Source organism: Trachemys scripta, chromosome 2, assembly GCF_013100865.1.
Source record: "Trachemys scripta elegans isolate TJP31775 chromosome 2, CAS_Tse_1.0, whole genome shotgun sequence".
NCBI classification, from domain to species: domain Eukaryota; kingdom Metazoa; phylum Chordata; order Testudines; family Emydidae; genus Trachemys; species Trachemys scripta.
In genome coordinates, this window is record NC_048299.1 from 9,947,137 (window position 1) to 10,059,529 (window position 112,393).

A 112,393-nucleotide genomic window follows, 5' to 3' on the forward strand; every position below is an offset into this window, starting at 1 on the left:
GCCTTACAGAGCCCCTCAGCCTGCAAATAGGACCAGGAGACCCCCCTGACAATTGAAAGTGATAGCTTACAATTTTAACACCATTTTCAGTACACCACATGGCCTGGAACCAGTAAAAAAAACAACAGAGAGTTAGTTTTTTAACCAGGGAAATCTTCTGTCCCTATTTTTTTTGATTGGCCAAACAACAAGAAAAATCGTTTCTAATAAAAGAATTGAGATTACACTTCCCTGCTGCACAATATACCAGAAAATCACAGGGGATTTAATATTGCAGGGCCCAGAAAGTCTACTTTTTCAATCCTGATTTAATCAACTGCTTGTAATCACCTTGCAATTGCCAGATACAGCCCTTTGATAGAACTAAGTGTGTGATCATGCCACATATCTGCTGGCTGTACTCAGTCTGGGTCCTGTGGCAGAGCGGGAGAAAGAGAAACTCCATTCCTGCTTGAGGTTCAGGAAGGGGGGTCCCAGCCCCCTAAAGATGGTGAAGTCCCTGTTTTTTCCTTCCTCAGAAGTCTTTGACTCCCCCGCCTCCTGCCCTTGGGACCAATGGGCCTTGGGTTCGTAATGACTGGTGCCTCCATCCATTGGCCAGATGAAGTAATAGCTATGACCTCTAGGATAAATTAACTAATATATTAAACCAAAACCACATAAGATAGCAACCATTTACTTCCTGGAACAGGACACATGGATAACGATGGAAGGGGAGGGGAACAGGGGACAGACTTAGGGACGGTGACTAAATGGATCCCCATCCTGCACTACAACACCACAGGAAAACCCCACAACAGCAATATAACAAGAAAACACCCCGCCCCGCAGCCCTTCCCAAAGTCCCCACAGATGGGCAGCATGGCTGGGGTTTGATGGATAGGCTGGTGTCGCTATCTGTGCTGTGGGCTAGTCAATGGGCTGGTATCCCAGGCAAATCAAGCCATGGCCGATCTCAGGCTTTCAGTGCAGTGGAGGGCTCTCAGGCTTTCTGGAGCAGAGTGGGGGCTCCAGGTCAGCTTCAGGTTCTCTGACCTGGAGAGTCAGAAAATGGTTTCCTCTCCATGTGGCTGAGAACAAGCACTCCTTCCCCTACGTCTCTCTCTTCTCTCTCTGTCTGATCACACGGTGCCTCTCCTGAGCCTCACTTGGGGCCTCTCTGGCAGGTCAGTCAAGCTGCTGGGTGTGCCCTCCAGCGTAAACCAGCAAGCAGGCAGTGTCAATCTGCCGCTCCAGACTTCTGGGGTTACCCAGTTTGGGGGGCTGATATTAGGATGTGCTCTGCAAAACTAGCAAGGAAAGAGAATGATGAGCCTAGAGGCCATTTGTGAGAAGCTGAGGCCTAGTGCCCAAACCTTGTGGAAGACACAGACATTGTGACTCGTTTGGTGAAAAATCGACAATGGTTAGACCTCTGGTGTACCAAGACCATTGCCTACCATGCTGACCAATACTGTCTCATTGTTTCCTTGTACTCTCCCATCTGTCTGTGTGTATCCATCTTGTCTTATACTTAGGGTATGTCTATACTACCTGCCGTATCGGTGGGCAGTGACCGATCCAGCGGGGGTCGATTTATCACGTCTAGTCTAGACGTGATAAATCGACCCCCGTGTGCTATTCCGTCAACTCCTGTACTTTTATACAGTAAAAGTACTCCACCGCCGCGAGAGGCTAGGGTGACCAGATGAGAGGAAGAAAATATCGGGATACATGGAGGGGGGGGTGTCGACGGCAGAGCAAAAAAAAAAAAAAAAGGAGTACTGCGAAATATTGGGACAAACGCCTAAATATCAGGACAGTCCCGATTTTATCGGGACGTCTGGTCACCCTATGAGGAGCGCAGACAGAGTCGATGGGGGGGGGAGTGGCAGCAGTCTACTCACCGCAGTGAAGACACTGCGTGAGTAGATCTAAGTACGTTGACTTCAGCTATTCAGTTATTCACATAGCTGAAGTTGCATAATTTAGATCGATTCCCCCCCCCCTCCAGTGTAGACCAGGCCTTAGATTGTAGCCTCTTTGGGGCAAGGACTGTCATTTTGTTCTATGTTTGTACAGCACCTAGCGCTATGAGTAAATAATAATAAACAATGAAGGGAGATACAAGCGTAACATAGGGCCACCCTATGAAATTAATGGGGCTATTTACAGAGTAAGACACTAATCAGCATAAATTATGATGACAGAATTAATAAGAAACAGATCTTTGTGTGCTCATCCCAGAATAGTCTTTAGATACCAGTTTCATGTTCAATTTGTTCCTTCTCTCTTGTTCTGCTATAAACCCCTGTTCATTCTGTATGGTCCACAATGGGATTCACATTGCACAAGGATTTTGTAATGAGTGTTACTCTAGGGAAAATTCTACTCCTGGAAACTCTGCCTTGTAATATTTTAAGAAAGGAGGAGAGACATGGTTTTTGGCCATGATAATGCCACCTTTCACGTTCCTGTGTTTGCTTATTGGTCCAGGCACAGGATTGGAAGCCAGGATCTCCCAACTTCTTAACACAACTCTGACATTGACTCTAACTGTGGCACTGAGCAAATTCATATACTGTCTCTGTGCCTCAACCTCCTCATACACAATGGGAATAATAAAGGTTTTCCTATCATTTTGGAGATGAAAAGTCTATTAGACATATGTCACAGGCTGGCTGGCCCTTTAAGACAAGATGGGCTCAGCCTTACCTGTGACCAGACAGCTACCCCCCAACTGACTATGATGGAGATTGACCCCAGCTGTGGGGAATCAGAGAGATGATTATTTAAACAGCGCTGAACACAGAGTGGGGAGGAGATCCAGGATAGAGGTGCAAAAGTGGGGAACTCAGGCTGGAAACATCACAGGGAGCAGAGTTGGTTCTGTGGGGGAGCCCTGATACAGAGTCTGCAAAGAGCAGGGAAATCCCTGAGGGAAGCTGCCTGAGTACCCAGGGAGGGGCAGCAATGGGAGAAACCCTGCTGGGAGGAAGCAACATAAGAGCTCCGAGAAGGGGCCAAGCAGCAGAGAACTTCAGTGGAGCCTGTGAGGGGCAGAAGAATTAGTAGTTTGGGTTTGTTTGGACTTACAGTCAGATCTTTTGTTACCCTGGAAGGGGGCTGAACTTATGAGGTGACCTGGTCAGAGGGTGAGGACACGGAAGACTTAGACAGACACAGCCCATCGCAGAGCCGTGGCAGTGGCCAGAAGGGGGTGGAATAGGCAAAGTTCCCTGCAATGCTATGACTTGATGCCAGGGGGGCACTACGGTAGGAAAAGCAACCTATTACAAGATAGTAAATATTATTTTCCAGATAATGATACCTCTGTCTGCTTATTCACATCAAGCTATTCTTTCCCATCCTTATTTCTTCCTCTGATTATCTTACATGGATCAACGTTTCTTCTTTATGTGTGTTATTAATATATGATTAAATACAGTAAATTAACAGGTAATAGGAGAACTTTCTCATGAGCTTAAGATAGATTTTTTTTTAATTCTCTCAGCTTAGGGGGTTGGTCTATTGTTGGTACCAAAGCACTGGAGTAAAGATGGTAACTATCGAATGCTTAATTGTAGTATTCAGCTCAGTACTGAAAATTGGTCAGTGGCATTTGGCTAAAGCTGAATACAAAATAGCCCAATAAATAACAAAGTCACATATAATATGTATAATCACTTATTTCAGCAGGATGTTCCTAATAAAAACCAGTTGTTAGTCATCTTCATATCCTCACCACATAGGCCATTAGTTAGATATTATTTCCTCTACAATATTTTAATAAATTGTTACTGTCCTCATCGCACTGTATGTGGAAAGCACTACAGAAAGAACATTTGCTTTTAATTAAGCAGGCGGATAGGAATTTCATTACCAAACCCCTAATAACCACTAAAGGTTGTTATTTCTATTTTCTAGGAAGACATTTTAGCAACTGAACCTAGTCTGAAAAGAATGACCTGCTCTTTTACAAAATGTTTGTTATTTCTTTCTGAATGCTAAGCGGCCTATTTTTCTCTGGAAAGACCAGAGACCTCGCTCAGGATTAGAATGAGGCAACATTTTTCGGATGAATAGTTTATTTGCTGAAAAAAATTCAGTTTTGAAGCTGGCTGAAAGCGTTCACAAATTCATGGCGAATTCAGCAAATATTGGGAGGAGGAGCCGAAATTTTGGGAGGAGGAGCCGAAATGTTTCATTTTCTAAATTAAACATCCTGACCTTTCCTTTGGAAATGATGTTTCATCTGGAAATTTAGCTAGATGTAAATAAAAAACAAACAAGTGTACAAGCAAAATCCAAAACCAAAGAGAAACGAAAAAAATATTAATTTCAAGTCAAACAAAACTTTTTGTAAAACCCCAAACATTTTTTTCCAATTTTTTATTTTAATGAGAAAAAAACAAAAAAATTCCATTCTGGGTCAACTCAAAACTAACTTTTTAAATTTTATTTTTCAGTTTGGTCACTGAACTCAAGAATCATTTATCTACTCAATTCTCCTCAGAATGCTTATATCATTGTCCTTGGGTTATGATAATATGCAAGGCCCAGATCCACAAAGGTATTTAGGCTCCTAACTTCCATTGGTACTTTGGTAAATCTAAGCCTGATCACCTACTGTTATTGCAGAGAGTACCACTAAGTTATGGTCTGGAGTAAACAGTCATGGAATGTACTGCTGACCATAACAGCTGGTCAAAAAATTTCCATGGAAACACTTATTCATGAGAAAATGGCCTTTTTATTAAACAGAAATTTTGGAAGACAATCTCTGCTTATATCAAAAAAGTTGGAGTTTTGTAAAAGAAAACAAAACAAAACACTTTTTCTCTCTTTTTGACAACTGAAAATTGAATCTTTAATTAATATTTTTAGTTCAAAACCAACAATATTCAGTTTTACAGTGAAAATGTTCACTTTTCATATTGCTGAAGACTGAAAAAATGTCAGATCAGTTTCTTGGGGTTTTTTTTCTTTCAAAAAATTTGACAAAATAGGGGAAAACTGTTCTCATTGAAAATGTTCATAGGAAAAGGTCTTTTCCCCACTCTCTCTACTGACTACACTAAGGGCTAGTCTACACTTGAAACTTACATTGGTATAGCTACATCCCTCAGGGATGTGAAAAATCCACACCCCTGAGATGTAGCTACACCAACCTAACCCCAGTGTACACAGGACTAGGTCAATGGAAGAATTCTTCTGTAGACCTAGTTATCGCCTCCCGGAGAGGTGGATTAACTGTAGCAATGGGAGGACCCCTCCCATCACTGTAGTCAGTGTCTACACAGAATCACTACAGCTGTGCTGGTGTAGAGCTTTAAGTATAGACATAGGCCAGGTCTACACTAACAAGTTAGGTTGACCCGACTAAGTTGCTCAGGGGTGTGAGTAATCCATACCCTTGACTGACAGTTAAACCGACCGAACCCCTAGTGTAGACAGTGCTAGGTTGACAGAAGAATTCTCTCATTGACCTAGCTACCGCCTCTTGGGGAGGTGGATGAACTACAGTGATGGGCGAACCCTTCCCATTGGCATAGGTAGTATCTACACTGAAGCACCACAGCAGCACAGTTGCAACTGTGCCATTGTAGGGGTTTAAGTGTAGACATAACCTGGGCCGATAAGGCCCATTCTGCAGAGTTACAATTGTACTAACTATGACTCGCAAGTGGAATCCCTGGGAAAGCACTGGGAAAAGTGATCATAAACCTGTACAAGACTGCGCCCTAAGTCTAGACCATGGGGTCAGATTCTGAGCTTCCCCTTTAGGAAATACAGCCCTGGGTAGTGGGGTGGGCATGTTAGCTGTAAGCTACCTGTGTGCTCGCTGAGTTGCTCCAAGCATCAAACAGGCCCCAGTGTAATCTAGATGTTCCAGAGGCTGCTCTGAGTTATGGTAGCCTGTCACTGGTGATGATGTTGGCTTGTAGAAGCTTGTGGTACAGTCCTGTTCCCCTCCTGCCCACTCTTGTCGGAGCACACCCCTATGTCAAAGCCATTGTAGCCAGTGCCAGGGCCAGCGCCAGGGTAAGAAGTTATTATCTCTCAGTCCCTGCTGGCAGTTTGCAACCTATACATGCCACCATAGTGTAATGCAGACAAAAAATGGCAGGTAGGAGAATGTCCTTGGCAAGAAATGCTTGCACATCTAAAGTAGTATTTGTGAAAGCTTTTCTTTGAAGCAGTCATACAATTCACATATCAGCCTTTGGGCCTGGGTGCTTTCCCATTTCACAGGTCTTTCCTATTCTAAGTATGTGGCCACATGTCCTGATTCAGACACCCACTGAGTGGTAACTGTTGACAAATGCTATAATGGTGACCACTGCATATCATTTAACCCCGTTATTCAGTGTTACTAGCAGCATCACCAAATTGTGTGGGATGCAATCGAGAAGAGGTAATGAGTTACGTTTGCCATCCACTACCCAATGTTAGCTCCCTACTACATGATTCCAGTGCTGAAGAAGCAGGTTGAAGGAACACTGAACTTCTAATGGTGCTAACTGCTGAACCTGGGTAGCTCATCAGCAGCTCCTGGTTTATTAGATGGTCCCCCAGAGACCCAGGGCATACCCCAATAATTATCCAGTTAAGTTACCAATCATTCTGGCTACCATCTCCTCAGGCCTCACACTAGCCAAAATAATAAGAAACATAAACTAGGTCATTAAACCCATTTCTTGGCATTGTGGCAGGCCTGACCTCATTATTCTTTAACGGATGGCTGTCTAGCCTTGAATATCTGCTCTGATGCTGATTCACATCCTCCCTTGGCGGCTAGCTCCATTGCCTATTTTTTCTTATGAAGTTTTTCCTTAATATTTAACGTAATTTCTCCCTGCTGTCTTGGAAACCCACTTCTTATTCTGTCCCTAACAACGAGAGGGAATAATTGATTCCTGTCTCCTTTATAACATCTTTAACCATTCCCAGATAATTGCCATCTCAGTTTTTCTCCAGATGCACACACAGAGTTCTTTTAGGATTCACCTCATAGAACTCCTTTTCCAAGGCTTTTATGCTAGTCACTCTCTGCTGAACTCTCTCCATTCTGTCTGTCTTATTTGAAGGCAGAATGCAATGTTTGTTGTTTTTTAAAAGAACACCCCACAGATAATAGTCTGTAAGGTCCCCAAAGAAGAAGAAAGTATAAAGCTATTTTAAAAGGCATTAGTTTGGAGGTGTGCGTTAAAATCTGACTAAGACCTTAAAGAATCTGAGCAGAAAAAAAAAAAAAAGCACCCAGTTTTACAAAGACGTTTTCAGGGCAGCTTTATAGGGTCCCTTGAAATATGGTGCCCAAAATTAAATGCTGTTCTCTTCCAGAGACCTAAGCCAGTATCAGGATGCACTGTGTACTTCCACCGCTAATATACCTGATAGATTTAGATGCAGAGTAAATAAGATCGTATACCTCACAATAGAGGGTCCTGTGGCACCTTTAAGACTAACAGAAGTACTTGCATCTGAAGAAGTGAGGTTCTTACCCACAAAAGCTTATGCTCCCAATACTTCTGTTAGTCTTAAAGGTGCCACAGGACCCTCTGTTGCTTTTTACAGATTCAGACTAACACGGCTACCCCTCTGATACTATACCTCACAATGCAACTCTTAAATGCAGCTCTGCCTAAGAGAGGCAGGAGCTGTACGAGGAGTGTGTCTGTACTGAACTACAGCGGCTTTGAGTAGCATGGAAAAATACACTAGATACGTCTCATTTGAGCTTGTACTTCCTAGGTGTAGCTGAGGTGTATCGAAACCTACAGATGAGATGCATCTGGGCTGGGTGCTTCAGAAAGAGCAAGGAAAAGTGGGATAATGGCCTTCCTTACTTTTATGCTTTGTCGTCCTCTGATCGGGATAAAGATTCTAACTTGGACTCTGTGACACTGACAGTCTGCCCTGGGGTTGGTACTCACATTCTTGAGTCACTTGAGACAGCTTGACAGACTCAAAGTGAAAGGCCACTCCTCCATGCAAAGCCTGGGTACGCAGACCGCCTATGGGGGAGCAATGCAGGGGCTGGAGGGAGGAACGGAGCACTTTGGGACTTCCAGAGCAATGGGGTGGCTGGGAGGATGAAACCCTCGGTCTTGAAGGAGGAGAAGTGAGACTTTTGACTCCTGGCACTGACAAATACAATGTTTCTCTCACTGACCCAGACTCAGCAGAGAATGAGGTTGCGGGCGTTATCTTGGCTTTGTGGTTCCCCCTTTAGGGCTTGCCGTGCTCTTCATTACAAAGACTAGGGGAGAGGCATGAGCTGTGCTGATGAGGACTTCACTGAGAAATGCAGCACAGGAAAAGGAAACAGGTGACAAACCGACAGGAGAAGCAGAGAAGCAGCAAAACTGCTCATTCATTCTCTTATCAGAAATGGGGAAAGGCGGTGGAGAGGGGCAAAGCCCTTGTCCCACTCACCACTTAGCACATTCGCATGCAAGTGTATTACAGAACAGCAATTCCAATCCAGGGTGGAGACAAAAACTAGTAGGGGGGGAAATAAAGTACAAACAAAGCAGCCTTCGAACCTCATCAGTCAAGCCCTGTCAGAGCCGGGAAAGATTTTAGAAATCCTGCCCGTTGCTGGGAAGTTGGTGTTATAAGGCATAGATATGGCAGCACTTGTGTGTCTCTTGGCCAGTCCGGGTTCTCTCCTTGCACATTCTTAGTGTATGAGTCAATAGGCCGGAAAACTCCACCGCTCATCTACATACTGCATAACACATTTTCAGATGGCATGTTTAGAAACTTCAGCTGTTCGTATTCAGCCTTGTGTAGCGGCAATAAACAGCAATTGGGATGGCTGAAAGTCGCAGCAGAGATGCATCGTTTTGTATTGAACTATGCAGAGAAACAGATTTCTCGTTTACTTGATTCCATAGGTGTTACTAGAGGACCAGGCTCTGCCTTCCAAGTTGATTCACCCATTTCTGGCAATGACCTTGTCTCAATTCCCCCTGGAATAATGAAACTGTTCTACACTTCCTGCCCCCAAAACTACTGTGTAGTGTTGCTCTCCATGCCCAGAGGTGACTGTAATATGATGAGTGGAACTGGAGAAAGAGAATCAAGTTTCAGGAGGGACCTAGTTCAGCGTGACACAGCTCATGGGGTGTTGTGGGAACAGCCTGAGCGTGCATAAGTTTGGCCAGCCCTAAGACACAAGGGGCTTGGATAGGCAGGCTGGAGCAAGACTGCTTACAAAACTCTAGAGGTTCAGCATGTCACACAGGCCTCTCAGCATATGTAGTAAAGATCTGTTTCCTACAGCTCTGCCTGCTTGTCCCTTGTTGCTAATGGAACAGTCAACAAGTAGGAGTAGTGGAGGGAGTGATGCATGTATAGCTTGCAAATCACATTGTAAATGCTTTGAGATCCTTCTCGGGGAAAGATTTGCTCGAAGTGGAAGACATTTTCCTTTTTTACGATGATTTATTTACTTTGCAGGGAAATCACACGTTTTCACTCAAGCGTTTCTAAAAGGACATGATGACATTGCTCATACTCTCTGTGAGCATTGCCCCAACGGAAACAATTAATAATCCCTGACTGTGGGCCACCTACCATAGGATATACAGTCTTGCATTGCTACATGCTGCTGGGCCAGTGGTGAGTCATATGACCTCTCAGCTACTGCCCTGGCTGAGTTGGAGTTATATAATACTCTAAAACTTCCTGAAATGTGGGGCCAGATTTCTGTATTCTCTAGCAGCATAAAGGAGCCAGAATGCTGGCACCCCTGGGAGATACCCCTCCCCTGATGTAAGGGGATACCTATCTAGCACAGAACTGTTGGAATGGCTCCAGGGCTCCACCCTTCAGATGTAGGGAGTGTGCCAAGGGTGGGTAAGGAAGAGAGGGTGGTGGCTGGGGTACTCTGCGCTCTGGCTGTTCTCAGCTCTAAGACTGGTCTAATTTTTCCATAGGCCCTGGCAGGGCTAGGAATATGGAATGCAAAGGTACGACAAAGGCCCTCCCCCTTTGTTCTTGTGCTAGATGTGGCACAAGATGAACTGAGCATCTGGTCCACTGCTATTTCTTTACGAGCCAGGCGCCCATTCTGCTTGGACACAGACAGCAAGAGGAAGGAGGGGAAAGAAAGAGTTGTCATAGACGAGAAGTGACTCCACAGTAATAAGAGAGTGAAAGGGAAGAGCTGTGAAGAAAGGGGGCAACTGTTTGTCCCCTGGGGTTTACTACTGAGATCCATTCAGATCACATTGGTGCCAAGTCAGTCTTAAATGGAGTCCCTCAGGTTAAAAATCATATTTAAAAGAAACAACGTCCTCATCGACGTTACTAATAAATCCTGAGATTTACTAAGAGTAAATGCACTTAATGTAGGGGGGAGGTTTTTCTAAAAGCACCAAGGATAGTGAGGCCACCTACCCCTACTAACTTGCAGTGGAAATCGCACACATAAATTATCCTTGTGCCTTTGAAAAATCTCATTTACATCCCACTGTTTTGTATGTTTATTTCCCCTTTGCCTTCCTCTCAGTTTGGACACTGAAAACAGCCTAGTCAGTTTCACTTTTCTTTCTCTTCAGTTTTAACCCAGTTTCCCTTGTTCTCCTACACCAGTATAGCTCACTGGTGAATGTACTAACCAGTGCATCTCACTAGCATGGTGCTGTGCTATTTGGGTTACAAACACAAGGGAAGATTTGTCTATTGGGGGAGAAAAGAGCTAAAATTGTTTCCACTGGGACTGTTTAAAAACAAAAGCAGTTGAAAAATAGTTTATTAGTCTTAACTTCAGAAAAACCTTTTAAACACAAACAAATAAAAAAGAAACCTGAAGCTGGGGCAAATGTGACCCAAGAGTGTCCCTTTAATAGGATAAGCATAGTGTCTTATGATGTTGTAAACTTCCACAAGATGTTGACCTGAATATCAACCCATAATGATAAAAACACCCCGTTAAAAAAACAAGGAAAGGAAATTTGTAGATTAAAAATAAATTTAAGTAAACAGATAAAACTAGACTACATCAGGGAACTAATTTAAATCCATAAAAGCAATGAGATCCCGAATTAAGATTGAAACTGCATCCTTAACCCTTCCTGTGCACCGACAGTCACTGAAATAATAAGAATAAAACACACATACGTCCTTTACCAACATTAACTAATTAATTAATGCTCATACCACTCCTGTGATATAGGAGAGCAATACTATTGCCATTTTAATACTTCAACATTTGCGCAGAGGTTGCTTTGAAAGTTCTAATTGCTGTACCACAGTGAGGTAGATATTAGCTCTTTTTCACACATGGGGAAGCTGAGACAATAAGGGTGAGATTTTTAAAAGTGCCTAAGTGGGTTAGGAGCACAAACCCTAATACCTTGTGCTCCTACCTCCTGTAAGTGCTTTTGAAAATCCCCCCCCTACCACCAACAGTTTCAAACTCGGCTACCCAATGGTATTTAGATTCCATATTCATGATCTGGAGTGGTCTGAGCAGTGAATACTCAGCACCTCTGAAAAATTGGTCATTTGTATTTAGCTACTCATATATTGCCTAGCTTTAAATAGCTGGGATGGACAATGTCGGCCTATGTGACTCGCCCAGGGTCACAGAAACATGAAATTAGTGCCCAAGCCAGAAATGGAATTCAAGAGTCCTTATTCCAGTCCCATTTTCTAGCCATTAGCTCAGACTGGTTCCTTGAAAGCTAGGTTACCCGAAGTATGAAACAGGCTGCGATGTCATCGCTACCACAGCCTGTGCTAAGCACAATATTTTGGCTTTCGCTTGGCATGACTCAGCTTTTGCTGTGTTTAAGTTAAACTCTTATCATAAACTGAATGCGGCGCTTGCTGTATGTCTTGCCACAGTAAGATAACATTTGCCTTGACATCACATGGGCGCTTTGCCTCTCTGCTCTCTACCCTGGCAGGAAATGTCTTTATATACAACTTAAAACACAAAGATAAGGTATAAACCCAGGAGATGGAGAAGTGGCTGCAGGGTAAACAAAAGGGGCGCAACTAATCTGAGATGCACAAAATTCCCTAACCCTACCACCCTCTGAAACAATACATATACTTCTAAAATCCAGCTTCTTCCTCCTCCCAGCCACCCGGGCCAGAGAAACGTCCTTCCTCCTCAGTCTCTGCTGTTTACTAAATGGAAGCATCTTTGCTTTCCCTGTTTGGAATTGGGGAACGGGGTTGGGGAAAGGATCAACTGTTTGGACACTGCATTCATTTTCATATTCTGGAAAGTTGCTTGGGCCTCTCTCTCTCTCTCTCACCTCGTTCGGTCTTCTTCACTTGTTTGTGAGGCATTTTTAAAAGGCAAATGCGGCCCGCTTCACTGATTAGTAACGAGCAGAGGTTCTGAGCTCCAAAGGGAAGTCAAGGGAAACTTTTGAAAAGACCCAGGTTGGCTGCTGCTCTGGCTCAGGTGGGGGAAGGGCCAAACAGATGGCTCCATTTGGATGGTGCTCAGGACATCCTGTGGCTGAGTTGAGGGTGCTCGGCGCCTCCCAGGATCCGTCTCTAAAAGAGGAAGGAGGGGAGAGAACTGAAGCGGAATCTTTTGTTCTAAGAATTTCTGCGTCACACTAGGAGATTTAAAACTGCACTTTTCCCTCAGTGAAAGTCAGGGGCCCAATTTCTCTGCAGGAGAAACTCCACTGACTTCAATGGAGTTATGCCAGGAGAGGATTCGGCCCAGGGCTGGGCGATTTTCCTTCGGCTTGGCATGACGTACCGTTCGCTTTCCAAGCCTTAGTAACAGAGACAAACAGAACTGTGTGTTTGACTGTCTTAAAAGGGCATTTCTTCTGTATCAGTGCACAGTGTGCTTGGCTCGTCTCCTCTCTCCCACACGGTAAATGGGACACACTGCAAGCAGGTTCTCAGGGACTCAGATGTAGTGAAGGAGCAGGAAAGTCTCCTGTTGCCCCAATGCACTGTAACTGCAAATTGCAATTGCAGTTACAATGAACCTCTCCTCAGAGCAAAGCCACTCTGTGAAACAAATGATTAAACTATGTGGGCTGGTTATTCCCAATACCTCCCGACTGCTTTCATTTTTCACACCCCTCCCCCTTGTCGTACTGGAGGCATATTTCAATGGTTGTCATTTCCATTGCTCCTGTTTGCTCCGGCCCCAATTCAGCAAAGCCCTTAAGCACGTGTTTAACTTACTTGACGTTAATGAAACTCAATTGGGGCCTGATTTGCAATGCCTGGAAATGATCATATCCAAGAGAGACAGGTATATGGATTTCACTGCTGGAACAAAGGTTTGTTTTAGAATTTCTGCTCTGTTTTTTTCCTCTGAGTTGATAGGAGTAGGTAGCATCCGGGTGAAATGATGCTACGAGCCAGAAACAGCGCATTCAGCAAATGTCATCCTTTTCCTCTCGTCACTTTACTTTACTTTAATTAATTTCTTTTATTTATTTATTTATTTTTATCACAAATTGTCCACCAGCGGTATGATTTCATGCAAATTAGGCCTCAGTCCGGCTACATAGTTCCCCCTGAAGGATAAGGGCTTTGTTCTCTCTTTGCACTTGAACAGCAAGTATATTCTGCTGTCACATACCAGCTTATGGATTATTCACAAACTGTTCATTGCTACTATTCCATTGAGTATCCAGTATTCACTGTTTGCTAGTTGAGCTTTGCCATTGGACCGCTGAGCACATGTCCTGCTCCCATCTGTGTTTACAGATCTGATTGTCAAAGGTGCTGAGCGACCACAAGTCCCACCGAGGTCAGTGGTTGCTGCTGATGACTAGCACCTCTGAAAAACGGGACGCGTGTCTACTTTTTAATTTACTGCGAGGAACTCGGTTGCCATGGCAAAAGTTGCCATAGGAATGCGTCAAATAAGTAATGATAAAGAAAAGAATGGGCTAGAAAGCAGTCAAAACCTCTTTTTCATGTCAAGCCAACCAAAAGAAATGAATATACCAAAATAAAAGAAAAATATGGGATCAGCTTCTGATCTCAGTTACATTCAATTCCAATTGCTCTACTGTGAACCTGGAGTAACCCGTCTGGGATTTACACCAGAGTAAGTGAGAGCAGAACCAGACCCATAACAAATAAATGAATATCTCAGTTATAAATAGGATGGATTACATGTCTTTAAACTGCTCACAGACAGCAGGCATGTATGGTGTCCTTGTGCAATATACTAAGTAGTAGTGGGCGCTGTAAGGTATTTGTAAACATCATTTATCTTTACCTCCTAAGGGAAGAAAGAATACAATCCCAGGATTCGCAACTCAAATGGAGGCATTCATAAAAGATGTTGGTTTTTCGAAGAAAGAATGAGATGCAGACCAAGGCTGATGATTGAGAAGCTACTGGTCCCTTTTCCTCAGCAAAGATTTTATTAAATGGCCACAGGAAAGATAATCGGAGGACTGATAGTTAAATAAGAACAGATTTTTCCAATGCTACATTACTATTTTCAAGGGAAACTACTGAAAAAAACAGCAGTAATTCTCTGGGAGTGAAATTCGTCCCTGTGAGTTGGCCCAGCTCAAGACCTATGCATCACCTAAACCTTCAAAATAGGGCTTTAATGATGCACGGGCATGGGGTGATTTTCACCTTGATGAGAGCTCCACAGCGTTCCACTTGGCAATACCAAGGATTTGAGATCTCGGCAAAGAAAATTTGAAGATCAATGCTGTGCCTCTGTCACTTGTAGGATAATTACTACTGCTTGTCAAATGCATTTAAAGGAAGGCATATGCCATTATTTATATCAGACAGTTAATCAGTATAACAAGACACTGACTGGATCCAAGACATTATTCCCACTGCCTCCTACTCCCAGCTGCTGTTCTTTCACCCCCCCCCCCCCCCCCCCCCCCACTGTAGCTTCCCCCTTTCCCAACTGCTGCTGCTGTCCTCTGCGGAGCTCAACCTTTAATTCCCCACTGACTCCCCATCCCCCGCTGCTGCTTCCCTCCACATCCATACTCACGACTGGACTCTTACATGCTCCTCAATCCCACGCTGAGGTCTGCACTCGGCAACTTTCTTAGGCCAACACTTAAAAGCAAAGCATATGCTCCAGCGCTTCCCCGACTAGGCCTGGACTCGAGTTCATGGCAGAACTAGGATGTGAGAGGAGGTAGGTGTGAGAGGAGCGGAGGGAGACGTGAGGAGGGTATAAAGATAAACAAGGCTTGTGGTGTACACTGGAGTAAATACATGAAGTATTTTTAAAAAAAAAAAAACAAAGAAGATGGTTTTAAATTGCAACCTGAAATGACTCGGGAGCCAGATGAGGTGTCTGAAGATGGCCACCCTGTTCTGCACGTATGGAACAGAGGGGGGTGGTACTCGGCACTGGCTCTGAGGAGACAATAGCGAAAAGAGCTGTAATAACGATTATTAGAGGGAACCAAGGCATGGACAAGCGGGCGAAACCCTGGCCCCATTCAAGTCAACTGGCATTTTGCCATTGACTTCATCAGAGCCAAGGTTTCACCCAAAGATTTTAGCTGATGTGGGATCAGGATAGAGACATATACAGGCAGAGCAGTAGAGGTGGATATAATCAAGTCTGAAGACAAAGGAAATGCGGGAGGAGAAGGTGACTTAAAATCAGTGGTGACACCCAGGTTCAGAGAGCAGAGGGAAATGAGGGTGGAAGGTAGGAACAGGAGTTGGAGTTGTGGTCAAGGACACTTCCAAGCACTTCTGCCTTTGGATCATTCAGCTGAAGGCAACTAACAGGGGAAAAAGCAGAATAACTTTTCCAAAGCATATGAAGGAATCAGAGACGTCTAGCTCATTTTTCAGTCCTTGATTCCAACACGCCACAGCCGCCTTATTTCCCACAGTGCAGAGCTGACCTTAAAACCTTAGCTAGCATTTTCTAAATGCGTCTCAGCTGCCTGTGCAGCTCCAGCTGCCTAAATCTATTTTAAAACCCCAGGTTGCTTGGTATTTTCCTTTACCGGCTTTCATCCAGGGAGAGCTGCAGAAGCACATTCACTGTAGTCTAAGAATCTATATTGCAGCCAGCGAAGAGGTGGGACCGAGTGTAAATAGAGAGGATTGAAGAACCCACTGTAATGAAGTTCTGAACCTGGAAACCTTCAAGCAGCTTTTAGGTTGGGACAGGCTTAAAAAGAAAACATGTATATTGAAAAGCTAGGCGTTTTCTATATTCCTATCAGAGCTGGTTGCCCATTTGCCACTGATACTTTTTTCAATGAAAAATGGATTTTTGACAAAAAGGAAATTTTTGCCAATAAAAAATTAAGGTTTTTTTTTATCAACATTTTTTCATGGGGGGGAGGGGCATAATTTCCCTACTAGCTCCAGTTACTATTAATATTTTGGCAGCTATTGGAGTGTGTGAGTAGGAGAGATTTCTCTCTCCCAAGCCAGGCTTCCTTGTTCCTTGCTTCCACATGTGTCTGACGAAGCGGGTATTCACCACGTAAGCTTATGCTCCAATACGTCTGTTGGACTATAATGTGCCACAGGACTCTTTGTCACTTTTTACAGATCCAGACTAACACAGCTACCCCTCTGATACTTGCCTGATTTTGCATTTCTGGGCATTTGACATTCATTGTGGTCTTGAATTTTATTTTATTTTGGCAAAGGGATTATTTTTTCTTTGTTTTTCTGTTTGGTTTTTGCAAGGGAAAAACTGTCACTTTGGCCTGTGTATTTAACAATCAAAGTTTGACTGAGCAGTTAGGTCCAGCCCTAAGTATAAGGGGACAATGTTCAGCATTATCAGTTCTCGTGACTGTATTGTGAGTCTCATCATTTTTGTGATTTTCTTTAATATCCAAGCTCCTGGAGTCATGTGATTATATGTGACTCTCAACCCTTAATTTTTTTTAGGAAGCTCTAGCCCTCATGGTTGCGGAGTAAAGCTTGAAAAGGTAACACTCCCAACCCCTATCTCAAAAGACTCCAAAATGAGAAGGAAAATAATAAAAAGAACCCCCACATTATTAAATATTGTAGGTATCCAGAGAGGTTCCACACCATATCTGGACCCAAGATCGGTGTAAGCCTTACTTGACTGAGCAGGAGGATTGGAGAGAGTTTACTCCCCTCTATACTGAGTAAGACAAGGGCACAATCTAGTCCTGAGGCTACAATTGCTAATTTCATATAGCTGTGACCCAAATCAAGTCCTCAGATGTGCGTGCACACACACACACACCCCCTCGCACACTCTTCATTGAGTTCAGAGCAAGTTGCACAGGTATCTAACCATGCAATTTGGACCTCTATGCACAACACTTTGAAAATGACGGTGTGTTTGCACCTTCTTTATCATGCCATAGCCACTGGCTATTCACAGAAATTGCTCATTCGGTTAAATGTAGAAGTTGCAACATGTTAGGTTCAGATCCTGCGTTCATTGTGCCTGCAACACTCCCACTGAAGGCAATGGGAGTTTTACTTGTTGCAGGGATTGGGCCCTTTGTGGCAAAAATCATTTCACGTGGCTTATATTTGGAATAAATGTGTGCTGTTGAATGTCCACAGCATTGAAATGTAACAATGATTTCAATGTTTGAACTGAGACAGGAAACAACTATTATTATCATGAAACCAAAGTCAAGGCTCCTTAACAAGATAAGACATAAATGATTAACAGGACAAACAATTCTTTTAGGAAAGAAAAGGTTACTGTTAATATAAAGAAAATCCCACCACAATAATTAATCAGGATAAAGATTTTGACTGAGATCTTTGAATTCCATTTCTATTAGGCCAAGTATAGAATTTAGGAATTGTGCCGTTGGTGACTTTTATTCCTTATTGAGAAGTCCTCCCAGTTTTGTAATATTCAAAATTTACCTGGAACGCCTTGGTTTGTTTCAATTAATGAGTTAAAATAATACTCCTATAATACCCTGCATATGATGCCTTAAAGGGGATATTATTACAGAATAAATAAATTAGACATTCACGCAATTAGAAATATGCAGGACTCAACAAATAAGGCATTGAAGGATTTGCAAGCTGAACGTATTAGTTAAGACTTCCTTAGGATGTTCTATCTCTGATGGGGGACGGCAGCAAAAAGGCTTGGACTGATATGACAACCACTTGTTTTTACTTATATATGTATAAGCTTTTCTGTGGTGTTCATTCCTGTAGCGTTTCAGCACCTCACAATCATTAATTAATGTATTGTCGCAACATCCTTGGGAAGCAACATTATTCCTGATCTCACTGCCTGGGAAATTAAGACAAGGGGTACATCAAGTGACTTGCCCAGTGCCACCAGGGGTGGCTCTAGCTTTTTTGCTGCCCCAAGCACGGCAGGCAGGCTGCCTTCGGTGGCATGCCTGCGGGAGGTCCCAGGTCCCACGGATTCGGCGGCATGCCTGAGGGAGGTCCGCTGGTTCCGCGGATTCGGCGCACCCGCCACCGAATTGCAGCCGAATCTGTGGGACCGGCTGACCTCCCACAGGCAAGCTGCCGAAGGCTGCCTGACTGCCATCCTCGCAGGGACCGGCAGGGTGGCCCTCGCGGCTTCCCACCCCAGGCACGTGCTTGGCGTGCTGGTGCCTGGAGCCGCTGCTGAGTGCCACACTGGAATCCTGTGGCAAAGTTAAGTGTAGAATCCAGATGTTCTGAATACCAGTCCAGTGCCTTATCCTTAAGAATATCTTTAATTGATGCAAGTTCCTATTGGGATCTGTGTTACGTTGATTTATTTTAAACCAGCAACAACTGAGTCTTTGAGACTTTACAGGGCAGGGCACTTTGACTCGCCTTTGGCTAATGACACTGTTCCCCTATGACACGTTTAAATGATGACAGTTTATCATAAGACTAGACAATCACAAGACTAGACAAGTTCTCAAATACAGTGGTTGCCTTTAGAAGCATGACATCGTTCTTACGAATCACACATATGACGGCATCTATCCAAGGTTCCTAAAGCGTTTGCCACTTTTAAAAATACAAAGGCATCTACAAAAAGAAGTCAATCCATCTGCCTCTCCAAAGCCATGAAAGAAAACAAAAACCACCCCAGTCCCAAAATACCAGCCCTTGACACACAAATTCCAGCCCTCAACATACCCCTTCAAAAGCCTAGGTGAAGAGAGAAACTTTGCAGCATGCCTTCAAAGAATACAGAACTGGCTGCTTTGCAGGAGAGGATTCCAACATCCGAGGGGCCTGTCATATCCTGGGGTGCAACGCAGACCAGTGCGCAGTTGTGTTGCTGCCTGCCCTGTAACACTGAATGCTTCAAATGCTATGCTGTTGTGGCTCACAGCATGGACCCCAACAGCCAGCAGATAAGCATCCAGTGATTATTCGAGTCGTGAGCAGCTCTGGTTGAGCATGCTGATCCAGCAGCCTGCTTGTTATACCCCAAAAGCATAGTGGTATCCACCAGTTTTGGTTACTACTCGCCAGGTGACCCCAACATGCTCCCAGCCCTGAATTTTTCCAAAACTGCCTGCTCTGCAAAGTCCCGCCCTTTCCTGGACCATGTGGCCTCCTTTAAAGAGACAAAAAGCACAGCTTACTACTTTAACTGAGGTTAACAATAATTTTAATTCCAACACAGCCCTGGGTTGGTTTAGAATAAAAATAAAACAAGTTTCTTAACAAAAGGAGATAGGATTTTAAGAGATTTTCAAGTATAAAGCACTAGAAATGGTTACAAGGAAATAAAAGTGAAAAAAACTTTCTAGAGACTAAGACGTAACAAAACAACAGTCTTGGTTCAACGTAAGGTTCTTACCACATTTCCTTCCAGCAAGATGGCTGACTCCTGCCTTGGTGAGGATCTCTCCCCAAAGACAAAGTGCTTGGTTCCTTTGTCTTTTTAGGTGTGTAAGCAGAGTCAGAATGAGCTCTACCCTGACATCTGGTGGTGATTATGGCGAGGGTGGAAAAGAACTTCAGGGGCTGATCTTGTTTGCATAGGCACACCCACCCGCCTAGCCTGGGACAACACCAACTGAAAGTGGTTACTTTGGCTGGTGTGGGATCCCCAGTTTCTCTGTTATTGGGGCAGGAAGAATAAAGTGTTGTTACCCTGATTCAGTGAATCAAGGCCAGTGGAACTGTTGTATGACAGAGGGACTCACCATTAACTAAGTAGCACTCGCTAGACAAGGGGCATGAGTTACAAAACCCAGTGACTGGAGCGGGGCTGGGGACAGGTATTTGTACCTGATAGTATGGGCTCCTTTTGTGAGCTTGAAACACCAATTGCGTCTTCTCCTCTCTCCACTGTTGAATGTCAGAGCTAACTTTGATTCTATTAGGAATCTAGTTACAGGCTGCTGAGCTGAATTCACTTTGGGCCGATGGTGCACCAGCAGTAGGGCTCCCCTACTACAAGCTGAAATCACTAAAGTTACTAAGAGCTGAGATTGCTGTGTTAACTAGTGGGGGAGCCTGAAACTATATTGCTAAGCAGCTGGTGGAGCAGAGTGGAGCAGCTTGTGGGATGGCTGGAGCGGCCCATAGAATGGCGAGCACAGCGGAGCGGAGCAGTTTGCGGGACGGCTGGAGCGACCCAAGAAACAGCGAGCAGAGCGGAACAGTTGCGGAACGGCTGGTGGAGTGGCTGGCAAAGCGAAGCCGTTTGTGGGACGGTTGGAGCGGCCCACGGAGCGGCTCGTGGTGAAGGCTGCAGCGGAACCCCACGGAGAGGCAGGCAGTTGGCCTCAGACCACGTAAAAGTGCCCCTTAACACCCTGCACGCCCCCATCTCTCTCCCCCCCCATTTCCACCCAGGCTGGGGGGTGGTAAAACCCTGCAGATAAACTTTTAAACTCTGGGGCTGCACTGACCAGGGGCAGAGACGTTTGGGTTGTTGGACTTTGGGTGATTCTTGGGTTGATGGATTCAAGAACCAAAGGGAGAGGACACGGCCCAATTTGCTGGGGTGGGTCTTGGCTCCTGGCATGGTCCATGAACTCTAGTTGTGGTGTTTTCCCAATTTAATGCTGATGTCATTTACCTCATGTTATTAAATATTTTCTGCTACACCAAGACTCTGTGCTTGCGAGAGGGGAAGTATTGCCTCTTCGAGGCACCCAGGAGTGTGTGTACGATTTTCCCATGTCACTGGGTGAGGGCTCAAGCTGGTTTTGCGTTAAGTTGTTGGGAGGGGACCCCTATGTACTGAACCCGGCCCTTGCTGCTATCAACTCGGCCTGGCAGAAGGGTTACAGGTGAAAGCTTACTTGGGATACTTTGCCCCTCTCTTTTATAATCTAGTGAATCTTTGACATGGATTCTTCTGCAGGCAAGCCCCTAGAGTAAAGTTCATTCCAGCAGTGAGGAAGGAGACACGGAGACTGGAGGGGAAAGAAGTTCCATGCTGATTTGTCCCCCCGCACACACATACACACACTGGTGTTTGCTGAAATGTAAATTGACCCACACCTGCCCTTTTCCATTCAAATGAATGGCCACTTGTCATGTGATTGCCAATCAACTCTGATGCCACCTGGCTGGCGGCATTGGTTTGTCCTTTGTGTGGTATAACTGTGTTCACCCAATCTCCAGACGTGTCTCGTGAACACATTTTAGTTCCATGTTTCCTTTGTATGTGTATGGTCCCTTGGGTATTTATCGTGCAGACACCATGGGAGAATATTAATTATCAGCAGTGATGCAACTAGGGAGGTACGGTCCAGTATGCCATAACAGTAAGATATTTATAGCCGGTACACCGTACCAGAAAGACATAGGAGGAGCAGAACATTGGGCCACTGGACGACCCCACACCAACAGTTCCTCCAGCCCCACAGGAGGACAGGGCTGGGGGTGGTACAGTCTCACCGAAGGAGTCACGTGCCCCCCCCCTTAGCTGGTGCAGTGTACCGGAAAGAAATGAATTCTATTTGCACCACTGATTATCAGTGTGTTACTAGTTTTCCAGTGATGTTTTACACGACACATGTCAGATACAGTGTATGACATTAATGAATTGGGGTACACTGGACTGGTCAGGCCAGCTGAAACTCACTATAAAATGTCAGTGAGCCCCTTCTCCTCTTGCACTGGGATGCTGCTAGGGTCACAGGCTCCCTGGCAGAACATGCTGCCAGCAGTCCTACTCAAGCATCTCCACTGAGAGCAGTTGGGGGTGGCATACCATGGGGACAGAGGCAGTCTCTCCAATAGGCATGTCCCAGGCCATTTAGGGTCTTATAGACCAAAATCAATGCTTCAGATTCCACCTGGAGATCAACAGACAGACAGCACCCTACACAGAGCACTATTATGCTATCATAGCAGATATTAGAGCACTGGGATCTGTTTCTCATTGCCTGTAAGGGTCCTTTCTCACCATTCCAGCAGTGCAAAGAGGCTTTCAAGGGGGTGTGAAAGGCCCCTTTCGATTGCCAGAGAAGTGTTAAGGGGTGTTAGTATCAGGGCCAGCTCCAGCTTTTTTGCCGCCCCAAGCGGTGAAGAAAAAAAAAAAGAAAAGAAAAAGCCGTTTCATTCTTCGGCGCAATTCAGCGGCCGATCCTTTCCTCCAAGACGGACTGAGGGACCCGCCGCCGAATTGCCGCCGAAGACCCGGACGTGCCACCCTTTTCCATTGGCCGCCCCAAGCACCTGCTTCCTGCGCTGGTGCCTGGAGCCGGCCCTGGTTAGTATAAGCATGAATCAGGCCTCAAGCGATAAAATATTGGCATATTGCAAGCAACCTCTCTTGCATGCAGTGATGATGTGAGGCTTCCCCAACTTTGAATCAGGTACAAACAGCTTTATGTTCCTGCCATACAAATGTCCCCTGCCTTCCACAGTGTTCAGAGATGGTGAAATTCATTCCATTCCCGCCAGTCATTGAAATTTCACACACAATGTTAACAGGAGGCTGAAAGGTTCCGCTTGGGTAATAAAGACTGGAAGATGGAGTTGGTGGCCTGCCTGAATTGATCTCGGGCTGCTGTCTGATTAAACTCATAAAATGAAATGGCGCAACATTAAAAAGTCAGAGCTGCCCCAGGGTGAGCGCATGTGTGCTGCAGCCTGTTTATAGCAACATCCACTCAGTGGTCAGACTGCTACTTGCTAGGGCTCCAGAGACTCTTTCAGGAAAAAAAAGCATTAACACTTCCAGCAATTGGACTTAATGTGAGCCTCTTTGCCAACTGCTGCTGCCCGCCCCCTTGATTATGAAGAAAAAACATTTTGGTGTGTGTTTTCAATGGCAAAAACACATGAATCAGTTCTCCAATCCCTCCGCCCTTCACACACACCTTGGTACGGGGAGTTTATCACAGACAAGGGGGCGCAATTTTGTGGGGCACTCTTCTTTAAATGTTAGCAACATATCTTGGGACAGTAGCCAGAAAGGAGGGAGTATGGAAGAACATAAGAACATAAGAATGGCCGTACTGGGTCAGACCAAAGGTCCATCTAGCCCAGTATCCTGTCTACTGACAGTGACCAATCCCAGGTGCCCCAGAGGGAGTGAACCTAACAGGTAATGATCAAGTGATCTCTCTCCTGACATCCATCCAAAAGAAAGGAACTGAAGAAGAGGCCTGAGAAAGATGTGATATCAAAGAGGATAGATGGAATCACTGTGCTGATCAGTTTTCATGTGCCTTGTGACTCCTGCTTTCAGACAAGAATAGAAACAGAACAATGGCAAGGGTGCAATAAAAGTAATTCATGGCATGTTTTTGAATCTGACCAACCAGGAAGTTGAGGAAATCTTACTATAAAGTTGGTTTATTGGTTGTTGTTTCTTCCTCTTTCCCCTGATTTCCAGCATGATTTGGCAACCAAAGATCTCTCTGGATCATAGAGATATAGCAATTGAGCTCCTGGAGCCTATCTGTGTAGCTTAACTAAGAAGTTTAAGGGGTGACAGGATCACAGTCCATATGTACTACATGGGGAACAAGTATTTGATGATGGGCTCTTCAGTGTAGCAGACAAAGGTATAAGAAGATCCAATGGCTGGAAGTAGAAGCTAGACAAATTCAGACTGGAAATAAGGCATACATTTTTGGTAATGAGGGTAACTAACCATTGGATCACTTTTCCAAGGGTCATGGCAGATTCTCCATCATTGGCAAGTTTTAAATGAAGATGGGATGGTTTTCTAAAAGATCTGCTCTTGGAATTATTTTGGGGAAGTTCTCTGGCCTGTGTTACACAGGAGGTCGTAAGAACATAAGAACGGCCATGCTGGGTCAGACCAATGGTCCATCTAGCCCAGTGTACTGTCTTCTGACAGTGGCCAATGCCAGGTGCCCCAGAGGGAATGAACAGAACAGGTAATCATCAAGTGATCCATCCCGTCGCCCATTCCCAGGTTCTGGCAACCAAAGGCTAGGGACACCATCCCTGCCCATCCTAATAGACTAGAATAGGTCAGACTAGATGATCACAGTGGTCCTTTCTGGCCTTAGAATCTAGGAATTATAGTTCTTGAATCGCAGAATACAAGTTCTAATTCAAAGAGTCAAAACAGTCAGCCCTTCTGAGGCCTGATTCTTTCCTGATTTTCATTGGTGTGACTCAGGAGCGGCTCCCTCAAAATCAATGGAGTTAAACCCAATGAAAGTGAGAAGCGAATCAGGCCCTCAGTAGCATTGATATATTATCCAGTTGCTCTATTTATGTGGGCTTGTGGTCAGCACTGTGTAACGGTTTCATCTTAGTTACAGGACCAGATTCTTGGCTGCTGTTAATAGGTGTGGCTCTGAGTTACATCCCTTTACACCAGTTGAGTATTGGCCCCAGTATATTTAAGGGAGGATTGGGTAGATAGAATCCATGAAAGTCCTTCTGCCTAAAAGGGGTATCCAACTCTAAAGAAAAATATATCCACTGAACTATGTCTAGTAATTTTTGAGAAAAGACACCTCTTTTACGCAGCTAAGGCAGATCATTATAAGGCATGGACTGTATCCTTCTGGGCTTCACATTTGTAAAGTAACCCCGGGACACAAGTTCAACCCTTCTATTTATCAGCATCACAGAAAGTTTGTGGTTTATTTTCACCAACAATGTGCATGGAAGTTGTGGTTTTCACTGACTGCAAATGGTCTGCTTTAATTTTATAGGAGAATGAATGTTTGATCTTCTGTTTGCCCATGGCTCAGGTGAGGGAAATGGCAGGGAATTAGTTTTTAATGCTGCTTATACCTGAAAGCTTTTGAAATCAACTATACGGGCTTTTTATGAACTCTGAATCTGAGCTATTCACAAAATGTTCCTGTACCATCATTTTCATTGTATCCTCTGAGGATAGGACAAGAAGCAATGGGCTTAAGTTGCAGCAAGGCACATTTAAGTTGGACATTAGGAAAAACATTCTGTCAGGGTGGTTAAGCACTGGAACAAATTGCCTAGGAAGGTTGTGGAATCTGCATCATTTGAGGTTTTTAAGAACAGGTTTCCAACACCCATCAGGAATGGCCTAGTTATTACTTAGTCCTGCCTTGAGTGCAGAGGACTGGACTAGATGACCTATTGAGGTCCCTTCTAGTCCTACATTTCTTTGATTCTATGAGATTTTGTACACATGAATGGGTGGAGAAGGACTGTTCTTCATACAAATGCCCAAGTTCTTGTGCAAACAAGAGTGTTTCCTAGTCTTTATTTGTTGTTCATAATAAACTATTCGCTGTCTGTTGCTTCATTTTCCTTATTCTCTTGTTTAAAAATTGTCAGGCCACCAGTCAAGAAGGATCAGCAACACTATGTGATTTAAGTGTCAATTCATACACCATGAACAGTGAATAGCAAATAGGCAATATGATCAGACAGCAAACATCCCATAGGTTGAAATTTCTTCAACTAACCTACTTTGACTAATATCTTTGCAGAAATCAGAGTTTGTTTGTGAATCATTCAAAATGAAACAAAAAAACCCTAAATTCAGTGGGACAACTTATCTAAAATAAGCAAGAGCGCTGCTGCATTTAATTTTTATAGAAACACACATACTTGTATCTCAGTCAACCATCTTTATTCAAATTACTGTGCACCACCTTCTGCTCCCTAATATATATGAGAGAATAGAAGTCATGGGCTTTGCGGAGCAGAAGAGGAGTTTGCATGCGTAAAACAACTTCACTTGCTTCAGAAGAGTTGATACGTTCTGTATGAAACTTGGGTTGAATTAAAATTGGCGCTAATTCAAACTTTAGAGAAATTTGCCTGCCTACATCCATTTTGTGTGTGTGTGTCTGTTGTGAGGATAGCAATGCACATTGCCGTGGAATATTCTGTTGAGCACTATATTTGCACATGGTTGTGTGGGAGGATGATAAGGTATTTCTATGAAATAATACAACAGTCTATTGAACCAGAAAGAAGAAAAGTGATACTGAAATACAAGTGAGACTAGATCATAATATTAAAACATTGGCTATCTCATTCCTTTGCCATGCCTGGGAGCAAGAAAGGGGATTTTATTTACCAGTATCTTACACTCACTGATGTGTATTTGCTCTATGTACAATGATCCTTGACCTTTTTTTAAAAGGGGAACAGGGCATCTCAGTAAGGGCATGATCAAAATTTAATTGAAGTCAAAGAGTATCCATTGGCCTTTCTGATTAGGAGCAGGCCCCAAAATCCCGAGAGAGTTGAGAATTTGTGCTTTAACTTTTTCTATACTGGCTGTTACAAAAAGTCTATGGTTTGGAGTGAAGACAAAGTGCTGTGAGACTACAAATAGTCACATTACTGGTTTTATGTCTCATTCCAAAAAATGTCACCTACAGCACATGCCATCATGCTGTGGTGCTGATCCAGAAGGAAAAGTGGTACAAACTGAATCACTAATGCCCTGTCCTGCAGCCTGTTTAATTTCATTGGCTGTTTCCATCCAATACGATGACATGGTTTTTATTGTTTGTATTATTGTACGACCTTGAGGCCCCAATTGTTATCAGTGCTCCATTGTGCTAGTTGCTGTATATATACATAGAAACAGACAGTCCTACCCTGAAGAACTTCCATTTTACAGATAAGAAACTGAGGCACAGAGAGTGAAATCTTGTCCTCAGTGAAGTAAATAAACTCACAGAGGCTTCAGTTAGGCCAAGATTGCTCGCAGAGAGAGTAAGTGACTTGCCCAGGATCCTCCAGGAAGTCTATGACAGAGGCAAGAATTGAACCCACGCCTTCTGAGTTCTAGTCTACTGCCTTCACTACAGGACCATCTTCCTTAGCTTTGGGAAGCCTACAGCCTCAGGTGGTATAATCCAATGGTTCTCAAAGCCGGTCTGCCGCTTGTTCAGGGAAAGCCCCTGGTGGGCCGGACCACTTTGTTTACCTGCCATGTCCGCAGGTTCGGCCAATCGCGGCTCCCTTCAGGCCAATGGGCGTGGCGGGAAGCAGTGGCCAGCACATCCCTTGGCCCGCGCCGCTTCCCGCCACCCCCATTGGCCTGGAGCGGTGAACTGCGGCCAGTGGGTGCCGTGATCGGCCGAACCTGCGGACGCGCGGCAGGTAAACAAAACGGCCCGGCCCGCCAGGGGCTTTCCCTGAACAAGCGGCGGACCAGCTTTGAGAATCACTGGTGTAATCCACATCGAGCTAATTTTCACATATCAATCAATCTGTTAATATATAGGTTGCATTTTACAATTTGCCATTAGAAATTGTGTAAAAGACCTCATTCATCCCTATCAGGGAGGATTCATATCTGGGGTAAATTCTTTCCATAACATGAATCAATGTATTAATAAATAGGGCCTGGCCAACAAGGTCAGATGAAATCAAACCCAACTCAAATCTTCACAAAACACTTGAACCAAACCCAAACTTTGTTTGGGTTTTTATTGTTATTTTCCCATGTGTCTCTGTGCACTTCCCAGTTTCAGCTGGGACAGGACGTAAAAATGCTAGGCTACTTTGGGAGCTGATTACTAGCTTTGTTGTGTTTTTTTTTTTTTATTTTATTTTAAGAAAATACTTAATCCACGAATTGTAGTTGGTGGACAGCTGGTGCAGCTTGTGTATATGTGAACACAATGGCAACTTCCTGCCCTGTTGGCTCTCTTCATATTGTGTTTCAAACGCCTTTCTTTCCTTCTTGTATATGTTTTAAGTATATGGGAACCCAAGTGAATAAGAATCTAAATTTAACTTGCCGCAGGATGTAATAATGAGATGCAGATATGGCGATGGTAAGGTGCCGTCTCAGAGCCTGAGCCGAGAACTGTAAACCTCAGTTCTAATCCCAGCTGCAATAGAACGTGCTTTTTAAGAGACCCGGTAATAGACCCCACCAGGTTGGGTCTGTGCATGGTTCATGCAGAACGATCTCTGAGCAATCTACAGTGAAGATCTGTTTATTAGAACCAGCTGGGTTGGTGGCCATGTCTACTCAGGAAAGTTACAACAGCTCAATTGAAGTCAGTTTTCAATCTGGTTTAGTTAAAGGTTGCAAACCCCTTGTGTGGATGCTCCATTTTAAGTTTATTTTGAATTAGTTTAAACCTTTTTCCCCCATTGACTTAAGCTAACCTGAAAATGTTACTTTTAAACAGAAATAGGAACGCCCACAGGGTGGACTGCACTGGTTTAACTCGATTGGTTTAAATTCACATCTTAGGTCAAACTAGTGCAACTTTCTCGTGCAGACAAGGCCCATATTAGTTGTCTCTGTGTGCCATACCAACCTGGGGATTTCACACTGGCTCTGCCACTGATTTTCCCTCTAGCCTTAGTCAAGACAGTTAATGACAGCGTGCCTCTGGGTTACCATTTTATAAAATGTGGATAATAATGTTTACCTCCATGATAAGGGTGTTGTGTGGGTTAACTAGCTAAGGCCTCTAAAGCACTTTGAAGATAAAGAGCTATAAAAGTACTAAATTAGGAGGCTAATACAGGAATACCTAGACTGTACAGAGAAGAATGAATGGCAGCTGTATTTCTCTGAAAGGTGAGTAATAGAAAGGCATTATTTTCTGGGAGAGAGTGAACATCTAAATATCATACAGGTTCTTGATTCTGATACAGTATAACAATGAGTATAGGAGGATTCTCCAAGGCTATGTTGATGGTCTGGTTCAGTGTTTCTTAATCAGTGAGTCACAACCTCCAGGGGTCATGAAAGGCCATCGGAGGGTTGTGAGGTGTTAAAGTGTTATTACAATGTAAAGCAAAGAAAATCTCACTGCCCTACTCCCCACACACCCGTAACCTTCCAGGTCAAATTTTCTCTATCAACATTTCAAAATCCACAGACACATACATCAGTTATATCAACATTTTAAACTCTTAGGGCTGGCCTACACCAGGAACTTACATCGTCACAGCTATGTTGCTCAGAGCTGAGAAAAATCCCCCCCGTGCAGAGTAGTTAAACTGACCTAATCCCCGGTGTAGACAGCAGTAGGTTGATGGAAGAATTCTAGCTACCACTTCTCTGGGAGGTGGATTAACTATAACAATGGGAGAACCCCTCCCATCAGTTTAGGTAGGGTCTACACTGAAGCACAAGCACTGTAGCTTTTGAGGTGCAGACAAGCCCTCACTTTTAGAATAAACATAAGGGGTTTTGAAAAATGTTTGACTTGGAATAAGGGGTCACCAACCTGAAAAGGTTGAGAAACACTGGTTTAGTTGACTACCCAGTTGGGGAGGAGGGGGGACTGGTAGATATCCTTTGGAGTCAGATATCCGCTGCAGTCCCAATCGTTACGGGAGGTTTCTAAACTTGTCCAATTCATTTCCATTTGAGAGCTATTACAATGCAGAGCAGAAAGATGGTTTATCAACAGCTTCTCTTTTAGGACTTGAACCACCACCAACCATGGGAGTTTGGCTATTGATTTCAATGGGCGTTGGTACCCTCATGACTGTGTGTTTGTGTACCTGACATTTGTCCGTGTACCCAGTACCTACTACTGCATGTCAGATTTGAATCTGTTTACTGTGCAGCCTCCTAATGTTTTACTTTAATTGGAATACTGAGTACTAAAATTGAGTACTATAAGGGTCTTGGCCAGCACAGTCCCAACTACTTGTACTAGGAACAGCACGGGAAATTATTAGTAATTATAGCCTTGACTTGCATTGTTTAGAAACTGTCGTTCCCAGTTCGGGATCCAAGTATTTTGAATTCATCATTAAGCTTTTCCGTTTCCGCCACATGGAACTCTGGGGCTTTATTTAGCTATTTAGATCCACAAATAAATATAGGCATGGCAGGGCTCAGCATTACCACGCCTGACTTTTAGGCGCCTAGAAAATCACCCAAGTCTGAGTTCCGCACCTATGCTTCCTATGCAATGAATGGGGAGAGACGGGCGCCGCAGAATGGGATTCACAAAAGCCAGCACATTAGGCAGCTCCTTGCCTAAGCTAGCCAATGGAAGATGCCAAGGAGAGGAGTGTGTCCTAAGCCCTTCCCTTCTCACAGAGATAGGTGCCAAGTTCCCAGCTGAAGGAAGGCGCCTCCCTCTGTTTGGCATTCCCAGCTGCAAACCCTCTCCTGTTAGGTGCCTGTGCCATTTTTTTGCAAGAAGTGGGAGGAGGCGGAGCCGCTGCCTCATAGCTTTTAGCCCAGTGGTTAGGATCCTCAGCTGAGATGTGGGAGACCCCTGGTTCAAGTCCACCTCCCACCCAGGTGGAGGGACTTGAAGGGATTCGAATAGGGCTCTTCCACTTTGCAGGTACATGCCTCACCACTGGGCTTTGGCAGACTCAGCTGTGGGGGCTCTCACATTCCCTCCTGTTGAAGCTGTTGCACTGGGGGTGAATCGTTGGACCCGAGAGAAAGAATGACCTTGTAGCCTGGTGGTTAGAGCACTCACCTGGTCCCCCCGCTCCAATGACTTTTTTTTTAATTATTTCTCCACAGAGGAAGAGCTTCAATGGGAAGGGAGCCTTCCTACCTCCATCAGAATATCCCATAGCCCAGTGGCAAGGCACCCATCAGAGATGTGGCAGATCTCACCTCAAATCCCTTTTCCCCTCCAGATGGAGGGGGAAGCAGGGGTGTCCTACATCCCAGCAGAGCACCCTAACCACTGGCTTTAAAGTTGTGAGGGAGGGCGCCTCCTGCTGTCCTTTTGTGTCAGCTTGCCTATGGGGCCCCAGTCTGCTAAGTGACATCTGATCACGCTCACGGGATCAAGCCCCATAGGCGAATTAGGCTGAGGAACGCCTATGTTCCACTCATTGGTGCATCACTCTGGAGCTTAGTAGTGTTGCTTCCTCTGAGAAGCAGAAAAAGCAGCTATTGTACCACCACCAGCAGCAGCAGCCTGACCCTCTTCTTCCTCTCTCAGGTGTCCCCCAGCAGCCTGGCCCTCCTCTTCCCCCTCAAGTTCCCCACTCCCCAGCAGCCTGAGCAACCCTCCAACGCAGACAGCAGTGCACATGGGGACCTGGGGGTGGCTCAAGACCTCTTTGCCTTTTATCTTCTCCACTTGTCATTGCATTCCGGGCCCCTGTCAAACGCACCAGCAGCTGGCAACGTGGGTGGCCCCATAACAACAAACCCACCCACGTGCTGCCAACACAATGACTAGAGAGCCTGCCTGACCCCAGAGCATGCCGGGAAGGAAGGGAAGGCAGACAGGTTCTCCAAAGTAGGCCGGGGTCTTGAGTATTTCTCTCCCTACTTCACCCTCAGAGAGGCAGAGGACAAAAAATCTATTTAACCAACAAGGCAGTACAAAAACCAGCCACCTAACAACCCATGTCCTGCAGAGCCAGACTCATAGGTGCCTATGGTACTTTTACTGCAGAAATTTAGGCACCAAGAAAGTTTAGGTGCCTACAGAACTCGGGGGCAGCTAAGCAGCAGTTTTGCGAATCTCGGAGGGGCCTGATTTGGGGATTTAGGTGCCTAAAGTGGCAGTTAATCACCAAAGTCCTTCAGTGAATGTAGCCCACAATTCCCACGGGGCTGTGCTGGGGATTTGCAATAAGTGCAAATTCTCTTGACATTCATAACAATAATAATAATAAAAAAACCACGCTGTAATTCATTTACGTTGATGTGCCAGCAATGAACCCGTTGCAAGGAAACCCATCATGGTAGTGTGCCAAGATTTGCCTTGGGGAAGTAGTTATTTTCATATTTTTACTACTAAAAAAATATTTTATTAATCTGATTGTATTTAGAATCATTACCGACGTACAGCGGCCGACGTGTGCTAGGCTCACTGCACAACAAATAGAAGGATAATGTCCTTGTCTCAAAGAGGAGAGGCCCAGGGGGAGTTAGGCACCTAAATATCTGTGAGGATCTGGGCTTCATAGCCTAGTTTTACATGTTCAGGGCCCAGGCACCGCTCTACATTCTGTGCTAGGCCGGGGCGAACCACAAAATAAATTGTAACTCCTGGAGTCAGAATTCTTCTCTACTACCCCTTGCTTTGAGTAATGAGTAAGTTACATCAGTCCTGTTGGAGAAGCTTATCCCACCTCTGTGTACCTACCCCACTACTCTGGCCAGTGTGTCCTGGTGGATAAAGCCAAAACTGCTCTTCCTTCCTGCTTCTCTCTACCCCATTCCTGACAGACGCCTCTAGCAATTAATGCCTTTCTCCCTCTGACACTACATGTGCCACTTTATAATATTTTACTTGGATATATGCTTATAATAATAATAATAATAATTAATAAATTATTAATTGCATTATTAATTATATTACTATTATTTATTATTCAGTAGCACATAAGGCCCCAATCAAACTTGCGCCTCACCCCCTGTCCTAGGTGCAGTACAAATTCAGAATAAGAGACCATCCCTTCCCCCCAAAATCTCACAATTTAAATTGGGCCTCCAAGGGTAGGAGAGCAGAACTATCATCCTCACTTTATGGGGTTGGGGGGAGGAGAACTGAATGATGCCATACAAAATGACATTGCACTGTATTGGATGGCAGGTTAAAATCAAGAATCATGATCAGTTAGTGTGTTAGTACAACGGCTTTTGTTTATTTCTAAACTGATCCAAAATCCAGCCATGCCATATTTACATAGATAATACATGGGATAATATACCAAATGTGAATGCAAGAAAGAAAAATGTATTCCACGTTTGCTTTTTTTTTTTAATTTTATGTGCTGTACATGTACTGAACTGCCTGCAACTTTCATATCCATTGGAATCTTGTTTTGGCTCTATGATCAATACTGCTTCATTAACATGAGAATGGATCAATAGCGATATCAATTGATTGGTTGGGTGAATTGAAAGTGTGCAGTTTTTCATATAGATACACCCCAGGCCTCATTTCTTATTTAAAGGTGATAGTCTAAGTATACACAGGTATATTAGTATGTATCTGCTTCAAATATATTCTGCGGTTAGTATACACAATCATCTACAATTGTGTATTACTTAGGCAATACAAAGTAGCACAAAAATAAAAACAGAAAATAGTCTTACATATTTTTGTGTTAGTTTTCTCTCCATTTCCAGTGCCATTTATTTTGCCTAACATTTACCGCAATCCTTTTCCTTTGTTTTCTTCTCCTATTTTCTTACAAAACCGTTTATTAGTCTCTTAATATAAAACATATATATATAAATCCAGGAAATGACCCCAAAAATATGATTAGGTTCAAAAAACTTATTTGTTTGTGCCCATTTAGAATATACTCATATACTGAGTATATATATATTCTGTGTTACATTGTCCCTGAATTTCCCAGTATTAGCTACTCAAAGAAGTGGGGTGGGTTTTATTTTTTGCCATTTTGTTTTAAGATGCACAGTTGTATATGCAAGATTAACAAAAGCAGACGAGTCACAGGACTAGGCAAATCCTGTTTACACGCTAATGAGGTGTTGTTCTCGTTGCCATTGTTATAGCTGCGTTCCATTTGACTTCTAGTTATTAGTTCCCTGGAGTCCGAAAATTCTGGTTGCATCGAGGTTGTGCAGGGAGAACAAAAGATTGGAAGATGCAAACGTTTCTGGCGCTTGCAAATTTGATGTTTGCTGAGAGCATTGGTGGTGCAGTGTTTTGGGGCTCGCATGCAGTCTAGCAAGCTCAGACATGTTCCATATCACAATTTAGGTGCATTTATTTCTAAAGGATTCTTTTGTGCCAACAACTGGAGAGAATTTTTTTCATGTGCTTATTATGCCTCATATTTTATGTTAAAGCTTTCTGTCTAGTAAAATCTCGATTATGGGTACAGACAGATCATGTGTCCTAGCATTCCACTGTCACAGCACTTACACTGGTGATTTGAATGTCATGATCATATATGGAGACATCGGGGGAACGATTCCTTCCTATACAGTGCCATAAACCTGGGGTTTCAGAATTTTAACTTCACTCGCTAGCTCACATGCAAGTGTCTGTGATTTTGGCCTCAAGCCCATTGTACTTATCAGCCAGATAGTAAAGGCTAGGGTGAAAGGGGGCGAGGAAATGGAAAACCTGAATTAAAAACCTTCTGGAAATACTGCTTGTGTGTTTACAAAGAGTCTATAATAGTGATAACATCTTCAGAAATTGATGTGTTTCTTTTCCTGAATTCTTCTTTATTTTGGCTTCATCTCCACCCTTGTGTTAATGTCATCCCCATCCAGATCGTATTCTTCCACGTGGCCACTGGTCCACACCTTTATACGGTCAGTCAGGTCGCTGCTTCTGGGAGCCAGGATGAAGTCGTAGATTAGGGCGGCACTTGCACCTCCCAGCATTGGGCCCACCCAGAAGATCTGAAATACAAAATTGGGGGGAGGGATAGCTCAGTGGTTTGAGCATTGACCTGCTAAACCCAGGGTTGTAAGTTCAATCCTTGAGGGGGCCACTTGGGGATCTGGGGCAAAATCAGTACTTGGTCCTGCTAGTGAAGGCAGGGGGCTGGACTCAATGACCTTTCAAGGTCCCTTCCAGTTCTAGGAGATGGGATATCTCCATTATTTAAAAAAAAAAAAAATCAAACTCAGATATTTCTTTCAGTGCTTTCCAAAATATTCATTCACTATAGAGCCATTCCTGGAAACATCCTATGTTAGTCATGCACTTTCACATTGGATTAGACCTAGAGGTGGTCACCTAATGGATTATGCATTGGGGTGGAAGCCAAGAATTCCAGTGTTCTGATGCTGAGTTGCTATGCATCTTTGAGCAGGTCACTTAGGCCAAAGTTGTTGGGTGTCTAAAGTTAGGCACTTACAGGGAAAACATTTTGCATGTTCCTAAGTATATGTGGTCTGATTTTCACTGAAAATATGGGAACTGCATATGCTCTTTGCCTCTGAAAATCAGGCCACATTCGTTTTGGGGTAAAATTTTCAAAAGTGCCTGAGTGACTTAAGCTTCCAAATCCCCTGGATTTTCAATGGGATTTAGGCTCTTAAATTGCTTAGGTGACTTTGAAAATTGTACTTTAAGTGCCTCTTATGGATTTAGGTGCCTACTTTTAGCTACACAAGTTTGAAAATGTTAAGCTAAACTAATTTTCCTTTATAACCAAAGTTAAATTTTTGTAAGTGGGAGATGGATGGCATGGTAAGCAGATTTATACAAGTTTTCTCAACTCTGTCTTTTATCCTTCAGTTTGGAATTTATTGCATGCCCCAAATGCTAAGATTAGCCCTACTCGCTAATGTGCGGCATAGTGATCAGTAAAGAGATGGGCGAATACTGCATAAATAAGAGTCTCTGTTTGTCAGAAGGTAGTGATGGACGGCAGGAGAGTGATCATTTGATCATTACCTGTTAGGTTCACACCCTCTGGGGCACCTGGCATTGGTCACTGTCGGTAGATACTGGGTTGGATGGACCTTTGGTCTGACTCAGTACAACCATTCTTATGTTCTTATGTTCTTAAATTCACATTGCATGAGGATTTGTGCAATCAAATTGTACAGACATAAATATTCATTGAAAGTGATTTTGAAAGTCATGTGCAATTGTACTGGTGGAAACCAAATTTAAAATTCTCATGCATGAGGATTCAATTTGATAATATGTGTAGATTTATCTAATCAGGAAACAGGCACTTTATCGTGTGATTTTAAATGGACAACACTTCAAGACTTTATTCAAGTTCTAGACACAGTAGCAGTTCTAGTGGCATTCCCCGTTTTAAGCATAGGGAACAGCTCTGAAATCTGTAATATTTCCACTGCCCTGATCCAGGACAGCATGTAAGCAGATGCCTAACTTTAACCACAGGAATAGGCCCATTGACTTCAAAGCAACTACTCACATGCGTAAAATTATTCATAAACTAAAGTGCTTTCCTGAATTGGGGTCAAAGGCCCCATATATTCAAAGGTATTTAGGCAACTAATTCTCATTTATTTCAATGGGACTTAGGCACATAAATACTTTGAAGGATCTAAGCCTAAGTGCACTCACTGTAATTGACCAATCACAGCTCACAAACACAGCTTGAATATTGAGTACTTGGCTAGAACTCTGCAATAAGTCTGTTTATAGTTAAAAGAATGTGCAAAATAAGATAAATGGGATAATACGGAATAAGAAATAAAGTTGAGGAGTTTGTGATCTGCATGCAGTTATTTTGTGAGCTGAAAAAATGCTGTGTTTTTTGAATGAAACATTAAATTATTCGCTCAGCTCTGATGATAATATATCTTTTAATGTTTGTATTTTTGAACTGCAATCATACTTTTATAATGCTTCCTATCCAAGGATCTTAAAGTAGTAGGTATACATGGCAATGCTTAATAATTATCATGAACTTCATCTTAGGTTTTTGTCACAAAAATAAATTCCTGTAGAATGAATGATTTGAACTTACCCAGTGATTAGTAAAGTTTCTGCCAACCAAAGCTGAACCCAAAGACCTGGCTGGGTTGATTCCACAACCGGTGTAATCAATCTATGTGAAAGAAAGAGAACTGATGTTAGGGAAGTGATTCAGAATGTAATATGTTGCACAACAGCAAAATATATATGTCTGATACACAATAAAATCCATACTTAATGATCATTTAGCAGGTTTGTGACCGACCAAATGTGATTCTGAATGGAATCATCTATGGAGTTTTCTAGGGAATGGAATGGAAAAGAATAAGAATGGAGACTTCTATGGAAGGTGGAGCAGAATTGTTCCCAAGGGGCCAAGGGTGGAAATCCAGGCCCCATTGAAGTTAATGGGAGCTTTGCCATTGACTTTAATGGGACCAAGATCTCACCTCAGGTTCAGAGCAGCTGTGAATCAATGTAGCTTCTATTTTAATGGAATTATGCCCGTATATATCCTGCGAGGACCTTGCCTGGTACATCTGGGTATTCTTCGGAATCATTTCTTAAGACCTGAGGTTGTCTAGTTTGGGTAGTCTTTCTTACTGTCGTTATTGAATATTTGCATATGCCATAGGAGTCCATGCCACCTTACAAAGGTCACAAATACATGGTTCATATCCCAAAGAGCTTAACACTGAGGTTATATGAGAAACACAAGAGATGGCATCAGGCCAGGTTGGGGAATGGGAGACATTCACAAAACAAGGTTATGATGTTACTTGTCTTCAAAAAAGCTAATTCCTTGTTTTATATTATTTTGTTATAATTTTATTTTAAAATGTAGAATATTGAGTGTTGATGACTCAAGGCAAGTCACTGTGGGGGAAGGAGTGGGGTTTGGAGGATGGGCTTAAAGAAGAAAAGGGGGAGGGATAGCTCAGTGGTTTGAGCATTGGCCTGTTAAACCCAGGGTTGTGAGTTCAATCCTTGAGGGGGCCACTTAGGGCATGTTGTAAAGGACCCGGGAAGATATTGCAGCAGCAGGGGAGGCGTGCAGAGGTGGTCAGGGGAAAAAGGAGAGAAATGAGTCTGGTGAATAGTAGAACTAGTTTAGTGCAGTTCTTGGTGGGCATGCTGTGTCTTTCACCTCCGAGGTTTCTGAAGTCTAAGTGATGGCTGTTGCATTTGGAAATGAAAGTATTGTTTGACCTATGACTTTATAATTGTATAACAATGTCTCAAAGTACTGTATTAAGGCATAATGCCATATAAGCTTTATATTAATGAAGAATCTTTATAAGGGTGGGTCACAAAGATGATATATTCAGTCTTCAACTGGCAGGGCTAGTGAGCATTTCAGGGTGATGTGCCAGCAGGATAACGGATATTTAAGGGGAAGATAGGGACTGTGTAAGGTATTTTGGCAGGCAGGTTGGAATTTATGGCCTTCTGGCCATGAACAGAATAATCTTAGCCACTCCTGGAAAAATCCTCCTAAGGACCATTACATGGGAAATTGCAGAGTATCTAGAATGAGAGTTAAAACTTACAGCAAGAAGATGTCCTAAGGCAACAGAGAGCCCAATGGCCAGAGGTGCTGATCCTGAGACATCATTTCTTCTCCTGTCTGTGGTGGCAAGGACACACAGCACCAGTTGGAAGGTGGCAATTATTTCAATGCCCAGCCCTTGGCCTGAATTGATTCCATCTGCAAGCTGTATGGAGACAAGGAGAATAATTTCATCTGACATTCTGAGCCACCTGCAGGTGAGACTTGAGGTTGAATGCTCATACCGTATTAGTTCTTCAGTGAGAAATTCTAGGCCAGTCAGGCAATTTCATCCCTCGTGTTGGTTTTCATTGACCAAAAAGAGAAAATCTAGAGTTGAAATACCAGCCACTGTACTCATCAAATGCCCCTGGAACTGTTATTAGATGATACTGTAAAACTATAAACTCTTCCAGCCACAAGTTAAAACTGAGCTCCTAGACACAGTGGCTTTTGGTAACATAGCCAATTGCAAGTTTCTGCAATAATAACATAATGTATACGAGAGACAGAGAGAACCCAAAATCTGCCATCTATAAATATAAGGTTACACCCATCCTATCCAGTGAATTAAGTGTTCAGTGTACGTATTAATTTCTTCCCAAAACCTAGACATTGTAGAAACAGATTGCACATTGCTCTGTTGTCGTACCGCAGCAAATGCCAAATAAATGCAAGGGGAAGAAATAAGGCAAGGAGAAAGAGAGGTGGTGTGGTCCATTGGGTGGAGCTGGTCTGGAGGCTAAGAGACCTGACTCTGTTCTTTACTCTGCCACTGGTTTACTGTGGGTCCTTGGGCAAGTCACATCATTTCTCTGTGTCTTACTTTCCCCACCCTTTATCTCTCATCTGCTTGAATTGTATTTTCCTCAGGAAAAGGACTATCTATTACTACCAGTTTGTACAATGCCTGGCTTTCTGGAGGCCCCTGATTTCTGTCGGGGCCTCTCAGTGCTACCTGAAAAAAAGAGAACATTCACAGGGCAAAAATGCCACACAGTTGTGGCTGAACCCTTCTGAAGGAAAGCAAGTTGTGGGGGGTGGATCAGCTATGACGGGCATAGACACAGCAATCTTGTTTCCACTCCCGTAAATGAGAACGAACTATTGACATCAACAGTGTTACATCCCCACAAAGTTGGCATGCATCAGATCTGGCCCCCAATATCTAGCACATCATTGAGCAGCAAAATGTGTAGGTTTGCTTAGAAAAAAAGGAAATTCGCTCATTTTCTGGAAGTTCCATGGAAAACTTGTGCTCAGGAAACACGCCTGGATCATGCAGAGTACATGCAGAATGCTGTTTGTACTAGTTCTGTCCATTGCTCATGAAACATGGGCCTGTTTCTAATCTCAGCTACACCGGTTTAAATGAGGAGTAACGCCACTGAACTCAATGTTAAGTGATACTGTGAAACTGTAATCAGGCCAATGTAACTGAGAAACAAGCCTGCTCTGCCAAGTTTACATCCAATGTCATGTTATCAGGAGGTTATCCCATCTGTCCTAGTATCTGCATTAAAAAGTTCAAGGCCCTACATGACAATAACATAATGATATTGTGACCCATCTGGAACAAAGAAAGTACAGGAAATCATGTTTGAAAATCTGTTCTCATGAGTTTTCCAGCCTCATTTCCTTAGGAGAGACATTTGGATAACTTCAGAAAAGTACCCAAACTTTTGGATGCTTAACAAAATCCTTTGACTTTCACCCCTCACTAGTCACGTTCCTGTTTTTGCCTTTGCTATAAGGCTTTCTCTGTCTCTCCAGAGAAAGAGTAAAATGACTGGGCTGGAGCCTCATCTGGCATAAACCAGCACAACTCCATTAAAGTCAATGGAGCTACCTCTATTTGCACTAGTTGAGGATCTGGTTTATGAATAACACACGTTTTTACATATTACTCATGAAAAGAGCTGGATCGATAGCCCTGCAGTTAGAAGTCATCTGTTTCTCCACAGGTGCCAAGTAGTGTCCGTTGCGATGACGTTATTGTGCGATGTGGACACCCATTCTCTAGGAAGTGGACTGAGACAACCCAACATCCATCTGAACAGTGATACCGGTTGGGAGCTACTAGTCTTAACTTCATAAGAATTGATGACTCAGAGATGAAAACCTCCACTACCCAAACATCCATACTAAACCCTTGAGCCACACCACCCCGCTCATCTATTGGTTATCAACCCATTGCATCTGCTGCTTCCCACCCAACCATTCCAAAAAGGCAGTTTATTTATTCCATCCCACCTGGCCCATCAGCCCTTCTGTGAAAAGAGAAATCACTTTATTTATTGCAAATCAATGGAGCTTGTGCTCCTAAGTCATTCTGGGTAAGTCTACACTGCAGCGTAATTCCCAGCTCGGGTAGATGTGCACGTGTTAGCTTTCCTTGAACTAGTGCACTAACAATAACAGAGTGGCTATGGTGCCACAGCCAGCGGCTCAGACTGTCTGAGTACATACCGAGGGTCTTGTTACGGGGTTATACTCAACTGTGGCCACGCTGCTATTATTAGGTGCTAGCTTGAGCAGAGATAACATGTGCACATCTACCCAAGCTGGGAATTATCCCTCCCTCAGGCCGTGGAGACGTACCCTTAGGTATTTTTGAATATCCCACCTATATATTGAATTTGGAAGGCCAAATGTTGAAATTTAGAAGCCAATTGCAGGTGCAGGTGCAGACTATGAAAATCAGGACAATGAGACATAGGTCTCCCAATACATCTATGGAGTCAAATTCTCTGCTGGTGTATCACTGAAGTCCTTAATAGCAGAGCGACAACTAGATTTGCCCTTCACATCAAAAGATTTATTTTAAAATATATTGCACCTTGAAAAACAGCTTTAATCCTTATCTATGGGAGGTGGAAATCATATTCTTCCTCTCCTCCCCCTCCCCCACCCCCCACACACAAAAGAGGCCCATATTCAAAGGTCATTCTCTGTGTTAATCAACACTTATTGATGGGCTCTGTGGAATCAAAGAAAACCTGGAAAGGTCATAGGAAACCTTTACCAATGTCATAGGAAAGCTTTTCCTTTTGCAAGGGCTTGTCAGATGTAATTACATCTGGCCTGAGAGGCACATCATGTTTCATTGGAATAGGAAGGAGTGTGGGCTATGTTCCAAAACTCTACAAATCAGGACTAAACATTGGATGGTCTGCCCTGTTTTTTTCTCTCTTCCTTTGGTCAGATGTCAGTAAATATGGCGCTATGGAGGTCTGTCTGCCTTGTCCTAGAGGGTCACTATAGTAATATACAAAGCTGTATTAAGGCAATCTGGGCCCTTGGGTGCACCACAACATGGGTTACTTGGTGGTTCCATCCCCACAACCGTGCCGTACATTTGGAGTGGAGATGGCAGGCAGCCCACTTTTTCCCCACAAAGTGGAGCAGGGTAACTTCTCCCCGTACTTACCTCAGCAGCTGGGGTGTATCTGCTGGGATGAGTAGGCCAGGCCTGCTGAAATCCTTTATCCCTTCCAACTACATAGTCCCCTTGCCAGGGTGGTACTGATGGAGCTATCCCTTTCACACCCCTTTGAGATGCACGAGGCAGGTTACACCTCTCAGAGCTGTCATTTCAGGCTCTCTACAGACTCAGGCAGACATAACTATATTGGTTACATGTGGGTCATGTTAGCAAGGTTTTCTTCGCAACCATAGGGCTACAAACTTCTTTTTTTTAAATGAAACCTTATTTTTTAATCTACTCATCTAACTCCAGTATCTGAGGGCCTAGGCATGAACTGAGGTTGCCTATGCCTTAATCTGAACCTAGTAGCATACAGTATTACAGGATGACAACCACTCTACTGGCTTTAACCATCAGAATGTATGTAATGAGAAACCTCATTGTTTTCATAGGAACATGGGGTTCTGATGGTAAATTATTCCATTGGTCCCACATGTCTGCTATCCCACATCTAGCACCATCTACCACACACCTGACCAAGGTGCTTGTCCTGCAATTGGACTTGCATTGGACTTCTACAGGATTGGAGACCAGGTATGCAATGTTTTTATTAGGAAGTATTCCTCCCTGGCCTTTGCAGTGGTCAGCTAATGCTCTGAAACATGAGATTTGATCACCTCTCTAGTGGGGTGAGGAGCAGCTCATGTGTCCCCTTTAACTATGTTTTTTGTGGTTTCAATTCAAATCCTTGACAGTTTTTGGCAGGTGAGTTTCCTTTGGTCTATTTTTTAAGCTAATATGCTAAAAAGAAAATTAGGAAGAGACCAGATGGTTCTGAGGAAGTGGTAACAAAGTGCAGGGCCTGTCACCCGTACATCTTAAGCTCAATCATAGAACTGTTTGGCATTCAGCAAAAGTCAGTCACCCCTGCCAGCTGTTCGGTGGTTTATGTGAAAGCATTAGATGGTCCTTGTCCAGTTCCTAATGTCCACCTCGCAAAATCCACCAGCCCAGTCCCACCGCTAGATTGGCAGTTTCAGCAGAGACTGAGAGAGGATGGAAATGCAACTAACCCCTTATGTTTACAGGTAGCTCCTCAAAGTCGCGGTAAGTCATACGGGGGCTTGTGGTGCCATTGCCTATGCTGTATCTGACAGGAAGCCTTTGGCCCTCATGGATTCCAGGCCTACAGCCATCCTGAGCTCTACATGTTAGTGTATACTGGTTAAAACAATGGACTCAATCTGCTGAATGGGTGGGGAGAGGCAAAGGTTGCTATAAGCCGCCTTTACACCTCATGCCGCTGGGCCCTGAATTGGCCTCTGGCACAAGTTGTAGCAGCCACAGATCTGCTCTAACTTACAGTGACTAGAACATCCCAGGGTGGCTCTAACACACCCCATGTCGTGGGGAGGGGGGATGGGATTCCCCCACAATCAAGGACTCCTCCATTGCCTCTTTAGGGCAGCTTTACGGTCACTTGGTGAGACTCCGGCAGCACGAATTGACCTTTCTGGGGACGAGGATCATTCCCAGTAACCGTACAGTATGATTTTAATAATTGCAGCTTTTTGACATCATACAATGAAAGCGGTGGTTTGGGTTATACTGGTGCATTTCCGTGTTCTCTTCATTATTGCCTTACTTAAATGAACAAAAATAAACAAAGAATGGCAGAAAGGTAATAGGAAATGGGAAAGAGCATACATCACTGTCCGTATTATACCAGGTGGTGTATAAGAACAAAGAACGACCACTCAAAATACAAGTTTGAAGAATATCAACTCTAAGAAGAGAGAGGAAATGTTTCGTGTTGGAAACGGAGTATCATTGCTTGTAGAGAACCTAGCACAACAGGGTTCTGCTCCTTGACTCAGGCTCCTAGGGTATGTCTACATTGCCAACTAAGCCTGGGCTCTGACTCCGGTTTAAGCCCAAGCCTGTCTTCTGTCCACACACTGAGTAGAGTCAGCAAACATTCAGGAAGGTCCTCTTGATTTTGTTATGGAGTGATATCCAGGAGAAAGGACAGTATCGCTCAGACACAGCACATCTACCTCTTCCAAAGATAATCTTCATCTCTACCAGCTTCGCAATTGCCCATTTAACCAATGGCATGGTTAACACCCCTGAGCTTTGTTACTTGAGCATTGATTATTAAGCGTTGCTCAGGAACAGCACACTGCTCCCTCTCTGGGATTATTTTTATCTATATAACACTGGCAACCATTCATTGACTCCATGGCTATTTAGAAGAGTGTGGTCTATAAGTAAATCCATCTTGGCGTTTGCATGCAGAAGCTGTTCATTTTTGCGGATCCATTTTAATGCACACTTGGGATTACATCACCCACAGTTCAGTTCAAAAGACCCATCTCAAGCCTTGGTAAAGGCAAGCAGGTGATGTACTCCGACGGGATGGTTCAACAGCCTGCAAGATTCAATGTACATTTATTGGTCAAACCATGATCACTAGAGCTGCTCATGGAGTGAGCAGAATTCCTTCTCTATGCAGTTGTGGGAAACATATGGCAACCGAAATGCAAATAGCTCTTAGAGGTGACAAAATGCTTCGCTCTCTGATTTGTCCATGAGTGGAGGTATTCAAGCTGCCTTCTTGCTGTTGCTCTTCATGGACATATTTAGCTGACCCATTTCCACCACTTTGAGCAGGAATGTGGGCAATTAATGGCATGTTTTCTTTCCTTTTGTTTTATCAGAGCAGGACGTTTCTGAGTAGTCTGACTTCAAAACAGAAACAGGGAACAGGAAATTAAACTGGCCCAAGGTGAACATGACTATGTTCTTTTCTGGGGGCTTCATATTTTTTGCATTAGAGACAAAAGTACATCAAGTCAAAACATGGTTCTAATTACGTGGACAAGACAATAGAAAGGACATTCTTATTTGTTACCCAAGGTGGTTTTATCATGTGGAACTATGTGCCATATCATCCAGCACCTTCTAGCTATGTAGCATATTTTCCAGGGTTCAATTCACTTTTAAATATCAGGGAATTGGTTAGTTTCTCATCATTCCTTAAAAATATGGAACTTTTTGCAAATGAGTACATCAACCTTGCATAGGGGACATATTCATCTTTGTATCTTCCAAACACTTCTCTATGTGCCATACTGATATGTTTTCTCCTAGCGTGAAAATTAAGCAGTATGGAATGTAGAATTTCATTGACAATAACCTCCAGAGTTACTTTTAGTGCCATTCAATTCTAGAAATTACAGGTGGAAAAGACCTGTTAGGTCTTCCCTTTAGCAGTACTGGAATGTTCCCTATAGTCTGGTTTATCTAGTCTGGTTTTAAGGAATGGGATTTTCATCACCTCTCTTGGGAATCTATTGCATAGTTTCACAGAGTTTAAGGCTCGAAAGCACCATTAGATCATGCAGTCTGACCTCATGTGTTTAACAGGTAATTAATTTTTATCTATATACCCCTATATTATGCCCAACTATTTTAATTAGGCCAAAGCATTGTAGTCCTAGAAGACTAAACTGTGTTATGCAATTTACTTTCCTGTTCTCCCATCTCCACTGCTAGTTAGTCCCCCTAGACCATCCTAAATAATTATTCTCCCTTCTTCCACTAACAGGTAATGCATATTCATGAATTAACCCTGAAGAACCCCACATACGGCATAGCTTGCAAAATAACTATATAGGACTGTGAGAGTTTAAAGATTCTTCCATTGTGCTGGGCTCACTGAAATCCTTAATTCCCCCAAACTTTCTTTTAATACATTTAGAGTGTAAATGTAGTGTGCACAGAAGCTAGCATCTGTGGGGCAGTACTGTAATACAGATAATAATAATCATTACTACTACTAATAATAAACATCATTAATAATAATAAATAATTAGTATCTCTTCCCTACAGTGAACTCATTCTTTAGCATGTTATGTTCAAAAAGCTTCTAATAACTAGCATTAGACATCCCCATATTTCCCACCATAGACATTAGCTCACCCAGTCCATCTCCCTCCCAATGCAGGTCTGTTCCCTAAAGAACATTTCCTGCTGCTTTCCCCAGCCCAGTTTGAAGTCTCCTAAGTGATGCAGCTCTCCCCACTTCTTTCAGGAGGCTGTTTCCAGACATTCACTCTCTGAAAGTGTTCCTTACTATTTAACCTAAACACTCCCCTCCTTAATCTTACCCTGTTCTTTCTAATGATAATTCATTGTACCACCTGAAATGATTAATCTCCTTTTCTATTCATACCCTACAAATATCGATACACTGTTATCAGACCCGTTAGTCATTGTTTAGCCAACCTACATTGATTCATATTAAACTCTATGAATCTCATCTCATAAATCAATATCTGCAGTCCACCCACACAACCATTTCTGTTACTCTACTCCAGTGTTTCCCAAACATGGGACACTGCTTGTGTAGGGAAAGCCCTTGGTGGGCCGGGCCGGTTCGTTTACCTGTCACGTACGCATGCCCAGCCGATCGCGGCTCCCACTGGCCGCGGTTCGCTGCTCCAGGCCAATGGGAGCTGCTGCAAGTGGTGCGGGCTGAGGGACATACTGGCTGCTGCTTCCAGCAGCTCCCATTGGCCTGGAGTGGCGAACCGCGGCCAGTGGGAGCCACGATCAGCCGGACCTGTGGACGCGGCAGGTAAACAAACTGGCCCGGCCCGCCAGGGGCTTTCCCTACACAAGCGGCATTCCACGTTTGAGAAACACTGCTCTGCTCCAAAGTCCCTCAGTTATTTTGTTGGTACAGGACACCTTTCCTCAGACTGGCTCATCTGTTGTCTCCATTAATTGAGGTAACTATGTCCCGACCACCACAATTCATGCTGCTGTTCCAATTGGATATGAGCAGCATCACTTTCTGTCCTAGCCTGTACTTAGTGTCTTTTATGCACTGTGGAACTGTGGCAGCATTTGATCCCAGTGATGGTGGCAATTCAATGGGGGACCGAAACAATCCCTCTGTGTCACACGGTTATTTTTTAAAGGACTTTGAGATACTGTAGGATCACAGTACTGAAGTCAATGGGACTGCTCACATGACTGAAGTTAGTAAAAGCTGTGTTATCCAGCACTTCACCAACTGGAAAGCTCTATAAACCGGCATTTCTGATCTTCACTGAAAGTCCGGTTTATAGTCCAGTTGGCGTGGGGCTGGCAGGCTCCCTACCTGGCTCCCTACCATGGCTCCCCAGAAGCGGCAACATGTCCCTTCTGCTCCTAGATGGAGGAACGGCCACAAGGGGTTCGGAGTACGGGGGGGGGATGCAGGGCTGGGGATTGGGGTGTAGGATGGGGTGTGAGGTGCAGACTCTGGGAGGGAGTTTGAGTGAGGGAGGGGGCTTGGGGCACGGGAGGAGTTTCAGGGTGCTGGATCCAGGCGGAACTCACCTCAGGTGGCTCCCCGCAAGCAGTGACCTGTCCCTGTTGCTCCTAGGTGGAGGTGTGGCTAGGTGGCTCTGTGTGCTGCCTCTGCTCCACCCTGAGAGCTGGCTCTGCAGCTCCCATTGGCCAGGAACCGCAGCCAGTGGCAGCGCCTGCGGATGGAGGCAGCATGCAGAGCTGCCGAGCCACACCTCCAACTAGGAGCATTAGGGACAGATCTGGCACTCCACACCCCCTCCTGCATCCCATCCCCCTGCCCATAGCCCCCTCCTGCACCCAAACTCCCTCCCGGAGCCCACACCCTGTACCTCTTCCTGTGCCCCAACCCCGCACCCCCTCCTGCACTCAAACTCCTTCCCTCTTAGTTAGCTGGAATTTTTCCCTTACCGGCACCCCCCATTCCCCTAACATGCTGGATAAAAACGCTTTTCCTATATGTGCTTTGTTGCATACTGTTTTGTTGAGTCAGAGTCAAAATGCACTATGGCCACGATCCAGCAAAGCACAGAAGTATGTGCATAACTTCAATCAGGATCACTCGCATGTTTAAAATTCCACGTGCTTAAGTGTTTTGTCAAATCAGGGCCCAGATTCTGTGAGTTATTATAAAGTTATTAATATTGCGATGAAGTTGTCCTCTTCGTCACTTTGCAAAGGCTTTGACATTCAGATTTACCTTTGTTTGGTACACAGCAGGTAAAGCATTGAGAGTTCTCCTTGAGTTGACTATTAAATGATGTTAAATCCTCAGTAGTTGAGTAATTGATTAATAATAACATGTTAATAATTGTTCTTCTGTATGACCTTTTGTGGAAGAGCTCAAACCACTTGACAAACACTAATTCATTAACAACATCCCGGTGAGACAGGCATTATCACACTCATTAGCTGGTTTTGATTTATATAGTGCAACTTGTCAGAAATCTCTGGGACACAGAGAGGTTTAAATGTTTTTTTTTTTTCTTTTGTCTCAGGCCACACAACAGGGAGTGCTCCAAAGCTCATTGAAGTTAATGGAAATCTTTGGAAAGACTTCATCAGCCAGTCGGTCAGTGATAGAACCTGCAGTAGAATATGGGAGCATAACATCCTGTCGTCTGACACTCTCCCTCCCGAAAAATTCAGATGAGAGAATTCTAGATGCCAGCCCAGGCATTTCTCTAAGAACAACAGCTGTCTTCCACTCTTTGGACAGTAGACAACCTCAAATAATAAGACCCAACCACCGTCCTCCCACCCTCTCCACTACATGGTGAGAAACTAGCCATTCCTTTTGTGTTACAGGGCCCAATGTGCTATAAAGAGAAGAATGATGGCTTCATTTATATTAAACCAACGTATATAAATCTAGCATATGTGTCCAATGGCAGACAGTAAATGTCAATATATCTACAGGTCCTTCATTAAACATCACCAGTGTGAAGCAAAGCATTTGTGGAAGAGTCTCATTACACTTTCCCTTTGTATATTCCCCGTGGGAAAGTTTCCTTGTGAAATGATTTTTGATTTTACTGTTTGGGAATAAACTAGGAGGGTTTTTTTTTTCTAAACTCAATTAAAACTGAGTAAACAAATCCTTTTTAGAAGCATGTTTGGAGCACTTAATTATACAGATAAACTATTTATTACCTCCTTCATTGGCAACTTGTAATGGGAATTGGGTGCCTACCTGCTCTTTGTGCCTATGACAATCTCCCCCCAGTATGTGGACACTGGAACAACTATCTGGCTTTGTACAAACACCACAGTGTGGGCACTTGCTGATTGTCTTGAAGTAGCATTAGTTTTATATTTCTAAACCCAATCTCCAATGAAACTGAAATCTTCCTTGGAATTAAGAGGATATTCAGAGACTTCTCAAACCCGAGGTAGTTTATGCCTTTAAACTCTCCTTTCTAAAGGTAAAATTTGGCCATTTATATTCAGAATAGGCTTCTGGAGTGAAGGCAGCAACTTCTGCTCTCTCATTTCTCTGCCCTGATCATCAATACAGAAGCAATATCAGAAAAAGGGTTAAGGGCCTCCATTACATCCATGTCACCTCTGTCTATTCTATTCAGGTTCTCAGATGGCCCACATCACCATATATTGTCTTTAGAAAAGGGATCAGGGAGAGAACATGGGAGTGAGAGTGAATAGCAGCAGTAATAAGAGAACTGTGCTGCTAGTTGGAAGGGTCCAAGAATCGGAGAAAGACTGAATGTCTGAGGTGTAGATTGTTTTCCCAGTGGAGCCCAGGATACAGCAGGATTTCTAGGCCGCATCCCCTAACCCAAGAGGTGGATTACAGACCTCCACCTCTTAGGGGAGAATAACTTTGTTGAGATATTCAGACACTTTTCACCTCTCATTTATTTATGTGTCTATTTATTTTTCTGTCCAAGATAGAGGACAGGCCCCGTGTAATTGATTTAATGGAATACGATGCTGTCCTAAACTCAGATTTCATTATCTTCAGTGGAGCTCTACCCACTTACCATCAGCTCTGAATACAGTTCTGAATTTCAATGTAATTATTTATTTTTCATTGGGATTTTCCTTTTAGAACACATGATATCAGGTTCTGCTCCCATTCCCACCTATGTAAATCCAGAGGGGATTTACTGAGTTCTTATTGATATTAGATTATTATTCCTATTTGTATTGGGGCAGCACCTAGGAGCCCTTGTCATAGACCCAGGCCCGCATTTTGCTAGGTGCTGTACAAACACACAACCAAAATTATAAAAGCAAAAAGACAAGCTCTGTCCCTGAGAGCTTATAATCAAAATATAAGGCAAGAGACAACAGGTGGAGACAGACCAACAGGGGAGCACAAGGAAACAATGAGACAATTTGGATGTACAAAATAAATGTCATTTATCAAAAATGAAATTTGCATCATGATACCTATTTTTTTTTAAAAAATCCTGGGATGACAGATTCCTAAAATGGCTAATGAAGATCACGTTTACATTTTGAATTTTTTTATCGGCCTTTGTCTGTTAGTATGACCTTTTGTTATCTAGAGTTTCCAGTTAAACTAGAGAGTGGGAAAGCAAACACTCATTGACTATAAATCACTGTGAAAAAAGCAGGAAACTTCTATATGAGAACAGGAAATTTTCTAGAGCTGTTTTTTCCTCCTTTAAAATTTGTGAACTAATCTTATGCTCAGAGAGCGAAAAAAGGGTTGTCATAGATTTGTCTTTATACAACTCTGATTCCTACATTTTCTAGAATTCTCTTATCCTTTAAATAGCTGCCATCTTCCATCCACCCGGAAAGCCACATTTTTGGCTGGCATAAGTGGACACAGCTCCATTGACTTCCATAAAGTTTTACCCATTTACACAAACAGAGAATTGGCCCCAGAGACTCCCACAAGCTACTTTCATTACCTCATTCTTTCCCTCCATCCTGCCTTTCACCAGAAAGACCTCTTCCCCTCCCCATTTATTCCCTCATGTGCCAGATTCCCAGTCTGGATCGATACAGATAGCTACTTTTTTCATGCCTAGTGAATCTCAACTGGATTTGTCTCATCCCTAGAAATGAAGGCTTGGTATCCTTGCATGGCCTGGAGCAAGTTCCACCTACACACAGCTCTGCCAGGCCATCTCTTCCAGTGAAATCTGTGATGCTTGTCCTAGGCCTGCCCTGAGCCTAAAGTGAAAGATGCCAAATCAAAGATTCTAGAAAGTAATGTTCACTGCTTGGTCACAAAATAGCCCGAGTGGTGGCAGAGAGAGTTTCCTACAAATCGTAGCCAACACGTCTCAACTCTAGAACTGAAAACTCTAGAACAGAAAACAAATTTCACCAAAGATTTTCAGGAAGTGGGGGGAGGAGAGGAAGTTCTGGTTTTTCACTGAGGAAAAAAAAATCATCAAATATGTTCCGGACAGTTCTGCTCACTTTTAAATTGCTGGGACCTCCTCAAGGGGTTAAAAAGATTACACATTTCCTTTTAGTAGCTTGAACAAAACTAATAGGTATGATTAGGTCTATTGTATCTTATTCTTATGCAAGTCTATAGATTTTCTCCCACAATCTGAAGTCACAGAATAATATTGTGCATTTAAATAGCACATTTATTCCGAGGATTTCACAGCACTTTCCAAACAGGAGTGTTTCACTACTCCTAATACTCTAGCCACCACCAGGAGTCCACTTCCGGGCATAAAACATCCTCAGGAGGGCTCTATTCTAAGCCTAGGGACTGGACTGGTGGGTGGATGGTCCCAAAAAGCGATTCTAGAAGCCAGGGATTGCTACGCCCCTTTCTCCCATCCCCACCCACTGTACTATCAGCCAGGGTGCGGTTTAGCAGCTGCCACTGCAGCTCTGTGACATTTAAGGAGCTCCCACACCGAGGAAATCTTCAAGTGGCCAATTCAGCTGGTTTTATGGCTGCTTCGCCCTATTGGATAGGAGCATTATCATACTGTAGGTTCAGGGCCATCATGTCAATTATGTTTTCTTAAGAAGGCGTCAGGAGGGGATAGTTCCATGCATTAAACAGATGTGTTGATTTGAGTGGACAGTCAGAGTTGTTTTATAGCCTTGAGAGATCTGCTAGTCCTAATTAACACCTCCAGACAAAGCGTATTCCCTAGACACTATGCATGTTGTACAAGGATCTCATGTACTTAGTGATAAGGCTATCTCATAAGTATAGTAGAGAAAAAAGCTGGATGAGGTAATATCTTTTACTGGGGGGAGGGATAGCTCAGTGGTTTGAGCATTGGCCTGCTAAACCCAGGGTTGTGAGTTCAATCCTTGAGGGGGCCATTTAGGGATCTGGGGCAAAATCAGTACTTGGTCCTGCTAGTGTAGGCAGGGGGCTGGACTTGATGACCTTCCAAGGTCCCTTCCAGTTCTAGGAGATGGGATATCTCCATTAATTAAAAAAAAACAACTTCTGTTGGTGAAAGACAGAAGCTTTCGAGCTAACACAGAGCTCTTCTTCAGGTCTGGGAAAGATGTTCAAAGTGTTACAGCTAAATCCAATGCATTCCATCTTTTATTTAGCTGTGACGCTCTGAGGACCTTTCCCAGATGCAGACCTGAAGAAGAGCTCTGTGTAAGCTTGAAAGCTTGTCTCTTTCACCAACAGGAGTTAGTCCAATAAAAGATATTACCTCTCTAATATCCTGGGAACATCACAGCTACAACAGCACTGCAAATAATTATAAGTATAGTGTCTTTTACCAAAAGGGGTTTCAAAATACATATATCGGGTGTGACTCGCCCATCGCAGAGAACACAGGACATTTCTGGGGTGGTAGAGAGCAGCTATGCTGCATCAGAAACACTAATCACTAATTTTTAGGTGAGGAAGGAAAGAATAGCTTCTCCAAGTAAAACTGCATCAATACTCTAAAGAGGTAACACAGCCAGGAAATAATAACTCTCCCGTTCTTCCTAAATTAACTATAACATTTACCCCAGGGCGCCAGTTGTATGTCTCATTCAGAAGATGGATCTTCTCTCACTATGGAAACAAGTTACTAACATAGCAACACCACTGCAGTTTTCAAACAAGTGATTTTCTTGTGTTCTGTATCTTATCAAAGTCGCCCATCTCCCTGGCCGAATGCTGTTATGTATGCAGGGATCATTTTGCCCACTACTGAAATGCAGCCACCTCTGGAGTGCACTACAGCAGCTATAGTGTGTGTTTAATAGTGCAGAACATAACAACACAACAGCCTAGGCCAGCAAGAGAGAGAGAATACTGTGTTTAATTGAAACCACAGGGTGAATTTAGGTATGCAGAATGTAATTTCTTAGGCTGAAATTTGACCAGGGTGCAAGGACTTAAGTCTTTGTCTTATAAAGAGTGTCATGCCCTCTATAATGTCTGTAAGAAGGCCAGACCTCAGATGTATGTCTCATCTGTCCAGTGGCACCTCCAGGAGTCCAATACTCCATAGCACGAAGCTGGCTCAGAGGAAAAAATGCTGCCTACTCATTCACCATCCTCGATTTTCTAAAACACTGGGGTTTTCTTTGTAAGTCCCACCACCCAACTCCTGACCCAATCTGATTTCATTTAGTTAAAGATTGGATGAGATCACAGTCTGAGGGTGTGGTCATAATGAAAGAGGGAAACAGGAAAAACTGAATCACCACAGCAAAACATACGCAGAAGCCACTCCTGGCACATTGGTTATAACACAGCTCTGGTCTTTCTGAGGCTTTCTCTAATCTGTGATAAGAGCTGTGTGAATAACCAATTATTTGGTTTGGTGGCAGAACCAAAAAAAAAAAAAATTATTTCAGGTCCACCCAACGCTAAAATGTTTTCAATGTTTCAATGAACAAAAAATAGGACAAAAGTTTGACCCAAACCCAAAACATTTCATTTCATTTTCAAGGAGGTTTTTTGAAGTTCTTTCAAAAAGACAACTGAAGTAAAATTCAAAACAAAACGTCATTTGACATTGAAAAATTGAAATGATTTGTTTAGAAAATATCAAAACAATTTCTCGGGCTGATAAATCCGTCCTAGTGCTGAACAACACTCAGAGACCACTGCTTGTTCTCCTCAGAGAGTTACTTGCCTTGAGCACATGCGGAGGAATTTGTCCTGTAATGGCAAAGTGCTGGGGAAGGGGGGGGCATGAAAGTAGTGGTTACTGCCAAGCACTGATCCTGCTGTGGTGAAGAGCTAATGTTGTGGTGAAGCACCCTCCTTCCTCTTTTGGGCAAGACTTTTGAGTCATCTCCAAGCCTGGTTAACCAGACAATATAAAACCATTTTGCATCCCAGCTTGTACATTCATGCGTCTGCCACTGTTGATTCATCTGTGGAACAGCCTAATTGACTATGGGTGTGGCAGAGGGACTATCCATTAGAGAGAAAGTCCAAAGCACACTCGAGGAACAACATGCAGTGAAACCCATACTAAAGTACACCTTTATTAGTGTGATCCCTTAGGAGACTGCTCCAAAATATCTCCGAACATACTGGTCTGGTTTTGTTCCAAAGACATCTCCTTTATGTAACCAATTTCTGTCAGCCCACTGCATGCACCCTTAAACCAGAGTTGGTTGTATTTATTCTTCTTGTTTTTCCTCCTCTGTCTAGATTAATCTCCTCTAGTACTCATGTTTATTTTCCTACCTTTAAATTCTTTTTCATTTAATTTAAGGCAGAATTATCACTAATTTTTCAAACGTGAGGAAAGGTCTTAGAACAAGCAAGGAGCTTGTTTGCTAAGCTTCGCAGTGGGGTTCTCTGCGGCTTTAATAAGTGTACAAAGCCACATAAAGTGCAGTAAATTATGAACTCCTGAAGCAGTGCATACATCTTTCACAATCTTATAATTTCAGCCATAGGGAAAATTGACTTAAAATTGGCATCACATAGTTTACGGCAATCTGGTAAAAGTGTTGAGATAATCATTGATGGGCAGCAAATATCTTGACTACCGCAGTTATCTGACCACATATCAGTTGCCTCTTGCCTGCTTGTTGACCATTAATAGTCTGTTTAGTGTAAGTAAATTACACGTTAACAATCCCTAGTTTACAGATCTGTCGCAAACATAGAATAGTCAGCTACATTCAAAAGCCAAGGCTGTGTCTTGGATTTACTCTGCTCTGACAGTTCTAATATGTGGAAACTAGTCTGGGGCGAGAAGCTGAAATTATCCACACACACACAAAAAAGATGCAAGATGATGGAAAGAGATGCCTGCTCTGAACTGCAAACAGATACCTTTCCTGTGTTAACACTGTGTCATGGTTAAAGACTGACAAAGGAGGGCCAGATTTTTAGAATTGCACATACCCAGCTTGTCTCTTACTGTCCCTCAGCATTACTGTCTGATTCAAAACTTGCTGAACAAAATACATGTATTTTCCTTGATGTCAGTGGCTTTTGGATCAGGCCCTTTTAATGTAATCATCTTAGTGTAACACCGACAGACCCCGGTCGTCAGCGGGCAGGATCGAATCTGGTACTTCTAGAGTTAAATGCACGAACCTCAAGCCATACGGCTCTTAGCTAAGGCTGTAGCGCAAATAGGGTGACCAGATGTCCTGATTTTATAGGGACAGTCCCTATTTTGGGGTCTTTTTCTTATATAGACTCCTATTACCCCCCACCCTCATCCTGATTTTTCACACTTGCTGTCTGGTCACCCTAAGTGCAAACCCATTAATCTCCTAGTGGTCGCGGGTGCTATTAGAGGGGACAGAACACCACACCCAGCAGGTGCGTGGGTTACATTGGCACCATATAGTACCTAAAAGTAAACCTTTAAAGGAGTTTAATACCTTTCCCTGCTCCCTCCACCCTCTTTCTCTGCACCTTTGCATCTCTCTTGGTGTGTTTTGTTATAACTGCTATCATTTTGCTTAGCTTGCTTGCATTGCTTTTTGTCTGTTTGGTTTGCTGGTGGTAGGCAGTGAGGCTCACTATTACCACGATGCATACCTGCAGGTCTGAGACTGCGTGTGCACAGCAGGTTGTCTATTCACTCACACTGGTCAAGTGCAAATGTGCTTGCACTTTTTTTTTTTTTTTGGCTCATAAAAACGTGAAAATTTGACCCTAATAAAAGCTGATGATGTTACAACAGAAACCACTCCTCTAGGAACTGTAGCCCAACCTAAAAGCCTCTTCTTTTTTCCCACACATTCAGATTAATGTACTCTCTCATTCCCACTGAAAGCACAAGCAGCTGAAGCTGTTGGCAATAATGTAGGTTCTATCCCTTCCCTATTGTACTCTAGTTGGGGGGGGGCATTGTATAGAGGCAGATCTACATTGTTTCTGCTTATCTTCTGTTTAAGGACGGATCCAGCCTGCTCTGAGGCTTGACCTGTGTTTTCTTTCCCATGTGACCTATCGTGACAGGTTCTGAAAAACCTTCTTGTCAGGGCAGCTGCTGGGCTGTTTTCCCCCTGCACTGAACTTAGCCACTCTGCCAATCTGGACTTGCCAGTGGGAAGTGAATAAACTTGTTTTCCTCTCTATTTCTCTCACAGGGAAAACAACAGCTGCTGCTCTCCCCATCTCCAGGGAGATCCCCCCACTGAGACTCCAGCCAGAACATTTAGCACTGAATGAAAAATCATTTCTTCTGAATATTTGACAATGAAGACCACTGACACCCATGCTCGGGATGATAGGAGTCACCTTAGAGAGCTACATTAACTGCAGGATTAGGGTGCTGACCAGTGTCCTGGACAAATTCCAATGTGGGGATATGGTCACATATGGTGCTAGACCAGGGGCGGGCAAACTTTTGGCCCAAGGGCCACATCTAGGTGGGGAAATTGCATGCAGGGCCACAAATGTAGGGCTGGGGCAGGGGGTTGGGGTGCAGGAGGGAGTGTGGCATGTAATAGCAGGTGCGGAGTGCAGGAAGGGGCTCAGGGCAAGGGGTTAGGGTGCACGAGGGGGTGCGGTGTGTGGGAAGGGGCTCAGAGCAGGGGGTTGCATTGCAGGGAGGGGTGTGGAGTGCGGGAGGGGGCTCAGGGCAGGGGGTTGGGGTGCAGGGAGGGCTGCGGAGTGCAGGAGGCGGCTCAGGGCAGGGGGTTGGGGTGAGGGTGCAGAGTGAGGCGGGGTCTCAAGGCAGGGGGTTAGATGCGGGGTGTAGGAGAGGTTCAGGGTGTGGTCTCCAGCCCAGCGCCACTTACCTTGAGTGGCTCCGGGGTGTCAGTGGTGTGCAGCGGGGCTAAGGCAGGGTCCCTGCCTGCCCTAGCTCCGTGCTGCTCCCGGAAGCAGCTGGCACCATGTCCCTGCGGCCCCTGGGGTAAGGGGGGGCAGAGGGCTCCACATGCTGCCCTCGCCTGCGGGTACTTCCCCTGAAGCTCCCATTGGCCGCGGTTCTCCGTTCCCGGCCAATGGGAGCTGCGGGTGCTTCCCCCCCCGCAGCTCCGGGCAGCGTGTGGAGCCCTCTGCCCCCCCTTTCCCCAAGGGGCCGCAGGGACATGGTGCCAGCTGCTTCTGGGAGCGGCGTGGGGCCAGCAATCCCTCGGGCCGGATCCAAAGCCCTGATGGGCTGGATCTGGCCCATGGGCCGTAGTTTGCCCACCCCTGTGCTAGAGCCATAAAATACCCTGTTTTTTTCCCTGCAGGGTATTCTCTTCCCCTAAAAGCACAAATTCCATTGAATTCCACTGAGTTCCTGTAAAGACTCAGAGGCTTCCTTCCTGCAGGTCAGGTGGAATTTTTAAGGCTCCTGGGGTAAAATCAAGTCCCATTGAAGCCAATGGCAAAATTACCATTGATTCCACCCCGACACTTTGCACATGCCATTAGATTTAGTACAAACATTGGCTGGCTGGGAGGGCAATAGGAGTAAAATAATGGCTCATCTGGGGAAAAAATAGCCCCTGATTTTGTGGTATATTGCCTAAAGGCTGAGGCCACATGCCCACGTGGAGGGAACACTTTCTCTCAAGGAATGGTTCTTTCCCTCTCACAGCCAGCCTGTATTTGCTTTATTACCCCTGTAGACTTTTCTCCCTGCTTTCTTGTCATTCCAGCCCCATCTTCCCCGTCTTTCCCCTGCCTCCCAGACACTTCTCTTTGGGGTCCCCGTCTCCCAGCTCCCCTGCCTGTGCAGTGTGTGTAGCACCCTCATAACTTGGGGTTAGTCAGAGAAACAAACGGGGTTTTGTCTGGTGTGACATATCCACCCAATAACAGTCCAGGTTCACCCAGGTTTAGGGTGAACCAGTGCACGAGGGTTTCATGGCTGGCCAGTGTGCAGATGGGGAAATCCAAATGCTAACACTCTGGGAAACAGACCACCCGCATTTAATGACAGCTGGCAGCGAGGTGTTTGCAGGAGACCTCTTTGGTTACATGTGCTTCACTCCTGCATGGTCTAGTTCCCTCTGGCACTGGTTTCAGAGGGAAAGAGTACATACCATTTTTAGACCTTGATCCAAAGCCTATTGAAGTCAATGGAAAGACGCTCATTGATTCCCAGGGGCTTTGGGTCAGGCCCATAATTATTATCAAAATTTGGAAGCTGAGTGGATAGATGGATCATCATATCCCCTGTATCCACAGATTCCACAGAGGTAAACAAGCAACTAATATTGCAATGGAGCATGAAGGCTAGTGACACCCACTTGTTACTCTGGAGTAACTTATTAAATACCAACTTTTACTATATTTCTCATAATTTTCATTGTAGTTGCCTATGACACCTCAGCATGTTAAACCACATTACATTATTTGTTCATTTAAGGCTCTTTGACTTGTTCTATTTGTTTTCTCTTGCCTATAAAGGGGTTGCCTATAGCAAAAGACGCATTCTGATCTAAACCTTCGCTTGCAAATATGCCCCGTGAATTAAACTGGGTGCTGAATATTAATGTCAAAAACTGCAACCTTAAATTCTTTATATGGGAGGGTAGTCCAGAAGATTTATAATAAGTGCAATTTGCAGAATCAGATGGAGTAACTAGCCATAGGGGAAATCCCAGTTTTAATATTCCTGTAGGTAACACTAACGAGGTGTTTCTGGCTATGGACTGACATTGAAAATAGACTCATTCTAAAGCCAAACAAATGCTTAAAGATATGTGTATCCATTTAATGGCCACTCTGGTTGAATGCCAGTATTTTAAGGAGGAACAGCTGCACTGAAATGATCTGAGCAGCTTTAATGAAATGACTGTCCACAGTCACACCGCCACAAACATCTGGCTGTAAAAGTATTGAAACCAGGGCTCCTATTATAGACAGTTGCCTCACCTCCTCTTGGCCAGAGCAATGCAGAATTCAACATTTCCATAAGTGTATTTATAAACAAACAAAAACACAAGAAGTGGCAACTGTGACTCGGTGTCAGAGAGCAATTCAGCTCTCAGTGTAATGCAACAGGTACATTTCACTGTAGATTTTTGACAGGATTTCCTTTGCTACAGATCTCCCTCCCCCCACCTTTTTCTCTCTGTGTTTAATTAGGTACCTATGTTCTTAGCATACATCCTGGGGTTATCTGAGCCCCTAATTAGGTAGCCTATACAGAGTAACCTGAAAACAATACAAATATATACTCATCTATGCACCTTAAATGGCATCACCAGAAAAGATATGTAGACTGAGATTTTCAAAGTCTGCTAAGGGATTTGAGTACCCAATTGCCAATAATTTTAATGGGAATTGGGCATCTAAATCCTTTAGGCAACTTTGAATATCTCATGCTTGACGTACAAAAGCAAACACCAACCTAATGTGATTCCAGTAACCACCAGCATATGACCTTGTTTCAGGAAAAAAAGAGGACCTTCTCTTTGATCTCTGTTTTATCGAAGATGATTTATATATCCTTAATCTCACAGCAGTCGCTGTCCTAGCAAGTGACAGCATGAGCCCTAAAAACTTGCTCCTATGGCAATTGAAGTCAAGGCAAAGGCTCCCGTTGACTTCAGTGGGCTTTGGATGAAGCCCTATTTTAAACACGGTTTCCTGCATTCTGCCTGCCTGCCTCAAACAATCCCCAGACACCAGATTGCCCTCCTCAGTAGGTTATTGGTCTTACATTAAAACTTCTGCTTGAAAGTGGGAAAGAAAAGGTGATTGGCTTACCGCATTGAGCCCAAGGGAGTTGTTTGGAAGAGATGAAGTGACTCCAGAAAGAATCGCCGTGGCTACCACTGCTCCTAGGCACTGGGCAACGATGTACATGAAAGCCTTCAAGAGGCTGATCTGACAGCTCAGCAGAAGACCCAGGGTCACCGCTGGGTTCAGGTGGGCACCGCTGATGTGGCCCACACTTTGTGCCATGGTTGCAATCGCGATTCCAAAAGCCAGCGAGACCTTCACATTGTCTTGAGTGGCTGTGGCTGTTCTGTTGCCGACTACAGGAAAATTGTAGCCCAGGGCTGAGCCGATGCTGATAAAAATAAAGAGGCTCATGGCTAAGAACTCAGCCACTACTGCCCTCCAAAACATTTTCTTTTTGAATTCACTAGCCATCTTTTCTCTCTTTCTCTCTCCCTCCCTTCCCCTGCTTGATATTTCTCTTTTAAGGTCTGAGGAGGAAAGCTGAAGAAAAAACAGAGTTCTTGGATTATTTATAGGGCTTTGGGTGGTCTGTTGGAGGAAAGGGGTGTTACACAAAAGGAGGAAAGAACATCTACATAGATTGATGTAAGGCACTACATGCGTGCCAAAGTTTTTTCTTCTCTTTTTTTTCCCCTCTCTTCCCCTCCCCTCAGAGACTCCGATCTCTGCTGCCGTTTTTAAGAGGCTTTTTAAAATCCTTATAAAAGAGTGCTTAGGGGTGCCTCGGGAGTTTTACCATCATTTGGTTACCCTCTATGTGCATGCAAGTTGGGCTGCAAGGTTTTACAGGATTTCTCCCTTTTTGGACTCAGCCAAAAAACAAGGTATCTGTGCAGGCTTGTGTTTTAATCGGTCTCAGTTTCAGCAGAGGCTGGCTGTGACAACTGAAAGTGGGTAAATAAAACCGACAGCTAAAAGTGCACTCCAGAGACTGTAAAGATCACATTGTATCGTATTTTAAACCAGGCAGGCAGTGTCAATTTTGCTATCCCAGTGTCAATCTAAAATAACTCGACTGAAGTAATTTGGAGGCTTTAAAAATGTGTAACTATGATCAGAAATGATTCAATTGCAGACAATGGAGTTATTCTGTTTTTTATTGGTGTAATTGAGATCAGAATCTGGCACAATGTGTGTGTGTGTTGCACTTGTTGCTTACGTGCTTGTAATATATATAAGTATATACATACATATATATAACAAATAGCCTATATTCTATACACCCATATTATGTCCTTGTAAGGACTGTTAGGGTCTCTCAAATCTTCCCCAGGTGACACCCCTATTAGCAGTAAATAAGCCACTCTGGGATCTACTTGCCCAAGTCCTGCAGAGAAAGTAGTAGACACACTTTTCTTTAACCCTTCTCTTCCAAAGGACAGCTGTCCTTGCTGTCACCAGGGAGACTGGCTTCTGCTGCTGCAGATAAACAGTCCTGGCCAGAGAGGGAGACGAAAACGATGTGCTTTATTTTGCATAGGGAATTCATCTTCCAATGATGCCAAAACATCTTTAAGTGCAAAAGGTCTAAGAGCCTCGGCTGTTACCGCTTTAAGACCCGTGTAATTCCATTGGTTTAACTCCCTACGTTATCAGATCTATGTGCACTTTAAAGTCTGGCAATTCACTGTTCTCTAAGTCAAAGTCTCTTCGTTTTTCAGATACTGGCTTCAAAGTTTTTATGTGAGTTGATCCTGATTCAGGGCGTGGGAAAAAAAATTTAAAACCAGCCTAATTTTTTCCTTCTTCTTAAAAAAGAAGAAAAAAAGCTTACTATAAATATGTATTGCTGTAAATTTCTAAATCATACCTACGCGCCATTTGAGACTTTTAAACTGGCACAGCACATACTATGTATATGAAAAAAGAAAAATAAACCCACCACTGACAGATACACACACAGATAATGTTATACAGTCAAGGAGGTTTTGTATAAAGAGCTTTTAAATCTTATTTAATGTAAAATGCTGACTTTTAAAAAAAATCAAAATCCAGATGCTAAACTGTTTGCAATCTATTGTACTGTGGTCTCGTACCTTCTGTTCAGCAGACGTGCTTGGTTTTCTTTATGACAGGCTTTATTTCTTAGTATTATATAACACGCCTATACACCAGACCTGCACCAATGAAACAAAACAAAAAAAAAGAAAGAAAAGAAAAGAAAAAATTAGAAATTAATCCTTGGTGTTATCTTTCTGATTGCAGCAAGGGTTAATATGACCCACAAACAAAACAGACACCAAATTAAGCCACCCACGTGCAGCAAGGGCAATACAGCACAGAAAATAAATTCAGTATTAGCTACAGTTTAAACAATGGACTTTCTCATGTGCAGCATCTTTCTCACAAACTGCCTCCCAAACCAATTTAACGTTAGATAAGGCATTTAGAGTTATTGCCTCCTTGTTTCCTCGAGCTCCCCCTCTGTCCACTTGCATCCACCTGTCTCTTGTCTTTTACTTAGATTGTAAGCTCTTTGGGCCTGCTTTTGTTCTGGGTTTGTACGATGCCTACCACTGTGGGGTTCTGGCCCATAACTGGAGTTCCTACATGCTATCCCAGTGCAAACAAACAAAACAAACAAACAAACAAACAAATAAATAATACAGAGTTAGAGTACAAAAGCTGGTAGCAGTCGGAAGGAATTTATGAGATAAAGGCAGGGGAAGAAATCTCTATTTTCAGATGATACCTCTGGAATATTATGATATACCATTTAAAGCTACAATCCTATCTTATCTGCCTCAAATCCCACCTGCATAAAAGTCAGAGCGTTTAAGGCCAGAAGGGACCAGCACATCAGCCTGACTTCCTGTATACAACAGGCCACTAAATTTCACCCACCAGCCCTGCAGTGAACCCAACAACCTGAATTAGATCAAAGTATTACAGCCCTCAGAAGACTAAAATATTGTGTGCCACAAGAAGAGAACAGAAAGCACTGCGGTGTACCAGTGCCCGAGGCCCCTGCAATGGCAGGGAATTGATTTGCTCTGATATACCCAGATACTAGCGAGCAACCCCACCTCTCCTGCTAAATAATTAATGTAGTACGGTGTTAAAGCACACTAGGGAACCTTCTGTGCACACCAGCAGGGTCTACACAGACCAATTAATGTGCACCATGTTAATATGGTTTAGAAATCACAATCCATAGTCCACATTACTGCTCCAAGCGGACAAACCCTCAGAAAACAAATGAGTTCATTTGCTTCATGCAAGAGTCTGTTCTATCATCCCTGATATGCTTAATTGCTGAGATATCCCTACCATTTGAATGAGAAACATGATACTGGGCTCTCATTTAAAATGTGTTTTCGTCTGTCCACAAAGTGAACATTGCATCTCTGGGAATTTTCCACTTATGTGAGGGGAGTGTAAAGTCAAAGGTGGGGGTGGGGATGCACACTGTCCCGGAGGCCCAGGTGATCAAAGTAAAAAGGCACACTTCATTCAGCAAGCTACAGTTATTCTTTAGAAGGAGTAGAATGATCCCGTGACTTTACCAGCCAAACATTTTCAGGCATGTCGTGATGTGACTGGTCCTTCAATGGGAGGTGGGTCCACCCCACCTGACACGTTTAGCTCACCTCCCCAGATGGCAATGGACATGGAGAAAGAGAGCAATATCACCACAGCTCATGTGGCTTCATCAGGCCTCCAGATAAGAGGATCCTATAGAGAGTCAGAGAGAGAGAGGGAAGATACCAGATAGGAAGCCGTGGGAGTTGCTGCTTGATAGAGAGCAAACCTGCTAGTGGAAAGCCTCAAGCGACAAGACTAAGGAGCCCTACGGCCAGGGTTGTGGCTGGGAGTTCTCAAGTTTCCTTGTGAACTTTGTTAATAAACCTAGACCCCATATGCTAAGCCTCCCCTGATGCAGCTGCTGACGACCCAGCTGGGCTGTGGTGGCCCCACCTGCACTCCGTCTCTTCCCCTCCCTGCTCCGCCCCTTTCCCGACACCCCCACCATCCGCCACGGCCTGGTGATTCCCTCCTCTCCTCCACTCCACCCCCCTCATCTCCAGAGGTCCCTGCCGCTCACCACGTCCCTTCTCTCCTCCACCCTTTTCCCCATGAACCCCCCCTGCTGTGGCCCTTCTCTCCTCCTCCCCTTACCCCTATGACACACCCTCGCCACCCACCACTTGTTGTGTCCCTCCTCAACCCCCCACCCCTATGGGGGATGGGGGTGGAGGAGAGGAGGGATTCAGTGAGCAGCAGCGGGGGGTGCTGAGCGGGGAGGGGGCTGAGCAGAGGAGAGGGCGGGGCCTGAGGCAGAGCAGGAGTGGAGTGTGGGCAGGGCCATGGGCGGAAGAGGTGGGACAGGGAACGAGGCTCCCCCAGGGGAAGTTTCATCCGCCACCCAAGAAAGGGTGTTTCTTGACAAATTAAAGTCTATGTTTAAATTATTGGGGAGCTCATGGGGGGAAACTGAGGCAGTGGTTTGCCCCCAAGCCAGATCTGATAGGCAGTGCAGCTATAGTGGGTAATTGGCAATTGCTCTGGTGATTTTACTACACACAGCGTTGGAGCCACTGACAACTCCTCCCGACTGTCCAAAGGCAGCGGCAGCAGAGTTGGGCCTTCAGTATGGGAGTTCACTATATGCTTTTTATTATAAATCCAAGCTGTGCTTTGGTCCAGATTCTGCTCGCAGTTACACCAGTGTTTAGCTGGAGTAAATCCACCGATGACAGTGTTAATCCAGATTTACACTACTGGGACTGAAATCAGGTTGCTGGCCCTTTGTTGGCTTCAGCTTGCTTTCTAGTGAGCAGGTATCCCTCGTAGGGTGACCAGATAGCAAGTGTGAAAAATCAGGACAAAGGTTGGGGGGCACCTATATAAGGCAAAGCCCCAAATATCAGGTCTGTCCCTATAAAATCAGGACATCTGGTCACCCTAATCCCTCTCCTACTTGTTAAGAGAGCAGTAACTAAGTCCATTTATACATGCCCAGCAAGTTCTGTGGGCCTTTACTGAATCATAGAATATCAGGGTTGGAAGGGACCTCAGGAGGTCATCTAGTCCAACCCTCTCCTCAAAGCAGGACCAATCCCCAGACAGATTTTTGCCCCAGATCCCTAAATAGCCCCCTCAAGGATTGAGCTCAAAACCTTTGACTTAGCAGGTCAACGTGCAAACCACTGAGCTATCCCTCCCTCCATATATAGGGTGACCAGGTGTCCCGATTTTACAGGGACAATCCCGATTTTTGGGTCTTTTTCTTATATAGGCTCCTATAACTCCCCCCACACGTCGCGCTTTTTCACGTTTGCTGTCTGGTCACCCTATCCATATAGTACTACATTGTTACACACAGAAAGCCTAACTTTTCCTATTCCTCCTTCTTCATGCTACTTGGCTGCCAGCAAAAAGGGTATTTAGAGCTCAGGAGAGACAGTCGCCCTGATTCCACTTCTGGTGCCACAAGGGCCCAGGACTGCCAATTGCAGGAACCTGCTCTGCTCCTGAAGCCCCAGGATGGAGCAGATCTGGTACACACTGACTCTCCTAAGTATTTAGCTGCCAAACGCCAACGAGTGTCTACTGAACATATGCAAACTGTGATTTTTCAAAGGCTTGTAGCTTGGCCAAATTTGGGTGGTTTTTCACAGGAATGCCAAAAGGCTTATCAGTGAATTAGGGTGATCCAAATGTCAAGTCACTGCTCCAAAGCCTGGAGGCGCTAGAGAGTCTCTATAAAACAGCTGTAAGGCTTTTTTTTAAAGATGGGCAACATGAAGTATTTTCCCCTAGTCTTGTTTTTGGAAATGGCAGAACCATTTTTGCTGAAAGTTTCCAAAAAAAAAAAAAAATTCAGCGCAAGGCAGACACCCAGCATGGAGCATTTCAGCCCCAATGGTTAAGTTGGCAAAGACTGAGAATGCAGTATTATGCTGGAGAGCATTGGGCAACCTTAACCGTAGGTGGTTCTAAGAGCTCTACTTATAATAATTCTTATTTTTTAGCATTTGGCACTGGTTGGTCCTACATATGAAGGCATAGAAGACATGGTCCCTGCCTCAGTGAGCTGACAGTCATAACGGGAAAACAGTAGCAGACAAAGGCAGCCTAGAGTTTGCCAATGTGCACCAGTAGTAGTGTTTTTTGTGGTGTGAACACCTGGATAGAGAACACCTGGACGGAGAACTGGCCTCTGGACAGTCATTTCCATACTCAACAGTTTCTGAGTAATAAAAGACAGACCTGAAGAAGGGCCAACTTCTTTGTGAGCGCAAGGGGGTGAAACATCCCTTTATTTGACAGAGTTGAGCCCTTTTACCACCAGTGAAGAATTTGGGCCAATAAGTGCCCAGAATTATTGTATAATAGATTGCTTCTCATGAGGCATCTGATGGACATTGTCCTCAGACGTCACCTGTGTGGTACTCTGCTCTGTTCAATGTTGATAACAGTCGGTTGCGTGCATGTGTGTTCTCCCTGTGTGCTGTCCCAGCTCTGCGCAGATCGCTGGCACAGCAGATCTCAAGTGAACCGTCCAGTGACCACAGACTCTAATAAGGCATGAAGGCACCCGGCTAGGTTTATTGTCAAACGAAAGACAGTCTCTAGTCTCCGGATCAGATGTCTACAGTTCTGCTAGTACATATGTGCTCCCTGACAATGGACCAGCTCAGCCAGTGGCGGGATTTGCCTCTGCCCCCTAGGCCAGACAAAGACATCAACTCAGGGATGCATTCTTATACACAGGTACAAACAGGTTATGCCTCATTGAATGCATTGAGATACAGCCCCTCTGTGCATTAGGGTGTTGCCTTTCTCCTGGTACAGGTTGGTTCGAACAAACAAGTCTATCCATCATACTGTCTATCCATCGTATTGTCATTTCATATTGTCTATCCATCATATTGTCCTTTCATATTATCTATCCATCATATTGTCTATCAATCATATTGTCCTTTTATACTGTCTTTAGGCTGGGTCTGCCTGTTCCTTGTTATCTGTGTGGGATGTGTTCGTACCAGGCTGTTCTGGTGCCATCCTGGCATACGTTCATCTATTAGGGCTTACATGTATATATGTGCTTTTAGCAGCCTTCCTCTTGCCAACTTCTGTGAGCAGGGCCTGCCTCTGGTTCACAGCCTAACTTTGCTTTATGTTAGCAATGTCTTGACCAATACTTCAGTTCAGGCCTCAGGCCCCATACCAGGCCTCTGATACCAAGGGTTTATGGTCCTCATCTTACCACAGACATAAAGCCAAATTCACTGGGGAAAAGCAGCAGAGACTTTGGTTCTGGTTTGCTTTTCAGGTTGTATCTCTGCAGTTCTGAGAATATGGCCACAGTGTCCATCCCATGAAATATAAAATGCAGTAGGACACAATAACACTGAAGAATTTCTTACTCCAAAATGTCTTCTCATGACTAGCCTGACACAGGCACCGGAATCCGGATGTAAGAGCAGATAGGAGCTGCACTGCCAGGATTTAATAGATCCGGAAGTACTATATGATCCCTTCATTTTTCTCCTCTCATGTGACATGACAATAGCAGGAGTTATTGTCTTCAAACTGATATAGTAGCACAAGTGCCTTGTAAATCAGTCCATGCTAGGCATCAACACTGACTTGCATCCTCCCTTAAGGCACATGTGACATGTTTCTTGGACCCTCAAACCCAGGAAGGGGCTGGTGTCAGCCAGGAGATCTTCAGCACTCAGCCAGCTCTCCTGACAGACACCTCTTCACCTGAGGGAATGGAGTAGATTGCAGCAGAGAAAGGCTATAGCTGCCCGTACTGCACCTGGATATCCATCCTTTGTCTGGGGGCAGATTCTTGCCTCCACTCAGGAAAATTCAGGGAGTGGAAGAGCCCAGGGGGGAAACCTCTTGCAATGGGGAAAGTGGGGCACATGACCTGCTGCCTGCTTGTAGACTACAGGGAACTGACAGGAATGCCAATGTCCTGACCAATATCCATCAGTATATCCACTGCCAGGATTCACACAACACATGTTGGCAGGCTTCACTGGTAAGCAATTTTGGCGAGAGATAGCGAGTGGGAACAAGAACCGACTAGCCTCATCCATGAGAAGAGTTAGGAAACAGCCTGATTCTCCTCCCCGTGGGCCCCTCCAGAGGAGTTGTTATTATTTATTATTTGTATTATGGTAGCACCTAAGAGTCCCAATCATGGACCAGGATGCCATTGTGCTAGGTGCTGTACAAACACAGCACAAAAAGACAGTCCCTGCAGGTATGTGTATTATTTTTTATAGATATGTCTTCCACAGCATTCCATTTCTCCAGCAAGCTGGGAAATGCCAGCATTCGAAAGGTCAACTGCTTTTTTTTCTAAAAGCAATTACATTTTGCAACAGTTATCCTTGAGAATTTCCTGTGTGTAGTGCATTGTAGGGAAGCTGACCAATTTCTCCCGCTCATTGTGTTGTGTAAGATGACACAACGCTGCCAGGAATGCCGGGCATGACAAACCAGTGACCATGCTAATGAAACCCTAGTTCATTCATTGTAAAAAACCTGGAAGGTGAATAAGCCATTGTTATTTTCTTTAGGAGAGTTTTAAATAGGGATTTAATGTTTTTCTTACCCATGTCACCCATGAACAGATGAAGGGCCGATCCTCACCAGTTGTAAATCCTCCTCAATATCTCCATTGAGGTTATTAGAACTATGCTGATTTCCACAGGTTTTGTCACCCAGATTTCACACAGCCCTGATTTGGATCATCTCTTTGAAGCAGCCTCAGTGCAGAACTCTGGCACTGTCCAAAGTTGTCAGCTAGATCTCAGCTGGCTGGAGCGTCTTCCTCATACCAGTGAGTTTCTTCTAAAATGTAAGTTATTGGCCGATGCTGGAATTCATACCAATATCAACATATAATTGATGCCACAAAATTAAGCCTTTGGTTTCCATTTTCCACTGCAACTCCTGTGTGGTACTAGAATGTGGCAGCATTCTTTCAATCTCAATTTGACATGTCAGGTACATGGAGTAGCATTGCTGGTGCATTTTGACCCACCAACCTAATCCATGCAGCCGCAATGAAGCAGTTAAAACAAGCTACCAGTTAAATGGTAAAAGAAAACAAGTGACCCCCCGTGCAATGATTGTTATGCATTGTGGACTGTTGTAATAACTAGGCCTACAAATGTTCCCTAATTGTGAGTTCAACTGTACAAAGCATGGGAAAGTTCATAAAATGTCACAATCGGGGTGGCTCTATTTATTTTGCCGCCCCAAGCACGGCAGTCAGGCGGCTTTTGGTGGCATGCCTGCAGGAGGTCCGCTGGTAACACAGATTTGGTGGCATGCCTGCGGGAGGTCCACTGGTCCCACGCCTTCGGCGTACCCACCACCGAATTACCGCTGAAACCACGGGACCGGTGGACCTCCAGCAGGCATGCCGCCGAAGGCAGCCTGACTGCCGCCCTCACGGAGACCGGCACGCCGCCCCCCGTGGCTTGCCGCCCCAGGCACGCGCTTAGTGCGCTGGTGCCTGGAGCTGCCCTGGTCACAATAATAATTAATGGAGATATCCCATCTTCTAGAACTGGAAGGGACCTTGAAAGGTCATCAAGTCCAGCCCGCTGCCTTCACTAGCAGGACCAAGTACTGATTTTGCCCCAGATCCCCCCTCAAGGATTGAATTCACAACCCTGGGTTTAGCAGGCCAATGCTCAAACCACTGAGCTATCCCTCCCACAATAGCAAATGTTGATGGGGGAAAAGGTGCAAAAATGAGACAGAAGGATTGAATTAGTCCGTACAAAAAGTCCTCCTTATATAACTCAAGGACTGTGTAAAGATCATGCTTGGTAAACAAGAGAAAAGTGAGGAACCAGAAATCAGTGAACCAACACTGGTGTTTCAGAAACTAGGCCTAATTGGTGGAGAAAATAATGAAAGGATGGGCTTTTTCACCTATCACTCCCTTTTGGGGTCCTTAAAGTAAGAGACTTCGGGGAGAAAAATTGATCACTGGAACGAGGTTCACCATCATGGCTGCCCACCCCACCATCTCCTGTGACCCCAGGCCTTCACCATTCTAATCATAAAAAGATGTCCTGATCAGACTGGGCCAGAGAGAGGCAGCTAAAAGCAATGCCCTAAACAACCCAATGCTGGTACAAGTTTGCCAGATCTCAGAGTGGCTGATAAGTGCTGTGGTTCTCCGGCAATGAGGCTGCAAAGTGCAAGTTGCATTTTCTATCTTTGCTAGTCTTTTCTTTCCCCTTTTGTGTGTGTATTTGTCTTCTAGGAAACGGGGTCAGACTTTAACAAGAGCAGCAAGAACAGCTCCAGCACATCTTAAGTAACTTAAAATGAAAACCTTATCTTATGCTTTACATTTCAAATGCTTTAATTGTTTTCCCTTCTTTGCTGTATCATTCCTACAAGGTTATAAAGGGATTTTAAAGGTGTATTTGCCATGGTACTAGGCAGGCAGAAGTGTCTGTGTATCAAACCTCGATCCTTGTTTAAATCTGTTTAATGCTGGACAGTGACGGGGTTATGTTAACACCTTTGATTCTTTGGACCCATTTACCCCATCTACATTAATACACCAAGGCCCATTCTTCAGCGGGCGTTAATCAGCATAGCTCCACTCAGGATAATGGAGTTGTGCCAGTTTACACCAGCTACAGATTTGCCCCTGTATCTTTAGGTAGAGTAATGGCACATTTCAACGACTCTAAAAGTAGGCTTTTGTACACATCTGTGATTTGAAAGATTGGTAAGATCTTGTCATATTTCCCCCGGCACCGGAGGAACTGGGGACGGGGGAAGGGGAGAGAGGAAGTGGTAACAAAGTGAGCCAGCGTTGCACCTTCCGGATGTGACAAAGGCATATGTTGAGATTGGGTGTTGGTTACTGTCTTGTGGGTATGTGCTATTGCCTGGTTTCCTGGCAACGGCATGTCAATAGCACGCACTGTGCTTAGCCACAGGATTAACCAAGACCTGCATGCACATATGTGCGCACACAAACGCACATTTCTGTTGCACTGTGTGAACGTGATTGTTCCATCCGTTGCACAAGCAAGGATGAATGCAGCCAAAGCTGCTTGTATTTGGACAAAGACAGGCAAGAGACACCAACATCCTTCAGTCTGTGATGATTGCCCGTGATGCAAGCTCAGCTTCACACCGGCTCACTCCCTGGTCTTGCAGCATGCAGAGCCACCCCAAAAAGGAGCGTGGCCCTTTGCCAAAAGTCTGACACCCTCTGATTTCCTCAAATGGTGCAGCCGTGCACTGAGGGCTCAGATGCCCTGGTGATGAATGTATTAGATTTGATTAGATTCGAGTAAGACAAGCATCTTGCAATGCAGCTGTGTGTCTCCAGGTGATACAACTGTACAGGGGCTTTGTGCAGGGGATTCACGCCACAGACAAGGTGACCAGATGTCCCGATTTTATAGGGACAGTCCTGATTTTTGGCTCTTTTTCTTATATAGGCTCCTGTTACCCCCTCACCCCCTGTCCTGATTTTTTCACACTTGCATTCTGGTCACCCTAGCCACAGAGCCTCAGTAGCACATTCCGTAAGGACAAATGGCAGGGAAATGCGGTGGTTTTCAAGGGAAAGGGCGGCTTGGGAAAACAAAGAGTGTGGGGTAACGATAAGGACAAGAGACCTGTAGTGTGGTTAACGTTACTTTGGGGCAGAGGTCAGAGTGGAACTAAAAAGGTGGTGCTACTGTCCCAAGCTCCACCCACAAAACAAAGTGAAAAAATGAGGAGTTCAGGCTGCGGGAGGGGGCCCTGGGTTGGGGTTCGGGGGGTGAGGGCTCTGGGGTGGAGCTGGGGATTAGGAGTTTGGGGTGCAGGGGGGGGGCTCCAGGCTAGGACCAATGGGTTCAGAAGGCGGGAGGGGGATAGGGATGGGGCAGACTGTTGGGGCACAGGAGGGGTGAGGACTCTGGTGGGGGTGCGGGCTCTGGGGTGGGGCTGGGGATGAGGAGTTTGGGATACAAGAGAGGGCTCATGGCTGGGATCAAGGGGTTCAGAGGACAGGAGGGGGATCAGGGCTGTGGCAGGGGATTGGGGACCGAGGGACGGGGGGGGCTCAGAGGTGCAGGCTCCAGGAAGCGCTTACCACAAGCAGTTCCCGGAAGCGTGTCCCCCCTCCAGCTCCCAGGCGCAGCCAGACAGCTCTGCGCCTGCAGACAGGGCAGCAAACCAAACTGTCTGGATACGCCTCCACGTACTATATAAGAGCCGGTGGAGGGTCATGCCAGCTGCTTTCTGGGATCCGCACAAAGTGGGGCAAACCGCCGACCATGCTCCCCGGCTGGAGTGCTGGAGCAGGGCAAACCACTGATTCCACTCCCCGTCTGGAGCTGAGGGCCAGATTAAATGGATGCCATAGTTTGCCCACCCCTGTGCTAGAAGCTGTACAAAGGCATGGTCAGAGACAGAGCTTGCCCGAAGGAGCTTGCAATCTCAATGGACAAAAGGGTGGGAGATTTTGATCTGATTTTGCAAACTGGAAACTGAGGCACAGAGAGGTTCATTGACTTGCCAAGTATCACACGGTGAGTATGTAGCAGAGCTGGGAACCGAGCCCAGCCCCGTTGAGTCCCTAGTTCAGTGATCTCTTTCTCCAGGCAGAGGTTAAAGAGACGGCCACGGCATAGCCATCGCACAGCACCACACATGCCATGTGCTCCTTGGCATCACTTCCAGGACCCACTGCAGCCTGTGCATGGTCATGCTGTCCCAGGTTCCGCAGATCTCCTGGTGTTCTGCTGCCTCGTCACGCTGTCAATGCAGGGGGCGTAACCCTCATCTGCCCTGTTGCTTCCCTTCGCTGTTGCTCTTGCTTGTGCAGCACTTTTGTGAGCGGCAACGATCCCAGTCACGGCAATCTGTGGCCCTGGCAAACCCTCCCCACGGTGCTTGTGCTCTGTGTTAGTAGAGGCACAATGTACACTGTCATTCCAGGGCCATTTTGGATACTTTCATTCACTTTGAACACAAACCTGCAAGATGCTGAGCAACCTCAATGTCTTTCAACTTCCATGGGAGCATCCGGCACCTTCCAGGACCGGGCCCTTTGTGCCCATTCTTACAGTTCCCCAGATCCCTCATCCTCCCCTTTCCCCACTCATCCCTCAGGGCCAGTCTTCTTCTTTTGCCTCTGACAGCTCCTCCTCTCTCTCTTTCTCAATCCCCTTCATGTCCTCAGAGTCCTATTCATTAGAAGCCAATAGCACATTCCAGGAGTGAGAGGTGCACTTTCATATTGTTTTTCTACGTCTCTTAATGAGAATGTGATGACACCAGGAAAGCCACGAGCAGAGGAGCCAATTCATTAAAAGTGGGATAAACACTGTAACCAGCTCCCCCTCCTCACTAGATGACACTGATCAACACAAACTCTCTAGAAGTCATTGCAGCTTGAGATACCATAAAACAATATTCTTTTATGGGAGGAGATCAGTTACTCTCTCCAGGCTCGAGCAGTGGTGACCCCACTTGCATGCCCCCGGGGCTGTTTGTCGGACCACAAGTTATCATAGCCCTTCATCCCCACAGAAACAGCAGCATGGAGAACCAAAGGATCCATAACAAGACCTTGCCCAAGTGAAAGGATTCACCTAGGCCTCAGATGCACGGCTTTAAATACGAGAATCACTTATTTGTACTAGATCCTGACTTTCCCTCCGGGAAATAGAGCTGAGAGCCAGGGGAAAAAATAAAAGTTTCCATCTTTCCCATATGATCTCATTTGTCCATTTTGCAGCCTGCTCTCTCATTAAACCGGGCGACAAAATGGCGGATGAAATTGAATGTTGAAGTTCAAAGTAATGCACCATGGAAAAATAATCCCAACTATACGTACAAAACGGTGGGGTCTAAATCAGCTGTCACTTCTCAAGAAAGAGATCTTGGAGTCATCATGGATAGTTCCCTGAAAATATCCACTCAGTGTTCAGTGGCAATCAAGAAAGCTAATATGCCACTGTATAAATCCATGGTACGCCAACACGTTCAATACTGAGTGCAGTTCTGGTGTCTGATCTCAAAAAAAGATAGAATAGAATTGGAAAAGGTGCAGAAAAGGGTAATAAGAATGGCTAGGGGTACGGAACAGCTTCCATAGGAGGAGAGATTAAAAAGACTGGGACTTAGCTTAAAAGGGAGATGAGTAAAGGGGGATATGACAGGGGTCTATATAATCATGACTGGTGTGGAGAAAGTGAATAGGGAAGTGTTATTTACCCCGTCACATCACACTAGTACTAGGGGTCACCCAGTGCATTTAATAGGCAGCAGGTTTAAAAGCAAACATAAGGAAGTATTTCTTCATACAACGCACAGTCAACCTGCGGTACTCATTGCCAGAGGATGTCGTGAAGGCCAAAAGTATAAACGGGATCCAAAAAGAACTACACAGATTTATGGAGGATAGATCAATCAATGCCTATTAGCCAACATGGCCAGGGATGCAATCCCATGCTCCAGGTGTCCCTAAACCTCCAATTGCCTGAAGTGGGGACTGGACAATAGGGGATGGATTACTGTATAATTGCCCTGTTCTGTTCATTCCCTCTGACGCAGGTGGCACCGGCCACTGTCAGAAGACAGGATACTGGGCTAAATGAACCATTGGTCTTACCCAGTGTGGCCGTTCTTATCTTCACAGTTCTATCTTAACCTCCCCAGTAAGAAAGGATTCTCTTCACAGTCCCTTCCATTTTTCCATCTCCCCCTCATCTCACTGAGGAGATATGATGCAAGTGGGCCAGGATGTAACCCAGACTGACACTAGTGAAGAGATTCCCATTGACCTAAATCCAGGGCTTTTAGTATCAAGGCAGGCCTACATTTAAATGGTGCGTCAGTGCAGGTGCACTGCTCTAGCGCTTCAGTGAAGATGCTACCTACGCTGATAGGAGGGCTTGGAAACAAGTATCTTAAAAAAGGCAAACCCATTCAGAAACACAAGCCTAGGCTAAGCAAAACTGGACTTAAATCAACGGACAACAATGCAAGTTCCCTTAAAATATCAATATCTAGCGACATGTAGATTGAGTTAAAGAAGCAGCTGGTGGGATGAGAGGGAGCCAGGACGTGGTGGAATCGAGGCCCAGCACTGACACACTATGTGGCACGTAAGTTAAAGGACAGTGGACGACATTTTGTGGGTGATCTAAATGAGAGGGCACCAGAAGGAGTTTCCTGTTCAAATGGCATATAAAATCCGAGCAATGACGCAGCTCACTGATGGCTTTAGGATAAAAGTCAGCCTCAGGACTGGCCCCTCCCTTTCCCCCCATCAGCCTCACCGCTGACAAGATTATTGCCATGTATAAGAGGAGAGAGAGCAAAGCGAGAAGGATGTGTAACTAGGGCTTGCTCTGGCTCCCGTTGGCGTAAATGAAGAGACTGCCATTGGCTTCCAGGAGAGATGGATCAGGCCCACAATGAACAGCGGGCAGCCACTGATCCCACACCCTACTTCCACAGCTAGTGAGGAGGGAGGGAAATCTCGCTGGCTGCCCGCTGCTGCCCTGTGTGGAGGGGAGTGAAGGTCTCCAGGGGTGGGGGTGGCAGAGCAGCATGGGGACAGGGGCAAAGGAAAATTATGCACCTCCTCATCCCATGGCTGTGAGAGATGAGCCCACACGGCCCCCTCACTCTGTGAAGAGAAAGAAGGAGCTGGCAGAGGTGGGCTTACAGGCACTAAATAGGGGCTTCAGGGTTTGTTCCTGTAAGCATGAGCCCTACTTTAGGTAGGCTTGTTGTCTGAGATGCAGCTCACCACCCGAGGTTAAGCCGTGCTCTGCAAACACCCAACATAATGGAGTCTGTCCCCGTAATTAATGTGCCTCACAATAATGCCTGGATTGTCAGTGCGAAGAGAAGATGAAGTGCTGCTGGATGACTGACTGTATTCAGAAAGACGATCCAGATAATAGGATTTAGCGGACTTGAACAAACTCCACCAGATACCTCAAAGAAGCGGGTCGGCTCTCTGAATGCAAACATTGGCTCAGCCTGCTTCTCAGATTCCTCAGTGGGCAGTAGAGTGCATCTCAAGCTGTGAACCACAGGGATAGGTGTTTATTATTATAATGATTATATAACATTTTTATTAGCATACTTCCCGGACAGGGTCAAGGCCCCATTGTGCTATGCATTACACAAACGCAGTTAAGGACACGGGCCCAGTATTTAGGCACTGGATTCATGGCAGAGGGGCACCTAGCTACCTTTGATGACCTGCTTCAGGGAGCTTCACCATCTGAAAGACACAAAAGGAGACAAAGGAACAAGGACGGGAACATGACACACAAGCAAATGTACGTGGTGATGATTGGCACAGCTGAGCTAGTTGTGTGTTTTGTGGTTGCTGATGTTGGGATAGGAACAGGGAGAGGGGGCAATGGGAGGAATGAGGGAGGAGTTGGTACGAGAAAGGAAGTTTGAAAGGAAGCAAAGGGAAAGAGAACTATCAGAGCTTGCCACCTGCTTAGTCGCTGGTCAGCAGCCAGGGTTTGGCTTGGGATCTGAGAGGCAAACATTTACTGGATCTCTGTGTTTACTTTCACCGGGTATTTTCATCCTCCTAAGGGATACTTGCTGAGCCCTCTACATGAACCGACAGACCCATGCTGAAAAGGGGGAAGTGGTTCAAGGTAGAACCACTGGAATAGGTTGCAAAGGGATGTGGTAAATTAATTGTCCAGCACATGGTGTCTCTAAATAAAGACTATGTGACTGTCTAAGAGCTATATTTTAGCTTAACCACAAGTGATATGGCTTGAGGCAGGAATCACTGATTGGGATTCTATGGTCTGTGCAGTGCAGGCGGTCAGCCTAGTTGATCATAGTAGTCTGCTGTGGCCTTAAAATCTATGAAACAAAGACAGATGAACATAAAGTGACAACTGATTAATAATAATGTGCATGGTCAGCCTGGGCAGCTAAAGGCGCAGTTTAGTCTAAGTTGCACAACCAGCATTTATGCAGCCTATTCCTACGTTCTCAATATCTTTGACAGGAGTAGGTGGGTATTATCTGCACTAGGATAAAATGTTCTTGAACTGTGTCCACAGTGTATTTTGCCACACGTCTGTCCCCTCAATAGTAGGTGTGGACGTCTTACACTATGGCATGTATTTTTCCAGTTTACACTGGCCAATACAAGAAAAACCATGTTCTTTAGTTCTGGTTTGGTACCTTTCTGTCCCTCTCATGCTAAATCAGGGCTGTGTGTGTTGCACAGTAGATAAAGCTCCCGTCTATACAGTGACATAAGGCAACTACCAATATTTGGGATTCCTGTAAACCGGGTATCTCTGCCTGCTGGACATGGGAAGGATTTTTTTTAAAAAACGTATCATAATGGAAAGTAACAGACTTTGGAGTGACCTTGCCCAGCTAACCAAAGTGTGCAGTGATTCCAGCTGCAGGGAATATGAAGGTAGCAACTTTTACGGCAGTGGAATTGGCAGCATCATGTCAGTGACACATTACGTCTTGTTCTATGAAACACGCCCACTTACTCCTCCATTAATGGCTGAGGGTGTACAGAGGCTTAGCCCAAAGCTTATGCATCATTTAAGTCCTATTTGGGGTCTCAAATGGGATTTCCTATCTCCTAGAACTGGAAGGGACCTTGAAAGGTCATCGAGTCCAGCCCCCTGCCTTCAATAGCAGGACCAAGTACTGATTTTGCCCCAGATCCCTAGGTGGCTCCCTCAAGGATTGAACTCTCAACCCTGGGTTTAGCAGGCCAATGCTCAAACCACTGAGCTATCCCTCCCCCCCATGTGTAGGCTTGTGCTGGCCCTCTGAACACTGAGGGGGTAAATTCCACCCTGAAAGAACCTGCAGAGTTTAAAGTCTACCCCTTAATGCTGGTAGGATTTACACAGTTATCCTTCATGGCTGATAACGGGGGGGGGGAGGCGCTAGCTGCACAAGGCTGAGATTCATGCTCAGTTACTGTCTATGGGGGACTAATATCCCCTATATTATTTTTACTCGGCTACACATTTCAAAGGTTCTGTGCTGGCAAACAGCATAGGGAAAATAAGCCCATTGAGGCTCATTAATGTCCATCTGATAGGATTTCATTATCTGGGATATGTTTCCCAGAAAGAGAGAGAGAGTACACAGCGGCTATTTGGGGGAAAGGACTAAGCATACCGTGATTGTGTGTGAGATTTCACTGCTTCCTTAAGCTCCCTTCTTAACTTATTTCCTTTTGCCCTTGAGAGGCTGTTTTGTTGCTAGCAGTGGTCAAGAGTATTTCACTGTTTTCCTTCATATGGGGGTTTTCTTCCTCTGCTCTCTGAATCTTTGAAATCTTTATACCTCTGCAGAGAGCACCAAAAAATGAAGATGCACCATGGGCTGCTGTGTTAGTCAGTCCCCCGTCCACATCCATGAAAACATCCCACCCGGGTGTATTTCCAAGGGAGCCCCACCAACCCTACAAAGCTTAGCTCATTAATTGGATTCTCAGACTACCAACGGGGGATATTCTCACAGGCCCTGAGATGACTTTGGAATGAGTTTTTTCCTGTTCTGAGAACTCCAGGAGCAAAATTAGGCTCACCTCCAGTTCTGCTGGCAGCGGGGAGATAAATTCATTAGAACAGATCTGTAGTGAGATGAGGGTCATGTCAGGAGAGCGGAAGACCACCAGAATACTCCCTTTCTCCCCGTAGAAACTTATTTGCAGGTAAACCACAAAATTGGGGTCCCCTGTTTTGATGGGCAACTTGGGGGATCATAGGTGGTAAGATCATTGTTTCCTGTAGCATAGACCCTTCCCCGCTTCAGTAATTTAGGGATATTTCAGCATAAAAATGTTTGACATGCCTGTGTTAATGTCCTCTGGAAGGTAGAATCTATGGCCATCACTAGTGGAAACTTAGCAGGATCATGGTTTCCCATTGGGGAAGACCAGTTAGGAAAAACTAAGCTTCAGTGGCTGGCTTGAGAATCATAGGAAATCCACACAGATCTTGGACCATCAGCAGGTTGGGAGGGAAAAAGTCTTTGCCATTCTGCTGGGAATTAACTCACCTGCCACAGAACAATGTATAGATTATGCTATAAATTCAAACCTCTGGATTTTTCTGCCTGGCTTCTGCATGGGTTTTTTTTTTTCCCCTCTGGGGATGGGAAGATCTGTTCCTAGATCCCCATGCCCCAAAGTGACCTCTGAATCCTATTATGTCCTGTGACGGGAAGCAGTTGCAAATCATGACTAAAAAACCAAGATGTTCCTCAAAGTGAATTGGAAAATGCTAAGTGTTTGCCTCTCACGCTTGCGCAAGGAACTTTTATTTTCGTCAAAAGAGTGGAAGGTTTGGAGCGTATCCAGAGGAAATGTAATTCACGTATTTTGGTGTTTGTTCAACAGCCTAATGTTATTCAGGATCCTGATTATTTATGAGACTTAATGTAGTCAGACTGGGAGAGGTCTGTCTGTAGAAGTTCATAAATCTGAAAAAAGAACAGGAGTACTTGTGGCACCTTAGAGACGAACAAATTTATTTGAGCATAAGCTTTCGTGGGCTACAGCCCACTTCATCGGATGCATAGAATGGAACATATAGTAAGGAGATATATATACACACATACAGAGAACATGAAAAGGTGGGAGTTGTCCTACCAACTCTAAGAGGCTAATTAATTAAGAGAAAAAACTTTTGTAGTGATAATCAAGAATTTTGGACAAAAGCATCAAAGAAGCAAATATGTTGGTTGTAGCTCATATATGCACCTGCTTTACTTGTGTCATTTAAACATTGCAGGATTGTTTCCTACAATACATTTTCTGGTATTTTGTCCAGCCTAGTTTTAATGTCTCAAATGATGGAGCTTCCACTACTTCCCATGAAAGACTATTCCACATTCTGATAGATCTAACTGTTATATAGAATCGTTACTGATTTTTAAATGAAAGTTTGTTTTTCCCCTCAGATTCATTCCATGTTCCTAGTCTTACCCTCCTCTCCCCCGACCCCTTATATAAGCATATAGAATCCCTTTCCCTTGGTGATATATACACCTTTAATTACTTGAAGTTGGTTGTCATGTCCCTTTCTTAGCTGTTATTCAGACATGTTTTATATAACTGAACTTTCATCCTAAATCGTAGCCCTTAGTTCTTTGCTCTTCCTCTCTGAATTTCTTCTAGTTTGTCTACATCTTTCTGGTGCTCTTACTTTAGAAGCCTGGATTTTAAAACAGTGGACATGTACTCTCCCATATGCCATATTTAGACATGAATTCCTTTTCTGCTGAGTCATCAGTCCGCACGCTAACATCACAGCAATGCTGCTTCCTGAACTCTAGAGCCACCCAATTCCTAAACACAGAAAGCCAAGTGCGTTGGCATCAGGTTCTGTCAGCTCTAGATCATCAAGTGCTTTGTTCTGAAAGGTCCCTGGGTCCATTCTGAAGGGAAATGAGAAATCTTGCATAATGGTTTCATGGTTTTACAGTGTCATTTGCCAAAGTGGAATTCAAGCTATTCATAATAATAAAATCTTTGCGAACTCAAAATTCCTATTCTTTTTTTTTATTCTTACCACATACTATAATTAGAATAAAATAATCAGCCAGAAATAAATTCTCTGAACTCCTAGCTCCTAGCTGCATTTTTCTCCTGCCATTGACTGAATGAAAATGTACATATGGGGCTAATTCTAAATGCAAAGCAGTGTTGCAGTCAGGGGTCTTACACCACTGTAAAACTGGTGAGAGATTGGAATCAGGCCCCCCGATGTAATAAAATGCGATAATACAGAATTTTCCAGTACAATATGTGTAAATGATCTAAATAGAGGTGAACAATGAAGGTATCTGCAGTTGTGAACAGTGTAACAACAACAACAACAAAACAGCAACCCAGTATTTTTGAGTGTCCTGAAGAAAGTAGCTGCAGATTTAGGTCATGGAGTCTAAAGGCAGAAGGGACCATCCGATCATCTAATCAGACTTCCTGAGTTTCACAAGCCTGGCCATCTCCTCAGCAAACCCAACAACCACAGTTAGACCAAAGAATTCCCTTGTCACATGCAGAAAACAGGAGGGACTGAGATGCACCAGTGCCCGAGGCCCCGACCATGGTAAGGAATTGATTAAGTGAGATATCAATTAAGAGGGAGAGCAGTGTTGCCTATTGGCACTGGACTGCAATCCAGGAGACACAGAGTTCTAGTCCCAGCTTTGTTGCTGACCTCGGGCAAGTCATGGCCCCTCTCTGTGCCTCAGTTTCCCCATTTGCAGAAAAAGGGGATAATGATACTGACCTCCTTTGTCAAGGAATTTGACATTGACTGATGAAACATGTTTTAAAATAGCTAAGTATTGTTATTATTATTTTATTCTATACCCAGGCTGTCCCTCCTGAAAATGTAGTTATTCATGATCCTCATAATAACTGCTCTAACATTATTATTGCATTAATAGATTGCTAGAGAATAACATACTTCCATGCCCCTTCCCATTCCTACTGTTTTTTGTCATCCTTGGCTGCACCAGGTCTAATATTTAGGGCCCAATCCCACAATGAATTGCCTGTAAGCAGACTCAGTGCAGCTCCATCTGAGTGCAGCAGGTCATCCCTAGGTGACAAAACTGCAGGACCTTAGACAGCAAGCACTAAGGTGCAGGGACTATGTTTTCTTATGTGTCCTGTGAAGCACTTATCACACTTTTTTTGTGCTGTAGAACAATTGGTGATGATGATGATGATGCATGGAAACAGAAAAGCATAGAAGAGATACATAAAAGTCCTACAAAATGAGAAAGGGAAATTGAGCAGAGAAAGGGGGAAGATGCACCCACTGAGGAAGCAGAGTGAAAATAGACTTGCTGCACTAGGTGTGAATGCTCCGAATCCAAAGGGAAAAAAGAGAATGACTCTGGTCTATTATTTAACTGACAGTTGGAAGACTCACTGCTGCCTTGGACTGGTTCAGCTCCCGTCTCTGAAAAGAAACAAATGGCTCAACAAAGAACGGAGAATTTTGGCTGTGGAAATGCTTACTCATCTAAAAAGAAACTCACACATACTGCAAATGCTTGCAAAATTGGCAATCTTTTATTGGCTATGCAGGACAAGCTCCTATAAAGAAAGCAGAATCGACCTTCTCAGTTTACTAAGTAACATATATGTGGCACAGCAGAGAAAGTATTCAGAGATCATGGTCTAAATTATGTATGCAAATATATTGGATGGAAGGTATGATATTTTGCAAGCTGCTCATAAAAGAAAGTCTGTTTTTTGAAAGCCCCTAATTTTCTATTTTAAGAGAGAGCCTGGTACACATTTTGATATTATTTTTATTCAGTGGTATTACTTATCTAGGCTGGGCTACCTTGTACAGGACATCAATGGTTCTGAACTTCTCCATACCGTGACCCCCAGTTACAACTGAAAATGGTTTGAGACCTCTCTCCCAGAAGCTTTTGAACTCCTCAAGCATGTTGAAAGGGAGGTTTGCTAACAATCTGTGACTGAGGGTATGTCTACCCTGAAATTAGTCACTGGTGGCTTGCCTGTGGCAGCTGTCTCGGACTTGCAGGGGTCAGGCTAAGGGGATGTATAATTGCAGTATAGATGGGCTGCAGCATGAGCCATGGAAACCTAGCCCCTGACAGGTCTTAGAAGGCTCCAGGCTTAACCTAAACATCTACACTGCAATTAAACAGCCCTTTAGCCCAAGCCCTGCAAGCCCGAGTCAGATGGCACGGGCCATCCATGGGTTTTTAATTGCAGTGTAGACATACCCTGAGAAGATGTGTTGCAGGCATAGCAGAGGAGATGAGCAGGAACCATGTTGCACTTGGGGTTCCTGAGAGGAATTGTTCCTGGTCACACCCAGGTAGGGCACGGCACCTACACACCTTTAGAGAGAAGGTGCGTTGTCTAGCCCTTCCATGCCTGGCCATTCTCACATGGCGTTGCCTTCACCCCACTCTCTCTGACACAGCTGGAGGAATTAGGGGCTATGCTCTCTTATGAAGTTCTAAAAACCCTTGAGCAGGGTCACAAGTGTAGGGGAGCCCCTGACATTCACCCATGTGGCCCACCCACATGGTGACAGTCCGGAGTCTGGCTCCCTTATAGCACCAACGGCATGCTGGGCACTGTGGTGAGTGGTGTCTCTCTCACAGTGTGCCTGCTCAGAGCGTCCAGTGAGAATGGTAGAGAGGTTCATTTTCTCTTACTCTTCCCTGGCTCATGGAGCAAAGCAAAAGAAGCAGAAAGAGGCAGGCAGGAGGTGTAGTCAGTGTTGCTGCTTAGAACTACAACTACAGGATGAAGCTTGGACCAATAGTAAAAAAAAAAAAAAATAGCGAACATCTAATGTACAGACCCTTCATGCATGAGGGTTCTCTTACCTCCTAGAAAGGAAGGTAGGTGACGCAGTTCTTGCTCCCACTTCAGCTACTAGAACCCGGGACCAGATGGTGCAAAGGTGCACAGTTATAAACCTTCATCTTTATTGCGAGAGGGCTGCTGTGTTTTTTCCCATTTCCATCCGTTGGTCTGGCCCCAGGGTTTCTGCATTCTTCTCTGTCGCTTTTATATAATACAAATGCCAGGTAATAAGTTCAAAAGGCTAGAGGCCTAGTTAGTTCATCTCTCTGGTTTATTAGGCTATCCCTGACTAACAGGGTTGTTTTAGCTTGGGGCAGCATGGGGGGGGAAGGGAACATTAATTCTCACCACCTTGTGCTTACTGCACTATTCAACAGCCAAGAGAGGCTGTCAGAAGGGCTCTCACTACACTATAAAAGAGAAGACATAATTCCTCTTCTTCTTTTTTAAGCACATGCTAATACAGCCTCGTGGAACAATAGTAAAACAGTAGCAAATTCCACATGTAATGACAGCAGAGTTCTAAGGCCTATGTTATGCAGGGGGCCAGACTAGATCATTTAACGGTCCCCTCTGGACTTATTGATGGCATATTGTGGAATTTGTGTGACAGTCTTGAAATTCTTCAGACACACTGAGCAAGGACCATCCTTCAATCACTTGCTCTGTCTCTGAGTTCGCTCACAAGGAGGTCCATTTTAATATGCTCATTCAAGTAAATTAGAACCTTTCTGCTAGCAATTAGACTGAGACTCTGACTTCATTTTAATAGGAAATCAAACCGTCCATTCGTTTGCTGAAAACCTGGGCCTGATTTCAAATGATGGCCTACAGCTGAAGCCCTCCATATCCTGTCCCTAATCTCCGTAGCCATCCAGAGCCCTGAAGCATAAATATTTTAACTACATGAAGATAAAGTCCCATGCCACAGGGCTTCCTCTTCTTGCACATCAGTGATGTTTGTGGTACTCCAACCAACCCATGTGGCAAAAAGAGGATTTGATTTTTTTCAGCATCTTTTCTTGAAGGTGAAGTGCAGTCGTATGGGTTTCATTGTGTTAGTCCCCTCCAGAGGCCGCAAACAGTAGGCATCTCCTCTATCAGATAGTCTCATTTCAGCATCAGTAGCGTTCCATCTTCACAGGCTAGGAGGGGGATCAGAAAAGAGTCGAGGTCCTCAGGAGCATAAAGCACCCTATTATATTGGGTGTAAACTCAGTACTAACTTGTGAAAAAGAAATAAGTAGAAAGGACTGTTTTACATGTGAAAAGATTTCAAAAGCCTGTGGAAGTGAATTCAGCACAAATGAGAGGCTATCTATTTATCTATCCTGCCCATCACTGTAGTATCTAAGTGCTTATGTGATACACTTTGTATGAAGGGAGTTATGCCTGATGAAACCCTTTACTACATAAACATGTTTCAGATAACGCAATGATGAAAATATTAGAACCTCCTCCAGCAGGGTCTGCTTTGGAGACTTCTTTCGTTATCACTCAGACTTGGAATGGAGTTTCTGTTGTATTGTTTGCCTACTGGGCATTACCTTAGGAATGGTATCAAAGAGTCAAACCCTCCATCACTGCCAAAGACTTTTAGCTGTTTAACTGAAATAAGTGTTTTCTAACCATTAGAGTAGGGGTTTTGGAGTCAGCATCAAGCAATCCAACAATTTTAAATCAAATCAAACCCTCCATGGCCTGGCTTGACAATGCCCTGGCTGGGATAATTCATGGGGCACATGACCTATGAGGAGAGGCTGAGGGAATGGGGCTTGTTTAGTCTGTAGAAGAGAAGAGTGAGGGGGGATTTGACTGCAGCCTTCAACTCCCTGAAGAGGGGTTCCAAAGTGGATGGAGCTCGGCTGTTCTCAGTGGTGGCAGATGACAGAATAAGGAGCAATGGTCTGAAGTTGCAGTGGGGGAGGTCTAGGTTGGATATTAGGAAACACTATTTCACTAGGAGGGTGGTGAAGCACTGGAATGGATTACCTAGGGAGGTGGTGGAATCTCCATCCTTAAAGATTTTTAAGGCCTGACTTGACAAAGCCCTGGCTGGGATGATTTAGTTGGTGTTGGTTCTGCTTTGAGCAGGGGGTTGGACTAGATGTTATTCTATGATTCTATTATTCTATTTACAAGTTATTGTCTCTCAGCTCAGCAGCCAAACCAGCCTTCCAAGCGCCCCTCACTCCGAAGCATTCAGAGTTCATATCACTAAGGAAAGGGATCCGAACATTGTGACACAACGAAGGAATGGATGTCTGTGGGGATGCAGATGACCCATCTGTCAGAAGGAAGGAGGGATTGCCCTTGGCTGGTGAGACACAGAAAGCAGCTATGAAAGAACTGTTGGGAAAAGGTGAATCCAAATGAAAAGGAGACATTCTTAGCCCAGAGAGCAGAGATCACAACTCTCTAGGACAGGGGTAGTCAACCTATGGCACGCGTGCCAAAGGCGGCATGCGAGCTGATTTTCAGTGGCACTCACACTGCCCAGATCCTGGCCACCTGTCCAGGGGGGCTCTGCATTTTAATTTAATTTTAAATGAAGTTTCTTAAACATTGTAAAAACCTTATTTACTTAACATACAACGATAGTTTAGTTATATATTATAGACTTATAGAAAGAGACCTTCTAAAAATGTTAAAATGTATTACTGGCACACAAAACCTTAAATTAGAGTGAATATATGAAGACTCGGCACACCGCTTCTGAAAGGTTGCCGACCCCTGCTCTAGGAAAAGGGAGTGGGGAAGATCCCAGTGCTGGGAGTGGGGACCACATGGTAACCCCAAGAAGGGAGGTGGATTTTTTGCATATGTAGAGTTCTAGGGTTGGGAGACGGCTCAGCAGAGGGCCAGCCAATATGCAGGCTGTCCCTGAACCCTTATCTCACCAGACCCTGAGGTGCCAAAATCCCAGACGTATGATTAGATTGAGAACCCAGGCAGAAAGGAACACTGGAGGGAAAGAAAAGCCAGTAACTGATTACATGCAAGGTTCAGGAAGGAGATAAATGACTCAATGAGTAATGAACAAACCAACCTCAAAACCAGGCTGCCTAAACAGAAGGCGTGGTGTAGTAAAAATATTCGGAAACGCCTACCCATGGTGAAAGATTTGCTGTTACAGTTAAACCTTGTAATAAGGATTTTGATACTGATGCTAAACCCCGTGATAAGATACGCTGTGCACAATTTTTGGGAAGCGCCTTTGAACATACTAGGAACGGTAATTGGGAACACCTGTTATGTTAAGAAACCTCATGATAATGCTGCTGATCAGCTATTACCTGTAAACACACTTAAAGTTTGTCACAGCAGAGAAGCCATAATAAACCTGGTTTGCTGTATGGAAGGGGAAACTGAGGCACGCTTCCTGATGGCTTTGATGGCTGGATGCCAAAAGAACCCTAACACACATTGCATTTGAGTTAGTCAGTGACTAACCATCTTACAGTGAACTAAGGGGGGAGGTGTGACACACTGTATCTCAAAAGGGCCCCCTTTAACCTCCATAGTCATCATTCATATATAGTTGTGATACCTCATACAAAGCATTCCATGTAAGACATCCGATGAAAGGTCATGATCTACTGAAACCCGTTGCTCTGTCCAAATATGTATATCATTAGTATGTATGAAGTTACGAGATTTTGCATCATGGTTGTTAGTAAATATGCTGTAAGCTTGCTAGTGACGTACAAAGGACCCGCCCCCAGGATGGTGATCAACAACCATTCATCAGCAGGGGAGTTGTAATTGAGGGATTTAGAATTCAGTGACAGCTGCCCAAGCACCACACAATGGGGACTACTCAGCCCTATGACGCAGTTGCACAAGACCACACACAAGACCAGGGGATTGCTCAACACGGTGACTCAGCAAAGTCCACCAGGACGTGTCTGGACAAGTGTCTTCTGGGCACATAGACTAAGGATATAAAATAGGAAACAGAGGCAGCCGGCTTTTGCCTTTCTCCTCCCCAACCTACTCTGGAAGCTGCCGGAACACTGAGAAGATGACAACTTCACCTGAGGAGACCGGTCCAGGCTTAAGGGGAAGTTTGAGTATTAAGAACTGTAACATCCAGTGGGGTGAGAAATTTGCTGCTCTAAATAACGCTGGATGTAATAATAAAAAAGAATGAGGCGTACTTGTGGCACTTTAGAGACACCTTAGGTGCCACAAGGACTCCTCATTCTTTTTGCTGATACAGACTAACACAGCTACCCCTCTGAAACCTGTAATGAGGTTTAAGATTTAGACTGTGCGTTTTTCTTTTATTTTCTCTGGTAACTTTCTCTGATCTTTTATGCCTACCACTTATAATCACTTAAAAGCTATCTTTCTGTAGTTAATAAATGTGTTTTATACTTTACCTAAAGCAGTGTATTTTGGTTGAAGTGCTTGGGAAATCTAAGCTCAGTTACACAGGCTTGTGCGTGACCTCTCCACATAGAGGGTGGGGGCGGACTGGTTAATAAGCTTACACTGGTCAGGCTTCTGACCAGGACAAGACAGCACAGCTCTGGGGTGTAAGGTTGCGGAGCTGGTGGGAATTGGCTGGAGCCTCTCTATTGTTGGTTTATGAGTGAGTGAGAGAAGCATTCATGTAACTCAGCTGGGTGTGTCCCTGCCTGTGGATTTCTGTGTAAGTGGAGTACTTGCCAGAGGTGTGCAGCATGTCACAGCATCACAGTGTGAGAAGGAGCCCAGGTTGGTGGGACAGAGGGCTCAGCAGTACCCCAGTTCCAGGTTGCACCCCAGGGATCCCATCACAAACATAAACACATTTCATAAGCACATACCAGGGCAGATCCTCAGCTGATGTAAATTGTCATAGCTTTGTTGACTCCAATGGAGGTTGTAGAATCATAGAATATAAGGGTTGGAAGAGACCTCAGGAGGTCATCTAGTCCAACCCACTGCTCAAAGCAGGACCAACACCAACTAAATCATCCCAGCCAGGGCTTTGTAAAGTCAGGCCTTAAAAATCTTTAAGGATGGAGATTCCACCACATCCCTAGGTAACCCATTCCAGTGCTTCACCACCCTCCTAGTGAAATAGTGTTTCCTAATATCCAACCTAGACCTCCCCCACTGCAACTTCAGACCATTGCTTCTTGTTCTGTCATCTGCCACCTGAGAACAGCCGAGCTCCATCCTCTTTGGAACCCTCCTTCAGGTAGTTGAAGGCTGCAGTCAAATCCCCCCTCACTCTTCTTTTCTGCAGACTAAATAAGCACCATTCTCTCAGCCTCTCCTCAGAGGTCATGCGCCCCAGCCCCCTAATCATTTCTGTTGCCCTCCACTGGACTCTCTCCAATTTGTCCACATCCCTTCTGTAGTGGGGGGCCCAAAACTGGACGCAATATTCCAGATGTGGCCTCACCAGTGCCCAATAGAGGGGAATAATCACTTTCCTCAATCTGCTGGCAATGCTCCTACTAATGCAGCCCAATATGTCATTAGCCTTCTTGGCAACAAGGTCACACTGTTGACTCATATCTAGCTTCTCATCCACTGTAATTCCCAGATCCTTTTCTGCAGAACTGCCACTTAGCCAGTCAGTCCCCAGCCTGTAGCAGTGCATGGGATTCTTCCGCCCTAAGTACAGGACTCTGCACTAGTCCTTAAAAATAAATAAAATAATATATGGAGATATACCTATCTCCTAGAGCTGGAAGGGACCCTGAAAGGTCATCAAGTCCAGCCCTCTGCCTTCACTAGCAGGACCAAGTACTGATTTTGCCCCAGATCCCTAAGTGATCTGTTCCATCTCTAGAGCATGTGATTCTATGAAAGTCTCCATGCACCAAATTTCCCCCAGGTTCCTATTGGCCTGGATATTGTTCGGAGTTGTGAGAACAAATGCTGAGCTCTTCCTGTAGTTCAAGCAATAGCTGGAGCGTCCCCGATCAGGTTAGACTGGGAGATGAAGTCAGACTACATGAAACCAGCCCCCTTCTCAAATCACAGTTCTGACAGCCTTAGTCATGTCTCCTCTTTGATTCAGTGGTGGGGGATCCCCAGCAACTTTAGCCTAGTAAGTAATCTGTTGTGGATGCTAAGTGAAAAACTGTCCTTGGTTTAACAAAATACGGTGTCCACAGCATCAGCCCCATCCCATAGCATGAAGGAGAAACCTAAGAGCAAAAAATACAGTGGTGAGCAATAAAAACATTGCTTCGTATTTTGTCCAGACTCTCTCTCATATGGATCCAATACACCTTAAAGCAAACGACTGACCAGTGGCATGTTCCACAGAGCAGCAGCAGCACTGCTGTTCACACAGGGGCGTGTGCGCAACCGGCACCATGTTCGGTTTTCCTTGTGAATCATCTTCTGATGTTTCAGTTCATTTCAGTACATGCATTAAAAAGAAACATTCCGAGACTGGAACAAATGTCAGAAGGGAGATGCCCTAGTATGAGAAGCTGTGATTTCATATCGAACTGCTTCTGGATTCATCACTCTGCGGAAACTGCACAGATGGTATATTTTTAAGCATTAACATATCATAAAATAGCAGCAATTTCCACAGAACGTGTGTTTCAGATCTGGAAACCCTGCGGGAAAGTTCAGACAAACCTCTCCAAAATTTGTTCTAGCTGTTAATGAGCTGTGAGACACATAAAGATTTGGGGTACTGACATCAGTGCCAATTTTTTATGTGACATAAATGCCTTCCCAGTGCTTAGCTCCAAGCTGTTAATGGGGAAGGACCTAGTTTTCATTCAACATTGTCTCTTACTTGTCTCTGGAGGCCAGTCCAGCTCCTGTTAAAGCCAATGAAAAGACTTCTGTTGGGTTCAATAAGGGCTGGATGGGGCTCCAGGCCAGCAGGGTTTGGAATTGTCATTGAAGGAGTAGAAATGGAGAGGGCTGAATCTCTGCGGTAGAAACATCTGATGGCCCATTAAAGAGAGAGGTTATTTTGCTCAGGTGCAGGGTCTATGTGCAGGAGTGCAAATAGGGCAAGATAATGGGGACCCCAGAAACCCATCACGATAGCACCAGCTGCACTGGACATCGATGTTTTTCCCTTCTCTAATTCTTCCTCCCCCTCTGTACAACAGCCAAAGACCCTGCTTCATGGTTGAGACCATGTCAGCCACAGCTCCTTCCATAGCCTGTGCAGTCTGGCTTCATACATTTACCGGAAGGAGCTAGTTACTCCAGGCATCTCTTTTGGTGATGATAAAGTGCTTAATTTAGGGATGAGGAAATCACACTTAAAGTTGTGCTAAATGACTTTGACCGAAGTGTGGGTTCGTACAGCAGTGGAAGATGAGGTTGGTTTTTTTACAGCATTTCAGAGTTAGAAATCTTTGAACTGTCTCAAGCAGCATAGATCCCAATTCAGCTCTGGGGCAAGCGGGTGAACTGACTTCAATGGGAGTCACACCCACTTCTGCCAAGGCTAGGCATGGGCCATAAAGCCGAGTTGTGCTGATGTATGGCACAGTCCCCTGTGTGTCTCCACTGTAGCCTGGACGCATGTGGACCTGGGAAATTCTAGGTAATGAACCCAAATGGTGCTGCTGCTACAAGGCTGGGCAGTGTCGACCCAGGTGCTATGTTTATGAAGCCTTTCGGGAACGTTTCCACCAAGTTCCGAGTAATGTAAGAAATTAAAAATCAATAAGTCAGAGTTCAGGGAAGACAGAAGATCTTTTGCTGCACTGTCATGTGTGTGTGTGTGTGAGAGAGAGAGATAGGCATGTGTTCAGCTCACACAGATGCAGCCACAAGATCAAACCACACCCAGAAGCCTCTCAGATACACAGACCAAGGCATGCTAAAGAAAACAAATCCCTTTTCATTCCACATCAGTTTTGCAATTTCCTTTTAACCAACTTACTCCGATCCGGTCTTCCCGAATGATCCAAAACAAGAGACACAAGGGAAAAAAGCAGTGCCCAAAACACACAAAAAAGTGGGGATTCGTTGCTCTAATGTGAATAACATTTGCTCTAAGCTCACGTTCCATATTCATCATTTCTCATTCTATTTCCTTTTCATTGCATTTTTCATACAAAACAAACTGGCAGACAACAAAAGAGCCGAACTAGTAAAGATATTCTAGACACCGGGGTAGGCCATCATTAAGATTCTTCCATAACGGCACCACAACCACAGAAGGAGAGTTTACAAAAAACATTTAAGGCACCAAACATTGAGTCCCAGTGCTTAGGACTGCACTTTCCGAGTCAGGGAATTCTCATGGTCGCTAGAATAGTAATAGCTGCCAATAGCTACCACAGCTAGAAATGGATACCATCTAGTCCATTCATTCCTCTTAATCTACTCAGACAGTTCTCAACATTTGCCCAATCTCCCTAAAGGCTTGATGCTACACCACTGAAATCAATAATATTTTGCCATTCACTTCCGTGGGAGTAGGACCCAGCTGCTACCACCATTTTCAGGCATTTAACTAACAGTAGTCTGATTTTCAGAGGGGCCGAGAACCAGCAGCTCCCACTGACAGCACTTCTGGTACTCCGGCTGTTGGATGTGGATTTAGGAGCCTAACTTCAGGTTTGAAAATGTAGGTAGTAATTGTTAGACGCAATCTAATTTCTAGAGGAGAATGATCCTTAAACATAGACCTTTTTTTTCAGAAAAGGAATGTGGCTTATGCTCAGGAATTGGAGTCAAGAGGTTATCATTATTAGTAGTAGTAAGCCTACAACCCCCGTCAAGGATCAGGGATGCATTGTGCCAGGGGCTGTACACACGGGTCACAAAGGACATTACAATTCGTGTGTCAGAGAGGATGCAATCAGAGGACAAAACAGACAAATGAGGCGGGGAAGGGAAGCGGGGCCGGCTCTAACTTTTTTGCTGCCCCAAGCAGCAAAAAAAAGCGCCGCCCCGCCCAGCCCCCCCCCCCCGGGCCCCGCCCCCCCCGCCCCCCCCCCCCCCTCGGAATGCCGCCCCCCCGCCACCCCAAGATTGGCCGCCCCTTACCAGGTGCCACCCCGAGCATGTGCTTGGTTGCCTGGTGCCTGGAGCCAGCCCTGAAGGGAAGACATAAATAACAAAATGAAGAGAGTTATGCAGAGATATGGAGATTCATATATTAATAGATTCCAAGGCCAGATGGGCCCCCAGGGAGGGATAGCTCAGTAGTTTGAGCATTGGCCTGCTAAACCCAGGCTTGTGAGTTCAATCCTTGAGGGGACGATTCAAGCATCTCAGGCAAAAATCTGTCTGGGGGTTGGACTAGATGACCTCCTGATGTCCCTTCCAACCCTGGTATTCTATGACCCCTATGATCTTCTGGTTTGAACTTTTTCTGCAAAATAATTACTAGAGCAGACCTGCTAGAAAAACATCCCATCCTGATTTTAAAAATTGTCAGTGATGGAGAATCCACCACAGCCCTGGGTAAATTGTTCCAATGGTCTAGTACTCTCATTGTTAAAAGTGTGTCTTATTTCCAGTCTGAATTTGGCTAGCTTCAACTTCAAGTCATTGGATCACGTTATATCTTTCTCTGCTAGTTTGAAGATCCCATTATTAAATATTATTTCCCTATGTAGGTGTGACAAAGTGGGGATTTTCTCTTCTTATGTTGTATGTGAGCCTATGTGAGTCTTACTGTTTTGCATGAATGCTGTGTGTGTCTCAGTTTCCCTGTGTATTGAACCAACGTCTAGGTGGTGGGGAGAAGGGGGTGTGACTTTTGCGGATGCTGCCGGCCTGCACTGATGCTATAGCCACCCCTTCGTAACCTGAGATCCAGGAGGGGGATGCGACCAGGTGACTCTTGGCCCAGGAAGGGAGACAAAGGCCGGAGGAGGAGCTACGGGCAGGGCAGGGGCCAGGCAGCTGGAAGTGAGTCAGTCTTGTCTTGCTTGGGGCTGAGGGGGAGGACCAGAGCCCTGGCTCTGGGCTCCCTGCCCCCCAAGATGGACTGATTTCTGTGCTAACAAGTTCAGTCCTGCGCTGTGTTCCTGACAACTAATAAACCTTCTGTTTTACAGGCTGGCTAAGAGTCATGTCTGACTGCAGAGATGGGGTGCAGGGCCCTCTGGCTTCCCCAGGAGCTCCACCCGGGTGGACTAGCTGTGGGAAGTGCACGGTGTAGAAGGGGATGCTGAATGCTCCAAGGTCAGACCCAGGAAGGTCGAAGCTGTGTAAGCTTCTTGCCCTGGCGAGAGTATGATCAGAGAGAGGAGGCATGTTCCTCCAGAGTCCTGACTGACTTCGTATGGAGTAGTTCCAGAGCATTGACCCGGTGACTCTGTGACAGTAGGTTCTTAAAGACCCCAATCAAGTCATCCCTTAATCTTCTCTTGGTTAAAATAAATAGATTAAGCTCCTTGAGTCTATCACTATAAGGCATGTTTTCTAATCCTTTAATCATTCCCGTGGCTCTTCTCTCAACCCGCTCCAGTTTTTCAATATTCTTCTTTAACTGAGGATGCCAGAACTTGACATTCAAGCAGGAGTTGCACCAGTGCCAAATACAGAGGTAAAATAACCTCGTTACTCCTACTCAAGATTTCTCTGTTTATGCATCCCCAAATCACATTTGGCCACAGAGTCACACTGGGAGTTCATGTTCAGCTGATTATGCACCGTGACACCCAAATCTTTCTGGTTTCTATTCCTGGCTGTGCCACACTTTCCACTTGTGACCTTAAACGACGTAAGGTAGGATCTGGTTTTCAGAGGTTTCAGCAACCCACAGTTGCCATTGACTTTACATACTCATTTTTAAACTATTTTTGGTTCGGGGGAATTGTGTATACTCACACCCTCTGCAAATCAGGTTCTTACTGCTCCATGAATCAACTTCCCTGCGTAACAGGGAAAATACTACTTAAAGCAGGGGTGGCCAACCTGAGCCCGAGAAGGAGCCAGAATTTACCAATGTACATTGCCAAAGAGCCACAGTAATAGGTCAGCAGCCCCCCATCAGTTCCCCACTCCGCTCCCAGCGCCTCCCACCCACTGGCAGCCCCGCCAATCAGCACCTTCCCATCCCACCCCGCACCTCCCAATCAGCTGTTTCATGACGTGCAGGAGGGGGGGGGGGAGGAGCGAGGGCACTTTTTGGGTGGGGGGGGAGGAGCGAGGGCACTTCAGGCTCAGGGGAGGGGGTGGGAAGGGGTGAAGTGGGGGCAGGGCCTGTGGCAGAGCCAGGGGTTGAGCAGTGAGCACCCCCCGGCACATTGGAAAGTTGGCACCTGTAGCTCCAGCCCCGGAGTCGGTGCCTATACAAGAAGCCTCATATTAACTTCTGAAGAGCCGCATGCGGCTCCGAAGCCACAGGTTGGCCACCCCTGAATGTAGCAAGGATTCATTCATTCATGTCTGTACAATGCTTGGATAATCTTGGATGGATTGAAATAAAGTGCAAAATATTATTATTTTTAGTAGTGCTCAGTATTTCCATCGGTGGATGAAAGGTGAACTTCAGCCAACTTTTATCATCATCAAATGCCTTATTAACAGCTGCATATATTCTAGCCACCCTGCTTCTCTTGTTCGCCAATTTGGTAATTCTGCCAACAAAACCGTTCGGTCCAGGAAAGGGTTGTGCTACAAACTGTGATGTGCGGTAGAGAATGTTTGCACTGCCATTGCCTATACTGAGGGTGGAGCAAAGACTTACAGGGGGAGGGATAGCTCAATGGTTTGAGCATTGGCCTGCTAAACCCAGGGTTGTGAGCTCAATCCTTGAAGAGGCCACTTAGGGATCTGGGGCAAAATCAGTACTTGGTCCTGCTAGTGAAGGCAGGGGGCTGGACTTGATGACCTTTTAAGGTCCCTTCTTGTTCTAGGAGATGGGATATCTCCATTAAATTATTTTATTTATTTTATTCACCTGTGTTCTCATTTTGGCCCCTTTCACAAGCACTACATTCGCTTTGACAAAGAAGAGAATCCTGAACCAAGACCTCACATATGAAGGGATCTAAACTTTGTGATTCCAGCTCCTCTCTACAAATGGGAGTGGGGGGCAAACTGTACCTCTCCCCCCAACGTGGTCCTGACATCAGAGCACAAGTAAGCTTCAGAGCCTTCTGATTGTCCTTGAAGATAACAACTACTGTAAGTCAAATATACCTGTCCAACCTGGCTTTTTTGACAAATAAAGAAGATGTTTCTAAATGGCAAGATATAAGCAATGATAAACTGCTTTTTGATTTGTTTGCTCTAAACATTTTACGGGTAGCATGTTGTAAACCAGTGGTTCTCAAACTTTTGTACTGGTGACCCTTTCACGCAGCAAGCGTCTGAGTGCAACCCCCCTTATAAATTAAAAACACTTTTTAATATATTTAACACTATTAATAATGCTGGATGCAAAGCGGGGTTTGAGGTGGACAGCTCGCGACCCACCATGTAATAAATTTGTGACCCCCTGAGGGGTCCCAACCCCCAGTTTGAGAACCCCTGTTGTAAACACTGTAGCAAGTACTGTGGTTAAAGCATTTTTTACTTACGTAGATCAACATGTTGATGCTGACTTCTTTTTACTAACACATGCTAATATAATCACAACTGAATGCATGGCTTCCATCCTACAGGGTTTACAGTTTTGTTCAACAGCTTCCAGCACTCCCATAATAAAAAGTTTTCCATAGTGCCCCAACAATGCTGAGTGCAACCAGGAGTTCATCTTGTATCCTTGTGTTTAAACAATAAGGGATGTTCCTGAGATATCTCGCTATCTATGAGTCTCCCCAGCTGCTTGGAAACGCCTTACTTTGTGACATAATGTACACCACCTGTCATATATGCCTTTCATATCCCCCCTCCCCTTGAAGGCTTGCATAAGAATGATTAGTTCCAAGCTTGCCGAAATCAAAGCTCTTGTGCTGATGACACAAAGCATAGGTACAGAATAGTATTAGACAGCATGCTGGCTGGGAACAAAGTGTTCCCCTTTCTCAGGCCAGGTTGATATTTTTACCATGATTTAGGATCTCAGGGTGTAGTTAGAAGGATGGGAGATGAGTGTCCGGGACAGGGTCAAATAGCTGAAGGGGAGATGTCTAGGCCAGGGGTCCCTCAGCCTGGATTCTCACTGCAAACAACTCTCATGCGCATCCCAATAAGGTCAACAGCCTGCGCTTGATTTACAATGTGCTTTATCAATGTTTGTTCCCATCAGCATAAGGCTTTTCTGTAAGTCTTTGCCTACTGTCAAGACTCTGGGCAGATGGGAGAGAGTTCTCTGAGCTCTTGGGCTTCTCTAGCCCTTCCTTTCAGCGTTTCCCCTCCCAATTGGGTCTATCTTCCTGCCTCTCTTTTAACTGTTTCCAAGTGATAAGCTGAGTCACCTCACCAAGTAATCACTTGGGGTATGTCTACACTACCCACCGGATCGGCAGGCAGCGATCGATCCAGCAGGGATCAATTTATCGCATCTAGTCTAGACGCGATAAATCAACCCCCGAGCCCTCTCCCGTCGACTCCTGTACTCCACCACCATGAAAGGCGCAGGCAGAGTCGACAGGGGAGCAGCAGCAGTTGACTCACCGCAGTGAAGACACCACGATGAGTAGGTCTAAGTACGCCGACTTCAGCTACGTTATTCACATAGCTGAAGTTGCATAACTTAGATCGATCCCCCCCCCCCCCCCGCCCCCAGTGTAGACCAGGGCTCAGTACTTAAACTAGTACCTCATCAACTTACCCCAGGTGGGGATGCTTCCCGAGTGCACAGAGTGGTAAGTCAGCCCTCTGCCATAGGAGGCTGCCCTCCTCATCTGCTAGGTTGGGGGGAACCCCGGGCATTTGTTTTCCATACATTCTTCATGCTTCCCTCTTGAACTGATTTCTATTTCTATGCCCTAGTTCAGCGGCTTTCAACCTTTTCCGTAATGGGACCAGCCTAGGACCTCCCTTCCATCTAATTAGGACTGTCCTCCCATTTAGTAATATGTGAAGGGCAGAGTGACTGACCCCTAACAGCTGTTTGTGACCACTCCAAGGGTCACAATGCCTGATTGAGAACCCAGTGTGTTAGCTCATTCCCAGGTTCTTGCACCTGATGCAGGAATTTCTGGATGAGGTTCTGTTCTGAGTTATGCAGGTGGTCAGACTAGCTGATCAAAATGGTCCTTTTGGGCTTTAAACTGTATATATCTGTTTGTCTATCTATCTAATTTAACTACCTACCCAGTTTTGCCATGTCTCACCATCTCTTGTGTTTTTCTTAAAGCTCCAGCTCCTGGAGTCATGTGATTATTTGACAATCTCAGCTTCCCTTTTTAAACAAGATAAGCTTCTAGCCCTTGTGTTTACAGAGCAAAGCTTGAAAACCTAAAGGTTAAAAAATGAAAGGCAAATTAAAAGAACCTCGAATTTATTATATTTAATCTAATGTTTGTAAGCCAGTCTCATGATTTTCTGGGTCCTGACTCATGATTAATAAACACTTGGGGTTAACACTCCTGTTTACCTCAGTCTCTTAGGATTTTGCACCCTGCTGCTCATCATTGTAGTTTCTGGGCATGTACAGCTGGATCTGGGGGAAACTTACTTAACAGTAAGGTGATCAAATTTAAGCCCCTAAAAATGCTTTTTGTAACTCAAAAAGCAGATGTATCAAACATCTTTCACTGATGAGGTAAGTGATTTTGTTTCATTATGTTTTTTATTATATTTGAGAATACAGTGAATTGTTGTAGTAACACTGCAAAAAGACAGCAATAAATATTGCCTGTAATTTCAGAGTTGGTTTGTGCAGCTCTCTTAAAGGAAGAAGAAATTGGCTTACTCTAAAAGCATTGCCCACGATCCCCCTCCTTATTAATTAGATATTTGTTTTGCACTGTGTTGCCCAAGTAACTAAAGAGTTAATCGTTGTACAGTGTGAACCGACTCTTCTAATGTGCTTATGCTCCTTTTGTTCTTGCCTGACTTGTGCCAGTAGGGTGACCAAATGTCCTGTTCTTTGTGATTTTCCTGCCACAGGGCTAGGAGGCTAGGGTAGATTGAAGAATCACAACACACCCATTTGGGTTGCCTTAACAAAGTTGTGAAATTTTATTCAACAAAATATTTTTCTAAGAAGTGCTATAAATCAAAAGATAAATCAAAAGCTTCCAGTATGGACTTTGTTTCCAGGCTAATTAAGTGAATGCAGGTGCAGAGTAGAACATTAATTGTAACAATGTACCCTCTTGTCCTCTCGGATACTTTTAGTCAATAAGAATACAGCAATTTACATGGATTCCAGTTTATACCATGTGCATTCAGCCCCATATTTTCCATGTGCAATACCCAATGCACATGGGTACCAGAGTTTGTCAATGTGCATCGATAACTGCACCCTATTCCCCATTTTACATACTTTCCTTGGGCATTTCACTGGCACATAGGGTGACCAGACGGCAAGTGTGAAAAATAGGGACAGGGGGTCGGGGGTAATAGGAGCCTATATAAGAAAAAGACCCAAAAATCGGGACTGTCCCTATAAAATCAGGACATGGGAACTTTATGGATCTTAATGGAAACAACCTTCTGCTCCAAAAATGCAGAGCCCTTTTACTTAAGCTAAAGGAGAATTCCCTTTACCTGCAGACATATTACAACCTATATTTTGTGTCATAGAACCATAGGGCTGGAAGAGACCTCAATGGGTCATCAGTGCATCCCCCACACTGAGGCAGGATTATGGATGTCATGATACACACACATATGTACATACACACACAAACGTAGGGTTGACATTTCATCTGGAAGAGGGAAATGGCACATACACCCAAGCCATAGATTTTATAACTTCTTATCAGGCAAACCTCCCTCAAGCTTCTCAGATCTCCAGTGGTTCAAATCCAAAGATCAGACCCAAACAGTAATAATTGTAGGGCTGCATCCCTTGCACAGTCACCAGAAGGAAACAGGATGAGAGCTCCGCAAATAAATAAAAAGGGGATGAAAATCTCATGTTTTTTTTTTTTTTAATGTTTTTCCTATTTTCCCCCAATATTTTAAATGGGGAAAAAATGAAATTTCAACTTTTGTAAAATCAAAATTTGAAAATTTCCATGCCATTCCACAGTTGGCTGAAAAATGAGGACATTTAATTTCATAAAATCTTCACTGAAATGAAGCAACAATGAAGAGGTTAGGAGGAGTCGATTGTGACTAAAGAGAAACCAGAACGGTGAATGAAATAATCAAGTGGCCTTATCATCATAAATGAGATTGTTTTGAAGCATATCAGCTGAGACGTTACTGCAGTGAGGACAATCTAATAATCCGTTGTGGTTGTGTTGTGAGTGACCACTTCTATATTTACTTGTATGATCAATGGGTCAGATTGAGTTCTCAGACCCAGTTGTGTAAATCCGTAACTCCATTGACTACAGCAGAGTTACTCTGGGTTTACAGTGGGGTAAATAAGAACAGAACTGGTGGATGATCTATGCAGCTGAGAGTGTGGAAGGATAAAGAAAAGAAATAAGAACAAAACTTTGATCTATATTTACCCCCCTTCCCCCAAAAAAGTGTTAATTGAACCTTAAAACCACTCTACCTTGTCCTTCGCACAACTGAGGGAAAGTGAGCCAGTAATACCTTAGCACTTGCTTTCCCTCAGAAAGATTCCCATAATAGAGCCAGTTTGCAGTCATTAGCTTGATGACTTTGATGTTCTACATGGCAAATGTTAAGGCTGTTCAGGAATTTTTAAGGGATATTTTCTCAACTCCTCAGAGAGCAAGTTTCCTGAGCATTGAATCCTAGTGCTGTTGTTACCTTTTATGGCCCAGGTCCAGAGAGTACACCCCAGTATAAGGGAACAGAGCAATCAGTCCTCCTGAGGACCACAACTCCCAGAGTGTCTGGCCTTTAGCAGCCCCTTGTCCTTACAGGCCTAGTTTTCTTTGTTACAGGGCAGCACCAGTCGGACTCGCTATAAGACCAATAGGCGGTGCTTAAAGTTGGGTGGGGTGGGAGTCACAACGGGTCACAGACCTGACAAAAAATAATCAAGCCAGTCACTGAGGGGCACTCTTTAAGCACTGTTTTACCAAAGCTGCTGCTCCTAGATTATGCTTGACCTCTCCCTCTCCCCCTCCCCCCCACTTTTTCAGACCACTTTAAGCACTGGCAAGAGCGCTTGTGTGTGTGTGTGTGTGTGTGTGTGTGTGGTGGGAATGTGTATTTAAAGGCTCTGATTAAAGCTTTACTTTGTGATTAAGTCGTTTTCTAGGTTCAGGGCAAGTGCAATATATTTAGATTGGTAAACAACGTGAGCCTTGGCAACTTGGCTGAAAGCTGAGCCTAGACAAATTGAGACTGGAAATAAGGTACACATTTTTCACACTGAGGGTTAATAACCATCAGAACAATTTACCAAAGGTGGTGGCTTCTCCATCACTCGCAATTTTTAAATCATGACTGGATTATTTAAAAAAAAACAAAAAGATCTGCTGTCGTTGAAAGAGGAATTATTTTGGGGATGTTCTATGGCCTGTGTTGTACAGGCGATCAGACTAGATGAACACAAGGGTCACTTCTGACCTTGGAATCTCTGAATTTGTGTGGGAGAGCAGCAACAAAGGCAGGATCTGTTAAGTCTGAAAATGTCAGTGATAGTCACATTGTACAGCCAGCATAAGATGTAGAGACCACTTCATGCCTCCTAAAATCCTATACTCAGGCATTAAAATTTGATTTAATTCCAACCAATGGGATGTGTGATATGTAGCGCTGTCCACTGGGAACAGGATTAAGGCCACAAATATATTTCACACAGGCCACCAGACAGCAGTCAGGTGATAGTGACTTGGGGTTCTAAGAGGTTAAAGGCACAAGCGACTGTTACAAATTTCCTGAGCCATTGGTCACCACTGAAACAAAATACCTAAGCCTAAACCTTTCCATGTATACATTCGACGTATGTTTCTATAAAATATAAAGAGGCACATTATCATTCCTGCTAATTTATTTTTCTTCCATAGACTTTTTAAAAAGGAATAGACAGTGGTTCAACTAAATTGTTCTGTGTTTTCTCTTCCAAACAGACCAACATTCAGTTGCTTTTCTGCTGCATTTCACTGCAACTTCTTTGCTACAGCAAGCTGAGAAGGCAGCACTCTTTCAAGTATCGGCATTCCATTCGAACCCTGCCATTCTATCAGGTACATGCCATGCTGTGTATATGGTCCACTGAGCAATAATGAAGCACTCAAAGTAGCAACTCAGTATATTCTAGTAAAGCAGAGCTACCACCGACCAAATCATATGCTGGAGAGCATTGTGAAGTCAAGTCACATCTCTGCCTTTGCCAGTGGGTCTTGCTAAATAGCAGCCTTGAGCAAATTAAAAAAAAAAACGGCTGAAGAGCCTATTAAAAACAACTATGTAGAACATTTTTTTTTAGCCCTGAGGCTTGGTTTGAATCCTGCCTTTGGTCAAACAATGGCAGTGAGATCAGAGTCAAATGTAAGATACTCATTAATTACTGCCTGGCCTGACACTTGCAGTATACAGCTAGTTGTAGGCCCGGATGGGATGGGAAACAATTCTCTCTGAAACGTCCAGCACAGAGTCCCTGGTGGTGGTGGCATTTTTCTTTAGAAGCTTCCTACGCCATTCGCCCTCACGCAGTAGGAGAACACCAGCCAGGAGACTCACTCAACACAGCCTTGTGTTTATAGAAACAACCCGCTCCCCTGTGACTGTTTCGTCGTGTGGAGCGTAACTTTCCCAAGAACACCTCACAGGGCTAATTTTAAATACACAAAAGCTTTAGAAAGCTCGGGTGGGGGAAATTTGTTGCAGAAGGAAAGAGATGGCAGAAATAGACTCCTTCCTTTTTCCTTTCTCTTGTTTGAGATAAGGAAACATCACACGCTAAAAGCAATTTAAAATCAACATGAAAGGTGGATAAATATAGTCATGAGCGTTCCATTGGGTGCAGAGTGCTACAGCGGTGCTGGGGCGATAGAGAGTAAGGGCGAATATTTGGCCATGGCAGTTTTTAAGAAAAGCCACAAAGTGGTCATGGTGGAAAGAGTAAAAGCCAAGGCAATGCAGTAAATAAGCAACACTTATATAGGACCAGGTTGTGAAGCCCCTATTCAGTGGAGGAAGGATGGCCCAACAGTTAGGGTATTAGACTAGGACTTAGAATCATAGAAGATTAGGGTTGGAAGAGACCTCAGGAGGTCATCTAGTCCAATCTGCTGCTCAAAGCAGGACCAACACTTGGACTTAGAGAGCTTGGGTCCGTGTTCCTGCTCTACTGCAGACTTCCTGAGGGACCTTGAACAAGTGACTTACCCCCTCTATGCCTAAGCTTCCCATCTGTAAAATGGGGATAACAGCACTGCCCCAACCCACAGGGGTGCTACTAGGGTAAATACATTAAGGATTGCGAGGTGCCCAGGTAATGGGGGGCAGAGAAGTACCTACGAGAGAGAGAGAATCTGATGGGCAGTTACTCAGGTGAATAGTCCCATTGGTGTCAATAGGTTAGTTATGTGAATGTGGTCCCTTTTGGAGTCAGACTCCAAAGAGAAACTGCTGAGCTCCAGTTCATTTGCAAATTTGACACCATCAGATCAGGATTAAACAAAGACTGTGAATGGCTATCCAACTACAGAAGCAGTTTCTCCTCCCTTGGTGTTCACACCTCAGCTGCTAGCAGAGCACCTCACCCTCCCTGATTGAACTAACCTCGTTATCTCCATACTGATTTATCCCTCCTCTGGAGATTTCCATTACTTGCATCTGAAGAAGTGAGGTTCTTACCCATGAAAGCTTATGCTCCCAATACTTCTGTTAGTCTCAAAGGTGCCACAGGACCCTCTGTTGGTTAAAAGATAGGAAACAGGGATAGGAATAAATGGTCAGTTCTCAGAACAGAGAGCGGTAAATAGTGGTGCCCCCTAGGCGTCTACTGGGAACAACATATTCATATTCTGTACTGTTCAACATAGTCATAAATGATCTGGGGAAAGGGGTAAACAGTGAGGTGGCAAAATTCGCAGCTGATACAAAACTACTCAAGATAGTTATGTCCAAAGCAGACTGTGAAGAGTTACAAAGGAATCTCACAAAACTGGGTGACTGGATAACAAAATGGCAGATGAAATTCAATGTTGATAAATGCAAAGTAATGAACATTGGAAAACATAATCCTTACTATACATATAAAATGATAAGTACTTATCTGGCCCCCATTACCTGAGCACCTAAGATCAAATTAGCTGTTACCACTCAAGAAAAAGGTCTTGGAGTCATTGTGGATAGTTCTCTGAAATCATCCACTTAGTGTGCAGCGACAGTCAAAAAGCAAACAGAATGTTGGGAATCATTAAGAAAGGGATAGATAATAAGTCAGAAAATATCATATTGTCTTTATATAAATCCATAGTACATCCACATCTTGAATACTGCATGCAGATGTGGTCGCCCCATCTCAAAAATATATATTTGAATTGGAAAAGATACAGAAAAGGGCAACAAAAATTATTAGGGTTATGGAACAGAGAGGATGAGGAGAGGATTAATAAAACTGGGATTTTTCAGCTTGGAAAAGAGACAACTAAGGGGGGATATGATAGAGGGCTATAAAATCATGACTGGTGTGGAGAAACTAAATAAGGAAGTGTTATTTACTCTTTCTCATAACACAAGAACTAGGAGTCACCAAATGAAATTAATAGGCAGCAGGTTTAAAACCCAACAAAAGGAAGGGTATTTCTTCACACAACACACAGTCAACCTGTGGAACTCTTTGCCAGAGGAAGTTGTGAAGGCCAAGACTATAACAGGGTTCAAAAAAGAACTAGATAAATTCATGGAGGATAGGTCCCTCAATGGCTATTAGCCAGGATGGGCAGGGATGATGTCCCTAGTCTCTGTTTGCCAGAAGCTGGGAATGGGCGACAGGGGATGCATCACTTGATGATTACCTGTTCTGTTCATTTCCTCTGGGGCACCTGGCATTGGCCACCATCGGAAGACAGGATACTGGGCTAGATGGACCAGTATGGCCATTCTTATGTTCATGTTATTATCCCCTTTTTACAGAGGGGGAAACTGTGACACAGAAAGGTTAAAGTGTGGGGTTCTGTTATAAAGAGCTAATGCATATAAATGGCATTGGAGGGTCCCTCATTGTTTCACTCTCAATGATACCCAAGTCAAATAGGCTCTGTTTTAATCTCATTGCCAGCCCTTTAAATGTGATGGCCACCCTCTTAGCCAACACACTGAGACTTCAACCAGGGACCCCCTGAGCTATGAGCACGAGCTGCTACAGCTTGAGCAAAAGAACCAAGTGTCCTTAACCGGGACTCTCACAGACATATACCCTCTATAGACTGGGCCTATCGGGGGACATGTAACACACACTCTCCCGTGGGTTACGCAAAATTAGCCAGGACCTGGACAGTCAAGTGGAGGTCTTCCCATCCATCTCGAGCATCATCACTAGTATTACAGGTTACGCAAGCCAAGTTAGACCATCATTACATGTGTGCAATGCCATTGTTTTCCAATTATGCCCTCTCTGCAACCCTGTAATCATCAGTGGGTTTGCACAGGTGACATTAATTGCAACTTAGTAAATAGTTGTGTTGATGGTGCACCCAGAAGGAATAGAATCCAGTTTGCTATTCCATAGCAGTGTTGCCTCCTGCAGAGCTAAGAGCTAAGAGCAGTGCAAAGCAGCGTACACACATTGTATCACTAAAATCAGGAGATACAACTTTGAAACAACAAAAATAACTATTTGTTGAATAAAAAGATCTCATTTTTTTACATCCTTTGCAAACATGGTCAACAATATAGTCTTGCCATTCATTCCTGTCCATACCTTGTTCCTCCGTTAAGCCCAGCCTAGTCATGTCCCTACGTACAATGTCCTGCCATCCAGTCAGTGGTTGGCCTCTAGGTCGGACTGACCTTGGTTGTGTTTGCATTATTTTCTTTGGCATTCTATCATCCATTTGTCTTCTGCAGTGTCCCCACCATTGCAATCTCTTCAACTGCGGCCAATCCCACACCTTGATCTCACATCCTGCTCCTTCTGTCGTCTATATTTGTCTTAAAAATCATTCCACTTTGCACCCGCTGTCCTTCAAAGAACATTCACCTCTACTGGCTCCAACCTTCTGATTAGTTTGGAGGAGAGGAGATTAAGGGGGAGACATGATAACAGTCATCAAATATTTTAAAGGCTGTCATTAAAAAGAATGGAGAAAAATAGTCCTTTCTTGACACAGAGGGCAGGACAAGAGGCAATGGGTTCAAACTACAGCATAGCTGATTTAGATTAACTTTCAGGAAAAAAATTCCTCACTGTAAGAATAGTAGGACAATGGAGCAGACTGCTTAGGGAAGTCGTGGAATCTCCTTCACTGGAGGTTTTCAAAAAGAGGCTGGATAGCCATCTGTTTTGGATGGTGTAGACACAACAAATGCTGCATCTTGGCGGGGGATTAGACTAAACGACCCTTTGTGTGCCTTCTCACCCTATGATCGTATGTCTGTTTTGTTGAGTGCAGCTGCTTCCAGACCACAGAGTAATACTGTTAGTACATTGGTTTTACAAATTTTAACTTTGGTACCAAACATCATGTTTTCATCAGTCCATAATTTCAACAACTTCAGTGCAGCACTTGAGGCTAAGTCATTTTAACATCATCACTACTCAGAGATGAACTTTCAGGCCAAAATCCTCACATGTGGTTGAATAAATGTATGCGCTTTGACACCTACTCAAATGGTCCACATTCCTGACCAGCCCTTGTACTGGACATGCAACTTGGCTGTAGGCAGGGTTACAGAGTGTGACCTGAAGGGTTGAATTGTCACCGGAGCCTCCAGGTTGATGAGTTTGGGGTCCACTAGGGATTGGTGCATAGTTGACACCTGTGCCGCAGTGTCCCTCCACGCGATAACCTTCTTTCCGCCCACTCTCAAGGTTTCCCTTCGCTCCGAAGGTATGAGAGAGGCATCTGGGCCTGGGGATCTTTGGTGTGATTGTGGGGTAATGAACTGTAATCGGTTGGAAGAAGAAGAACAGGAGTACTTGTGGCACCTTAGAGACTAACAAATTTATTAGAGCATAAGCTTTCGTGGACTACAGCCCACTTCTTCGGATGCATATAGAATGGAACATATAATGAGGAGATATATATACACACATACAGAGAGCATAAACAGGTGGGAGTTGTCTTACCAACTCTGAGAGGCCAATTAATTAAGAGAAAAAAAAAAACTTTTGAAGTGATAATCAAGCTAGCCGAGTACAGACAGTGTGATAAGAAGTGTGAGAGTACTTACAAGGGGAGATAGAGTCAACGTTTGTAATGGCTCAGCCATTCCCAGTCCTTATTCAAACCGGAGTTGATTGTGTCTAGTTTGCATATCAATTCTAGCTCTGCAGTCTCTCTCCAGCTATACTCTTAGCCCAGCAGAAGAGTCTGTCCTATCTCGGGGCCTCTCCTTTTGTCCCTCCAGACCCATGAATATGATACAGTTCTGCGGTGACCTAGAATCCTACTTTCGACGTCTCCGACTCAAAGAATATTTCCAACATACCTCTGAACAGCATACTAACCCACAGAATCCTCCCTACCAGCACTACAAAAAAAAGGATTCTGCATGGACTCCTCCGGACGGTCGAAACAACAGACTGGATTTCTACATAGATTGCTTCCGTCGACGTGCAAAGGCTGAAATTGTGGAAAAGCAACATCACTTGCCACATAACCTCAGCCATGCTGAACACAACGCCATCTACAGCCTCAGAAACAACCCTGACATCATAATCAAAAAGGCTGACAAAGGAGGTGCTGTCGTCATCATGAATAAATTGGAATATGACCAGGAGGCTGCTAGACAGCTCTCTAACACCACATTCTACAGGCCATTATCCTCTGATCCCACTGAGGATTACCTAAAGAAACTACACCATCTGCTAAAAAAACTCCCTGACAAAGCACAGGAACAAATCCGTACAGACACATGCCTAGAACCCCGACCAGGGGTATTCTATTTGCTACCCAAGATCCATAAACCTGGATATCCTGGACGCCCCATCATCTCAGGCATTGGCACCCTAACATCAGGCTTGTCTGGTTATGTAGACTCTGTCCTAAGACCCTACGCTACCAGCACTCCCAGCTATCTTCGAGACACCACTGACTTCCTGAGGAAACTACAATCCATCGGTGATCTTCCAGAAAACACCATCCTGGCCACTATGGACGTAGAAGCCCTCTACACCAATATTCCACACAAAGATGGACTACAAGCTATCAGGAACAGTATCCCTGATAATGTCACAGCTAACCTGGTGGCTGAACTTTGTGATTTTGTCCTCACCCACAACTATTTCACATTTGGGGACAATATATACCTTCAAGTCAGCGGCACTGCTATGGGTACCCGCATGGCCCCACAATATGCCAACATTTTTATGGCTGACTTAGAACAACGCTTCCTTAGCTTTCGTCCCCTAACGCCCCTACTCTACTTGCGCTACATTGATGACATCTTTATCATCTGGACCCATGGAAAAGAAGCCCTTGAGGAATTTCACCATGATTTCAATAATTTCCATCCCACCATCAACCTCAGCCTAGATCAATCCACACAAGCGGTCCATTTCCTGGACACTACTGTGCTAATAAGCGATGGTCACATCAATACCACCCTATACCGGAAACCTACTGACCGCTACACTTACCTACATGCCTCCAGCTTCCATCCAGGACACACCACACGATCCATTGTCTACAGCCAAGCTCTAAGATATAACCGCATTTGCTCCAATCCTTCGGATAGAGACAAGCACCTACAAGATCTCTATCAAGCATTCTTAAAACTACAATACCCACCTGCTGAAGTGAAAAAACAGATTGACAGAGCCAGACGAGTACCCAGAAGTCACCTCCTAAAAGACAGGCCCAACAAAGAAAATAACAGAACACCACTAGCTGTCACCTTCAGCCCCCAACTAAAACCTCTCCAGCGCATCATCAGAGATCTACAACCTATCCTGAAAGATGATCCTTTACTCTCACAGATCTTGGGAGACAGACCAGTCCTCGCTTACAGACAACCCCCCAACCTAAAGCAAATACTCACCAGCAACCACACATCACTGAACAAAACCACTAACCCAGGAACCTATCCTTGTAACAAACCCCGATGCCAACTCTGTCCACATATCTATTCAAGTGACATCATCATAGGACCTAATCACATCAGCCATACCATCAGGGGCTCGTTCACCTGCACATCTACCAATGTGATATATGCCATCATGTGCCAGCAATGCCCCTCTGCCATGTACATTGGCCAAACCGGACAGTCTCTACGCAAAAGAATTAATGGACACAAATCTGACATCAGGAATCAAAATACTCAAAAACCAGTGGGAGAACACTTTAACCTGTCTGGTCATTCAGTGACAGACCTGCGGGTGGCTATATTACAACAGAAAAACTTCAAAAACAGACTCCAAAGAGAGACTTCTTTTTGCGGATACAGACTAACACGGCTGTTACTCTGAAACTTGTAATCGGTTGGGTTTCTTGGGGCAGTGGGCCTTTATATGTCCCAGTTCATTACATTTAAAACATCGCCCTGCTAAGGTATCACCGGGGCGATGTTGGTTGGTGGAGACTGGTGTGCTGGGGTGAGAAGATGTCTGGGGTTTCCCTTGGGATATAGGTGGGGCCTTGGGTTGTCCCCGGCGGTAAGGTTTTGTTTCGGGTTGCCCCTTCTGATATTCGCTCCAACTGCTACTAGTTTTTTTCTTTTCTGCCACCTCCACCCATTTGGCTCCAATCTCCCCTGCCTCAGTTACAGTTTTGGGCCTCCCATCTAGGATGTACCTTTCTATTTCCTCAGGAACACCCTCTAAAAACTGCTCCATTTGCATTAGGAAGGGCAACTCTTTTGTAGATTTAACATTTGCTCCTGTTATCCAGACATCCCAATTTTTCCCAATGTGGTAGGCATGTCGGGTAAATGACACGTCTGGTTTCCACCTTAGGGCTCTGAACCGCCGACAGGCATGCTCGGGTGTTAGCATTCTGATTCTGGCCTTGTTTTTAAAAAGTTCATAACTGTTCATGTGTTCCTTAGGCATTTCAGCTGCCACCTCTGATAAGGGTCCACTGAGCTGCGGCCTCAGCTCTACCATGTACTGGTCTGTAGTGATGCTGTACCCAAAGCAGGCCCTGTCAAAATTTTCTAAGAAGGCCTCAGTATCATCTCCTGCCTTGTAGGTGGGGAATTTTCTGGGATGGGAAGCGGTACCTGGAGAGGGGTTGCTAGGGTTGGCTGGATTATTCTGCCTAGCCCTTGCTAATTCCAGTTCATGCTTCCTCTCTCTTTCTCTCTCCTTCATCTCTTTTTCTTTTTGCTCCATAGCTCTCTCAGCAGCTTCTTTCTCGAGTTTTTTTTAATTGGAGCAGTCTCTGATGTTTCTTTTCATTTTCTTCTGCTTCTAGTCTGGCCAGTTCTAGTTTGTTAGCTGCTTCACTGGTAGTCATTTTCCTGTTTTCTTGTGCTTTGGCTTGGTATCTGGGAACTCTGCAGTTCACTGAAACTGGGATGCACTCAGCTCAGGGCTGCTTAGGTAACAGAGACTTTCTAACTAGCTATCCCCGAAAGGTAGAAAGAAAAAAAACAATTCAGCTTGTAAATTCCTTTTGCCAGCTGTTTGCTCACTGCTTGAACCCTTCTCTTAACAAAGACCCTCATTAAAAAAAATTAAGACCTCTGCATCCAGGCAAGGATAGATAAGATATGCATCTACCTTCAGCTCTGCTTTCCAAGCAGCTAGAAAGGAGAAAAAAAATCTTACTGGCTTTTGGTTTAAAATGATCCCACCACTCTGCCACCATGTCAAGGCTCCTTCCCCACTCTGAACTTTAGGGTACAGATGTGGGGGGCTGCATGAAAACTTCTAAGCTTAACTACCAGCTTAGATCTGGTCCGCTGCCACCACTCCCAAATGTGCTAATTACCTTCCCTGGGTAGCCTTGAGAGACTCTTCACCAATTCCCTGGTGAATACAGATCCAAACCCATTGGATCTTAAAACAAAGAGAAATTAACCATCCCCCCTCCTCTCTCCCACCAACTCCAGGTGGATCAAGATCCAACTCCCTTGGATCTAAAAAACAGGGAAAATCAATCAAGTTCTTAAAAAGAAGGCTTTTAATTAAAGAAAAAGGTAAAAATCATCTCTGTAAAATCAGGATGGAAAATAACTTTACAGGGTAATCAAACTTAAAGAGCCCAGAGGACCCCCCTCTAGCCTTAGGTTCAAAGTTACAGCAAACAGAGGTAAACACCCTAGCAAAAGATACATTTACAAGTTGAGAAAACAAAGATAAAACTAACACGCCTTGCCTGGCTGTACTTACAAGTTTGAAATATGAGAGACTTGTTCAGAAAGATCTGGAGAGCCTGGATTGCTGTCTCGTCCCTCTTAGTCCCAAGAGCGAACTCTCACCAAAACAAAGAGCACCAACAAAAGCCTTCCCCCCACCAAGATTTGAAAGTATCTTGTCCCCTTATTGGTCCTTTGGGTCAAGTGTCAGCCAGGTTATCTGAGCTTCTTAACCCTTTACAGGTAAAAGGATTTTGGAGTCTCTGGCCAGGAGGGATTTTATAGTATTGTACACAGGAGGGCTGTTGCCCTTCCCTTTATAGTTATGACACCCTTCCTTACTGCCTTTCTGTTTTGTCCCTACTGAATCATTTCAAGTGGTCAAGTTAATAGCTCAGTTATTTTCCTCCAGCAGAGAAAATGAATACTATAAGTTAGTCCAATGCTTGAAAAGAAAAATGCCTTTAGTGGCCCTGACTCTCCTGGTACAATATTAGAAGTGAAATTATATGCAGTGTTTTGATTGGCTGCAGTGCATTGCATGAGCGTGTGTGAAACATACGATTGTGACAGCAGTATCAGTCAAACCCTGCTGGCTCACAGCTCAGGGAAAGAAATGTTGGTGCCCCATGGACAAAGGAGAGATTTTCATAACTGAATTCCTATTTCCTGATTTTTTAAAAAATGTAACTGCTCATCGGAGTTAATCATGTCTGCGCCACACACAATCTCCAGGAATAATAATTGTTTAGCTATTCTGAATGGGATGAGATGCGTCTTCAAGGTACAAGAAGGACAAACAGGTGGTCACAGAAAGTTATTTTGTTTGACATGAGTTCACGAGGTCTCGGTATACACTTTACTGAGACAAACCTAAAAAGCCTTAATCCTGCTGCCATTGAAGTTAAAGGGACTTTTGCTCCCAACATAATTGGAAGCAGGATGCAGCCCAGAATATATTAATTAAAATACATTTTTATTCAAAAAAGGGCCATTAACAACCCTCTCACATGTGTATGGTGAGTGGAACTGGAGATAGAGGTTCAAGTTTCAGGAGGGACCTAGTTGGGTATGACACAAGGGGGCTCAGGAATGCAAGCAGAGGCCAATGTGGTTTTCCTCAAACTGTAGAGCTCATTATGTAACACTGGCCTTAATAAAGATCCCTTTCCTACACCTCTGCAAGGCTCCTGCCACATCAGTGATTACTAATGAAATAACTTGAACCCCTTTAACTTAAAGTGCCTTTTATAGACAAACCCAGTTATCTGCAGGACAAACCCAGATACCCGAGTCCCCAAATGTGGTCAGGTTTTGACTGGCACCTGTGTCAGCTGGCTGAGAGTTGTGATCTTAAGTGACAGACTCCGGCATTTGTTCATAACAAAGTATTTAATGTGCCTTGGCAGGAGTTAAAACGCACTTAGTTACAGAGCACTTGGGAGAGTCTTTTGTCATAGAAACAGTCTGTCTGAATGCTTGAATACAGAACTGTGTGCAAGAGTTCTGGTGTATGACATCTATATCTGTCTTATAAACTGCCTTTTACCTTTTCCACATATTTTTCCTCCTAATGTTTACTATACTACATGAAGGAGTGGCCATCATAAACTCCTAACATCTTGAAAACCTCTTAATAATACGTTTATACATAAACAGATTCCAGCAATTATCCACTGATAATACCAACCCCACCACAATATGAATATAGTGAAAACTTAATAAACCCCACAGACAAAACCATCACTGGAGTCCCTTTCCAGCCCATTCAAGAGTCTATATAAATCATATATTTATAAGCAGTATCATAAATTGTACTGTTTGTGTGTCAACTGATTTCTCTCTAAAGAAGAAACATAACCTATTTCTGGAGTCCAGACATTCCTGGTCTTTATTAGACTGGGACACATTTGATTCTCTTTTAAATCAGATATGAAACTATAGGGTGCTTTATATTCGCTAGACATGCGTTCAGATTGGGAGTGTGGGGGGAGGGTATCTGCAAATATAGCAAGCAGAGGCGAACAAGCTACTTTTGATAAAACGTAAACATCACCTTTAACTTTTCTGAGGGCCAGAAAAAAAATGGTTACCTTTTTTTATTTGCAAAAAGAACAGGAGTACTTGTGGCACCTTAGAGAACCGCCCCAATCTCCCC

At 44.4% G+C, this 112,393-nt stretch overlaps 1 protein-coding gene and 1 long non-coding RNA gene across 2 annotated transcripts; one reads left to right on the forward strand and one right to left on the reverse strand.

Annotated features, from left to right (window-relative positions):
• Nucleotides 1–32,868: 32,868 nt before the first annotated feature.
• AQP1 (aquaporin 1 (Colton blood group)) lies at nt 32,869–60,005 on the reverse strand. Its single transcript, XM_034759883.1, has 4 exons — nt 59,547–60,005; nt 38,189–38,353; nt 36,691–36,771; nt 32,869–34,633 (listed from the first exon to the last, which is right to left on the reverse strand). The coding sequence occupies exons 1-4, from the start codon at nt 59,934–59,936 to the stop codon at nt 34,454–34,456; spliced, it is 816 nt and encodes a 271-aa protein (XP_034615774.1). The 5' UTR covers nt 59,937–60,005; the 3' UTR covers nt 32,869–34,453.
• A 208-nt stretch (nt 60,006–60,213) lies between these two features.
• Nucleotides 60,214–95,077, forward strand: LOC117871976. Its single transcript, XR_004644371.1, has 3 exons — nt 60,214–60,349; nt 68,203–68,349; nt 94,842–95,077. It is a non-coding gene; the product is annotated as an uncharacterized LOC117871976 (long non-coding RNA).
• Nucleotides 95,078–112,393: the final 17,316 nt, after the last annotated feature.

What these genes read in the sequence shown, in the direction of transcription:
- AQP1 (XM_034759883.1), bottom strand. Translation starts at nt 59,936, where the DNA reads ATGGCTAGTGAATTCAAAAAGAAAATGTTTTGGAGGGCAGTAGTGGCT. An exon ending in ACTCCCTTGGGCTCAATGCG is followed by an intron (nt 38,354 to 59,546) that starts GTAAGCCAATCA and finishes GTCTCCATACAG; the next exon opens with CTTGCAGATGGAATCAATTC. An exon ending in CCTTAGGACATCTTCTTGCT is followed by an intron (nt 36,772 to 38,188) that starts GTAAGTTTTAAC and finishes TCTTTCACATAG; the next exon opens with ATTGATTACACCGGTTGTGG.